Source organism: Notolepis coatsorum, assembly GCF_963971535.1.
Source record: "Notolepis coatsorum genome assembly, chromosome: 1".
Lineage (NCBI taxonomy): Eukaryota > Metazoa > Chordata > Actinopteri > Aulopiformes > Paralepididae > Notolepis > Notolepis coatsorum.
In genome coordinates this window covers 146,190,560-146,318,804 of record NC_140165.1, presented here as the reverse complement: position 1 = coordinate 146,318,804, position 128,245 = coordinate 146,190,560, and the positions used below count along the sequence as shown (strand labels likewise).

The window sequence follows — 128,245 nt, the reverse complement described above, 5'->3', positions numbered from 1 at the left end:
CTGCCTTCAATACCCTCCTTGATTGAGTACACCCATTTGCCTCCCACTGTCTGTCTACCCTCTGGTAACTTTGTTAGAGTAAAAGTATGATTGTCTTCTAGGGACCTCATCTCCTCATCCATTGCTCTCTCCCATTTTCCTGACTCAGGGGATATCATGGCCTCTTTAAAGGTCTGAGGTACACCACTCACTACTCTGTAGCAGTAATCTATGCTGGTAAGTGTACTTTTCAAGTCAAGTCAAGTCAAGTCAAGAGTTTTAATTGTCACGGCATACAGGTATACAATGAAATGCGGGTGGTCTTGCCCGCAACGATGTGCAATACAGTGGTACAACATATAATAGAATCAAAAAATGAAAAAACAACATTGTGCAGTAAACAGGTAACAGGTAACATGGAGTGACATCTCGGTATCTGTACATAGTTATTTACAGAGCATATGGGACATGCTAGTTAGCTTTGGTAGTGCAATACACTGTTCCTGTTATTCTAATTTAAAGTGTCCTTTCCTTTGGCCATAAGTGTGCGTGTGTGCGACATGAGTGTGTGCCCGCTCATGTTAAAGTGTTAAGTGGCTGCTCGTGTGTGAGCGTGCACAGCGTGCGTGTCGTATGTGTGTTCATGTGTGCTTGTGTGTGGATAGTTCAATGTTCTGAGCACTCAATGTTCATTGTTCATGGCTCTGATGGCCTGGGGGAAGAAGCTGAGCCTAAGCCGCTCTGTCCTAGTAGCTGGGGTTCGCAGGCGTCTGCCTGACCTCAGCAGCTGAAACAGGCTGTTATTGGGGTGGTGAGGGTCTTTCATTATCCTGCAGGCTCTGGATTTGCACCTCTTGTTGTATAGAACCTGCAGGGGGGGTAGTGCAATACCCGTGGTACGCTCGGCTGAGCGCACCACTCTCTGTAGGGCCTTCTTGTCCTGTGCCGTGCTGTTTCCATACCAGGCAGTGATGTTTCCGGTCAGGATGCTCTCTACAGCTCCTGAGTAGAAGGACTGGAGTATCTTCCCCGATACTCTGAACTTCCTTAACTGTCTCAGGTGGTAGAGGCGCTGTTTCGCCTTCTTTACTACTGTGTCTATGTGTGTTGACCATGTCAGGTCCTCTGAGATGTGGACCCCCAGGTACTTAAAGCTGCTCACCCTGTCCACGGTAGCCCCGTTAATCATCAGTGGTGTGTGCGTCTCCTGCTGTCCTCTCCTATAATCCACGATCAGCTCCTTGGTTTTACCAATGTTCAGGAGCAGGCTGTTGTCCTGGCACCAGCGTTCCAGTACCTCAACCTCCTCCCGGTAGGCCTTCTCATCGTTGTCCGAGATCAGCCCCACCACCACAGTGTCGTCCGCGAACTTCACTATGGAGTTGGAGCTGAACTTGGCCACACAGTCGTGTGTGTAGAGTGAGTACAGCAGGGGGCTCAGAACACAGCCCTGGGGGGACCCGATGCTCAGGGTGATGGTGTTGGAGGTCTGACCCCCCACCCTGACCGCCTGGGGTCTTTCGCTCAGAAAGTCCAGTACCCAGGCGCTCAGGGCGGAGCTCAGACCTAGCTCGATCAGCTTGTCCACCAGTCTGGTGGGGACTATGGTGTTGAACGCTGAGCTGTAGTCAATGAACAACAGTCTCACATAGCCCCCCTTCTGACGGTCAAGGTGCGAGAGGGTGCTGTGCAGTACCTGGGAGACCGCGTCGTCTGTCGTACTGTCATCCTCGTCACTTTCTCTCTGGGCATAGTCTTTCGGATACTTTGGGGGTTTATGTTCCCGGGAGGGATATCTCCCACTGCATGAGGCACGTGACCAGTGGCGTCGTTTCAGTAAAAGGCAAGGTATGGCGAGGAGGGAGGGGGGGGGTTGAAGGGTGGATTTTTTTGGTCAAATCAGTTGTGCAATAGTCACTTTTGGTGAGTTGTTTCTATACAATTCAGTTATATGACATTTAGGTATGACACAGGACTACACAAGCATTTTTTGTATAGAAATGTGTCAACAGACTAAAGCAGGGAACCACAATATTTTGCATACGAATTATGCAGAATGTAATATCATAACTGTCTATTGCTTTTCTTGCAGTTGAGCCAATTTTCCTTAGGTACGTTTTGAGGTGTGTGTTCAACAGAATGTAGTATCAAAAACACATTCACAAAAAGTATGGGTTACTGAATGCTGAACTGAACTATTATAATCACTAAGCCAGACCTTACCTGTGTCCCTGTATCACTTGTCTCTGCTGCCCTTTGATTAAAAAACGTCCCTATGTCCATTTTCCTTTTTTTTGGGCATATTTCAGTTAGTCAAAAGTCACCTAGTAAAAGTGAGATAATTGACAATATCAAAACATGCTAGGGCTGTACCGAATAGTTCGAAGCTTCGTTCATAATGTTGACATTCGAATTCTAAATCAACATAAAAAATTGTAATACAAAAAAAAGAAAAGAAAACGTTTATTTTTTAATTTTTATTTGCCAAGGTATGGCGAGTGCCATACCCTAGGGTGCTTCTCGTCATCATTTTCTGGGGGTTGTTGACCGTCTGTCTGCATGTCTGTTCTCAGTACACTAGGCTGTGGTGTCTCTCTTTCCTCACACCCTACTCTGGAGTCCAGCTCTGGCTCCTGTGTCTCGTTCTCACATGTTGTCTTTGTGACAAACTTTACTAACCTGTGCTTTTGCACTTTCCCCTTACCGGGATAATAGACTAGAAAAGCGGGGCTGCCCTTGTCATGCCCTACAAAAAGTCCTTTTTCACACCTGGACTCGAGCTTTCCTCTGTCCTGTTGGTAAGCATAACACACTGACCCAAACTTGTGCATCCTGGCTAGATCACACCTTTTTCCTGTCAGTGCTGTATATGGGGTGGTGCCCGTGTGCTTGTTAAAACACCGATTTCTGGTGTAAGCGGCTTCTTGTACCGCATAATGCCATAGACTCTTAGGGGGCTTTCTCACTCACGTTTGGAGATCGAATCACTGCTCCCGAGAACGGGGGGCAGTGTTCTCACTCACCCCTTTTGCGATGCGAAACGGCGCTGATTCGTTTCACCCCCCGCTGAACGGGATCTGTTCGATGAGGTGGTCTCGGAATCGCGCCGTGAGGTGCGGGGGGCGTGACACACACAACGTCGTTACTGTCATGCTTGCTTGAATTTTGGGCAGATAACACCACACACAGCAACAACTGGAGAATACCCACAAAAACGATATTTATGGGCAATTGTTTGTATTGAGCCGTATAATTGTATTGTACCCATATGCAATATGTTAAATAAAGTTTACATCCATTCATTCTGCTAGCATTACCGATTGGCACTGCCACTGGATAACATGAGCTAGTGTTAGCTATCAAACCCTGTTAGCTCAAAGCTCCTCTTTCAACTTAACAAGCATTAAACAAAATGGCCCAGTCATCTATTCACCTTTTTTTAATACACACAGCGTTGTCTCTAATGTTATCTAACTAGGCAGAACACACAGTGAATGTATCCGTTTTGTTTATTGCACGTTCTTTGCTGAAAAGAAAGTGCTACAGGCTATACTAGGCTAAGCTAACTAGCGTTAACCGTTAGCTTAGCGTTAGCCCTGGGAAACGCTCAAAAGCGAACTCTACAACACCATCCATTCGTGATAAAATGGGGTGGGTTATATTGACAAGGCTTGACAACAGAGGTTCAAATATAACTTCATATTTATTGCTTATTTATTCATTTTATATCAGTATTCAGTCTCCAGCACCATGTTAACACTTCCTGTGTTTACATTTTCGAACGTGACATCATCACCTACGGCAAGCGTAAATGCTCAAAAGGCAAACCGTAAACAGAACCCGGAACGAAACAAGACTGCAGTGTGTACGCAAACTAGAGGGGGGAGAGGAGTTCGATTCAGATCTCGGAACGGGCCAGAACGGAACGAAATAGAAACGAATAGGGTGAGTGAGAAAGGGCCCTTAGATAAGTTACCATCTATTAGCTTACACCTAGCCATTTCGAAAAGAGTGCGTCCTTCCCTCTCTGCTATCCCGTTCTGGTGCAGGGAGTAAGGACAGGATGTCTCGTGTCTGATCTTGTTCCTTCTCAGCAGTGACTGGAACTCTCTATTTGTGAACTCTGTTCCGTTATCGGACCTTAAGCATTTTATGCTGCCATATGGAGCTACATCTGCAAGGAATTTTTCTGTGGCCTCTGGCCTGGAGTGTGTCACTCTTTGCTCTGAGAAAGTAAACAAACACTGCCCCTGTACACACATATGTGAAAGACTGCACATATGCTTCTTTCTACACACTCTGTCCGCGTGTCCCGAAGTTCCACAGAAACTACACCAAACGGTTTTTATGCACTTATCTTTTCGGTCACCCTTTTCTCCACATCGCCAACACGCCATCTCCGTCAGGGGTCCGGTCTTTTTCTTTGGCGCTGCCCGGGCCTTCATTACCCTTTCTCCCGCCTCTTCGGCGACCGGGTCTGAGTCTTCTGAGGCCTCGAAGTTCCGCAGCTTGCCTTGAACTCCCCCAGCGACATGTCCGCTGAACTGTGTGTCACCAACAGTGTGAATGGTTTATACATCTCCGGTAGTCCCCTCATAACCATCGCCATCATTAGTCCATCGCTCAGTGCTTCTCCTGCACTCTTGAGCGCCGTGATGATCTGTTCCGCCCTGATGACGTATTCAGTCACAGTCTCTGTGTTAGCTTTCTTCAGCTCGGTCAAAGTTATATACAGGGATACAATCCGGGGCCTACCTCTGCCGATGTAGTGTTCTCTTAACACTTTTAGACTCTCTCTGCCTTTGTCCTTTGTGTCCCGGAATATCAGCCCCAAGCTTGTGTTGTCTAGGAGTGGTGCTAGCTCGCAGTATGCGTCAGCATTCAGCTTAGTATCCAGGGCTTGCGCGGCCTCCGTTATTTCTCCTGTGAGGCCATCGGCGTATCTAGACCACTATCAGTAGGGCACGTGCCCTACTGATGATCATCTGTGCCCCAGTGATTCATTTTTTTTTTTTTTTTTACAAATGTTTTTTATTTCCCCTTTTTTAACATGATCAAATGATCATTTAACATGATCAAATAATTATTATAATATTTTTTACTTCACTTTGAAATATTATAGTGAAATATTTTGCAATGTTGTCGCATTTATCTTGTTGAAATCCTCCAACAGGCTCTTTTTTATAAGTTGACTGGTTTGCACACCAATAATACAGTGCAATAATAGAATAGTAGAATAGATAGTAAAATTATGCAATAGAATGGCCAGAGTAAAATAGTGCTACAGTACAATCAACAGCGGGGTGTATTAGAAGGCTATGGTGAAGAGGTACGTTTTTAGCTTATTTCTGAAAATATTAAGAGATCTAGCTTCCCTAATGTCCATAGGTAGTGTGTTCCATAACTTTGGTGCATAGTTAGCAAAGTGTTATGGTTTGACACCGACCCCAAACGCAACGACACAAGAGAGTAGGATTCAGAGTTGCCAAAAACAGGGGCTTGTTTATTGAGACTAATTAAACAGCATAGAATAGGAAGAGTCTAAACAAGACTGGAAAACAAGCAAGGAGGAAATGTTCTGCTGCTCTGCAGCTTCTCCCGAGGTGGTAGTAGGGGGTAGCAGATGCTGACGTCAGAGCCGCTCTGCAGACTTCTCTCGGCAGAATCTCCGAGGTGATGCGGGACCGAGAGAGAGAGAGAGGGAGCGAGTCAACACAGGGTGCAGGTAGAACGAGCAGGAGAACAGGAGAGGTGACTTGTACCCAAAAACAAAAGTTATCCAAGTGAACTAATCTTCGTGTAAACACACACAGTGAGCAATGTTCCAAAACACAATCCCAAGTGAAAAATATCTTCGGTGCAAAAATAGACACTGAGAGCGAAGTCCAAAATACAATCCAATGTGATAATATCTTCGGTGTGAAAAACACACAGTGGGAGATGTTAGGTCAAAATATTATCCCAGTGAAACAATCAAAAAGGCAACCGCTGGGTGAGTGACTGTCTGATAAAAAGGTGGTAATCTTCAGTGTTATAAAAACACACGAAAACGGAATTTGATCAAAGTCATTAAAAACTCACCCAGGCGTTGTGCGTAAAGAGCGCTGGAACAGCAGCGGAGCGAGCGCGTCGCCACGGGAAAAAGGTGTCCAAGAGGAAGGCTCCTTGGATATCCTGGAGGTAAAGCACAGGGAACAACAGCAGCAGCAGGAACGGCGAATGCAAACAGAAAATATCAAAACGATCCAACAAAACTTGAGTGAGGAAACGGGGTATAAATAATACGGGATTGATTGATTGACAAGCAGTGACAGCTGGGGGATGTGATTGAAAAGCGTGTGGACGGGAGAGAACCAATCAACGACGTCTCTGGGAAGAAGCGTGTGAATGGGGGAATGAAATGATTAACAGAAACAAATGGAAAACAGAGCGAGGTGGTTTAAAGGAACAGAGCGAGTAAGTGAGCAAGGACAGAAACCTCACAGTACCCCCTCCTCCACGGGAGCCACCCGGCGACCAGGCCGACCCGGCTCGTCAGGATGGGCACGATGGAAGTCAGTGATCAAGCTGGGATCCACGATGAGCTGCCGGGAGACCCAGCTACGCTCCTCAGGACCGTAACCCTCCCAGTCCACCAGGTATTGGAACCCCCGGCCCCGCCGACGAACGCCCATCAACCGGCGGACCTGCCACTGGGGGTGACCATCCACCAACACGGGAGGCGGAGAATCAGGAGCTGGAGGCATAAGGGGACTGAGGGAGACGGGCTTAACCCGGGAGACATGGAACACGGGGTGGATGTGCATGGACGCAGGAAGTCTCAGGCGCAGGGCCGCCGGACTGAGTACCTTCAGGACCTCGAAAGGTCCGACGAAACGGGGGTTGAGTTTCTTGGCCGAGGACCGTAGCGGCAGGTCCTTTGCGGAGAGCCACACCCTCTGCCCAGGGCGGTAAGCCGGCGCAGGAACCCGGCGCCGGTCGGCACCACGACAGGCGCGCTCAGATGTCCGGAGCAGCGCGGTCCTGGTGATCTCCCAAACTCGTCGGCAGCGGTCGAGGTGGACCTGCACGGAGGGAACTGCCACTTCCGCCTCCTGTGCGGGGAAAAGAGGGGGTTGGTAGCCCAGGGAAACCTCAAAGGGTGAGAGGCCGGTGGCGGAACTGACCATTGAATTGATGGAGTATTCAACCCAGGGAAGGAAACGGCTCCAGGATGCCGGTCTCTCGGCTGCCACACACCGAAGAGCAGACTCCACGCTCTGGTTCATCCTCTCCGTCTGCCCGTTAGTCTGGGGATGATAACCAGAGGAAAGACTGACCGTTGCCCCCAATCCCTTGCAAAAGGCCCGCCATACCTGGGAGGTGAACTGGGGCCCCCGGTCAGAGACGATGTCCTGGGGAAACCCATGAAGGCGGAACACGTGGTGAGTCAGGAGGTCCGCCGTCTCGGCCGCCGAGGGAAGCTTGGAAAGGGCCACGAGGTGAACCCCCTTGCTGAATCGATCCACCACGGTCAGAAGGCAGGTGTTCCCCTGGGAGGAGGGCAGACCTGTGACGAAGTCCAGCGCCACATGTGACCACGGACGGCTCGGAACGGGAAGTGGCTGCAAGAGCCCGGAGGGTGCCTGGTGAGAGGCCTTGCTGCGGGCACAGACCGCGCAGGCCAATACGAACTCCTTGACGTCGTTCTGCATGGTGGGCCACCAGAAACGACGAGCCAGGAAGGAGAACGTGCGATGGACGCCAGGGTGGCAGGCGAACCGGCTGGTATGGCCCCAAAGCAGTACCCGGGACCGGGCAGAGTCGGGGACGAAGAGACGATGCATAGGGACGTTGCTAGGAGCACGCTGGAAGCGTAGGGCACGCCTAACCACACCCTCGATGCCCAAGGTGATGGCTCCAACCACTCGGGCCTCCGGGAGGATGGGAGTAGGGTCCTCAGAGGGTGGAGCCCCCTTGGAGTGTAACCGGGACAGGGAGTCGGCCTTCGTGTTGCGGGAACCGGGGCGGAAGGTCAGCGAGAAGTCGAACCGACTGAGGAAACTGGCCCATCTCGCCTGCCGACCGTTGAGGCGCCTGGAAGCGCGGATGAACGTCAGGTTCTTGTGGTCCGTCCAGATGGTAAAAGGCTCCTCGGCACCCTCTAGCCAATGACGCCACTCCTCCAACGCAGCCACGACCGCCAGCAGCTCCCGATTGCCGGTGTCGTAGTTCCTCCCGGCAGGGAAGAAGCGACGCGAGTAGAAGGCGCAAGGATGCACCTTCTGGTCCGAAAGAGAACGTTGGGATAGGACAGCGCCCAGGCCAGTATCCGAGGCGTCCACCTCCACAATGAACTGTCTCTTGGGGTCAGGGTGGAGCAGGATAGGGGCGGAAGTGAACCTCTTCTTGAGGGAGCGGAATGCAGCGCATGCCGCTGGGGACCAGTCGAACGGCAGAGCGGGGGAGGTCAGCTTGGTAAGCGGCTCCGCCACTTGACTGTAGTTCCGGATGAACCTTCGGTAGAAGTTGGCGAACCCGAGGAAACTCTGTAACTCCTTCCGAGTGGTGGGTTCAGGCCAATCCTCCACAGCTTGGATCTTGCGAGGATCCGCTCGGGTCAAGCCCTTCTCAACGATGAAGCCCAGGTAGTCGACGGAGTCGGCGTGGAAACGGCACTTCTCCGCCTTGACGAAGAGCCGATTGTGGAGGAGGCGCTCCAGCACACGGCGGACATGCTGGATGTGTTCCTCGAGGGTCCTGGAGAAGATGAGAATGTCGTCCAGGTACACCACCACGAACACCTCCAGCATGTCACGAAGGACGTCGTTCATGAGTGCCTGGAATACCGCCGGGGCGTTGGTGAGGCCGAACGGCATCACTAGGTACTCGTAGTGGCCCCTGGGGGTCTTGAAGGCGGTCTTCCATTCATCGCCCTCACGGATACGGACAAGATGGTAGGCACTCCGGAGGTCCAGCTTGGTGAAGAACGAGGCCTGGGTCAGTGGCTCGAAGGTGGAGCTCATGAGAGGTAGAGGGTACTTGTTTTTGATGGTGATCTCGTTGAGCTGACGATAGTCGATGCAGGGTCGCAGGTCCCCATCCTTCTTACCAACAAAGAAGAAACCGGCCGCCACCGGGGAGGAGGAAGGCCGAATGAGTCCTGCTTCCAATGACTCAGAGATGTAGAGATCCATCGCCTTCTTCTCCGGAACGGTCAGACTGTAGAGGCGGCTGCCGGGAAGGGGAGCCCCTTGGCGGAGGTCGATGGCGCAGTCATAGGGGCGGTGAGGTGGAAGGGCCTGAGCCCTGGATTTACTGAAAACCTCCAAGAGGTCGTGGTACTCGGGAGGTATGGACGAGAGGTCCGGAGGCAACTCACCAGCGGGCCTCCGGGGCGGGGGACAGGACGCCGCCTGCAGACACAGGGCGTGACAGGAGGAGCTCCAGCCCTTGATGGTACCGGAGGACCAGGCGATGTGGGGCTCGTGCAGCGCGAGCCAGGGCCTACCCAGGACCACCGGGACAAGGGGGGATTGGGTGATGAGGAACTGGATTCTCTCGACGTGGTTCCCAGCGATGGTCAGCACGACTGGGCCGGTGCGTTGAGAGATGTCGGCCAGGCGGTGTTGGTCCAACGAGAAGATCTCCAAGGGCCTCACAAGGTCCTCAAGTGGAATGTTGGCTCGGGTAGCGAACTCGAAGTCGAGGAAATTCTCGTCTGCCCCAGAGTCGATGAGGGCCTCCACCGTGGCACGTTGGTCCCCCCAGGCCAGGGTGACGCTCATCAGATGGTCAGGTGGTGCGCGGCGCTGGGAATGGGAAAAACGGCTCACCAGGATCTCCCGGGGTCTCGGCGAGCCTGATCTTTTGGCCGGGTGGGGCAGTCGGCGATTCGGTGTCCCGCACCTCCGCAGTAGAGGCAGAGACCGGACCTGAGCCTTGCCTCACGCTCCGCCTGGCTCAGATGAGAGCGTCCCAGCTGCATGGGTTCCTCCTCGCGAACCGAACGGGGAGGCCTGCTACCACCAGTAGTGTTGAGGACAGGGCGTCCAGGAGTGACGTCATGCGTCCGGGGAATCCGGGGTACCTCAGGAGGTAACAGTCGGGTCCTCTCGCGCCTTCTCTCCAGGAGGCGTCCGTCGATGCGGATGACGAGGCTAAACAGGTCCTCGAGGGAGTCGGGCAACTCCCGGGTAGCGAGCTGGTCCCGGACTGCGTCACTGAGTCCCCTCAAGAAGGTTAGGCGAAGTGCAGGGTCGTTCCATCCACTCTCCACCGCCGCCAGTCGAAACTCCAGGACATAGTCCGTCACCCTGCCGCTCCCCTGTCAGAAAGTCCCCAACCGGGCTCCGGGGTCCAGACCTCGGGCTGGATGGTGGAACACTCTGCGGAGCTCCGCCACGAAGTCTGGATAGGAGAAAACAAAATCTGCATCCATTGCCCAGGAGGAAGTGACCCACTGGGCAGCATGGCCTGAAAGCAAGTTCGTCATATAAGCCACTTGGGACCCTCGAGCAGTAAAACGGCTTGGTTGATGACGGAAAACCAACTCACATTGCATGATGAATGTGGCACACTCCTCGGGATTGCCGTCGAACAGCCGTGGGACGGAGAGACGGGGTTCCCGAGGTGCGGGATCTGCTGGGGCTGCGGTGAATGCTCCTGAAGGATGTGAAGGAAGTAAAGCATTAACGGTGTCGCTCAGCGAGTGAAGCTGAGCGAGAATACCGGATTGTTGTCCCGCCAGAGCGGCCATTGACCCTTGAATAGGCAGGACCTGTTCCCTGAGATCCTGCACCGCAGCCGCAGCCCTCTCTAGTTGGAGACTGTGATCCCTGGTCAACTCGACTTGATTAGCAAGTGCGGTTCTGACCCTCTCTGTGTCGGCTGGGGTCGTCATTTTGGTTGGATCGTAATGTTATGGTTTGACACCGACCCCAAACGCAACGACACAAGAGAGTAGGATTCAGAGTTGCCAAAAACAGGGGCTTGTTTATTGAGACTAATTAAACAGCATAGAATAGGAAGAGTCTAAACAAGACTGGAAAACAAGCAAGGAGGAAATGTTCTGCTGCTCTGCAGCTTCTCCCGAGGTGGTAGTAGGGGGTAGCAGATGCTGACGTCAGAGCCGCTCTGCAGACTTCTCTCGGCAGAATCTCCGAGGTGATGCGGGACCGAGAGAGAGAGAGAGGGAGCGAGTCAACACAGGGTGCAGGTAGAACGAGCAGGAGAACAGGAGAGGTGACTTGTACCCAAAAACAAAAGTTATCCAAGTGAACTAATCTTCGTGTAAACACACACAGTGAGCAATGTTCCAAAACACAATCCCAAGTGAAAAATATCTTCGGTGCAAAAATAGACACTGAGAGCGAAGTCCAAAATACAATCTGTTGTGAAGGATCAGATTAAACCGAATATATATATTTATTTATGGATATATATTTAATAGTATTTGTATATCGTTTGATATCCCTTGTATATTCCTTGTACATATACACTGAATATCCCTTTGGTCTACTAACAGCCCATAATAGTTTCATTCTCTCATTGGACAAGAACTTGGCGCCAGCAGCCAAGCCCCTTGGTTCAAGTTCAATCGTGCCGACGAACATGTCGTTACTAGCCCCGGTTCCGCGTAGGAATACGTCTGCCGAAATACGAATGGTACTATTTGTTCACAGCGCATATATATATGGCGCAAGTAAAGTAGAACTTCCCTTAGCCCTTAGTTCTTTACCCTCCAACCTAGTGGCAAGACGTTAAGCCTCACCCACGATACACGTGTGGTGCAGTATGGTCAACTTGGCCTCAGAATGGCATTGAGACATCGTGTGGATTAATAGTTGAATTGTCATAGTTTGGCACTATACCGTCGAGTGGGACGTATTTCTATTAAGTTAATAATAGTCTATTATGTATGGTGCATCGTTCGGTTAGAGTTATAAAGTGAGCAGTACCCCCATCGTTTTCCTCGCGTTATCTAGAGTCTTAACCAGGCTGGGCAGACCACGTGTGGTGCTTTCATCCGAGGAGTTCTGGGCAAGGACGAGTGGACCTGCACATTGGATTACCTTACCCGGACGACGGCGAGCCCTACACGGCTTGGATTATCTACTTGCTTTGGGTGCTTTGATTATGCCATGGATAACAGCCAACACTGGTAAGTGTTGGAACTACCCCCGAGAGGAGTCCAGGTGAGACGGCGCTCTAACCCGAGTGAGGTCGCCTCACGTCTCTTCGTTGTGGACCGGCAGCTACCGTCTACAAGAGGGCCCAACTGTATTCATCTGTGGACCAAGGTTCTGTGGGCACCGTGTTCAGCACTCTGAATTCTCCCAAGAAATCGTTGGCCAGATGGGATATCGCCAGCGGCTCTCCTAACCCCCCCCCCCCCCCCCCTACTGACTTACAACCAGCGGGACCCCCTTTAGTGTATCCAGCTATAATCATTAAGTACCATCGCTATAGTTCCCTAAAGAACCAGGTTGTATACTTGCTTCCTGCGTAACCAGAGATTGGACATTCAATGTTGATTTGCCTACGAATACTCATTTGCCTTACAAGTGCATTCAAATCATAAATGTCATTACGTGAACGTTGTATATACCCTTTGCTATATATTAAAGATTCGACGGATACATTTGTGTGGACTTGGTTTCATCAGGTGGGAAAGTGTTCATCATATCTATATCATGTACTGTGTCGCCAGTAGTTAAAGTACATAAAGCGGTAGTGGTTTAATGATACCATACTTATCAATACAGTCAGGGAATTGTACCCCTCAGTTAAAATTGGTCCTTCGAGCCGGAGGGTAACTAGTGTAATATTAATATAGTGTTATTAATATTGAAATGGCCTATGATGAACACTCCACGAAACGGTCCTCCTAACGTAGAACGCCCGCGGCGCAGACGACAGACACCTCAGTACTTAGAGGATTACGCTGTCAGTCAACTACCTAGCCTTCTACAAACGGTAAACGCGGTAAAAGTAGAAAGTAAAATTATGTCTGACCTTAACGACCAGGTTACCCCGACCACAGAGGCCCTAGTGGGTTCTAATGTAACTGACCAAGCTCACGGTGGGGACCAGGAGGGAGCTGACATGCCTTTACCCCCCGCCAATACCGGAGAAGTAGTCCCCGACCAGCCCCGGGAGGAAGACAACCCTACAGAGAGAGAACTCTGCACGGAAGAAGAGGAGGAGAGCGCAGAGGAAATAGAGCTCCAGGACTCCCCAACGAGTACCGCCAGGAGCGGCTCACCTCTACAACCGTCTTCCCCCAGCGAAGCGGAGAGGATGCTATCACAGGCGTTCCTCGTCAGCCTGACAGCCTCTACCGAACGCGATCGACTCCAGGGTGAATGCGATCGACTTCAGGGTGAACGCGATCGACTCCAGACACAGCAACGGAGCGAAGAAGAGCGCATACGCCTGGAGATGAGACGCCTTCAGACGGAAGAGAATATGGCAAGAGACCGAGCAGACACCCAGCGTGCCGCTGCCGGTGCCCAAAGAGAAGCAGAGCGCGACCTCGCTCTCATCCAGCGCGAAACCGAGCGCGACAGACTACAAGCCGAGCGCGACAAGCTACAAGCGCAACTAATGGAGCAGCTGATCCTCAAGGCAACACCCTCTCCCTCCGCCAGGGGTTCAAGGAACTCGTCGAGACAACAGTCAAGGGCAGCGTCTCCTAACCGAGCAAGCGACCCTGAACTTGACCAACAGACCAAGCCTATACCCCCCGCAGACCCCCTTCCCCGACCGGTCCAAGCGAGACCCAGCTACAAGGAAGGAGCAGCATACACTGCGGAGAAGCTAAATAAACGACTACAGGATCTAGAGGACCTGATAGAAGAAGAAGAGGGAGAGGAGGAGAACCAAGCCCAACGACAGCACAGTACTCCACCGGACCAGGAGGTCCAGTACAGCCCAGGCTATACCCCCGCGGCGCTGCGCTACAGACCCCCGACTCTATTCACGGGTGAGCACGACGCACGACCAGCCCCGAGGAATAGCACCTGGACCAGCGGGCCATGGTACCCTGCCGGTACCAGCCCACAGAGAGGCGCAAGAGGAGACTCGCCTAGGAGGCCTCTCCCCCAACGCTCGCCGATGTATCAGCCATCCACGGCGTCATACATTGCCACACCGACCATCCCAGACTTCACCCATGAGAATCGGGCACAGTACACGGAGCTCCGAATGTGCTTAGAGACAATGATGGTGGATGTCGTTGATGAACGTCACAAGTATGCAATATTACTGAAGCACCTGAAAGTACCCCGAGCGCACAATATAGCGCTAGCCTATGCCACCTCTACGACCCCATACACCGCGGCTCTAGCAGCGCTGGACCAGAGATATGGACGTATATGGGATTACGTAATCCAAGAGATAAGGCATATTGACCGCCTACCCCCAGCAACAGACAATCGCTCATTAGACGACCTGTCTATAAAAGTGCAGTCCCTGGTAGGGATGCTGGGAGCGCAACGAGAAAAGGGTATGCACGAGCTATACGCCAACTCTAACGTCGAGAGGATTTTAGAGAAGCTGCCACCCGCCAGACAAGAGCGCTTTAGGCGGCAGAGAGACCACCGTGATCCTAACGGTCCCGAACCATCCCTCCTCGATCTAGCCGACTTCCTGGCGAGAGAAGTCAGCAGCTTACGACTGGATACGTTCGTGCGGAGCACACCAAGCTCCAGAGAGGGACCCAGGAGAATAAACGATGGAAGAAGATCGGTGACTGTCATGCACCAATCAGAATCAGTACCGAGCAGTAAGAACCACAGTACCCCCTCGAGAAAAGAGAAGTGGAAGATGGTGTGCCCGTACTGCGAGAAGGAACACTGGCTGTCACAATGTGACCTGTTCACAAAGATGAATGCAGAAGAAGTGAGTCAATGGATAAAGTCCAACAGGCGCTGTTACCGATGTGCGCGCAGTCACATGGCAGCCGAGTGCCGCCTAAAGAAGAGGTGCAGTCGGTGTGACGGAGCCCACCTAGATGTCCTACACGACAGTAACAGAAGAAAGCCTGCACCTGCACCATCGAGCAGCACCAAGGCAAGTGTCATGTACATTGACCCCGCCAGCAGCAGCGGCACCCAAGTGCTCTTAAAGGTAGTCCGTGTAACATTGAGCTACCAAGATAAAGTCATGGACACTTACGCCGTCCTTGATGACGGGTCAGAGAAGACCCTTCTGCTCGCGTCCGCTGCGGCCCAGCTGGGACTGCGGGGGAGCGAGAACCAAATGACGATTCGGACAATAAGAAGAGATTTAAAGACGATAAAAGGCGAGAATGTCTCCTTCACTATCGCAGCAAGCGGGCAGCCAGAGCGACGGTATAGGATTACAAATGCTTTCACCAGCCAAGAAATAGGACTATCACAGTACACCTACCCCATCGCCAAGCTGATGGATAAATATGTGCACCTGCGTCAACTACCTATCCCGCTCATAGACGGCGCCACCCCGACCCTGCTGATAGGCTCCGACCATGCAGACCTCATAGTCCCGATAGACCGGGTCCATACAGGACCCAGAGGCTGTCCTGCAGCAGTCGAGACCCGCCTAGGATGGACACTACAAGGCCCCCTTGCTAAATCTCTCAACCGAACAGCAGCCACTAGCTGCCTCCACTCCAGAGTGACAGAAGAAGACACCACTCTCCTGCAGCATGTCGAGAGGCTATGGACACTAGAGACAATGCCCTTTAAGAACGAAAAGAAAGACATTCGTTCTAAAGAAGACATTTACGCAATAAACCTCCTCGAGCAAGGGACAAAGAGAGTCACAGTCGGCGGAGTGATGAGATACGCAACTCCACTCCTGAGGCGAGAGGGAATGCCCACCTTTCACGCCACGAAAGAAGTTACGGAGCGGTATCTATTGAACACAGAGCGGCGCCTAGCCAAAGACCCCGCTCAAGAGAGTGTGTACCGCGCTGAGATTGAGAAGCTAATCACAGCGAGACACGTAATGAAGATTGACATTAAAGAGGCCGATCAGACGACCGAATCATGGTACGTGCCGCACCACAAGGTCCACCACAACGGCAAGGATCGCATTGTGTTTAACTGCAGCTACCAGATCGGATCCCAGAATCTGAATAAAGAGCTCTTGCCCGGCCCCACACTCGGCCCCTCTCTACTAGGCGTGCTACTACGCTTCCGCCAGGACAAGGTGGCTATCAGCGGGGATGTCAAAGGGATGTTCCTGCAGGTGAGACTAGTGGAGGAGGATAAGCCCCTACTGCGGTTCCTATGGAGAGAGAGGATCGGAGATGAGCACCCAGCCATCTACCAATGGGAAGTCCTCCCCTTCGGAACCACATGCAGCCCGTGCTGTGCTACATTTGCACTGCAGAAACACGTCGCAGAGGACCCAGCAGCAGATGAAGAGGTCCGACACAGTGTGAAGAACAGTTTCTACGTGGACAACTGTTTACAAAGCGTTTCGACTCAAGAAGAAGCCGAGGCTCTCCTACTCAAGCTACGCGCCTCCCTGATCAAAGGCGGCTTTGATCTCAGGCAGTGGGCCAGCAGCGACCCGCACGTATTGCGCAGCCTCTCCCCCGCGGACAAGGCTGCCAGCAGCGAGACCTGGATGGCGACAATCCCAGGAGAAGCCCAAGAAATGACACTAGGACTAGTCTGGCGCTTCAAAACAGACTCGCTCCACTATAGACACAAACCCCTGACCACGGAGCAGGGAAGGTCGACGGCGATACCGACCACCAGACGGAGTGTGTACAGAACACTCGCCAGACAATATGACCCGTTGGGATGTATTCTACCTTACACCACCAGGGCAAAGATGATTGTACGAGCACTATGGGACAAGGACCAGGGCTGGGACGACCCAATACCCGCACCCCTTGCCTCCACATGGAGAGAGTGGGAGACGGAGCTCCGCTCACTCCCAGGCGTCAATATACGCCGCAGCTACTTCCCACCCACAGTGAGGCCAGAGACATGCAAGATGGATCTACACGTCTTCAGCGACGCCTCCGAAGTAGCCTATGGATCTGTGGCCTACTTGCGTGCCCAAGAGAAGGGAGGAGAGATACACACTGCTTTCATCCTGGCTCGCTCAAGAATAGCCCCACGAAAGCAACAATCTATCCCGCGTCTAGAGCTCTGCGCAGCCCTAGCAGGAGCGCATCTAGCCACGTTAATCCAACGTGAACTCACCATTCCGGTGCACAGAACAATCTTGTGGTCAGATTCCACGACAGTACTCACATGGATCAAGTCTGATTCATGCAGATACAAAGTCTTCGTGGGAGTCAGAGTCACCGAGATTCAAGAGTTAACAGAAGCAGCGAGCTGGCGGTATGTGGACACCAAACACAACCCAGCTGACGTCATCACCCGGGGAATGTCCCTAGATGACCTCACCCGTCACAACATCTACAGTGACGGACCAGAGTTCCTCAAGCTCCCGGAAGGAGAGTGGCCTACGCCCACCCCACGGGAGGCGAGTAAAGAGGAGGCTGAGAACAAGAAACCTATGTTCTGTGGACTGAGCACAGTCGCCTCCACAGACCCCAACATAGATGACTGCCTCACCCTACAGAGTGCGCAACTAAAGACATTTCTGAGGCACCACCCAGAGATTCAGCCCACTGCCGACATTTCAGCAGCTGACTACGAAGAAGCAGAACTTCTTCTACTACAACGAGCCCAGAGAGACTCGTTCCCCGACGAGCTAGACTGTCTACAGGGAGGAAAGCCCGTCCCATCAGACAGCAGATTGCTCCACCTGGCACCCGAGAGCGACGCCCATAATCTCATCAGAGTGGGTGGTCGTCTGCGGAGAGCCCCCGATCTACCGGATGACGTTAAGTACCCGATAGTCTTGAACAGCCGACACAAGGTCACAGAGCTGATCATAAAGAAATACGATGAGGATGTACACCACGCAGGAGCAGAGAGAGTCTTCGCGGAGATCAGACGTCGCTATTGGATACTTCAAGGAAGAGAAGCGGTGCGACGCTTCCAGCGAACCTGTCTAGACTGCCGAAAGTGGCGCGCGCAACCCAGCATACCCCGGATGGCTGACCTACCTCCCTGTCGCCTCCGACTCGGCGACAAGCCATTCCACTCCACAGGCATGGACTGTTTTGGCCCGTTGTATATAAAGAAAGGAAGAGGAACCGAGAAGCGGTGGGGTATTGTATTCAAATGCATGACCACCAGAGCGATACATATCGAACTCCTTCCAACCATGAGCACAGACTCATTCCTTATGGCCTTCCGAAGATTCACATCACGGAAAGGAAAACCGTCTACATTGTTGTCTGATCACGGGACAAACTTCAAAGGCGGAGAAAGAGAGCTGAGAGAGAGCTTCCAAGCTATGGGCCCAGAACTTAAGACCCACCTCGCTCCATCCCAGATTGACTTCCAGTTTAATCCCCCGAACGCACCCCACTTCGGTGGAACCTGGGAACGAGAAGTACGTTCTATAAAGACAGCCCTGTACGCCGTGCTTGGGGCCCAGACTGTAGCGGAAGAAGTCCTAATGACAGTCCTCACGGAGATCGAGGGAGTATTGAACTCCAAGCCCCTCGGCTACGTCTCCAGTGATATAGCAGATGTCGACCCAGTCACCCCCAACACACTCTTGATGGGGCGGCTGGACCCCGCGCTACCCCAGACAATGTACAGGCCTGAAGAAGCGAACGGCCGAAGAATGTGGAGGTACAGTCAAGTACTAGCTGACAAGTTTTGGAACAGCTTTCTACTCCACTACCTACCGTCTCTACAGACCCGCCAGAAGTGGGTAAAAGAGAGAGACAATTTGACAGAAGGAACAGTCGTCATGATTATCGACCAGTCACTACCCAGAGCTATGTGGCCGGCTGGCCGCGTAAGCAAAGTGATCACCGGTGCCGATGGCAAGGTCCGAGCAGCTGAGGTGCTCGTCCAAGGGCGAACTTACACACGACCCGTGGCGAGGCTAATAGAACTGCCCAGACTCCCAGACACTATCGATGACGACCATGACCCCATGACTTTGTGAGTTGACTGACCCTTACAGCGGACCTTGAGTGGTAGACAGTGCGGTCAATCTGTCTCTGCTTAGCTAATTAGGTGGGACTAATTAGGGGGCGGCTGTTGTGAAGGATCAGATTAAACCGAATATATATATTTATTTATGGATATATATTTAATAGTATTTGTATATCGTTTGATATCCCTTGTATATTCCTTGTACATATACACTGAATATCCCTTTGGTCTACTAACAGCCCATAATAGTTTCATTCTCTCATTGGACAAGAACTTGGCGCCAGCAGCCAAGCCCCTTGGTTCAAGTTCAATCGTGCCGACGAACATGTCGTTACTAACCCCGGTTCCGCGTAGGAATACGTCTGCCGAAATACGAATGGTACTATTTGTTCACAGCGCATATATATATGGCGCAAGTAAAGTAGAACTTCCCTTAGCCCTTAGTTCTTTACCCTCCAACCTAGTGGCAAGACGTTAAGCCTCACCCACGATACACGTGTGGTGCAGTATGGTCAACTTGGCCTCAGAATGGCATTGAGACATCGTGTGGATTAATAGTTGAATTGTCATAGTTTGGCACTATACCGTCGAGTGGGACGTATTTCTATTAAGTTAATAATAGTCTATTATGTATGGTGCATCGTTCGGTTAGAGTTATAAAGTGAGCAGTACCCCCATCGTTTTCCTCGCGTTATCTAGAGTCTTAACCAGGCTGGGCAGACCACGTGTGGTGCTTTCATCCGAGGAGTTCTGGGCAAGGACGAGTGGACCTGCACATTGGATTACCTTACCCGGACAACGGCGAGCCCTACACGGCTTGGATTATCTACTTGCTTTGGGTGCTTTGATTATGCCATGGATAACAGCCAACACTGGTAAGTGTTGGAACTACCCCCGAGAGGAGTCCAGGTGAGACGGCGCTCTAACCCGAGTGAGGTCGCCTCACGTCTCTTCGTTGTGGACCGGCAGCTACTGTCTACAAGAGGGCCCAACTGTATTCATCTGTGGACCAAGGTTCTGTGGGCACCGTGTTCAGCACTCTGAATTCTCCCAAGAAATCGTTGGCCAGATGGGATATCGCCAGCGGCTCTCCTAACCCCCCCCCCCCCTACTGACTTACAACCAGCGGGACCCCCTTTAGTGTATCCAGCTATAATCATTAAGTACCATCGCTATAGTTCCCTAAAGAACCAGGTTGTATACTTGCTTCCTGCGTAACCAGAGATTGGACATTCAATGTTGATTTGCCTACGAATACTCATTTGCCTTACTCATTTGAACGCTAGTGCATTCAAATCATAAATGTCATTACGTGAACGTTGTATATACCCTTTGCTATATATTAAAGATTCGACGGATACATTTGTGTGGACTTGGTTTCATCAGGTGGGAAAGTGTTCATCATATCTATATCATGTACTGTGTGGCCAGTAGTTAAAGTACATAAAGCGGTAGTGGTTTAATGATACCATACTTATCAATACAGTCAGGGAATTGTACCCCTCAGTTACACAATCCAATGTGATAATATCTTCGGTGTGAAAAACACACAGTGGGAGATGTTAGGTCAAAATATTATCCCAGTGAAACAATCAAAAAGGCAACCGCTGGGTGAGTGACTGTCTGATAAAAAGGTGGTAATCTTCAGTGTTATAAAAACACACGAAAACGGAATTTGATCAAAGTCATTAAAAACTCACCCAGGCGTTGTGCGTAAAGAGCACTGGAACAGCAGCGGAGCGAGCGCGTCGCCACGGGAAAAAGGTGTCCAAGAGGAAGGCTCCTTGGATATCCTGGAGGTAAAGCACAGGGAACAACAGCAGCAGCAGGAACGGCGAATGCAAACAGAAAATATCAAAACGATCCAACAAAACTTGAGTGGGGAAACGGGGTATAAATAATACGGGATTGATTGATTGACAAGCAGTGACAGCTGGGGGATGTGATTGAAAAGCGTGTGGACGGGAGAGAACCAATCAACGACGTCTCTGGGAAGAAGCGTGTGAATGGGGGAATGAAATGATTAACAGAAACAAATGGAAAACAGAGCGAGGTGGTTTAAAGGAACAGAGCGAGTAAGTGAGCAAGGACAGAAACCTCACACAAAGGCTGCATCCCCGATTTTCTTTAGACTGTGGCTTGGAACTTTCAATAGTAGATGATCGCAATGTTTATACTTTGTATATAAGGAGGAGGACCTTGAAATCAATTCTAAATGTTACCGGAACTTCCGGAAGCCAGTGTAGGTTATTTACTTGTAACTTTGGGTTTGATCCAAGGAGTAAGTTGCCCCATATTGCTCTATAACATTTCTCTTTTTGTTATAGGACCGACTAGTAGGATTTCAGTTTTGCCCTCATTTAATTTTAGGAAGTTGTTCGTCATCCATTTGTTTATTGCTAAGAGACAGGCGGAAATGGAGTTTATAGCTGTGTGATAATTTGGTTCAGCGGAGATGTACAATTGTGTGTAATCTGCGTAACTATGGAAACATACATTGTGCTTTCTAATGATGTCTCCAATGCAAGTAAAGCACTTTAAACTTTAAGTATGACTAAATGCTTTCTTGACTATATATATAGTAACTGTTCCAAAATGCATAGATTTCTATGTATTTTAGGGGTTTGGGGGGCTAGCTCTTTTTAATATAAATGTCAGATTGTTTTATTTATTTCATAGATTTCTATGCATTTCAGGAGTTTGGGGGGCTGGCTCCCCCAAATAATTAAATAACATAACCCTAACCTAACCCTAAAACCGAAATAAAGTTTAAAAAAAATAGTTACAAAATCCACCCATTTTCGCCCACAAACCGGCCAATTTTTTTTGGTGCCCTTCTGAAGTGCTGGGTCTAGATACGCCCGTGTGAGGCCCGTCAAAATTTTCTTTTTCAGCCCCACTCCGTGCATTCAGCACAACACCCTCTCTTCCCAGAGCTTGTATTCTTCTGCCCTTCCGTTAAACGTGGACCACTTGCTCCTTCCTCTGGTCGCCATCTTTTGATTGTAGCTTAGCTTAGCTGCCCGTTAGCTTTAGCATCACACGGTTCTCCCGCTGCTAAACTAGCCTAAACCTTTCAGCTAACTAGCTATCGTTATTTTTGCTCTTCCGTGATCTGGGCCCATAACCTGTTGACAGTCACCTGGGGAGCAAAATAACTGGTCATGACAACGAGGTCCTCTTTAGCCTTAACTGGCGTGGTTTATTTCATGTACATTTCCACCACGAGACCTGCTCTCCGTGAGAGCTAGAGAGAGAGAGACAGAGGGGGAGGGAACATTCCCTTATACCTGCTACCTGACGTCAGCTGCTATAGCTGCGTCTCCTTACGCCTATAGCGCCCTCTTGTGGAACAGTTAAAGTGCAGTTATATTCAATCATATTATTACTTACATTTAACAAGAAACCTGCATCATTTGCAGTTACAATGTTCATGGGGGACTGTGGCCATGAGGTCGGCAAAAATTTGTGTGTGTATGTATGTATGTGAGCACACTTGACCTGCTCTCAAACCCAAATACTGTTGGCTATAAAGTCACATATTATAGTGTAATATCTATGCATGTAAGATAAAGAACATTAGCTTCCCAATGTTTGAAAAATATACAGAAATGTGGTACCTAAAGATCTCCAAGGTCACTGCCTAAACACCTAGTGGCCTCCAGTCTCAGACCGTCCTGCTTGACAAACAAGTCATCACAAGTAGACACGTGACCCAAAGACACAATCATCAGTCCTGTATGTTATGCAAACAAAGGCAGGATTTTATGACAGGTGTTTATTTTATTTAGTTTGACGTATCTGTAATGAAAGATACATTTTGAAATGTATTATTTTGGAGAAGATGGTAGCAGAGGCTAGTTGGGTCAAGTTTTCTTTGGGGGGGGGGGGGGGTAGAACACACAAGTTCAAAAACAGCTTTCTGAGGATCTTATTTTCCTTTTGGGGTATGATATAAATGTGTTAGGGAGGGAAACATGTTTACAGAACGACGAGAATGGCGGAAAAAAACTTAAATCAGTTTTTCCATGTGAAACAGAAACCTATGTAATATGAGATGAAATCTGGTCGTTGACATCATGGTTTCATTCCAGGAAACTGGTTGTACAGCACATATTGTTCAAATTCATGTGCATTGCCTGATGCAGGTGTTTAAGTTACAGGTAAAGTGATTTGAAAGTCCCTTCAAGTTTGAAGTGTCTTTTTCCACCCTTATTTATTTTATTATTTATTTTGTTTGCAATACAAAACCTATATTGGACAGACACAACACCACAACTACTTTTTTATTTATTTTATTATGAAGAATGTCTGTCTGCATTACAATATACTCTGGCAAAACAAAATGGAATAATAATGAAATGGATACATGCCCTTTTTATTCATAATAATTTCATTTTCCTTTCAAGTGACCACAAAGCTTCAGATAACAATGATTTCAATATAAGTTAAAAGCAGTGAACTTGCATAATTACATTTCCACATTGGCCCCATATTAGACAGATTAAAATAATATAGTATCTTATCACAGGACTCTGGATCTTGTTAATTAGGACCAATCACAACCTTGATCTGTAGGACCAGCTGGATCCAGGATATGACTAATTAGAGGAATAATGCTGATTAATGTTTTGCTCTTTGCAACAAGTCCCTGAAAAGTTTAAAATAAAATACACTGAAATGTTTTCATACCAACGAGGGCAAAGAAGGTACGGGGGACACAAAACGGAGACGACATTGATCACATTGACAAGCTGATAGTTAACATCTTCACCCCTCGTCAAGCCTTGAAATCAGTCACCTAGTGCACACAGCAAATGTACAATCTGTTGTTTTCAAAATATTCAACCCAACCACAGCAGATAGTAAACTGTGTTTTGAAATTCACAAAGGATTTTAGTTCAATCAAAATCATTTTCACAAAAGGTAATATATATATTTATAAAAAAAGGTCTTCTTGAAGAAAAAGGCAAAGAAAAAGGCAAAGGATTATAGTTTGAACCATCTATGATATAGAGTTGTATCTTCCTGAAATGGACAGGAGCAATTGACCCATCTAAAACCCAGTCCTCTTTTCGCGATCCTCCAATCACGACTGTTGCTTCTGGAAGAGACAGTCGTGGTTGGAGGATCAAGAAAAGAGGGCAGGGTTTGAGGTAGGTCAATGTAATCATACCTGAAATAAAACAAGTCCCATCAATGCTGCTCACAATGGATTTTTAAATTGAAACATCAACAAAAGGCTGACATTATACTGCATCACATTTATAGGTTAAGAGATTCATTTTAGAGGGGTTGACCAGGTTATGGGTCTCTCACAAATCCCTAAACTATGCCATCAATTGTTCACAACATCAACAACATAATATAATTGCTTTCTTGAACTGGGAAAGACTTCAAAATCCTCTGGCCCCCATGATTACCATTCATTCATTGGTCCTTAATGTGGAAAGTTGTCGACTTCTCGCCTCAAAGCGGTCAGCTCACTAGGACACTAGATCTGGCTTGCAGTGTGGCTGCATGCTGGTCTGCTGCAGAGGTCTTCCGAGGCCGTCAATGTGTTGATCTAGTGAGTGGACAGGGCCTGAGCTTAAGCAAGCTCCACATAATTGGCTGGGAACATTCCAAAGTGGCCATCTGGGCTGTAGCCTCGCCACCAGCCCTCATCGATCATTTCGATTCCAGTAATGATGTCATCAGGGTCAAAGGAGATCTCTGTGTCATCAGCTGCAAGGAAGTAAAGTAGTAGGTGAGCCATAGACCTCTCACGCATTGTCATCATTCTGACAAACCACATTTCCGCAATGCTAAGCTAGTTTTGGCTAGCGATCTTTCCTTTTTTTAAACTGCCGCTTCCCATGTCCATGTGGCAACCTCATATTGTGGAAAATGTTAGTGAAACTAAATTGATCAATCTAGTGATCTTTGCACAAAAACAATTACTCCCCCCCCCCCCCCCCCAGCAAATCTCATTAGTTATATCAATATTGTGCTGTCAGAAAAGTTCTAAGTGGCTTAAGTATTTAATGAGACATTTAATGTCAATTTCGCCAATGTCATCCGCTTTCAACCAGGAAATACTAGTGTGAAACTGTGAAATGCATATTACAAGCTGACAAAAGTGATGATCTTTTTCAGCAAATCTCTTGGTTACCATTAGATTGCATAAAGTAAGCAGGTGAAATGTTTACAGGTCAAGTATTTCAATAATGCTATTGCCTATTACTAGGTAACTCGAGATCAGCATCTACTAAGCCTCGTTTGGAAATACAAGTCATCTGGACTCAAGTCAAGTCAAGAGTTTTATTTGTCACGGCATACAAGGCATACAGTGAAATGCGGGTGGTCATGCCTGCAGCGATTGTGCAATAATACAAGTAATAAGAGTAATAAGACATAACAGGTATAATGTATATAAAATTTAAAAAAATGCATTGAGCCATCTGTTAGACGTTCCCGTTCAATGCATGGACCAATATATGGCAAAAGGGTACGCAGGGAACATCGGTCTGTTCATTTAACTGTGATTACAATGATCTGATCAGCTCCTTCTACCTACACACGGGTGTGTTGTGTACTGGAAAAACGGCAAGGTACAGCACAGCATGCCTACCCATGCTTTTATTTGCAGATTTCTCCTCTGCTTTTAATAAAATGCAGCCCCACATTTTAATTGAGAGGCTTCCCACACCAGCTTCTCATGCTGATTTTAAATTTCCTCACTGAGAGGGTCCAGCAGGTCTTTGTCAATGGGCAGATGTCCAACATGTCGATTTACAACACTGGCTCCCCCTAAGGTTGCGTTTTGTCTCCCCTTTTATTTATTATGTACACGGACAGCTGCAGATCGCTTCATGACCAAAGGCATCTGGTTAAGTTTTCAGATGACACTGTCCTGGTATCCCTACTGCAGCGCTCCGAAACTGATCATGGACCTGTACTTCACAACTTTGTGAATTGGTGTGATGAGAATTACTTGGACCTCAATGTCTCTAAGACTAAGGACATGATAATTGACTTCAGACACAACCCCGATCATCAAGCCAGTGTAGCTAGTGTAATTCACGATGAGGACGTCCAGATTGTTGAATCGTACAAATACCTGGGAACTGTGTTTGACTGTAAACTGAAGTTCAACTTAAATACAGAGTCTATTTTTTTTTTATCCACTTTTTCTCCCATTTTTCTATATTTTCTCCCATCCCAATTTCGTATCATCCAATTCAACCCTCCCCTGTCACGAACGCTGTTTCTTGCCTCCCACAAGCCAGCTGCAATGTGGACTAAGTCATAAATAGCACAAGTCCCCTCCGGTACTTGAGGTAACAGCAGTCGCATCTTTTCACCTGCGCAGCTCGATCTCTCAGTGGCGAGGAGTAACGCGTGGGAGGCTCACGCTGCCCCCGACACTTCCTGATTCTACTGCGCAGGCGCACCAACCGACCTGTAGGAGTCGCTGTCCACAACGCCCGATCCCCACCCATCAGTTTCCCACCCCCTAATACGGCCAATGTGTATTAGTATGAACGACCAGCTAAACTGAAAGCAATGTGGAGCGCTGGGCTCGAACAGACAAGCCCAGCGTCTCCGTCATTCGTGGCGAGCGCCTTGCCCACTACGCCACGTAGCCGCCCGAAATACAGAGTCTATTATTAAAAAAGGTCAGCAGAGGATCTACTTGCTGAGAAAGCTGAACTCTTTTAATGTTAGTGCGAAGATCCTGAGCACTTTTTATAGTTCTTTTATTGAAAGCCTCCTAACTTTTTCTTTTATCTGCTGGTTCAGTGGCCTGTCTATTAAAGATAGGAACAGCGTACAGTACATAGTGAAAGTGTGCTCCAAAATAATTGGGAGTAAAACAGAGAAACCTATGTTCTCTCTGGACGGACCAGGTGGTCAAGAAGGGGACGAGCATCACTAATCAACCCCTCCATGCTCTGCCTCAGCGGTTTTCACTGTTGCCTTCTGGCCGCCGTTATGACGTCCCACCAAGTAGGACCAACCGCTACGCCAAATCTTTTGTCCCCTCGGTTATCAGACTTTTAAACACAGACGGTAGTCATTTTAAGTAGCCTTTTGCACTTGGTTGTCTGTTTTTACTTTTACTTTGCTGGATTGTGTATCACATGGAGTGTTTCTCTTTTTTTTGCCGTGCTGTCGTTGAGATGTTTTGTTGTTTGTTTGTCTTTGTTGCTTGTTGGTGAAGCTGCAAATATGAATTGCCCCACGCGGGATCAATAAAGTTGTCTGAATCTGAATCATGCTGTACTGTGCCTACTGGTCAGTGGAAATGCGCCATTAGTCATGAACAGGACAGAGTATTGACTAGTAGTAACATACCAGCCTGGTAGTCATACAGGGCTCTAGCACAGGTCCCTCTGTCTGACGTGGCCTCAGCAGTCACTTCATAGCTGTTGTTCTCCTCCACCTAGGGGGACAAGCAAGGACATTTTTCAGAAATAATTACCGTACCCTAATTTGTGTCCGTTTTACTTTTGCCTGGTTTGTCTGTATATTAATAGTTGCATTCATAAATAAATAAGCAAGCAAAGGAATGTTAGGATTCAGATATTTTTTTCTTGTGGAATTGCAGACTATATAAAGTTGTTAATAATCACCGCAGGGGGTTCGTCATAGATGTTGTTCTGCTCAGTCTCCTGGACAATGTGGGACTTAGTCGCTGGTGCTTTCTCTGAAAAGAAGAGGCTGCAGTCAGTCTGGCTACTCATGGTCAGGCTAGCACTGTCCCATCTTTACCAGCAGGTGGCAGCAGTGGCTGATCCTGAAAACAGACGCTGAAAGGGATGTGGGTGGACATGGTAATGCAGGGCTCCTACGCATTTTCCAAGGAAAAGATTTCCAGACTGTAGTTGTTTTTTGACTGGAATTGAAGATGTTGGTGTTCAATGTGATGTATGCCTATAGTGTCTGACTTCAGAAAGCTGTAACATCACAATATGTCAGGTGAGAGTTGAGTGGGCAACAGCTGAAAATGGCATCCGTGCAGTGGTGCAGTCGTGGTCACACCCGGTTACACGCCGTGTTACCAGATCACTGAGGCAGAAGTACGTGCGATCGCGCACGGATGTGTACTCGCATGTACGCGCACACAAAAATGCGCTGTATCCATTCGTTGTGACTAGTACCCGGCCACCGTTTTACATAACAAAATCTCCCCCTTCATTCTGTGTGACACAGACAGTGGAGGTGAATACTAATGTGGCTCGGAATTCGTGATGGGGGTCTACCTGCTTATGATATTGAATCAAGCTTCTGTGCTGCGCGCCAGCTTTCCACACGCACATTCACACAAATAGAGAGCAAGAAGAGCTTGTATGATAGAAAGATTGCACTTGCGTATATGCGCTTGTGTGTGCGTGTGTGTGTGCGTGCGTGTGTGTATAAATCAGTTCTGTGCGCATGCACGTACCCGCGCGCGCGTGCACGTGGCGTGTTACCAGTTCCCATATTACGACTGCACCACTGCATCCGTGTCAGAATGCAAATATTTTCAGAAAATAAAGTTTGGTTCAATACATTTTCTATACGTTTCCAGACTTGCGTATATGAACGCTGGTAATAATGAGTGATGTTCATAAGAAGCCGATGGCTGAGTTATATCAATCTTCTAGAGGTCGATGGTTGAGTTTTATCCATCATCTAGGACAGGGGTGTCAAACTCATTTCCACATTATGGTTGCCCTCAAAGGGTCAAAGACCGTATACGGTAAATGTTAATGTAATGTAAAATAAATGTAGCTACTCATTTACATATTGTTAAACATGTTGTTTCTGTATTTATTACTTATTCAAGTTACACATATTGCATATGCATTTGCATAGATGTAAAAATATATGTTAGCTTATGTTATTTTAACAACTAATTTTAGTTTATCAGAACCCCATATTACTCCATCAATCAATGATCAAACCATTCAAGTAAATAACAAAGAAGAATATCATCAAATACAAGCTATGACATTAAGTTTGTTCAAAACCTTTTTGTCACAGTCAAGAGGGGCAGAACTAACAACTGTGAGCTGCAAAGAACACGTGGGACAGATGTAGCAGATGTTACAAAAACAAATGGCTGCACACAACCTTGCAGAGGCTATACATCCAACTAATGGAAGATAGTTTAATTAACTTTAATTAACAGATTGCAGAATGGGTACAGTACAGTACAGCTCAATACACACAATTGTTAAGGGGATGCAGACCAGAGAAAGACTTTCGTCTCGTTTACATCAGGGTCCCCCATTTTCAATTCGTAATGAAATTGCTATTATGTGTCTGCATGAACACACAACTGTAACTGTACTAAAAAATAACAATATAAGGGTTGTCTCAGTTCACAACTATATTGGTCAAGTTTTGGGTGGGACTTGTTTGCGTCCCTACAGCTTCTTATTCAATTGAGCGAGATGCTCGGTTATGTCACACAGCCAGTTTGCATCCGACAGTTCAGACAATATTTCTTCAACCCTTTGTTACCTATTCCGCCTGGATCTTTTTTTGTATTTTGGGCTGTAAAATTGTCAAAGAATGTCTGAGGAGTAAGTGCTTTTGGCTTTTTTCCTTTGTTACTTCATCAATACCTCAGATGTTCAACATACATGTATGTGTAAGAATGTGTAATAACTAAGGCTGTCAAAGTTAAAGCTTTATTAACGCATTAACCCACAATTCTTTTAACGCCACTATTTTTTAACGCAAGGTTAATGTTTAAAAAAAAATATAATCTGAGCTCTTGTGGGCCACATCAAATGACGTGGCGGGCCACATTTGGCCCGCGGGCCTTGAGTTTGACACCTATGATCTAGGAGGTCGATGGTTGAGTTTTATCCATCATCTAGGGGTATTTCTACTACTGTGTGTTCAGACCACTGACCTATATAGGATCAGACTGAGGTGAGTGTGTGAGTGAAATGGGCCCCACCTTGCAGCACCTCCTGGGGAGCGGCATCCTGTTCATCATACTCACACCTGGGCTGCTCATCAACCACATCAGGCTCTTATCACACACAAAACACAAACACATGATACACATGCACACAAATACATAATACACATGCACACACAAATACAAATACACACTCAAGTTCATTAGGGCCATTCTCGACTAAAGAAATTCATGGGATTTGTCAACTAATCGATTAGGTGATTTAATCTGTAAAAATTGTGTTTCCCTACATAAGATCAAACAGAATTACCTCTGTAAATCTGGATCTTAACAGAGATGTGCTTATTTTTCAGGAAATAACTCATCAGCAAGTGACAAATCTACTAGCACAACAAAGTCTTGGTTAACACTTTAATCGCCATGGGTTAAATTCATAATTTACCATCCCTCGCCAGCTCTATTTGTCTATGGAGAAGTTCCCCTTCTTTGCAGGGCTATAACTTTTTAAATTTTATTGCTAAATTGCCATTATTATGGCCCATTCAATGTCCTATATGTATTGTTCAGGGTGTAGCAACGTTAAACTTTTTCATTCACATATTCATACTAAAATATGGTCTAAAGTATAAGTATGTTTTTATCGTTTTCTGCAGCTTTCTTCAGAACGTGATTTATAGCCCTAAATGCATTATATTGATGATCAAATACAGTTTGGTAGGAATCTGTGCGAGATAAAAAGTTTCAACTGGACATACTTCTAGAAGTTTCTACGCATCATCTGATGTTGACCGGATGGGCGGGGGATCGTTTATAATTCCGTGGGCAGCGTTAGATGATTCATCCAGAGTGGGTCATATGTTCATCAGATCAGTTAGTATAGAATACGTTAGAAAATAACGCTGAATCTTACCGTGGCTTCCTCGCGCCGCTGGCAGATGAGCGTGGAACAGATTATTTTCTATTATGGGATGTAGAAATGCCCGATCGATTTCCAGGTTGTATAATAGTATATACGTCCAAATAACGTTGTTTATTGAGTTAGGGCGAGCGATCTATTATCCAGTGTTTCAAGATCGAGTCGCGGGAGCTATAGCGAGTGGCCGGACCACATATGGATGAGTACTACCGGTTCAAAGGTTAATATCCGGTTGGCGATCTGCCGATCGGCCACCAGATGGCGCTCTTGAACCGCTAGAGAGTTGAGAGGAGATCAGCAGTGTGTCTCAGGGCTCCGGAAAGGAAATATGATTTCGATGACAGATTTTTGAAATATTGACATCATAGACGAGTTACGGCGTCTTCGGCAGAATGAGCATGGCTCGGAATGACGTGAAAACTCGTCCGCGGCGATCATAGTGTTAAACGACTAAGAGCGGGAGCCCTAATGATATGTTTCACGCAGATAAGCTTCGTCTGAAAGTTGGACACAAGTACAGTACATAGACAGAACATTGAATGAATGGATGGACGACGCATAATTGACTATTTTATTTTACCTCATTTTATATTTTATCTTACTACTACTACTTATTGTTACCATTCTTTTATTAATTGTCGTTTCTTAATTGTGCACTGTTGAGTCTGAGCTCGAAACACAAATATTTAATTACCTGCAATGCCCCTGTATTGTTTGTATATGTGTATATTGTATTTGACAAATAAAGAACTTGAACTTGAAGACAGAACACTGAATGAATGGATGGATGACACATGAAGCTAATAATGAATATGAGGTTGATGTTACACAGCAACAAATGAAGCACAGTTTCGGCATCACCTGGGGGAGAGATATTCATGCATGAGCCTGCCACCCAAGTGCCTTGTTAATAAACTGTATTTGACTGATATCACAATATGTCAGGTGACAGTTGGTGGAGTGGACAACAGCAGAAAATGGCATCCGTGTTAGGATGAAACTTATTTTCTATATATAATTTATTTTCAGTTTTAACATTCTGTGCCATTCCCACACTTTAAGACCTGGACATTATCTAATTAATGTCATATACTTGTCCAGACTTACGTAGGAACCCTGGAAAAGACTAAACAAGACTAAGAGTCTAAAAGCCCCGCTAGTGACCATGCAGCCCCTAACATCATATTTGAGAACTACAGGTTTATGAACAAGCGTAGCGAACAGTTTTGGCATACAATGTTGGTGAGTGGTAAAAAAAGACATGGACAAGAGCAATGTCTTCCACAATGGGGGCCTGAGGAGTCTGCTGTGTCCTCTGGCTGGACAACATATCAAATGAGGAGCTGCACCGCAAGACTGGCTGCAATAGTGTGGTCCTTGAACTAAAACGCCGGTGGCTATAGGCCACACACTCCGAATGGACCAGGACAGGATACCAGAGGTAGCATTAAGATGAATACCACCTGGAAAGTGAAGGCGTGGATGGCCAAAGAACACCTGGTGTAGAACAATTGAAGGCGAGCTGAGAGAAATTAATCATACATGGGGCAAGAAGGCAGAGAGAGTAGCTAAAGACTGGGCTGAACGGCATCAAATCATCAAAGCCATTATTTTCCAATCGAGAAAATCGAGAAGAGGACTAAGTAATTTAGTTTGCTGTACATTGTACTAAATGTGGGACATTATCATTAAGAAGCTGGGAAATGTTTCCTGAATCAAAGCAAGTCAGCGTAACCTCGTGCCGGTGCCACAAAACGCACTGTGACTAGGCTAACAGAAGCTGTTAGCTAGCAAGTCTAACAAGTGACATCATTGGCAGCTTGGTCCAAATGCGATCTGTTGCCTTCATTTAGGACAGATCGCCCCGCTGCTTCCGACTCCACTATGCCATCTTTAAAATGTGACATTAGTGCAGAAGCTCCCACAATGCCATACTACAACGGAGGAAAATCAGCTGTCACTCAAGTTGCAATCATGAGGAACTGTGCTGTGTTGCTCAAGTGTGACACTGTCACCACCTGGTGGTGGTTAAAGGACAAGGCAGCCTGCAGGCTTTACTACAGTGGTTGACAGAATCAACTGACGCTGCCATTCGTTTGTGCTTCGCTAGTGGGGCTGAAAATAAAGAGTGATTTTCACAAGAAGCCGGCGGTTGGTTAACATCCATCATCTAGGGGGATTTCTACTACTGTGTGTTCAGACCACTGACCTATATAGGATCAGACTGAGGTGAGTGTGTGAGTGAAATGGGCCCCACCTTGCAGCACCTCCTGGGGAGCGGCATCCTGTTCATCATACTCACACCTGGGCTGCTCATCAACCACATCAGGCTCTTATCACACACAAAACACAAACACATGATACACATGCACACAAATACATCCACAAGTTCACAATTTGGAAATCCTATTCTCCAAAGTAGGACATTCTTGACATTAGGGCCGTCCTCGACGAAAGAGATTCTTAGTCTACTAATAGTCATGGAATTTGTTGACTAATTGATTAATTAACTAAGTCTGTAAAATTGTGTTTCCCCACATAAAATCATAACGATCTACCCCTTTAAATCTGGATCTTACCAGATAATTACCTCTTTAAATCTGGACCAGAGATGTGCTTATTTTCCAGGAAAATAATTGGAAGAAAAAGACAAAAAGGACTAATCTACTAGTGTGACAAAGTCTCGCTTGACCCATTAATGGACTAAGAGCGGACGGCCCTAGTTGACAAGTTTCACTCAGGGCAGATAGGATTAATCTGAAAGTTGGACACAAGTACACAGAATGAATGGATGATGCATGAAGACAATAATGAATATGAGGTTGACGTTCCACAATAACAAGAAATGAGAGAAATTAAGTATAGTTTTGGTATCACCTGGGGGAGAGATTTTAGTTGCATGAGCCTGCCACCCAAGTGGCTTGTTTTTAAACTGTGTGTGTGTGTGTGTGTGTGTGTGTGTGTGTGTGTGTGTGTGTGTGTGTGTGTGTGTGTGTGTGTGTGAAGTGTAGTGTGTGCGATTGTGTGAGAGAGAGAGAGAGTAGTGTGTGTGTGTGTATGTGTGTGAGCTCAGACCTGTAGCACAAACAGGAGAGGCGGAGCCCGCTGGCACAGGGGAGGCTTGGCGCAGGGGTGAGCTGGCCCGCTCAGGCTCGCATGCTTGCTTAGAGAGAAAAGGGCTTTGCAGGCGCCCTGAGAAAGACACACACGCAATGAACAGGAGAGAAAAAAATAGAGCCGACTGGTTGACCAGAAGATCAGACAGACACTACACTACTTAGCAGATGAATTTTGGGGACATCGTAGGAATGCACCGATAGGGGTTTTTGAGGCCGATATTCCATTTGTCCCCTACCCATATTGGGCGATACCAATGTTCACAACACTCCTACAAATAAAGGACAAAACCAATTAGCTGAAATCCGTTTGCTCTTGAAACATAATTCCTTGACAGCATTATTATCTTGTGGATTCAGCAAAACAGACAGGATAAAGATAAAAAAAAATGCCAATTCTACGATTGGCAAAATTGAGATTGTCTGCAAAACTACCGGTGCATCCCTAGTGTTAAGTAAGATTATGAGACAGCAAGACAGTCTTGATGGAAAGTTAAAGCTCCCAAAGAAAGGACAGCTTCAGGAGACAAAGAATCTCCTCTGGGCGTGTTCCGACATAGCCCAGGCACATTGGCCCGTCAGGCCCTCCCATCCCTGAGAGCAGCGCTGAGAGAGAAGCGGAGCAGTGCTACGGACAGGAGACAGCATGTGCTGAGAGGCCCTACCTGGCTGGAGGCTGGCTGGAGCGGCTGGGGCTGGTGCAGCTGGTGCGGCTGGGGCTGCTGGAGCGGTTGGAGCTGCTGGGGCTGCTGCATCAGGCGCCTCAGAGTCACTGGGAGGCAGGCCTCTCTCTCTCTGCTTGAACATCTCCCTGGGGTTCAGGGATCGCTGGGAGATTACAGAGGCCGCTTCCTGAAAAAACGCAAAGAGGAACTCGTACAATGAGCAATCGCAAATAAACAGAGAGGACATGGTGTAGGAGATCTATACCGTCACAATAGTGTACCACAAATACTTGTACTGAACTGTGTGTACTTTAAAAGTTGTCTGAATTGTGTCGGACACAACTGACCATATTCACACAACGGTTATTTTGCTCTTATGTTATGCTCAGTTTGGGATTCCTTTGTGAATATAGTCAATGGAGAGAAGTAAAGAACAAGCCATTAAGAAACAGACAGGGAGATGAACGTGGCAGGTAATCTGGGCTCGACTACAGAGCATACAGTGAGACTACAGAGCATACAGTGAGACTGACAGGAAAGATGAGAAAGAGAGAGAGAGACATGCACTGGATTAAAACCTGTGATGTAATAATATGTATGGTTTGTGCCTTAGACCTGGTTAGCTAGCAGGACTTAGATTGTACATTTGATATTTCTTTTTTATAATAATAAGAATAATGAAAACAAGAAGCTAAGTGTGGAACTAGAGTGGGGAAACAAGAGGGCAGTTAGTCCAGAAGAGACCAGAGGGGGAACTCACGTTAGCCTTCTCCACAGATTCTCCTCTCTTCATCCCTCCCCTCTGGGCTGCTTGGTGCAGCTTCTCCTGCTCCTCCTGGTGGAGGCACCATCCATCAACTCCCTGCTAGACTATGTTCAACTCAACCTGTGTGCTACTGAAATCTCATTTAGACTATAAGCGTCATCATTAAAAACAAAACACAGACATGATCTTTTTCTATTGGTCAGGGTTCCTACATACTAATTCCATGACAGATGATGACATTTCCATGTTGAATTGACATTATATCAAGCCACACCCTCTTTTCTTGATCCTCCAATCATAACCGTTGCTTCCCTGGGAATCACTTGGGGCTTAAACAACCAGGAATTATGTTATTTGGGTTATTATTCCTTCAAAGGATGACTAGATCTACCAGCAGTAAAGCTAGACATTTGACCACCAGCCGGAATCTAAATTAGGAACACATTTCCATGATATTTCCAAAAGGTTTTGGACAAATTTTTGGACAAGGTTTTTCAAATTCTTTGACTTTTCCAGGTCTTCCATGACTGTATGGAACCCTGATTCATACATACATCCAAGGTATTAATTATCATAATCATCGCCTAGTAAACATAGTCTGTTCTCAGTCTGAACCTAAGTCACATCTAAGAACAAAACTCTTCTCAGATGATGTGTATTAACTGAGAACCACTGTAGCTACAACAGCCCTGGGAACCACAAGACAACTCACCCATTGTTCTTTCTCTTTGTCTCTGTTCTCAGTTTCCTGTTGCTGCTGGTACTTCCTGTTAAACAAATGGTGCCATTTAAACGTCTGAACAGATATAATGCAAACCTAGGACTTACTTTGCAAAGCAGGCTGAATAAATGTATCAGATACTCCCTTGGTAAATTATTGTATATATCTCAGATAATGCCATATTGATATAAATAAATAATAACAATATTTTTCCATATCACCCAGCCCTACTCTGCAGTGACTGTGAGTGACACCTACTTCTGTTGGTCGATTTGGGAGGACCTCTCCTTGTCCCTCTTGTCTCGCACCACAGCCTCCTGGGCCTCTCTGTCCTTCCTGTCCTTCTCAATCTGCTGCCGCTCATCCACAGCCCTACTTCGATCCTCCTGTCGCCGCTTCTCCTCATCTTTCTAAAAAGACCAAATGGAGACACAACACAACAGACAGTTTTGGTTAAGATCATACCTTCAGTTTCCATCTTTATAAGCTACTAAGTGCTTCTAGTGATGCCTTTCTCTGCATCTCCCTAAAATCACCACCTTGAGCAGCGTTACCCACATGATCCTGCTTTCATTTGCAAAACATTAACAACACAAAAGCCACCACCAGCTGCTAAAAAGCGCTCCGTCTGATCCAGACATGAGTGTCTCAAAGCCCCACTAGAGGCCACGCTGCTACAAGATCTGCGACCCACAGCTTTATCCACTACTTAAGCTAACCCAGAGTAGTAGTAGTTAGTGTGATACATGCCAGTGACATCTGAAATTGTCATCCGAGTTTTCCATATCTTATACAAAATACGGAGCATGGCATATCAGAGCAGAATCAAAGACTCCTAAATGTTTCCTACATCAAGGCTGATAGCGTTAGCTGCCTCTCAACACAGTGAAACTGCTTTGTTGTCTAGCTAAATGCTTGCGGGAGGGATTGGTTTGAGCGGAACACAAAATATAAGATGGATTAATGAATGCGTTCAATAATAACAGATGCAATGTAGGAATGGTACAGTGGGTAGCAGCTATCAGCATTCAATTCTGGGTAAAGCCAATTCAAAGATTTGTTTCTAAACACATTATACATGTTTGAAAATAGTTGCCGACAACATGCAAGAAGACTGAACAATGTACTGAATTGTGGAGTCAGACCATTTTTGTGTTCAGGATTTTTTGGGCCTGAAATCGTGGCTCGATGACACACTGGACTGGAGCCATCCTTAGCATAACCTCTCCCCCAACACTATATAAAACCTAGAGCGCAATAGCATGGTTCTCCGGGTTTCATGTATGTGAATGGAAAATGCTACAACAATTAGTGCCATACTCCTACTCCAGGAGGTGTAGTTAAATAAAAACAGAGATTTGGGTGGTCTGACCTAGTTTGCTAATTAGTAGGGATGCACCGAATGGGAAATTCTTGGCCGAAACCGATACCGAAAATAGGAAACAGTTGGCCGAAAACCGAATGCCCGAAAATGATTCATAGAATGTTGTTCAGCTACCTGATTATGGAAAAATATATGATTATGGCAAAACTTAACTTAAATAATAAATAATCACTATTATGGGTCCATAAAACATTTATTCAGCACTTCTGAATGCATACAGTACATTCATTCCAAGTCAAGTGCATTTTCTTTTCTCTGTAGGATAACTACAAAGTGCATTCAGAACAAAGCCAATGTGCTTTAAAACTGCATAAAGATCTGCACACATGAGAGGGAGAATAGCTTATAGCAGACTTAATGATGTTACTGTAGTGGCTACAGTAAGCATTTTATATAAAAGTACCCCCTCCAATGTACAGTAAATTACCTAGTATGGTTGTCAATATTCCAATGTACAGCTTTGCTTGTACAGTTGTACAGTGTTTCCCCCCCCAACCCCTCCTACCCGGAACACTTTTATTTTCACTTTACCCCAACTTTAACACTTTGATTGCCGTTCACGTAGATCTACGTTTCTGTCGCCCAATCGTTGAGTGCCGGAAACGTAGATCTACTGTCACTGTATTTCTTTTATTATCTATTGCCATTCATAATTCAGCGGGGCACCTTGTGCATACTGTTCTGAGTGTGTCTGAGCTGGCAGACGGTCTTATACCGCCCTCTAACGCCTTCCGGCATTATTGCACCCCGTTAGAAACAGGTTCGTTTATTTTCTCTACCGAGCTGCGGCATGGGGGCGGGTCCTAAACACTCCGGCAAAACACACGCTTGTAGGGATGGTTTGGACTACTGACCCCGCCCGCCCGTTGAAGTGCAATGCCCAACAACGTCGGGGACAGGATCGCTGTGGATAACTGGAATGGCGATGAGATTATTGGATTCTTTTTTTTGCATTACTTCAGAGACCAGGTAAGGACACCATATATGAAAGCTTGCGTTGATCTGATATTTATTTCTACAGCTATTGAAGCTATCTGTGTTTAATGTGTATGACTGTGTGCCGTTGGGTTGCAGGAGGGGGGGGGGGGGGGGGAGGCGCCGGTCTAAATCACATTGCATGCGTGCACGACAAAGGATAATAGTGATGATCTAGCGTTGATTTCAGGAAGATGACAACGTTGTTTTCGTGTATTTTCCCTGGAATTGCTCAGAAGCGGCCGGACTATGTTCATATTCAAAACGGTATAAAATGGAAATGTACGGATGAAAAAAGAATCAGTTTTTTTGCACGTTGACCAGAAGCAGCTCAATGAGACTCGACGGCGTTATTAGACCCATAGCTATACTATAAAATATAGGTTTAGCTCTACAAAGTACAACTACGTTTACATGGGGTTAATGGACGGCAAGGCCAGGTCACTTCCCGGAAGGGGCGTGGCACTCAATGTGTTAACTTAAGTGAACAACCTGCTTTCAAACGGATGCTTTGGTTTGTCTGCTGATAAAAGTGCAAGACTCTTGCCAATGTACAAAGTCGCTATAATCTGCGTGTCGATAAATGCTTACTGGAGACTGCCATTAGAGTAACATTAACCTCTTACCGGTACCGGGCAGAGATATATTTTTTTTATCTACTTTTTTCTCCCCATTTTTTTTCTCCCTTCCCCAATTTCGTATTTTGTCCAATTCTACCCTCGCCGCTGAGAGATCGCGCTGTGCAGGTGAAAAGATGTGACGGCTGCCTCCTCGTGTACCGGAGGGGACACGTGATGCAAGGGTTCGTCCACATTGCAGCCGACCAGTGGGAGGCATGGCCTAACAACGTTCGAAACAGGGGAGGGGTAGAATTAGACAATACGAAATTGGGGAAGGGAGAAAAATAGAAAAAATGGGGAGAAAAAGTAGATAAAAAATAAAATAAAATGTAGTGCTGAAAATATACACTTTGACTGTTTTGATAGGGTTAGGGTCTTTACATTTGAAAAAGAAATGCAACATTAATTAATATGTTCTGTATCGATCGATTTATGGCGTGATATGAATCTCGGCCCTGTAAGCCCTTGGCTTAACTCTTTGCCCGCCAAACCCGAGAAAAGTTGGGTTATCTCGCCATGCGTCGAGCGCCAGAAACCCGAGATTTCTCGGGTTTTGGTCCTTTGATATTTTCCTTTGATCCCCGTTCTATACGGTCAGCCGGAGCCCTCTATGCGTCTTTGATACATCTGCCTACGTTGAAATTGCAATGGCGATCGAATCTCACCAGGTGGCAGTATCGCCTACCTTTTGAACTCTGATTACATTTACATTTAGTCATTTAGCTGACGCTTTTATCCAAAGCGACTTACAAGTTCTGTACGACAAGTCATCAGGACGGGCACAACTCTATCAGCTGAGTAACAATGTACATCAAAGTGTTGAGTGCTACAGTGTAGGTTAGTTTATTAGGACAAGTGCATGACAGTAAGGTTAGATATTTTTTTGATTGTCTGAACTAAACTGTCTCTGTCCTGCTCCCTTTCTTTCCTGACTCGCTCTGAGGGGGAGGCGCTCTTGCAGAGCAATCGCTAGGAGATCTCCTCGCCTCAAAACCTATAGTTTCCCGTATACGAGTAATTACATATAAAAGAGTAATCGCGATCGCGGATAGGATCATTGGAATTATTCATTTTAGAATACCTTCTGGCTAAGGTAAGGTATATTCTATGTCTATTTTACCAAACCTGAAACATGTTTCTGTAACGATCACAGTGTCGTATCTTACCAGACCTAAACCAAGCTTTTAGTAACAATCTCATTTTCGGAGTAAGACTCCCCCCCCCCCCCCCCCCTTGATGACTTTGTGAAGGCACATGTGTACATGGTATATACCTTTGATTTGGGAGTATTTGGGGCTTCAGGCCCAACCAGAATGATTTGGGCTTATTGCATAAAACGAGTCATATCTCGCGATCTATGAAAAAAGACAGGATTATTTTGGAAATGGGGCGATGTTTAGTGTGTAACAAACTACAGTGTGTAGAAATTAACAATTAGTCAGTAATGGACTATGAACAATGCCTGTAAAATGAGCCATACTATCTAGTGCGGTGGCTTAGCAAAAATATGTGGACGCGCCGGACAAAAGCACCAAATTTTTTCCACGTGTTCCCCATCACCATAGCTTTCATTTTGGGGTAGGGGCCACGTCATCATGATGGATTTCAAGATGGCCGCCATGTAAAATCAAGGCTCTGGCCATTAATAAATATCTTGGTCCATAGCGCGCTCAATATTTGAGCGAACACAAAGGTATGGGTATCCCTGTAAACTAGAGAAGCTAAGCTTTCCATTGGTATCATTTTCATTAAGCCCAACTGTTGGGAAGGTGGTTTTAATAGGCAATGATTCAAAATTATGTTAAATTTTCGCCTAGAAAAAACGTTAGGTTATGACTATAACCAAGTTCTGTTAGTTAGGGGCGATGCTTGGCTTCGCCTTCTGCACTATCTCGCGTACGTGCACGCGTACTGAATAAACCACAAATGTACCTCTAATACCAGTATTAGTCTGACCACACCCCTCATCAGCTTACCTTCATAAGCAGGTGTGTGGTCACCTGCTCTCCTCCTTCCCAAGCTTTCACCACAAGGTGAGGTCAAGGGCTGCAGCGGCCGTCCGAAGCCAAGCATCGCCCCTAACTAACAGAACTTGGTTATAGTCATAACCTAACGTTCTGTATCGTTAGTGGCTTAGCTTGGCTTCGCCTTCTGCACAAGGGAGGCCAAGCGGAGCCACTTGGCTGACAAATACACCCCGCTGACAGCCCCCCAAAACCATCAGAACAGGGAGGGCCGAGCCCCCCCGACCCCCCCTAATGGAGGGTATCCCCCCTATTAGAGGCTTCACGGGAAGGCGACGGACCCGACCGTGCGAAGAGCTCTCAAGCAACTTAACGCACAGGGTGAGCAGACCGTGGCTTGACCCCACGACTACACACACGCACAACCCGCATGCCACCCGGGAACGAACGGAGGAACAACCTCGTTACTGCCCCCAGAATCACGGGGTCAAGGGCAAACCCAACCCCGTGGCAAGGCCGTAGCAGCGGAGCGCGAAGGAAGACCCAGACCCACCAAAAGGACTGGACCCCCGGAATGGGGGCCCGGAGAAGTCCATGATGCCAGCATCAAGACCCCACCAGGGGGGCACCTAGTGACCCCGCCCCTCACATCGCCAGCGTATTCGGACAAAGGCCCCTCAGCCGAGCGGGCCCTGTCCCCCTCAACAGCACACCGCCTGGAACACAAGCCCTGCAACAGGCAGACAGCATGGTCATAACACACAAGAGTTAACCAACGGAACAGGCAGTGCACCGGGGAAGACCAGGCAACAGGCTGTCAACCCAAGCCTGGAACAACTGCGGACGAGGCAGGCGCCAGAAAGGACAGCCGAAACAGCCGCCCCGGCGGAAGGGGCGTATGCTGGCGTTGTCGCATAACCAAGCTTTCAACAGCACGTCAGGAGCGGGATCCGTAGACCACACGGCCCCTGACAGCTGCCCACAGAAAAGCCCATACGATCGGCAGACGTCATGAACGTGCAGGGGCACCCTCAACCGGAGAACCGGGAGTTGACACTGCAGCAACACACCAGAGAACCAACCACCCAGGCATTACCCCATGCAATGGTTGGTCCCATAACCCCTCAGGAAAACCCCGAAACGCACCGGCGGTACCACCGCAGCCCGCGTTCCGGTTCCCAACAGGGCCATCCCGGGCCTACAGGTCAACGGGCATCACCCCGGACCGGGCCCGGCGATACGGGGAGCACAGGATCCCAAAGGAGGTTAACCCCACCCAACAGGCTCCTCAGCGCCAAAACGCAAGAGAAGAGCGTAATATGGAAGACCAGCCCCCAGCACCCCGCACTCGGTACCAACAAGGGGTCCCATAACGCACAACCCTGTGACACCCGGATCGACCTAGCATTTTTCCCCCCGAAAAAACCCTAAGTCCCTCAGGGTACCAGAACAGCAGATCTGCATCCCCAGCGGACAACGGGTGCACTGATCTGGACCAGCGCGACCAGAACCAGTCCCGTGCCCTAACCACGCCGACCTGCCAACCCCAGGAGAAGGGGCAGATATGCGCGTCTGATCCCAACATAAAAAGAAGGCGCCACCCAGACGTGTCGGTATGAACCGCGTCCGGCGGCCCACCCCTAGGGCGTGAGACCCTTCCCATATGCCCAGACCCATTCCGTCATCATCCCCTGACATGAACGGGAACCCATCGACAACACACAGGATGTCGGAAGAGGAAAAACCCCCATCCCAATTGCTCCATAAAAACGCTGTTTCACCAAAGCAAACGAGGCGCGCCAGTCAGCAACGGCCAAAGCACATCCTGAGCCAGCACTATGTGTGCGTTTGGACATACCCACATCAACAATAGGCCGGCTAGACCACCATATTGAATCCCCAAGACGCCCAGGGAAACGACAAGAGGGGCGAGATGCAATCAACTCCATGAATGAACATTCAACTCTTTATAAAATAAAGAAAAGGCATCACATGTATGACCTAACTGCACAGCTGGGAGTAAAAAACCCTGTGTTTTCACATGATTTTAATCCAGTCACTCTTCTTAATCAGAGTGTAAGACCAGATTCCCCCAGAAACACCTTCCCACATGAGACCACGGTCAAGAAAAAGATATGTAAACTGTGAGACACGTGACCAACAGACTCAAGTTTGACACAAAAACGAGCGCAGCAGGTTAAGTCCTGCGCTCTACCCTCGACATCTTTACGACACCAGCTCATGGAAGGCGTCGCCATAGCAACAACGCTATAACGGGCGGGGAAAACCCACCGGATCCTGTCATAACAGGAGTCGGTAGAATACCCCTCCCCCCCCCCCCCTCCCCCGCCAAGCACTGGCTTGGCCCTGACTGGCTCAGCAGGAGGGTCAACAACCTCTAAACCAATCAAGTGGGTAAAGGAGGGGTTTATCCGACACCCCCTCCCGAAAAACACACCTTCTATCCCTACACACAGAAAACAACCGTAGCCATTTTGAAAACCTCCGGTAGAACAAAACACATATAGCATAAGCTAATACAATGTTAGCTACCCACAAAGTGTAAAAGGGATTACAACAAAAAACACAAGTCGCCTGTGCGTGAATCCCATACCCGCAGCCTAAGCTATAGGAAGACGTTGAACGAGAGTAATGGCTAGGCCATGAAAAGTGTGTACGAGCATTACTGCAACTAACAACACAGCGTTGTGAACACATACTTAGTTAAAGCAATGGAATATCACCAGTTCTAATTGCATGTGGAGCATCAAGCTAATAGAACCTATTACCGAGTGTAAGTTGCAGACCTTGCTTAAAAACTCGTAACACAACACAACTCATTCCCCCAACGTAACAGGGTAGATTCATAAAACACAACCCCACCACATGATTTGTATTGAAGAAACACACAGTTTGTTCGGCCAACCACAGTCCCCCTTATATCAGGGAACTTTTTTATTAAATAAATAATATGTGATCAAGGCACAAAATCATAGGGGGGCCGGGGAGGGTGTAGAGGAGGGGACACAGAGGGGGAAAAGTCACTCAACGGCGCCTGCCACCTCGCGCCGCTCGAGTCTTGCCACCCCGGGGAGCCCCGGAGGGACGGTAGGTTACAGTCTGCTGGACACGACGTTCCCTACCGTCTCCTCCGGTCTGGGATGGGCCGGCGGTGGCTGAAGCGTCGTCTCGTCTCCTAGCCCTCTTGGCAGGGCCAGCAGCGGCGGCGGGGGCAGTGGTAGCGGCGACGGAGACAGCTCGACGTCGCGGAAGCCTTCTGCCCCCACCGGCAAGGACGGGAGGCGGAAAATGGGGTTGGAGGATGGATCTCTCCTCTGCCATCTCTCTGCATGTTGAGGTCATCAATAGCAGGGCCTTCCCGAACAGGCCAGCGTCGGAGAGGTCGGCCGTCAGAAGAGGGGCTCTCTTCTTCTCTGGTACACGGGCCTGCTCCAGCCAAAGGTGACGCTGGCCCAGGGTGGCCAGGGCGCGCACTTTACCCATGGCTATGGCTAGCACCTGGGAGAGGTGCAGCACAGCTCCCGCAGCCTGGGTGATCTGATCGCACCTCACCTCGTTCAGATCCGCGCCGCCCGTCATTATCCCCGATACAAATCTAGCCAGGTGGGCGATGTTAGAGGCCGCAGCCAGCGACTGTGTACCGGCGATAAATGACTGGTCACCCCAATAAGCCAATCGCCTAGCCGACCTCCCCTGGAGGACCGGCTTGCATAGGGGCTCCCACACCATATCCGGACAGAGGAGCGCGGCCATCGGATTGTCAAGCCGAGGTACGCCCTCCCCCATACCTTTGACCAACCCCGACACCCGCGTAACTGGTACGTAGGCGGGAGTCAGTCCCATGATGTTGGAGACCGCCTGGCCCCGACGAACATAGGCCCCCATCGATGGGAAAAATGGGTAGACAACGTCCACCCCTCTCACCGGGGGACGCTGCCAGGGATGGCCTATGAGGTCATCAGGGACAGGAGCAGGCAATGGCTGCGGCAGCGGCACACCGTTTGCAGCGGCGGCTACCGCCATGAGCTCGGGAAACAAGGCCCGCAGTTCCCCCTGCGGACCCTCCTCCACCGACCCCGCATCCCTCGCATACAGCAGGCTGCGACTGGTCAAGGAGCCACAATCCGATGCGGCTGACAGTAGGGCATCCTGTTGATGAGGCCAAGGTGGTTCCCCGACATCCTCGAACAAGGCGCCCCGTGGAGCCATTTCCCCCCACCCCGGGGTCTCCGGAGGAGGGATACTCTCCTCCACGGGACCATCATACAAGAACCCGTCCGCCTCCTCCATGAAGTCTTCAGTTTCCATCAGAAATCCAGAGTCGGACGCGGCCTCGCTGGTCTCCAGCAATTCCCCAAACCCAGGCCGTTCGCGTCTGCACGCCACCATGTGACGACGTGAGCGAGCAGACGCAAAAAGTTTTCGTCGCAAATCCCCTGGCTCTAAGACAATCCCCCGTTCATCAACGGGCGATTCCCCAGAAACAGAGGAACCAGAGTCGAGATCAGGCCATCGCCGGAGCGACGGCTCCGAACCCTCGGCTCGTCGGTGAGGAAAACTATCCACCGGCAGTCTCCCGGGCTGGGTCGGCAACCACGAGAGTGGCAACAGCCCAGCACCGGAACGCACGACGGAGGCGGGAATGGAGAATCGGTGGTGAAGAGTAGGTCTAGCGGGTCTACTCTCCGCGGAATACATTATGACCCAAACCTTTTTCTTATATAAACAAGTGAGAGAAGAAAAAGGTTAGGCACAATGTAAACCTAGTCACAACTCTTTTCAACTTATCAACGACACGTCAAGTGGGGTACTACCGAGGCACTTCCTTGTGGTGAAAGCGAGAAGGAGGAGAGCAGGTGACCACACACCTGCTTATGAAGGTAAGCTGATGAGGGGTGTGGTCAGACTAATACTGGTATTAGAGGTACATTTGTGGTTTATTCAGTACGCGTGCACGTACGCGAGATAGTGCAGAAGGCGAAGCCAAGCTAAGCCACTAACGATACAGAACTGCCATGCTCATCTTCCAAAAGGTCCCTTGGCCGTTCACATGAATATATCAGAGTGAACATTGGTTTTATAGGTACCCACAAGCCTCTTCTTTCCAGACATACCCACTTTGTCCAACTTGCATGCTATTTGGGGCAATAATCAAGCAGGTTTGTGCATGTGGTACAAATGTGTCGAACATTCTAACAACTGCCAAAAATGTGAATGTTGGGTTAGGGTTTGTTGTTAGAATGTTGAACATAGAAGATCAATTTTGGTGTCAAACTACACATTTTCTGGGTCAATAAATGTGTTAATGCTATGAAGAATGTCACCAGATGAATATTTGTACCATTCTAACAACATATTTACATAATTTTTTACTTGTTTAACAGTCAGACATGCATGAATCGACTAGACATTTTATTAGGATTAGGGATGTCCGATATTAAAATGTGATATCGGAAATTATCGGTATCGGTTTAAAAAAATAAAAATTATTTAACCTTTATTTACCCAGGCAAGCAAGTAAGAACACATTCATATTTTTTTATTGTCAAAAGTATGCATAATGATGTGTTAATTCCACGACAAGAGATATGTAATGTTAATTACCTGAAATTATTCCGTTTTTGGGGGGGGGGGGGGACCCTGCATATATCAGTATCGGTTGATATTGGTATCGGAAATGAAGAATTGGACAATATCGGTACATCGGTATCGCTAAAAAAGCCAATATCGAGCATCCGCGGGGGGGCGGGGACGCTCTCTCGTTGTCGGAACACAGTGTGAGAAGAGTATTTATGCAGGTGAACACCAGAAAAGCTGCTGGCCCAGATGGTATAACAGGACGCATACTTAAGTCCTGTGCCAACCAGCTAGCCCCTGTGTTCACTGCCATATTTAAATCAATCCCTGGCGGAGTCAGTGGTCCCTGCCTGCTTCAAGATGTCTACCATCATCCCTGTACCAAAGAAACCCTCCCCAACATGTCTCAATGACTACAGACCGGTGGCACTCACCTCTGTGGCCATGAAATGTTTCGAGAGGCTGGTCAAGGATCACATTTGTGCCTCCCTCCCCAGTGATATGGACCCCATGCTATTTGCATACAGGCCAAACAGGTCCACTGACGATGCGGTCTCCCAAGTACTGCACAGCACCCTCTCGCACCTTGACCGCCAGAAGGGGGGCTATGTGAGACTGTTGTTCATTGACTACAGCTCAGCGTTCAACACCATAGTCCCCACCAGACTGGTGGACAAGCTGATCGAGCTGGGTCTGAGCTCCGCTCTGAGCGCCTGGATACTGGACTTTCTGAGCGAAAGGCCCCAGGCGGTCAGGGTGGGGGGTCAGACCTCCAACACCATCACCCTGAGCATCGGGTCCCCCCAGGGCTGTGTTCTGAGCCCCCTGCTGTACTCACTATACACACACGACTGTGTGGCCAAGTTCAGCTCCAACTCCATAGTGAAGTTTGCGGACGACACAGTGGTGGTGGGGCTGATCTCGGACAACGATGAGAACGCCTACCGGGAGGAGGTTGAGGTACTGGAACGCTGGTGCCAGGACAACAGCCTGCTCCTGAACATTGGTAAAACCAAGGAGCTGATCGTGGATTATAGGAGAGGACAGCAGGAGACACACACACCACTGAGGATAAACGGGGCCACCGTGGACAGGGTGAGCAGCTTTAAGTACCTGGGGGTCCACATCTCAGAGGATCTGACATGGTCAACACACATAGACTCAGTCGTAAAAAAGGCGAAGCAGTGCCTCTACCACCTGAGACAGTTAAGGAAGTTCAGAGTATCTGGGAAGATACTCCAGTCCTTCTACTCCGGAGCTGTAGAGAGCATCTTGACTGGAAACATCACTGCCTGGTATGGAAACAGCATGGCACAGGACAAGAAGGCCCTACAGAGAGTGGTGCGCTCAGCCGAGCGTACCACGGGTATTGCACTACCACCCCTGCAGGTTCTATACAACAAGAGGTGCAAATCCAGACCCACACCACCCCAACAACAGCCTGTTCATGCTGCTGAGGTCAGGCAGACGCCTGCGAACCCCAGCTACTAGGACAGAGAGGCTTCGGCTCAGCTTCTTCCCCCAGGCCATCAGAGCCTTGAACACTGAACTCTCCACACACAAGCACACATGAGCACACACACTGTACACGCTCACACACTAGCAGCCACTTTAACATGAGCAAGCACACACTCATGCTGCACACGCCCACACGTATGGCCACTAAGGAAAGGTCACTTTAAAAATAGTATAGTATAACCTGAGATTGTATAAAATAGCAATGTACAGAAAGATCCAGTGCCTCATCCGTAGCTAACAGTGTATTGCACTACCACAGGACCTAGCATGTCCTTCATGCTCTGTAAATAACTTATGTACAGATACCGAGATGCCCCACTATGTTACTTGTTTATTGCACAATGTTGTTTTTATTGGATTCTATTATATGTTGTTACTACTGTATTGCACATCGTTGCGGGCAAGACCACCCGCATTTCATTGTATACTTGTATGCCGTGACAAATAAAACTCTTGACTTGACTTAATTAGGATCACTCGTTACTATAAGAACAAATTATCTCGTAAAGTTATGGCGGAGGGAGGTGGCACAGAGACATAGGAACTTCAATAAATTACATGTATTATTATTAGTACTGTCAGGCGATTAAAAAAAATGTATCTAATTAATTACAAGATTTGTAATTAATTAATCTAATTAATCGCATTTTAATCACATAACCATTTTATGCCTGATATTCTACCTGGTCGTTGTGCGCATGTGCCCCCTACTGGTCGGTCTAGGGAGCCCTGAGGACTACCACATGCTTCCTCCGACACATGCAGAGACAGCCAGCGGCTCTCTTTTCACCTGGCAGCGCGGACTCTCATTGGTGAAGTGTAACGTGTGGGAGGTCACGCTGCCTTCACCACTTCCTGTCTTTTGCTGTGCAGGCGGCGTGAATATTTTCCCTAACGGGGTTGCACTTCCGCGTTCGGTTTGCGCGATCTGATTGGCCACTGACGTTTCTGGTCATGTGACATCTGCGCCAATCGTGTGACGCCTGTTTCTATCACCGGTTAAGCTTAGGCACTCTTTCGAAGTCGGTTAAGGTTAGAGTTTGTCTTAGAGCAGGGCGATAGAACACCAGCCCTCATTCCAAACTCTAACCTTAACCAACTTCGAAAGAGTCGCCTAAGCTTAACCAGTGATAAACTAGGCGTTAGGTAGTTTGCATGCTGTTCGAGGCGGAAATAGGCGCAGAAACAGGCGTCACACAATTGGCGCAGATGTCACATGACCAGAAACGTCAGTGGCCAATCAGATCGCGCAAACCGAACGCGGAAGTGCAACCCCGTTAGGGAAAATATTCACGCGTGCAGGCGCCCAGACCTGACCTGTAGGAGTATCAAATCTAATTGAAGAAGTTATCCCTCTTCTAACAAGAGAGAAACATTTTGATCGATATTGGGAATGGCGATCAGGAATTGGAATAATCTTTTTGGATAACATCTGATCTCAGGTAAGGAATTTATTTTACCAGTCTTAGGATAATCAGAGCTATTTTCACAGAGATATAAGCGTTTGCCCTATGCGTGTGTGTGTGTGTCTGTGTGTGCGCGATCAGGAAATGAGAGAATCTATATTTCAGCCCGCCTCTATAGCGTGCATAAGTACACATTATACTATCGATAATTTTGCGTTTATTTGAAAACGATTCATAAATAGGCCGAAAAATGTCAACGTGTTTGTGTATTCCAGAATATTCCAGTAAATGCCTTTCATCACGGAATCTATATATTTTCCTTGAAACGAGGGCTTTTCAAAATGCTATAAAACGGAAATGAACCGATTAAAAAACAATCCGTTTCGACAATGTTGACTGCAAACAAGTCATTGATAAGTGACAGGCAGATTAGACACCATAATTTAAGACAGAGATTATGCGTTCACAACACTATCATTGAAGTGGGTGGTGGCATTTAACCATGCTTTACCATGTTAATGGCCGGTACTGAAAGTGTTAAACAAGTAAAAAATGATGTAAATATGTTGTTAGAATGGTACAAATATTCATCTGGTGACATTCTTCATAGCATTAACACATTTATTGACCCAGAAAATGTGTAGTTTGACACCAAAATTGATCTTCTATGTTCAACGTTCTAACAACAAACCCTAACCCAACATTCACATTTTTGGCAGTTGTTAGAATGTTCGACACATTTGTACCACATGCACAAACCTAGGGCTGGGCGATATGGCCAAAAATTATATCGCGATATATTTTGGCTATATCGCGATACACGATATATATCGCGATATTTTTACATTTCCTCTAAATCACTTAAAAATGCTTGATTTAACCCTTTGATGCATACAGTCACGCCAATATGATGATTATAATAAGTCCCTGCAACATATGTTTGCATTATTAAACCATGAAGATGCTTTAAAAAATAATTTAATGAAAATGTACTAAGAGTAGTCTACTGACACACTAATAAAAAAAATTATTTACATCTAAGACAATTTATATAAAAACTCTTGGGTGCCTAAGACTTTTACACAGTACTGTGTTTTCTATCCACTTTAGCCAAACACACACACATATATATGTATATATACACACCCTACTGTGAGAAAATAATAATCACACACAAAGGTATAATGGCTTATAGCAGACTTAATGATTTTAGAATATTTCAGATAATGAAATTAAATGTTTATATCATCAACTATCCAGTTAGTATTTATACTGTCTGTAACGTTTGGCTACTTTAAATCATTGAATGTAGAGAGAGAGCGAGAGAGAGCGAGAGAGAGAGAGGGGGCGAGAATGAACAAGAGAGCCAGCCCCCCCCCCTCGGGGTTTGTTCTAGGTTCGCGTTTTGATCGTCTAAGCCAGTGGTTCCCAAAGTCGGGGTCGCGACCCAAAGGTGGGCCGCGAGCAGCCACGGGAGGGCCGCGAGATGATTTAAAAAAAAAAAAGAAAAAAAAAAGTAAAGTAAATTTTTTTTTTGTCAGGCCACTGAACTTAGAAGCAGGCCAGGACAGTGTTTCTAGTTGTATTCTAAAATTCTATTCTATTGTATTCTAAAATGTGACTATATGGTTTTATATTAACTTAATAAATAAACAAAAACTAAAAATCTAATTATTTCAACGAACATTTCAAACTAAATAACAGATTATGCACATAAAACGCTGAAAACAACCGAAGCAACAATAGTATTTTAATGAGGCTATTATTATTATCATTATTATTTTGCAACAAGTTAGCCCTTTCATAAATAGCACATATAAATGAATAACTACCTTGAACTACTTAATAGGATTGAAGTGATATTTGGCTTAAAAAATCGGTCGCCTGGCAAAAAAATAAATAAAAAAAGCCTGACGATGTGCATTGGGCCGCGGCTCTCTGACGCCTTATTTTCTGGGTCCCGGCCTGAAAAGTTTGGGAACCCCTGGTCTAAGCTGCCGTAGGTGATAACGTCACACTCGAATGTAAACAGGAAGAGATGGAGATGGAGACACACAGAGATGGAAATTGAATGATATACAGAAACAAATAACTAATAAATATGAAGTTATGTTTAAACTGCTGTTGTCAAGCGTTGTCAATATAACCCACCCCATTTCCTCACGAATGGAACTAGTCTTGTGGAGTCCGCTTTGACCGTTTACCAGGGTTAGCAGCTATCGCTAGTTAGCTTAGCATAATCCTAATGGATACCTTGGTTAGCAGCTACCGTTAGCTCATTGCTCGTGTCAATTAAATTACATGTTATTAAAGGTCCGCGCTGGTCTGTCTAATGAAATTACAACCGCAACATTATATCGCACTGTATAGCCCTGACTACACTAACGTTAGCCTATAGCTCCGCCGTCCCTTCTCGAGGAAAGCACTGCGAGTGTCTCTCGGCCGCGGGCGGCGCCATATAAACTAAATACTCGATGTTCGCGATGTACTACATCTCGGGTAGAACAATCCGCGATACATCGAGTATACTCTATATATCGCCCACCCCTACACAAACCTGCTTGATTATTGCCCCAAATAGCATGCAAGTTGGACAAAGTGGGTATGTCTGGAAAGAAGAGGCTTGTGGGTACCTATAAAACCAATGTTCACTCTGATATATTCATGTGAACGGCCAAGGGACCTTTTGGAAGATGAGCATGGCAGTTTTTTCTAGGCGAAAATTGAACATAATTTTGAATCAATTCCTATTAGAAACACCTTCCCAACAGTTGGGCTTAATGAAAATGATACCAATGTAAAGCTTAGCTTCTCTAGTTTACAGGGATACCAATACCTTTGTGTTCGCTCAAATATTGAGCACGCTATGGACCAAGATATTTATTAATGGGCAGAACCTTGATTTTACATGGCGGCCATCTTGAAATCCATCATGATGACGTGGCCCCTACCCCAAAATGAAAGCTATGATGATGAGGAACACGTGGGAAAAATGTTGTGCTTTTGTCCGGCGCGTCCACATCCTCCTCAAATCTGGTGCTAAGCCACTGCACTAATCGTCTCCATAGCTATAATACAGAACACACGATGGGTCTGCAAACATCGCTAAAATGGTCAATAACACTGGCGCCATTTAGTAAAGATGGCGAAAGCTGGTGGCAGTCAAAGAGTTAAGGGGTTAAAATGTGTGATTGTGAGATCCTTTAAATACATTTCTTTCCACTTTTTTTTGAGGAAGATGAGGAGCTGAAGTCTTCATACCAATAAAAGGGAAAGGTTACTTACCTCTGCTTGTGCCCAGAAATTGTCTTTATTGGTCCTTTTGATTTCAGACATAGCGTTGGTCTTCTGGTACACTGAGCCCTGTTAAGAAAACAAAGCAATCAACTGACCTATCTCAAACCCTGCCCTCTTTTCTTGATCCTCCAATCACAACTGTTGCTTTCCTTGGACAAAGTGAGGGAAGCAACAGTTGTGATTGGGGGTATCAAGACAAGAGGGCGGAGCTTGAGATAGGTCCATTACCTGATCAATTCTTTCCCCTGATGGCCCAGTTATAGGCTTCATGGCATATTATTTCAAAGCATTTCATCAAAAGTATATAAATGAATCTAAGATACAGTGAAATATATGCAAGTTACCAGATTGTACACAAAACTTTTTTTCCCCATGTCAGTTTGAGAGAATGTCGCAAAACATCCATTGTATTCTAGAGCTCATAAGTCAGATGGCTTAATGTGCCGAGTTATCAGCCTGATCTGGCTTCTCTGTTACAGCAGCAGGGTACAACACAGCGATCCTCATGACGCACACTAAGCCACAGAATTGTAGCAGAGTTGTGTCATATAGTAAACCTGTACTGCGATGAAACCAGACGTATCACACAGACGCACCAAGTTTAGGCAAATTTTAAATGTATCCCTGGCCTAATGCAATCGGCTGACTCTCAGCACATCACATTATTGTTATATTCACATCATGGGTTTAATGCAATTACTCTTAGGTATTAGATATTAGGACAATCAAAGCATGAGAATAGGCCTGAATGTAATGAAAATAAATGTTTACATGACATGCAGGGGTGTAAAAATACAAGAGAGGCGACTGCATCCGACCCTCTGTTGATGAGGGGCCCAAAGAAAGGTCTCTCCTAGGAGTAAATAGTGCCTATGAACTACATAAAATGACTACAGAATTAACATTTATCATGTCAGTTATAGGGTTGGGTACCAAGAACCCGGTACCGAGTGGTACTACTGGTGCCAACATGCGTACAACTGCATGATATCGATAAGTGGAGTCACATAGATATATATATATTTTTTTAAATACCTTATACTATACTAAAATACTAGGTATTGTGGCATGTTTTAGTTAAAACATCCCCATTTCATATAAATTCAGTTGAATTGCAACTCTGCACTGTGCATTCAATATGCAGTGCACTCCTCCATCACATCCAGAGACTACGACTATAAAATGAGAAGGATCACTGTGGTAGTTTTAACGACAAAGAATTGCTGCAAAATAAACACACATTTGTACTAGGGCTGGGCAATTAATCGAAAAAAAAAAAATCGCGATCTCGATTCATAGACCTATGCAATCTCATTTTTAAATGATGAAGATTTTTTTTTAAACTTTTTACTTTACTTTTTTAAATGATGACGATTCTGACTTGAGTTATTTTGTATGTCACAAGAGACTTTTAAGTTTAAGTCAAGCAATTTCATATATGTTATGTTTAAGTTTAAGTCAAGCAATTTCATATATGTTATGTTTAAGTTTAAGTCAAGCACTTTGATATATGTTATGTTGTCCGTTTAAGAAAGAGTGCAATAAATGATTTTATTGAAAAAAATAAGAATCGGGGCGCCCTCGTGGCGCACCGCATAGTGCCTCGCACACCTACGCGGCCGTCCCGGGTTTGCCTCCCGCTCCCGGTGACATTTGTCGCATGTCTTCCCCGCATCTTCTCCCGTTCATCCTCTCCTCCTCTGTCGGTCATGACTCATGTCTGACCATGAAAAGCAATAAATGCTAAAAAAAATAAACCTTTAAAAAAAATATGAATTGTGTGAGAGAATCGTGATCTCAATTCTTAGAGAGAAAAATCGTGATTCACATTATAGCAAGAATCGCGAAGCCCTAATTTGTACATTTTCTTTATATACTAATAAAAATATCGATATTTATTGATAATTTGGTTCCGATTCATCGATTCTTCCAAATGGCATATCGTCTCAGCCTTATGCATAACGACCATCAATCGCCCTTTTGTGGTCAGAAAAGTTGAAGCACTTTTCTCTCACCTACCGCTCAGCCAGCAGTCTCACATGCACTTCGAAAGTGACAGGCAATAAGCAGAACAGCATCATGTCAAAAGAAAAACGCTTAGCTTCACTGAAACAGACAACGACAGCAGCAGATAATTGATCGCATTTTGCACCAATTATCAAGTATCTTTAGGTCGCACTGGTGTGATTTTCCAAACGAAAACATGACTTTAAAGATTTGTTCCAAAGGTACACAAGTGGACATTGTCCATCCCGGTCTCAAAGTCTCTTAATTTAATCTGCTGCCTAAGCCAAACTGCGTGTGTTTGGTTCAGCATCTCTCTCTCCACCCCTCTGTGTCTCGCTGCAAACTTTATGGTAAATGGAATGCATTCATATAGCGCTTTTTATCCAAAGCGCTTTGCAACTTATGCCTCACATTCACCCATTCACTCACACACCGACGGTGGAGGCAAGCATGCAAGGTGCCAACCTGCTCTTCGGGAGCTAGAAGTTAAGTGTTTTGCTCAAGGACACTTCAACATACTGCCGGGAGGAATCGGAATCAAACCGTAAACCTTCAGATTACCAGATTACCTTCTGAAGCGCTCTGTCGCATTTCAAGAGAAATATGCCTCTACCTCCCTGTACAGTGCTTCAGCAAATCAACCAGTACCACAAGCAGATGAAAGAATTCTGTGAAGATTACAGGGACAGCCAGTGAAAAGTCCAGCCTAGCAGTGGTCTTTTTATTTTTTGCAGAGTTTCAATGGCTAAAGTACAACAACTAGACAATTAAATGCACTGTACATACTGTAAGCAGTCTGGTGCAGCCATGTGTTGGAGCTGAGGGGCTGTCCCCCTGGTTGTGGGCTTTCAGAGGCAGGACAGAAGGAACAGAGCGAGCGAGTGCCGGTTATGAGTGTACAGTAACTACGGTTTTATGATCGAACAAGAGATGAAATTCAAATGTAAAACTGCACTATGTAGCTTGGGGAAAAAAGTTGGAACCTCTGAAAACTCAAGATAGTTCTATTAATAAAGTGTATCAAGAGGAAAACTAGATCCCTGGAACATGCTATCATGACCTAGAGATGATCTGTGGTGTCCTACCCCTGCCACATTTGCAACATATAGAAGCATCTTTTATGGTTAATGTTTTAATGTAATTTAATACAATAACATATCATTTCAAGCATGTTTCTTCTCAAAACTAGATTTTTAAAGAAGGAAATTCAGTGTTGGCTTAGTTTTTATTAAAAAGGATAAAAAACAACATCGTTTTGAAGTATCAATTTTGGCACCGGAATCGGAAAAATATCAAATGATACCCAACCTAGTCAGTTATAAGGAGGAAGGATTCCTGCACTTGGCCCCACTGTGACTTGACTACGCTAGTGATGACATTGGTCAGGATGTTTTCTTAAGAGATGGTGGACACCACAACAGCCCAAATAATAGTGACTTTATCGTACTGACCACATATACTTCGGCAAATAGCCTAGACAGGATCTATAGCAGTAAGAGAAATGATGCCTACCACAGGGCCTTGGGGACCAGAGTCCTGGAAGCGACTGGATTCTTTGTGGAAGTTGTAGTTGGCTCCTGAGGCCTTGGCCACCTTTTGCATAATCACCTCAGGCTCCACATCCTCCTCTGCACGGGCATTTATTGTGACATGGGCCCCCTGGAATATTAAAAAAAAAAGTAGTTCATATGGAATGATAAACCATTTCTCCCTCTGTTGCACAGACAATCAAAACCAACAGTTAGTTATAACCAAGTCATTTGATTGAACAAGAGGCATTCCATGAGACTTTTAATTTTTTTTTAATTATGTTTTTGGTAGATTTTTTTAATTTGTTTGTTCTACCGGGCAGTCCGGTAGAGGGAGAGAGAGAGGAAGAACGGGAGACAGAGTGGGGGGAAGACATTCGGCAAAGGACGCCGGGTCCGGGAATCGAACCCGGGTCGGCCGATTCGCAACGCAGCGCATTACATGGGTCGCCACTTGGGTGCCCATTCCATGCGCCTTTTAACTATATGCATCACTCCACAGCACAGGTGTTCAGCATCGGTACGCTCTGCCCCTCCCCCAAGAGGGAGGAGGGAACCACAGCGCGTTTCTCCAGTTATTTTGAAAAGTCTTTGGTAACTTGTAGAAGATGACAGAAAAGCAGCCTTTGGTCGAGAATGTGAAACAAATTCAGTCATCCAGCAGTAATGTGTGTAGAACTATACAAAGTAGCATGTTTGTGTAGAAAAAAACGTGTGTTCAGGTTGCCTGGCAACGGTCCATGTTCAAGAACACAGTTGTGGAACTATTTGTTGGCGGAGTTAAATAAGTGATTAAATAAACAAATCATAATCTGCATATTGACTTAAGCCTTTGCAATCTGTGTATTACTGTTAACTAATAAATGGCGATTGTAGAACTGTTGTATAAAAGCAATATCACACTAGTTTGTGCTGTTATACTGAATATGAGCACAGCTGCGATTATTATGTTTTATTGCTACACTACTATCACCGACATCTAAGAAGGGAGATCCCCCCTTGAACAGCCCTTCTAAGGTTTCTCTCCTCCACATTGCCTGTGGTGCCTTTTTTCCTATTGCTAGGTTTTTTTGTGAGTTTTTCCTTACCTTCGTGTGGGGTATGTCTGGGAGTGTTGCATTCATTTATTAAACATTTTTTGGACTTCATGGTGTTTTTGTTTTGCTCTTGATTTATTGTGATGTTTCTTCTTGACTTGTTTAAAGAAGACGTGTCCGGCCCATGGGGACATTAACGTGTGTTGATGGGCCTTACAAATACATTTTATTTGATTTATCTTCTCCTACAACCTGCTTCATTTGCTACTACATTATCTTGATTAATGCTCGCACTGCCCAGTGCTTTGTTGACGTACAGTGGCTGCTGGTGGTGGCGGGGTATGAATCACATTGATATTAGTTCCAAGTACTTCTGTAAATGTAAATGTACTTCTCTATTGTTTCATACCAGCAACAAACACTGAAATACAATTCCATACACTAATACATGAACAGAAGGGGACTGCATGCTGCAAACGAACTACACACAAGTACACAATGCTGCAAACTTACTACACAGCACGAGTACACAATGCTGCAAACTTACTACACAGCACGAGTACACAATGCTGAAAACTTACTACACAACACGAGTACACAACACAAGTACACAATGCCAAATTACCGTGAGAAAGTTTGCCATGGAGCTGACATGATTGGCACACAGTCCTTTCCTTGAATCTTTCACTCCTTCTCCAGTCTGAAACAAGCACCAACATAAGAATTCTTCAACATTCCACAAGCTGAAAACACAAGGATGGGACATACAGAGGATGAGGAGTGCAGTCGAGCACTAACCCAGTTGATGAGGACATATTTGGCAAGGCCAGAGTTTGGATCCTGGACCCGACAGAAAGCGTACATCACTTTTCCACTGTTCAGCTCTTCCACCAGCTCCTCCAGTCCTCCATCTGAAATACAAACATTGTGGTAAAGACAAAATGGCTGGTTGTGTAACCGTGGACAGCCTTTTTCCCCCCTTACAAATAACGGGTTGAGGAGATGTAGATATGGGCTGGTATTCCAGCAAGCTGCTCTACTGCTGACAGTGCAGCTGTTGCACAGCTCATGATCAAATCAGTTTAAGCAAACAGCTTGATAATAACAATACTCACCTCCCTTCTCTGCCAAGCGGACATCATTACTGTTTCCCTCATAAGTGAACAAGGCCCTATTGAGAAGGACACAGATTAACATGGCACTCAACTGCCAAGTACAGGTCAATGAAGAAGACAACAAGCTATATTTTATATATTTTGTAGCATTATTGGAAAATGTCTTACAACAGATTCTTATATACAATTGGAAAGGCCTTTAAGTTAAGACCCATGGGGCAAGTTGCATACACAAATCCAATGACATGCTTGCAGGACTTGTTAATATAAGGGGGCTTTAACCATACACTTACCAGGACTAGCGTAGTGAGATACACCTAACATAATATACTCAGTGGCAACTTTATTAGGTGTACAGGTGTATCTAAAGTGGCCACTGGGTGTAGTTAAGCTGTAGGATGTAGCAGCAAACTGGAATTTTAACAATTAAAACAAATCCGTAGGGCTGCGTATTGAAATTCAATACTTGTATGAATATCGAAAATTGCTGTGCTATAAAGATTTTGGTAATGAATGACGGTGTCAATTTCAATATCTTAAGTAGTTAATCTCATCAGTGTCAGTGGGCCAATAAGCATGTTTGTTCCAAGATATAATTTCTTCTATTCAACTACAATCCAAAATGTAACAACGCCTCTGATTGGCTTACACAGCACATGCGGCATACATAACTCATACATAACTCATATAAAAAAAATATTGTTTTGGTATCGGTATCAGTATTGGCACCGGTATTTTCAATACAATTGGTCTAATCTCAAAAAGGGTGAGCTCCAATCATAACACTCGTCAGCTACATTAACAAAACTCACACATTCTGCTGGCTACATAAAATACTCACCAGGCAGTCGCATCTCTTTTTCATTTAGGACCAGTTACTATTATGGACATGTTTGTTTTTCTTCAACATCATTTCTTTAAAGTGTAAACAAATATATATAGAGTGTTTGCACCGACGTCACAATTTGGTCAGTAACCCGGACAGTGCGGAGATACTGGGATTTAAACATCAGAATGGATTGCACGCTGAATGTTTGATTTAAGTTAACTTTTTAGGATTTTAGGATGTCTAAACCACAGAAAAGTTCAGGAAAGTGTGTGGAAGCTGCTAGAACCTACAGAGAAGGACTTACCGTACTTTTCGGACTATAAGCCGCGGCTTTTCCCCCCATTTTTCGACCCTGCGGCTTATATAACGGTGCGGCTTATATGTGAATCGACGTGACCAAACCCCAAAATGTTAAAATCTAAATATTGCTTTTTTGACTGCATTGAAATGTTATTTATCTGTTCCCTTATTTGCTAAACTTAATATAACTTGTAAATGAGTTAATTCTTGTTATTTGTCCAACAGTATTGTGTCCCAATGCTAATTACATATGGTAATTAAACATTAAAACACCTGCGGCTTATAGTCCAGTGCGGCTTATATATGTACACATCATTCAATTTAGCTGCTGCGGCTTATAGTCCGGTGCGGCTTATATATGTACACATCATTCAATTTAGCTGCTGCGGCTTATAGTCCGGTGCGGCTTATAGTGCGAAAAGTACGGTAGTCGGCAGGAAAAGGCGCAATATTCTGATAAACTCAGACTAATAGGTGGTGAAGATCCGTACGAGCTGGCTCCTTCATCTTGGAAGGTTTGGATGCCTACTATTGCCTATAACCAGATGGTGTGTGGATGGGTGAGCGAGGCACAGTATCAGCTCATCGATGACATGTCACATGTGTATTATTGTGAAAGCCAAGGTAGGCGATTCAATAACATTACTAGATCAACTGATGAATTGAAAATGGGGGACCCTGATGTAAACAAGACGAAAGTCTTTCTCTGGTCTGCATCCCCTTAACAATTGTGTGTATTGAGCTGTACTGTATTGTACCCATTCTGCAATCTGTTAATAAAGTTTTCAATCAATCAATCAATCAATCAACTGATCTTTACTTTTGAAAAATGTGTCTAATAGTACAAATATTTTTATCGAAATGCTGATCGGTACTATAGTAGTTCGTTCAGACGGGAAAGGACAGAGGGGAGGGGGTTGTTCGCCTCCTTTTTTGCACTCTTCTCCCTGATTTGTAATAGCTTTTGGCAATCTGAAGTACTCCAAATGCTTTTCCCAGTCCGACCGATTAGTACAGCCAAAAACACGACAATAATTTACCATTTTGAGCAACAATGACCAGGAACAGTTGCTAGTTCACTTGCGTTGGATACGTTCAGTATCTCCCAAATGGCCTTCCGGTTTGATGACATGCTGTGAAAACACTCTATAGCTGACCTAGGCTATATTTTGGGAATAAACAAGTTACCAATACTTGACATGCTAGGACACAGGCATTGCCTTGGGGCCCTAATAGCAAAGGGTTGTCTGGAACAGCCAGGACATCCCCACTGTCTAGTATCTCAAGCTACATCAAAAATGTTGCTATAGGTTAGCCTAAACTAGCCTAAAGTTTTCTGCTAGCCTAAACCTTGCAGTACATTGAAAGTTCTCAGTAACATATTCTAAAACAGACAAGGAACCAGTGTAATGACCCCCAAGTCACATGAAAGAGGTGGGGTCAACAACATGCTACAAGACACATCAGAGCAGACAATTAAGACTATTCACTGAATACAAGGCTATTTCAACAACTTCCTCTTCACTGTGGTCTCTCCGCTGACAAGACCTCTCTGGAAACAGGAAGGGTGGGTCGAGAAAGATTTAACCGTCTGCTCTGCACCACATGATGTTCTAGATGCGGTCCCGAGCGTGGATCAGTCAACGTTACGTGGGCCTCAGCGGCCTGGGGCTGATGCCACCCTGCTGTATACAAGCCAGATTAGCCTTCAGAATCTTATCTCGTAAGCCTATCATCATCCTCTCATACAGTCAGTTGATAACATGAAGCTCAAACTCATGAAGCTCGAGTGAGCATTACTGCTGTGTGACGAAGCACTGAAGCTGCTCTATGGCTTGGGATCACAGCATAAGAGAAGAAAGCAGTACAAATGTTGACACTAAATTATGATTATAAATACCTTCAAGACCTAACCTAGTTCATGGAACACATGAAAAGCTTTGATTGATGGGCCACTGATGAGTCAGTAGACAGATATTACTCAAATCCAATTTTGTAAAGCACAAACCTATTACCGGTATTATTGTCACTAAGCACCATCAATGGCTCACCTGGCTATGATCAACACACTGACACAGGTTTTCATTGGTTTCATTTAAATATCAATTAAATGCTTACAACAACTTGCCCAGGAAAGACATCTACCTAAGGTAAACGATAAATAACAAGGACACACAGCGACAGAGATGCAAACGCATTTCCTGTGTCCAGTCACTAGGGGCAGGTTATGGATTGTTCTCACCCAAACTATTGTGTTTCATGATACGACCACAACACCAGAGGGAGCTCCACAAATCATGTTAAACCCAGATTCGGCTCAAACAAGGGACTAAACACGTTTCGCAATTATGCCACATCAATGTGGAACGCCCTACCCACAGCTGTAAAGGAATGTGAATCACTACCCACTTTCAAAACCACTCTCAAAGAGCACCTATGAGAGACTGCTATTCGAAACTGGCCCCTGTAAATGTCCTAACGCAACCCCCTCCAATGTACAATAAATGTCCTATTAAACCCAATAATACACAAGTCCCTCTTCTTGGGACCAAGTAAGGTTTCGTCTATAATCCAATGTACAGTTACCCCCACCCGCCTACCCAACCCCACCCACCCACCCCCCCCACCTCCTATGTAGTTTCCCCCCCACCCCACCTACCCAACCCCCCCCCCCACCCCACCTACCAACCTCCTACCTACCAATCTCCTCCAATGTACAGTTTCTTCGTCAAATGTATACTCTTTTTTAGACTCTTCTTGTATCAAAAACAGTACTGTATTTGTAAATCTGGTATGTCATAAATGTATAGATGTAGCAGTACTGTCTATCTGTATGTCATGTATGTCATATGATGAATTGAAAATGGGGGACCCTGATGTAAACAAGATGACTTTCTCTGCATCCCCTTAACAATTGTGTATTGAGCTGTACTGTATTACCCATTCTGCAATCTGTTAATACAATTTTCAATCAATCAATACAGGAAATATATTTATTTATTTCCAAAGAAGCCATCTACCATGGAAACACTGCTTACAGCTGATTGGAGATGGAGAGAGCTTGGTTTCAGCTTGCAGCTTTCAATCATGGGGCTTGGTCATAAACTCTCTTTTTCCACCTACATTGAATCTTGAATCTACATGGTCCACTCAAATATGTATCCGACAACATTTAGGCAATACATAGGCCTTGCAGTTGCTGGATCTTAATTCATATTTATCTGCAACTCCTAGTTTGATCGGAATTGAACGAGGCAGGTGCGCCGCTTTGGACGGATCATTTGCATAAAGTTGCACTGAAGTTAATCGTTACGGCACTCATGGCTGCAACCAATGCCTTCCAATTTGTTGCGCCCCTTGTGGCTGCATACGCTCTACTCCTCTACATTGGTGTTGGCGCTGCTAGACTTGGCTGCTTTGGGCGAGAGCGGGCCGCGTGAATACTTTACCCAAGGCAGTTGTCCTTCCGCGTTCGGTTTGCGCGCCCTGATTGGCCTCTCAGCGCCCAATCGCGTTACTCCTAACGCTCGCTCCTAACTTTCAGAACTTCTCTCAGTTCCACAAGTCCATCACATCAGCTACCTACCTGCATCAATATACTACTAACTATCAACTAACTCGCTACCGCCGTGCATCAATATACTAACTAACTAGCACATCAATGCACTATAAACTACTACCGCCGTGCATCGCTATACTGCTACCGCCGTGCATCAATATACTAACTAACTATCACATCAATGCACTAACTACTACCGCCGTGCATCGCTATACTGCTAGCTACCGCCGTGCATCAATATACTAACTAACTAGCACATCAATGCACTAACTACGGACTATTTACCTAAGGACAACTGCCTTGGGTAATGTATTCACGCGAGCGGGCCGCGTGAATACTTTATGCAAGCAAGTTGTCCTTTTGCGCGATCTGATTGGCCACTGACGTTTCTGGTCATGTGACATGTGCGCCCAATCGTGTGACGGCAAGTTCTTTGGACGGTTAAGCTTAGGCGCTCTTTCGAAGTTGGTTAAGGTTAGAGTTTGTCTTAGAGCATAGCGATAGAACACCAGCCCTGATTCCAAACTCTAACCATAACCAACTGCGAAAGAGTCGCCTAAGCTTTAACCAGTGATAAGGTCGTTTGCAGGCTGTTTGACGCGGAAATGGGCTAACGCCCCGGGCTCACTGCTAACGAATTAATTTCACGCGCGGCTCCCTCGCGGGATCGCGCGCCTGGTCAGGCACACAGGACCTACGACTTGAGCGTGCGGAAGCGCACAGAGGAAGGCACATTTACATTGGGACAGCTGTAAATGCCTAGTCTATATGCGAAGTCAGTCATTTTAGAATGATGATCAGTGTGACTGTACTCGAAAGAGCAGCGTGGAGCCCCAGCAGCATCAAGAGCTCTCTCTCTCCCCCCTCTCTATCTCCCCCCCCTCTTCCCCCCCCCCCTCTCTATCTGTCTCTGTCGGAACAGACAGGCAACCAGATATAGACAGATAGACAAACAAACAAACAAACAAACAGACAGACAGCCAGGCAACCAGATATGACAGATAGACAAACAAACAGACAGACAGGGCGGGGTACTAACTATAGTAATATTGTTTATTTGCATTGGGAAAGATAGACACATAGCTGGCTGAACAACATCTATTGAAAGATAGAGAAAACGAGAGAGAAAGAGAGAAAGAAAGAGCTGTACTGTATTGTATACCCATTCTGCAATCTGTTAATAAAATATACACTGATATAAGCCTACTGGTTGCTGTTCAATCATAATAATAATAATAATCATAATTAGCTGTCAGGAAACAAATAAAACGTTTGTCATTATAGGTGACAAGGTGGATTGACTTAATGACTGCTATATCCTGCTATTATTATTATTATTATTATTATTATTATTATTATTATTATGAAACATTGTAATAGTTATAGGTATAAACAAACATACAGACAGGGGGGGTGGGCGTTTATTTGCAGATACAGACACAGCTGGTTGAACAACATCTATATCTGTGGTAATAATGCAGATATTCAATTGTATTTCTGTGACAATGCCCGTGGCGCGGCGCCTCAAATAGGATCGAGGCGAAAAAATTGCTTGCCGCTCGCGAGCCGCTCGCGGCCAGTGTGCCCATAGATATATATAGAACACTAGATAGCTTGCCCGCGCTGCCGGCCAATGGAGAGCGACGTCACTGAACCGCCGCCATCTTGGGAGGGTCAGCCTTGAGTGAGAGTGAGTGAGCTGCACAGACAAAAATACTCATAACTCGCTGAAATATTGACGGATTTACAAACGGTTTGGTTTATTACAAGCATTATTAACGTGGCTATGATTCAAGCAGTTTGTAAATTTATATATAATTTTTTTTTATAAGTATGCAGTATCATAACTACATATTTGATGTTTATAGCAAACCAACCCGTTTGTAAATCCGTCAATATTTCAGCGAGTTATGAGTATTTTTGTCTGTGCAGCTCACTCACTCTCACTCAAGGCTGACCCTCCCAAGATGGCGGCGGTTCAGTGACGCTGGTGACTCCGCCTTAAGGCGAGACACTGCAGGTGAATAGGCAAATACACTTTTTTTGTTGATTTTGAGATTGTTATATTTTGCTTCCTAAACATGTCTTCTATGAAACTAGTGACAATAAAACGTCAATAACACACATTTAGTTGTTTATTTTACTTCATTTTGCCTTATTGCATCCATAAATGTCCACATATTTAACACTTTGATTGCCTAAGGTTAAATTCATGATATACCATCCGTTGCCAGCTCTATTTAACATGGAGAAGTTCCCCTTCTTTGCAGGGCTATAACTTTTTAAATTCTATTGCTAGATTGCCATTATTAGGGCCCATTCAAGGTCCTATATGTATTGTTCATGGTGTAGCAACGTTAAACTTTTTCATTCACATATTCATACTAAAATATGGTCTAAAGTATAAGTATGTTTTCATCTCTTTCTGCAGCTTTCTCCAGAACGTGATTTATAGCCCCAAATGCATTATATTGATGATGAAATACAGTTTGGTATGAATCTGTGCGAGATCAAAAATTTCAATTGGACGTACTTCTAGAAGTTTCTACGTATCATCTGATGATGACCGGATGGGCGGGGGATCGTTTATAATTCCGTGGGCAGCGTTAGATGATTCATCCAGAGTGGGTCATATGTTCATCAGAGCAGTTAGTAAAGAACACGTTAGAATATAGCGCTGAATCTTACCGTGGCTTCCTCGCGCCGCTGGCAGATGAGCGTGGAACAGATTTTTTTCTATTATGGGATGTAGAAATGCCCGATCTATTTCCAGGTTGTATAATAGTATATACGTCCAAATCATGTTGTTTTTTCGAGTTATTTCCACCGATCGATGTTCACTGTGTGAAGACGGAGTCTCTCTAGCATTAGCGAGTGCCCGGACCCCATATGGAGTGAGTCCTACCGGGTTAAAGGTTGACATCCGGTTTCGATCTGCCGATCGGCCACCAGATGGCGCTCTTGAACCGCTAGAGGATTGAGAGGAGATCAGAACTGTGTGTCAAGGGCTCCGGATGGAAAATATGATTCCGATCACAGATTTTTGAAATATTGATATCAAAAACGAGTTCCGGCGTCCGCGGCAACTTGAGCATGGCGGGAATGGCGTTTTTGGCAGTTAAAGTGTTAATGGGGAAGTGCCTCATTTGCATATATAAACATAAATTTCAGAAAACTTGCAATATATTTTTTCTTAGTTTATATGTACATAACAAACTGGGAAAGTTTCATAGTGATATCTATTCAAATATTTTTTGCCTATTAGGGGGTACTACACTGTACTACACTGTTTGTAGCCTGTGTGTAGTTCTGTTCAGTTCAATAACATCATTATTATTATTCAGTTATCAGGCATGTGTTTAGGTTGTCTATTACTAATGGTTTGATTAGGTTTTGTGTTTGTAAATATCTGTTTAAAAAAAAAGTATGGCATTTTACAATACAGAACTTTGAAGGCGTTTTCCCAAAAATGAGTTTTAAGAGTTTTTCCTCATACTCTGAGCCAGAAATCTCCACTGCAGTAGCACTCACATACACCAAACCTTCCAGTTCTATTCATATCTATGTTCTGAAGGTATTTACAGAAGGGTTTGTTGATATCGCATTCATACCCTGATTTATATCACATTTAATTCCTAAAAACATGGCGAAATATGGAATTTTACCATACAAATTGACTGAATGGAGTATTTTCTGATTTATGGAGTGATAAAAAGAGATATCCAAAATCCCCTCTGTAATAACCTTTGGCTCTAATATGTCAACAAAATGAAACTATAATTTTGAAAATGGCTTTATCCAATGTTCAGATTTCTGTCCTGGAATTATATGCAAATTAGTGCATATTTAAGTAGATAATGCCTCTTTTGCATATTTAAACATACAATTTCAGAAAACTTGTAATACAAAACAGTCTTGTCTTAATATAAGTAATCAACTGGGGAAGTTTCATTGTGATATCTATTAGTTAATTATTTTACCCTATTCACCTGTAGTGTCTCCCAAGCTATCTAGTGTTCTATATATATCTATGAGTGTGCCTACTATCGTCCGTTAACATGGGAGCGGAAGTGAAGAGGCAGCCGCCCGTCCGTCCGTGTTCATTCGTCAGCAGTGAGCCCGGGGCGTAAGGCACTGCTCGTCATGCGATTGGGCGCACATGTCACATGACCAGAAACGTGCGTGGCCAATCAGAGCGCAAAACGGGAACGCGGAAGGACAACTTGCTTGTGGGAAGTATAGAGATGCTGCTTCATGTCCAAACAACACACTGTTAATAAATATGTATGTGATCAGTAACTGGTTTAAAATCACAATGCTCAAATCAGGACATCCATTTTAGAAACTGATTTGTTTCATCCCTAGCCTTGGTCAAAGAGTAAAACAATGATAAATCGTGATTGTTATATTATACATTAGAGGCAAATATGTTATCTCGAAAAGGTGCTGCTCTAAAATGTGAACGAGGATCAAATCACTGCTGAGGCAAACAGTCGTCATTTTGAAAGGGAATGTGGAACAAAAATAGAAATCCCATTCCCTAGCCAGTTGCCACTTGAGATTAATTAATTCAGGTCATCTTTAAGCACTGCCATCAGCACCAACAGGTCTCATCTCCTAGGCACAGCACAAGAGGATGTTCACAGTACAACTACTGATCGGACCAGGAAATAGTACAGTTGAATTTGAGATGCGTTGAAAACTGGTTATTTGAGAAGCCTTGTTGGTTAATCTAAAGTTAGCTGTTTAGCGTTAGTGAACTTGGCTTAAGTTAGCTGGCTATCTATCCAGCTAGGTAGTGGTGCTGGCTAACATAAAGACCTTCTGATAACTAAGGAGGGGCACGTCCACTGAGAGACTCGCCAGCCGACTTCTACTTCCTAGCTACAAAATATATATTTATTTATATAATAAATACAAAAATTTGTTCAACGTTAGCTAGTTACCAAGCTGATAGCTAGTTCATCTCCCTCTAGCTAACGTTGATGTTAGCCAACGTCAGCAGCCGACTGACTGAACACAGCAACCTAGCCGACGGTAGCGAACACAGCTAGCTAGCAGCTATAAGTAGGACCATTTGCAGAATCCTGCCACCTTACCAGTTGGTGTTGGATTTCTCATCTACCACCTCTTTATATGCAGATGTCAAGGCTGGGCCGTTTTTGCTAAGGTTTACTGCCATTGTTGAATGTGTATAGCTAGCCAGCTAGCTATCCAGGAATCCAGGATGCGCCCTTCCTATGTGGAGGAGTGGCTGAGATGCTGGGAGATGCTGTCACGATGATCACGATACAGAAGCACAGCAACGTCCGCAGATCACTGCTCACATCGCGGCGTGGCAGCCCGGGAGGGCGGAGCTTGCACGTGTGAAACCGAAACTTGAAAGAGGGCTGAATTGCATGTTTAAGTTTTACAAAACAGTCGTGCTAGAAGCCTATATATTCTAAAAGCGCCCCATCTATGCAAAAAGCTATTCAAGGCACCACACAGGCGACCATGCGCTCAGAAATGCATGTGTGTGGGTAGTTGGGAACTTGGGTACTGTGTGTATGTATGTGTAACTATGAGGGATAGGATATGCGAAAACACATTTAAATTGTCTTGTGTACATCGACAATACAAAAAAATCGTCTTCAGTCCTACTGACGCACGCCCGCCCAGGCCACTAAATCAAACGGTGGCGGTTTCATGCAGTCCCAGGCAGCAGTACATACCTTTTCTAAAGGCTAGTAGTACAAACAGTGTACACAAATTCAATAATAAGAGTTGACAGACAAATGTAAAACAAAATGAGCTTTATTAATCTTTTGACAATGCAATGGTTATTTTCCATATTTTGTGTATGCAAGGGGAGGTGGTTGTTCATGGTGACAGGTCAAGCACATACAGATTAGATAATTATTAGAAGGCTGGTCCTGCATTTCAACAAAGCTTGGCTGATCATTTTCAAAATTAGTACTACTACTAGTCTTAGTAACTTGCAAGTCTACAGATGAAATGAAATCTATTACCCTTTATGGGAAACAGCCCTGATAGCGAATTTACAGTTCATGACATGTTCTCTGTATATATACAACATGTAGGGTTAAGGCTAAGATTTAGTCAGAGGTGTTAGGCAGATGAATTGTAACGAAATCCCTGATATCTGGCAAATGGCTATGAGAAGGTTCTCCAGAGTGCAAAGCATGCCAAGCTGCCTACATGAGCTCTATTGAGAGCACACTGACTGGACAAATGAGCTCATTCTAGCTAGCATCACTCACACAGGCTGTCTGCCCAAAAGGGAAAAAAACTGAGATATAGGCTGTTTGCACTCAAGTACAATTGGAAGATACACAGCTAACAAATAAATAAATAAATAGCCAAACAAGCAAAAAAAATGCTAAAATGAAATCAACAATGCAAATAAAGTTTGGACAAGTGGAATTAGACACCACATGTCAATTTAAATGATGGTCTGGCAGCATGTGGATTTTTGCTGCAATCAGAGATAATATATTCATATCCTTTCAATATGCCCAATGTTTTGATTTTTTTTAATATCGATTGGTGCCAAAACCATGGCCATAATTCTACCATTTATAAATATATTTATGTTATGGTTTACACTTGAACCCTGTTATAGGAAACACCAATAGTAGTCTTTATATCCCTTTTTCATCAGAATGTTCAATTCCCTTTATATTGGCAACATCATAGTTGAAGGCTACTTCTATTTATAAACCGATGCAACTATAGTCATTCCAGCAACTGCACTGTATTACATTACATGTTGACATATCACAATGTTGTTAATTTCTAGTGACATCAAAAACAGCCTAAACACTATAAAGATTTCAAAGAATTTGATCCAAATAAAAAGTCAAATATATTACGTAGGCAGACTTTTTACTGACAATGTGTTATTAACCCCAGAACAAAAAAGCTTTTGCAGACCTGAGGGTGAATGAGATGAGCCTAAAGGGGCATTACACACAAAAACAATGTTGATTTATTTTCCACATCTCAGACATATCCAAAAACTCAAACGCATTAATTTGTTATTGAGAGTAAATTTGTTTGAATATGAATCATTGTGTTGCGTTAATTAAGGCTCAATGAAATTATATGGTAGCCGTCCCCATTAAAACAAGGTATTGCTTTTTCTCATCTACATCAATTTATGGTGCTGTAATTAACACAACACTTGGATTCAATGTCCCTGATGACATCACTGATGGCCATGGTGTGTGAGATTATGTGCAAAATAAATCAGTATTGTTTTTTTAAAGTGCCCCTTTAAAGAAAGGATGACTTAAAGATAACAATGTTTTACGTCACCTGCCAAGTACACTAAGTTCCCACAGCTTAATTCATAGCCATGAAAAGCATGGGGTACATGTGACAAAAATCACACAAATTCAAGAGATCTTCACCTAAACTGTACATGACTTCAAACCCTATGGTCTGCAAAATGCCAAGTCTTTTGATGTACCCAACCACCTTTAATAAATCACCCCAGCTGTAACAGAAGGCTATTTCAATTTAGAAAACAGTAGCATGTACATTATTTATCAACAGCATAATTAAGAGCCATTTAAAGACATTCACATTCACATCCAAGTGTTGTTCAAAAACAATTAAACAAGCTGTGATGATGGCAAGAAGCTGGAGAGGGGGAGTCAACAGATGCCCCATCTCCAAGGAGAATTCACCATATTCACACGGCAGCCATTTTGCACATGTCATGCTCAGGATGGGAACAGGGTGGAAAAGAATCCCATCCTTAGCATTACACAAGAACAAAATGGCCATCATGTGAATATAGTCAATGACAGCACTTCTGGAGCAGCGTATTGGTGTGCAACGCAGAAGATGAGGGCCTGTATGCATCAAGTATCTAAGTAACGCTGATCTGAGACAAGTTTGGCTCTTCAGGTTATAGCTAATGTAACCTGACCAGTGATCCTGGATCAGTACTCTTTTTCTTTTTTGAAGGATAATATGGGCCTGTTAATCTTTCTCACCATGGGTCACTGCAGTGCCTTCCCACAGGCCGATGAGCAACTGTATTAGGAGGGAGGCAACACAGCTGAACTGCACACCAAAGAGTAGCTACGTTCATACTGTAGCTATACAAGGGTTAACATTTCATACAACAGGTTTGTGTACAATGACACCAGCCATGGATGAATATATATATTAAAAAAAAAAAAAAAAAAAAAAAAAAAGACTTCAGGGCAAGGACAATATGGGTGAGAAAAAATGACTGGACAATTCTCCCTACAGAGCCCCACAACAGACTGACTAGGGGCAGCTAGCTCTTACAGTAGCTTTCCAGTCTCTTCATAAACCGTGCATCTCCAAATGCAGTATGTGATAAAACACACCATTCTTTGTTCTTTCACATTGTTTCAGGGGGTATAGGGACAGTATTTCTTAAACAGTCTCTGAAACTACTGTGAGCAACAGATCAACTGCTGGTTAATAGCCATGCACCATTTTGTGCTGAGCAGTGAGCATTCTGCTGCCTAAATTGCACATCTTAAATTTGAAAACAATAATAATACTACAGAAAGGCCACTGAATACATGGATATACAGTAATACAAGACATCCAGTGGGACAGACAGTACCTTTGAAAAGGGGGAGAACCAGGATCTCCTGAATCAGCCAAACATTTTGCCATTCAGTAAAACAAAGATATGACTTCTATCAACAGTGATCTTAATAATCATAATAATAATAATAATAATAATAATAATAATAGAGTATGAATAGTAACACTGATAGTAATAATCACAATAGCAGTAGTACTAGTTAAAGTCTGAGTTTGGTGGTATGGACCGTGAGGAGGTTTCCAGTATTCCATATGGGAGTGCTTTCAGGAGTTCATCAGGCCCTGCTCAGCAGATCCATACAAGTCACAGAACAGCACATGGCAGCAGCTCAGCACAGGGAAGCCAGGTGGCACTGTACCTTGTTGCATCGCTTCCCTCTCCAACCGGTGTGTGTGGTGTAGTTATATTTCTTCTCTTGCTCATTTGCCTTGCATTAAATGTCAAACGTGTGTTTCTTCGCTGTTTTTGTATTTTAATCTCACTGGCATTCTCACATTGCGTACTTCTGTGTCCATTCTCTCGCTAGTCTGTTGTACCTGTGGAACACATGGAAGGTTTGCACAATTAACTTCTTTCAATAACTTAGACTCAGGGCACTTTCCCACCCACCTTGTTTAGTTTGGTTGAATTGAACCCTAGTTCGTTTACCCTCTTGGTGCGGCTCGTTTGAACAGGTGTAAACACAGCAATCACCAAAATAACCGGGTGTGCACCAGAATAACTGGACCGAGACCTTGTCCAAAATGTGGTCTCTGTCCGATTACAAACAAACTCTGATACGGTTTGTTTGAGGTGTGAAAGCAACCACATTCAAAATCACACATTTAATGAAGCCGATAGGGCAGTTTTTGAAATGTGCCGTATATTTCCAAATGTGTGATTTTATCATCATCATAACGTTATTTTGGCAGCTGGTAAGTTCAAAATAATGTTGCGATACTAAACAAATACCTTTCATGCATAATTCAGGTGACAGTAGCCAATGCAAAATTCTTTACGTCAGTTAATTGGAAAATGTATAAATAATTTCCTGTTTGTTGTATAGTGACATGAATGAAATCGGGCTTTGTATGGGGGATATGTGTTGCCAGATTAGATCGATCCTCTTCATACACTAACACTTAATTATTCCTACACATCCTGGCAACCCAGACTAAACGGACATAAAAACCAGACCCCTTAAAGTTGCATAAATCTGTGTTGTTATTCCATTATTTCTGAGACCAGGCAGGAAGTGTCGGCGAGTTTCACTCGGATATTCAGTCCATAATAGATGAGCGACCATTACGGTGCGTTTGACAAAGTGCAGTGTGAAAGCTAACCGAACCAGATGAAAAATGCAACAATGTTGCAACGTCACGACCCCCCCCCCCCCCCGAATTGCACAGTCGACCAAACTATAGGTATGAAAACGACCTCAAGTCCAAGGATAATTTACCTTGTGTTTCTAGGCAACAAGGACTGCCAGCTTGCCAATTTTGTATTTCTACTTGTGACACTGTATCTAGAAAGGGCTATATTATCCTTCAAAGTCTGTCCAGTTTGAATGAAAACACGAAGCCCCTTGTTCCATTTCTTTATAATCATATATATAAACGTTTGGAATCAAGTGCTAGTAGTTTAATGATGGTAAATGTTAAATTACTTACTTTTCCCTGTCGGCTTTGTATGTATGAGCAATCTCTGGTACCAGCGGGTCGTCCGGGTTTGGATCACAAAGCAGAGAGCAGATTGACAAAAGAACTACAGAAGAATAAAGAAGAAAGTAATTAGACTACATAGTATATAAACTGCAGAGAGAGACTAAACATGGACTATAGCCTAGGAAAAAGGTTTTACTTCTTGGCACATTTTGGTATAAAAATAATGCAAAGGGAGCACCCCAGTGACACACCACGTTAATATGCATGCTGCGTAATCGCAACGTCCTGTGTTGCATGTCCTCCCCCATCTCTTCTCCCAATTTCTCTCTCAGACTGTCCTATCAATAAACCACAAAATGCCCTAAAGAATATCTGAAATAATGCTAAGTATTTTCGATACACCTATACACATACATAACACAGCAAAAATCAACACTGCTATGACAGATACTGTGGTGTGGATGATCCCACAGTATGCTTCAGAAAAGAGCAACCAATAGACCTGGGGAGTAAGGTTCCATCTGTGATTTCTCCCCATTGTAGATCAAAGTATTACAGCCAAACCATAGTGTAGGTTCATAATCTTTGACAGAGGTATAGATTATTTAATTCTTATACTGTTACAACTAGGGATGGGTACCGAATTCGGTTCTTTTGAGGTACCGAACCGAAACACGTCGGTACTACCGAGTATCGATTCAAGTGAGATACCGGGAAAAAAAAGGGAAAAAAAATATTTTTTTTAAACTTTTTTCTTTTCATGTCAACGTTCACACGCACAATATATGCTTACCTAGGATTTGACTTGATTCAACAACAAAGCAGTTGGAGCAATGGCAAGCCGAAAAGGGTCGAAATTGTAGTTATTTGAAGTTAGGATTTTTTTTTCACGACTGAGGTAGGTAAATAATTTTTTTTTTAGACAAAAGTACCGAAAAAAGGTACCGTTGGGTACCGGTATCGATACCGTATCGGTTCAAATGTGAAAGGTACCCATCCCTAGTTACAACCAATAAAAAAAAAGGTCAATGTTTTAACTTAATCTTTGAGAAAATTGTTTGTTTTATACTGCAATCTTTACAACTACTGAGACGTTTGTAGCAGGGGTGTACAGTGCGACATATATATCGCACATGCTACAGCAACAGCGGTCTGTGCGATGGATGGATTTACTTCAATAGCACTGGTGCGATAGGGATTCGGTTCATATAGATACTCTTATTTTGAAAGTCCTGTAGCGGGTCTCATTTCTGCCCACGCGCAGCTCCAGCTAGGCTCCGAAAGCTAGCAACGTTCAGGTGCATATGATACTCTTATTTTGAAAAAACTCTTGTGACAACTCGACGAGTCATATCCGCGCTTCTGCAAGCAGAGCAGCGCGTTGGTCGGTTGGTGCGCAACTGCGCACTGCTGCGTTAACACAGCAGCGCCTACACGTCCCGAAATAAGTCTGTGGTGTTTTTTTTTTCTCGCAACGGGTCAAATGCATCTACATGCTTTGCACCGTCGCCATTCCTTTATGCGCACATCGCCCGAAATTAACGTTTATGTACCATTACAATCACTACAACGTTAGCAAGCTAACAAGCTAATCCTGATCAGAGGCAGAGCCAGCAGACAGTACTGTGGACTGGGGAAAGGGAAATGGGGGGGGCACTCTCTCCCCTTCCCTGTGTGTGTGCGTGCGTGCGTGCGGAAAGACGATGAAGTCACTAGTCAGGACTCAGGACAGGAGTATATTATAGTAAACTGAGGATGGACAGATAATGTTGATATTCAAATAAACAAGTTTCGAGAGGAGTGGAAGTTTGAAGACAGACTAGACTACAATATGATGCGGGGGTGGTGAGTTGAAACAGTGTGTGTGAATGAATGAAAACTTTATTTAACAGATTGCAGAATGGGTACAATACAGTACGGCTCAATACACACAATTGTTAAGGGGATGCAGACCAGAGAAAGACATTTGTCTTGTTTACATCAGGGTCCCCCATTGTGTGTGTGTGTCCCAACCGACCCCACTTCTATGTTTCAATAAATTATTTGCATTTAAAACTATTAACGCTGACTCATTCCTTCAGTCCACTCAAAATTATGCTAATATTCCTTATGTTGTTTATGATATTAATTGAAAATAGCATATGAGAGTATCATAGTAATAATAACACATGGCGATATACTAAATGACAGCCAAACATGGCACTGCAACTAAATAACACAAATACAATAGGCACATTTGTGACTGTTACAAATATAACACGTTTTATACTTGTGCTACAAGATTTTGGCCTGTGCTACAAAACTATCAACCTCTGTAGCACCAGTGCTATGTGCAAAAAAAGTTAACGTACAGCCCTGGTTTGTATCCATTGTCACTCGTTTGTTATTGTGGCATTCGCTGCCATCTTTGTTTTCATTGAACTATGAATAACACGTGAAAACTACAGCTTTTAAAAACAAACGAGTCAAGTAAGCATGAGTATATAATTCCAATAGTGTATTATGTCTGCAGAACTGAGAGGACGATATAATAACAGTGTTTGCTCGAGGCTGGTCTTCAAATGCAGTTAAGCCTTTCCTGGACAGATGTAGTTTAGTATTAGATAGTCGTGTACCCTTTACTTTTTTCAAATTGTTCTCAAATGTAAAAGCGCAGATCTAATTTAATTATGCTCAACTCTGACCTGAATAAGTAGAACCATATAAACCTGCTACCTTGAGAAACTCCTTAAAATGATCACGTGACTCCTCAGGTCCATCATTGGTATAACAAAAATATCATTGGTTGGCATCATTGGAAACTGTTGGATGCTTTGAACAATCTTTTTATATAGAGTGAAAGCTTATTTCCTTATGTAGAAGTGTAAATGAATTCCTATACACAATTTTTACATGACATTTGCTTTCCAAAATAAAGTCAGACCTACACATGATTGATTCACAATAAAAAGCCTGAATTAACTAGTTTTAAATCACAATACAGGATTCCTTAGAATCAATACTAAAACGGATAAAACATAAAAAAAAGTATATATACAGTATATAAATTAAATTATATAAATTAAATTATATATACACATATATATTGACCCAAATATGAGACCATTTGCCACAAATTACACCTGAAAAAGTGAGGTCATCTTTTAGGCTATGTCCAGACGAAAACGATTTACGGTAGATCTTTTTCGTTTATTTAAAAAAAAAGTTTTCCGTAAAAACGAAATTGTCTCAAGAAATAAGTGTGTGCCACAAATGTACAAAATAAATGTCTTTCCTGTTTTAAACGTCGCTCTTTTATTTTGAAACCCCCCGACCATGTTATCGTTGTTTGTTGCTAGCAGAATAACTTTGTGTCGTCCGGTTCTGTGCTTTTGAGCTAACGTAACGCTAGTTTCCAAAGGAGAGGAGAGAGAGAGACCGCGGCTCACATGCGCAAAATGCAGCTACAGCCTACAGGCAATCGATGATGAGGATTTGAATTGGCAGGAGAGAGAACGTGTCAAAGCCGTATATAATATGGTGCGCGCAGCTCAAACTACCTGTTGTATTCAATTAATTGATTGATGTTTAACTTGTCCCTGTGTCCAGTCCTTTCGACTAGCAAACGTTGTCTGTATTTAACGTTACCTCAGGACAGGGCTGTACAGTGAGAGATATATGTCGCACGTGCTACAGCAACATCGGTCTGTGCGATGAATGGATTTACTTAGTAGCACTGGTGCGATAGGCATTCGGTTCATATCGATACTCTTATTTTGAAAATCCTGTGGCAACTCTCATTTCCGCCCAAGCGCAGCTCGCCATAATATATATGGCTCCGGCAGCTAACAACGTTCGGTTCATATCGATACTCTTATTTTTAAAATCCTGTGGAGTCGACTCGTATCCGCTCTACAGCACACAGCAGTACTCGTCTCAGTAGCAGCAGTAGCGTCTGGAACACGCACATTGCAACATAGCAAGGCTAGTGTGCCTATTTCGCGAAACAAATCCCTGCCATTTTATTCCGCAACGGGTCAAATGCATCTAACATGCTTTGCAATCCTCGCCATTCCTTTATGACCACGTCGGGTTAAAGTCCGAAATTAACATTATGTTAGCGTAAGCTAACAACAAGCTAAAACCCTGTTCAGAGCCAGAGAGAGAACAGCAGAGTGGGGACTGGGAAGGAGGGGGGGGCATTCTCCCTTCTGTATGTGTGTGTGTGTGTGTGTGCGTTTGAAAAGATCAGATGAAGTCAGATGAGTATATTATATTGATAGTAAATGTACTGAGGGTTGACAGATAATGTTGATATTTAAACATAAAAAATACAATACATAATAAATTTATTCACGATCATCATGCAACATAAAACAATTGCAGGAATGGTTTGGGAGAGGAAGGGGTTTTAGGTTGCGTGAATGAATGAATGAATGAAAACCTTATTTAACAGATTGCAGAATGGGTACAATACAGTACGGCTCAATACAATTGTTAACACTTTAACTGCCACACACGAGATATCTCGGGTTTATTTTTTTAGCGATCTGAAATCATATTGCATCACGCGAGCCTACCCGAGTATACACGAGCGGCGCCGGAGATCATATGTGGAAAAAAGCGCCCCCTATCGTCCTTCAGATGACATAAGGGATTTTGGAATGGACTCAATGAAAATGGATGGGGAAAAAAATCCGGTACTCCACATTTTCCAGTCCACTGATCCAGCCGGGGTTACCACAGTTCATTCTGGAGCCTCTGAGCCCTGCTGATCATGGAGTTCTACTGTATCGCGTTGGATCTATACACTTATCGATTTTTTCAAATGGTGATCAGGAATTGGAATATACCAGTTGGATACCATCTGATGTCAGGTAAGGACTCTATGTTATCAGTGTTAGGATAATCAGACTAATTTTGATGAAGTTATAAGCCGTTTTGTGAAATAATAATAATAATAATAATAATAATAATAATACATCTATTTTATATAGCGCTTTTCCAGGTGCTCAAAGACGCTTTACATGGGCAGGAGAGACAAACTATGGCAAAACAAAAAACAGAACAAAAATAATACATAACAAAAATAAAATAACACCGACAGAATTAGAGGTCAAAAGCAAGATTGAAAAGGTGAGTTTTGAGGGCTGATTTAAAAGATGTGAGGGTGTTTGCATCACGGATATGGCTGGGGAGGGCATTCCAGAGGGAGGGGGCAGCAGCAGCGAAGGCCCTGTCGCCCCAGGTCCGGAGCCTGGTCGTGGGAGGTGTTAGGAGGTTGGCATCTGCAGACCTAAGGCGACGGGTGGGCGTGTGACGGTGGAGGAGGTCGGACAGGTAGGGAGGGGCAAGGTTGTTGAGGGCTTTGAATGTGATGAGTAGTATTTTAAAATGTATCCTGTATTTGATTGGAAGCCAGTGGAGGTCGTGGAGGACAGGGGTGATGTGATCAGAGCGACGGGTGGAGGTGAGCATGCGGGCAGCAGAGTTTTGGACATATTGGAGTTTATTGAGGATAGTGTTTGGTGAGCCGTAGAGGATGCTGTTGCAGTAATCTAGTCTTGGGCTCTTTCGGTTTCACTGTAAAAGTCCAAGAGGAAATCAACGCGGCGATTATCCGTGCGCGGCCCGAATGTGCTTGCGTGCACGTATAATATTGATCATCTAGCGTATTTGAAAACGATTCATAAAAAGGCTGACGAATATCAACGTTGTGGAATATTCCAGTAAAAGACGATTTTCATAGAATGGTCCAGAATGGGCTGTTTTTTTCTTTTTCTAAATGCTCTGAAATGGAAATGACGCGATAAAAAACCAATCTGCCTTGACAGCACTGACTGGAAAATAGTCTTTGATAATGCGATGGGCAGATTAGACACATAGCCATAATTTAAAACATAGATTAGGCGATATTAACGTTAACATTGGCGCCGATGGTGGCATTCAGGGGGTAAAAAGGAAAACCCGGCGTGGCACTCAAAGTGTTAAGGGGATGCAGACCAGAGAAAGACGTTTGTCTCGTTTACATCAGGGTCCCCCATTTTCAATTCATAGTGACATTTATGACATACACAACATGCATGACATTAGGGCTGCAACTAACGATTATTTTGGTAGTCGACTAATCTGTCGATTATTTTTTTTTGGCACTACCTATCTTTGTGAAAGTAGCTTCTCAGTTCTGGTCCAGCTGAAGACAAAGCAGAGGAACAGATTGGACATTGAGCATGACCTCAGAGTTGCTTTGTCTACCATCACCCCAGACTGAGACTCTTGTCAGGAGCAAACAACATCCCCAGTTATCCCATTAGTTCCCTGGGATGTTAAGCTAAGAAGTCTGCTAAGAAGGATATTATTTATTATTATTATTTTATTTCATTGTGTTTTTAGCCCTAGTTGCACTTTTGTTGCAACCCCAGTTATCCCATTAGTTCCCCCAAACTTACTGTCGGTCTGTTATGTTAAGCTAAGAAGTCTTCAGCTGGACCAGAGCTGAGAAGCCACTTTCACAAAGATAGGAAGTGCAACAAAAAAAAAGAAAAAAAAAAAAAAAAAGAAAAAAAAAGAAAAAATTTATTTAACGACTAATCGACGCAAAAAGTCTGTGTCAACAAGTTTTTATGATCGACGTCGTCGATTATGTCGACTAATCGTTGCAGCCCTACATGACATTTATGGCATAGGGACATACAGGTAGTACTGTTACATTTGTGACATATACGATATGCAAATATACAGTACTGTTACCCATAGATCCTGACAGAGTATATACATATGATGGGGAGGCTGTACATTAGGAGGCGTGTTGTGAGTTCCACATTTTTTTACGGTACTTAAAGTTTAAAGCTCAATATATCAAAACGTGGCACTTTAGTGAACAGGAGGTCTATTTGTATTAAAAACAATCGATTGTTTTTCATTTAAATGTCTGGAAGAGCTCAATTAATTTTTTTTAAATTATATTTTCATTACCTTTTTTGAGTTGATCTAAATGTTACTGATTGTGTTAAATGGGCTTATGATATTGTCTCATCGATTGCAGGCACCTGCATCGTATCATGGCAGATATCGGCAAATATCGTATCGTTGTCCAAAGAATCGATATCGTAATGAAACTTGTGATTCCCACCCCTAGTAGAGTCCATACACCCAACACGAAATCCCATAATTCCTTACACGCAACGTGTCTGGCTGTGTGACGTCAACTTGTCAGCATGAAAATGACAGCCAAACATGGCACTGCAACTAAATAACAAATACAATAGGCACATTTGTGACCGTTACAAATATAACACGTTTTATACTTGTGCTACAAGATTTTATCAACCTCTGTAGCACCAGTGCTATGTGCAAAAAAAGTTAACATACAGCCCTGCCTCAGGATACCACTGTCTATTGTATTTAGTTGGTTAGCTATTTAGCTAATGTTGATAGCATTGAATACCATCAACACTAGCTGGCTGGCTACAGCTGGCATCGTAAATGCCAGCCATGGGAATACTATTTACTAAATTATGGAGGCTTTTTAATCGTCAAGGTAAGAGGATTCGTCATGATCAACTGAAGGCGTACGCTATGGAACAGTATGTGCTTGGCTACTACTTGGGTTTTCAGGGTCTAGGGATAGGAGGTGTTCAACTTTGGAGTAAAATTTGGCCCCTTTCCCAGTAGGCTAGCATGACATGTTTGGTATCAATGGAATTGAGATTTCTAGTTTCATACGATACCACTGGCTTCACACTAGCTTCAAACCTGAGCCCACTACAGCCATCAACAGATAGTAATGCCAATGTCGGATGATCCACCGGCTCATCATTAGGTTTCAGAGGGTTGAAAGTAGGCCAAGTTGTCAGCACTGAGGAAGAGTTATAATTCACATTTTAAGATCATGGTGACCACTGCCTGCCTGCCTGCCTCCCACCAATCGCTGAGATGAGCAGCGCTCTGGTCATTACCGAGGCTGACGTGCGGATCAACGTACGCAAAGCAGCCGGGGCAGATGGCATCCCAGGCGGGGTGATCAGAGTGTACGCGGAGCAGCTGGCTAGGGAGTCCACTGATATATTCAACCTCTCTCTCTCCGAGTGTGTAGTCCTAGGCATAAAAGAAAATATTGTTTGGTTCCTGTTCGTTGTCAGTTAAGGCCATGGGTAGGTAGGGAATTTATTTTATTTTATTTTTTCCCACGGCGACTATGGATAGGGAATTTCTTTATTTAATTAAAATGTTCAGAACAACATGGATGCATGTACTCTGCCAGCATGTTTAATATCCATAATACTAAAGGGTTGACCAAGATTTTTATGAAACTTTATTGTAAATTTTTTTTTATATACTTTTATATACAAATAAATTGGGTCGCACCTAAATCGGCAGAGTCGGTCGGCAACCGGAACCAAACCATTTTTTTTTTAGGCCCTAGGGGTGGGCAGTATGGCCTAAAACGTATACCACTGTATATAAAAGTTTTTGGACAGTAACAGTATATATATATGACTGTATTTGTTTTTCTTGTAATAATAAAGCGTTTTCTTTTACTTAATGTGGTTCCAAGTGGTCATAATGTCCTGTGAAAATATTTCCTTCTTATTTTTATTTGGTTACCAAGCAACATACGTCCACTAAAAGTAGTTATTTTTGCCACTGAAACAGAAATTGAGTGAAAAAATAAGTCTTGTTCTGAAATCCCTTGAGGGTGTGTGTTTACCTTGTGATGCAGCTGGACTGTGTGTGCGTGTGTGTGAACCAGGAAACAAACCAGGCATAAACTTAACACTTGTTGCAACTTTTAGCATCATCTAAAATATAAAAATGGTTTGTTTGTACGTTTACAAATTATGTCAACATGTTGCATCCTTTGCATAATGTTCATAAACTCTTGATATGGACAGACAGCTGGACTGTGTGTGCGTGTGTGTGAACCAGGAAACAAACCAGGCATAAACTTAACACTTGTTGCCACTTTTAGCATCATCTAAAATATAAAAACAATGGTTTGTTTGTACGTTTACAAATTATGTCAACATGTTGCATCCTTTGCATAATGTTCATAAACTCTTGATATGGACAGACACGCTTAAGTTGTGGCTAGCTGTTGTGCTAAATGGACCCCAATACCCGAGCCATCCTGGTTAATCAAAATACTTTTTACTCAAGGAATCTGCTGTTCAATGAGTGGAGATAGCTGTTGCAAATTATGCAGACAGAGTGGAGGTAAAGTAGTGTTAAATATGACTATTTGATACGGATGGACGCGCTGAAATTGAAACTAAACTGAGTTGTACTAACATGGACCCAAACAGTACAGACTTTAGTGGAGGTAATGCAATGTAAATGATTACAAATGGTAACCGACTTTTTTTTATCTACTTTTTTTCTCCCATTTTCAATTTTTTTCCCATCCCAATTTCGTATCGTCCAATTCTACCCTCCCCTGTCTCAAACGCTGTTAGGCCATGCCTCCCACAAGCCGGCTGCAATGTGGACTAAGCCTTACATCACGTGTCCCCTCCGGTACTCGAGGAAGCAGCAGTCGCATCTTTTCACCTGCACAGCGCGATCTCTCAGCGTCGGGGGTCTGCGTTTGGAGGGCACGCTGCCCCCATCGCTTCCTGATTCTGCTGCGCAGGCGGCACCAATCGACCTGTAGGAGTCGCTGTCCACAACGTCCGATCCCCACCCATCAGCTTCCCACCCTCTAATACTGCCAATTGTATTAGTATGAACGACCAGCCAAGCTGATAGCAATGCGGAGAGCTGGGCTCGAATCCAGCGTCTCCTGCATTGGTGGTGAGCGCCTTGCCCACTGCACCACCTAGCCGCCGATTGACGATAGGTATTAACACATTCGGGGCCAGACCCGCAATATCCCGGGTTAACTCGCCATGTGCTGGGCGCCAAACCAGAGATATCTCTGGTTTTAATCGTTATTTCTTTTATTCACTATTGCCACTCATAATTCATCAGGGCAGCTTGTGCATGCTGTTCTGAATGTGTCTGAGCTGGCAGACAGTCAATACCGCCCTCTAACGCCTTCGGCCGCTATTGCACTACATTTGAAACAATGTAGTTTGTTTTCTGGGCCGAGCTGAGCCGTGCGGGCGGGGTTTAAATACTCCGGCGGGACAAGCGCTTACAACGATGCATCAACTAAGCCCCCCCCTCCCCCTCGTTCATATGCGCCAGGCAGGGAGGCTGTGTGCTGGAGAACGCGAATGCAAGTCTTGTGGCTAGCTTCTGATTGATGGCGAGCTAGCACCCTTTTCCCATTACTGCCACACTGTAATTTTTTTCTGTGGCATACGTTGCAAAAACACACACCTGGCTCTTTTAGTTTTTTGCACCATGAACTAAAAGGCTTGTTATCATACAAACAAGGGACTAAACACTAGGGGTGGGAATCACCAGTTTCATCACGATACGATATCGATTATTTGGACGATACGATATTTGCCGATATCACAAAGTGTGCCACGATACGATACGATTCGATTCAGGTGCCTGCGATCGATATGAGATGATATTATATGCCCATTCAGTAACATTTAGATCAACTCAAAAAAGGCAACGGAAATATCATTTGACAATTTTTATTTTTGAGCTCTTCCAGACATTTAAATGAAAAACTATTTATTGTTTTTAATACAAATAGACCTCATGTTCACTGTAAAGTGCCACGTTTTGACAAACTGAGCTTTAAACTTTAAGTTACATTTTTTGGAACTCACAAGTCACAACACGCAACCTAAAACCCCTCTTTCCAAACGCAGACACACAGGGAGAATGCCCCCCCTTCCCCAGTCCCACAGGCCATCAGAGCCTTGAACACTGAACTCTCCACGCACAAGCACACATGAGCACACACACAACACACACTGTACACGCTTACACACTAGCAGCCACTTTAACATGAGCACACACACACACACTCATGCTGCACACGCTCACACTACGGACACTTTACAGAAGGAAAGATCACTTTAAGAATGTACAGATACCGATATGCCTACTTTGTTTACTTGTTATTGCACTATATCGCTCTATTGGCTGGACTCTTATATTATATTACTACTTGTATTATGCACATCGTTGCGGGCAGGTCGTTGTACCTGTATGCCGTGACAAATAAAACTCTTGTATCTTGTAATGGACCTCTGCTGTTCTCTCTATATGGCTCTGATCAGCTTAGCTTAGTTAGCTTACACTAACGCAACTTTAATAGACCCGTCTCAAACCCTGCCCCTTTTCTTGATCCTCCAATCACAGCTGTCGCTTACCTCTGAAGTCAGAGGTAAGCAACAGCTGTGATTGGAGGATCAAGAAAAGAGGGCAGGGTTTTGAGACAGGTCCATTTCGGTATTTAACGCGACGTGGCAATAAAGGAATGGCGAGGATGCAAAGCATGTTAGATGCATTTGACCCGTTGTGGGGAAAAAAAACAACAGGCACTTATTTCGGGTCGCAAAATAGGCGGACTCTGAAGCAATGCTGTCTAACGTCTACACACGCTGAGCTGCGCTGAGCTACTGTTGTTGCGGCCGGGCGGATATGCTCACCAGGGGATTTTCAAAATAAGAGTATCGCATGAATCGATCTTTTTACGTTGCATCGATCCTATTTGATAATTGATAATAGATCGATATATCGATCTGGATCGATGTATCGTACCACCCCTACTAAACACGTTTCGCAATTATGCCACAACAATGTGGAACGCCCTACCCACAGCCGTAAACTAATTTGAACTATTCCCTACCCACATTCAAAACCACTCTCAAAGAGCACCTACGGGAGGCTGCAATTCTAAACTGGCCACCGTAAATGTCCAACGCATCCCCTTAACAATTGTGTGTATTGAGCCACACTGTATTGTACCCATTCTGCAATCTGTTAAATAAAGTATTCATTCATTCATTCAAGTTACCCCGCTCATATGGGCTCCGATAAGAATCAGAGGTAGATCAACGTGTGAGAAATAAGTTTTGTTTGGGTTTTGTCCGCTAAAGTAGGCCTAATGCAGGATTTGTGCACATGTGTTTTCTGACATAGCCTAATGATGTGAATGCGTTTCTGCTACTGGATATACCAGATCCAGAGAGATACACCTGTGTGATGTTGTTGCTACGGAGTTAAGCTAAAGGATACTCACAAGTCACAACCACAGCAGAGGACTCACGTATTTGTACTGTGAAGTAGGGATGCACCGATCCGATATTGGTATCGGCCGCCGATATCAGTAAAATAACTGGATCGGGTATCGGTAAAAAATAAAAAATATCCGATCTTTTTTTATAATAAATAAAATAAGAAAACCATTCAGTAATTTATATATGTGTTAATTTGTTACATTTAGTTTCACTAAGTTAGGAAAGTAATGTTTTAAGTCAAGCCTGATGTTGCCTTGCACAAAAGAATGATCCCAGTTTCTTCCACACAGTGACAGTGAGGCATACAGTTTATTAATTGAATGAAGTTTATTTTCTGTCTTTGTTTACAACAAATCAAAAAACACACTTGTGATCCTTTACAATTCTTAAAAACTAAATATATTTTAATATATAAAAAAAAAAACATGGATTAAATGTGTTTTTTCTTTTTTTATATATAACTTTCTTTGAAAAAATATTTTGACAATGGGTATCGGATCGGTATCGGTATTGGTATTGGCCGATACCCAAACCCAAGTATCGGTATCAGGACTGAAAAAGTCGGATCGGTGCATCCCTACTGTGAAGTAACACGACAATGACAAATGTGTTGTTTGTTTTTCTTTTTGACATAGTTGCGGCACACGGAACAAGTTAACAACTCACCACTACAGCTCCCAGTAGCCTAGCCAGTCTCTTGAAACACCGCTATCTACAAACTACCATTCCTCTCGAAACTTTTTGTTAAGTGGTCCCGCTCATCCTTTTCGTCTGAGAAAACCGCGGTGGGTTTTCTTTTTAGTTGCCGGCTTACCCCTTCCATTTAACGCTATTAAGCTAACGTTAGCTAATCGGTATAGCAGGCGTGCGTAACGTTACAGTGCAAGCAGGTACATAAGCAGGTGGTGGATGTGACGTCGGTAAACAAGGAGAGATTGACACGTGAGGCTGCAAAAAAGGAGATAAATTATTTTACATTACTATTTTTTGGCGGACAGACCTCTCAGACCTCGCAAATGTCACTCGCCAAACCTGCCCGCCATTGGCGCTTGCTTATGTTGTTCTGTCTACAAATAATAAAATCCGTCACGACTCCGAATCAAATTGACAGAAATCCATCTCAAGACTGAACGCTTTAATTGGATTTATTTTTTTGCATTACATCAGAGACAAGGTAAGGACACTATATTAGAGCTGCCGCGGTATTGATTATTTCCTTACCGCACAAATTTGCAAAATATTTCCTACCGCCGCGGTTATTACCGCATGCACACAAAAAATAAAAAAAAAAAGTTTGAATGCATTTTTTTTTTAGTAGTAGTCTACTCTTTATAGCATATAGCCTGCCTCTAGTCTAAATGTCTATTTTTAGAGGATGACTTTGCAGCATGAATATTGTTTGGGATTCGGCAAGCACGCATTAGTTATTGAAAGTGAAACACGGATTCGAAGTTTACCCTCTGGTCGTGCGCCGTTCACTCGGTGTCGCGGGCAGGGGTGGTTACCCCTAACCCCCCCGACCCTTTCTTATTATTATTACTATAAAGTTACTACTTTATAATAAATGCATTCGTTTTGTGGCATTAACATTATATAGTTATACGTTCAATAACATCAGCGTATTTACCGGACAATAGCAAGGCAAGCAATACTCTATTCATATCTCAGTTCCTTTCTTTGCTCAGAGCGTGCTGAGTTGTCCCATTCTGCGGTCTGTTAATAAAGTTTTCAATCAGACAAGTGTATAGAACGAAGGGCTTTTATTATAACATTCGTTGCAGACAGTAAAATCATTATGTCTCGTTTAGTACTCCTTAGGAGCGATCGTAGTCCACTCCGGCGGAGAGTTAAAGCTAACGTTATTAGCCGTGTTGTGATGATCTGACATTCAGGAAGTAAAAACCTAAGACGCGCTTGCCGATTGGTGGTAACACACTGCATGACGCTACAACGTGTGACGCGTCTCTCTTCTGACCAATCAGTGGTCTGCAATGTTTCACGTGACTTTTCTGGTACCCAATAGGGTCGCTTGGAACCTCGATAGATGAGTAGGGTATATCTGCAGAGCCGCAAGCCCAACGAGAGGAGGGTAATTTATTATTATTATTATAAAAAACAGCGGTGACGCGGTATTCAGCCTACTCTGCGGTGGCCGTGATGTAACAGCGATACCGCGGTAATGCGGTAATCGCGGCAGCTCTACACTATATATATCCAATCTTGCGTTGATCTGATATATTTTTCTCCCGCGATCGAAGCCGTCTGTGTGGACTGTGTGTGCTGTTTACCGTTGGTCACATCACAGCATGCAGGGGCGCCCCGCTACAAGCCCCCTTTCATGGGTGCATGAGGAGACATAACGATAATCTAGCGTTGATTTCAGGAAGATTCGATAATCAGGCGAAAAATGACAACGTGATAATGATAACTGGATTTCACTATCTATTTTCGTGTCTTTTCCTGTGATTACGGGTACTCAAAATCACCCAAACTATACTCATATTCACCACGGTATAAAACGGTCTCACTCGCCAAACGTAAAATCTGCCCGCCAATGGCGCTTGGCGGGCTCTAATTTCGCGCCCTGTTCATATAGTTTAAGCACTCGCAAACATGGCATTCTCTCCATTGAATAAAGCGCTGGCACGCAATGGCCCAATGCCCATAGCGCCCTCTGGCATCCAATGCGTTAAGCATCGGGTATAACATTATTGCAATAAACGCAGATCATATTTGACCAGAATTTATCAAATTTGTCAGGGATATTGAAATCTTCAGACATGTGGACCGGCTCAAATTCTTTCTAGTGAAAACCCTGCCTCGGAATCACTTTCCATCGAACTAATTCATCTTCTTTGATGCATCAGGAACGGTGGCTCCCGCATCACGCTCGCTGCCCTCCAGTTCAGAAAGCATGCGTTTGTTTACACCAAGGTTTACGTTGCACTAGAGTCGATGCATATTTTTTTTATTAGCCAATAATGGGCCAACTTTTTGACGTGTCTATTTCTACAAACTAGTTTATTATATTTTAATGGCAGTGCACAGTTCACTAGCTTTGTGGGTTACATTTGTAAATGTGAAAAAGTCCAAAAGTAGCCTTCTATACCGGTACAGTCAAATCTCTACCGTGGCACAGATTTCTAGCGGGATACCGGTTCAACCGGTATGTAATCCCCTCCTGTTTCAGCCACTATTGTTCTGGTGCCAAAAAAGAACAAAGTAACATGCCTGAATAACTGGCACCACGTTGCCCTCACTCCCATAGCGAGTAAATACTTTGAGAAGCACGTTAAAAATGTATCCGACCATCAACAATCACTGACCCTCACCAATTTGTCTACCGGCGCAAACACCTCTACCGCTCTGACCCTCAACACAGGGGACCCCCAGGGCTGTGTCCTGAACCCACCCTCTACTCCCTCACCTGTACAAACACCTCTACCGCTCTGACCCTCAACACAGGGGACCCCCAGGGCTGTGTCCTGAACCCACCCTCTACTCCCTCACCTGTACAAACACCTCTACCGCTCTGACCCTCAACACAGGGGACCCCCAGGGCTGTGTCCTGAACCCACCCTCTACTCCCTCACCTGTACAAACACCTCTACCGCTCTGACCCTCAACACAGGGGACCCCCAGGGCTGTGTCCTGAACCCACCCTCTACTCCCTCACCTGTACCGCTCTGACCCTCAACACAGGGGACCCCCAGGGCTGTGTCCTGAACCCACCCTCTACTCCCTCACCTGTACCGCTCTGACCCTCAACACAGGGGACCCCCAGGGCTGTGTCCTGAACCCACCCTCTACTCCCTCACCTGTACCGCTCTGACCCTCAACACAGGGGACCCCCAGGGCTGTGTCCTGAACCCACCCTCTACTCCCTCACCTGTACCGCTCTGACCCTCAACACAGGGGACCCCCAGGGCTGTGTCCTGAACCCACCCTCTACTCCCTCACCTGTACCGCTCTGACCCTCAACACAGGGGACCCCCAGGGCTGTGTCCTGAACCCACCCTCTACTCCCTCACCTGTACCGCTCTGACCCTCAACACAGGGGACCCCCAGGGCTGTGTCCTGAACCCACCCTCTACTCCCTCACCTGTACCGCTCTGACCCTCAACACAGGGGACCCCCAGGGCTGTGTCCTGAACCCACCCTCTACTCCCTCACCTGTACACTTACGACTGTGTAGCCACAAACAGCTCCAACATGGTGATCACAACAGTGATCTGCTTAATCACCAACAATGATGAAATGGCCTACAGAAGTGAGGTTGACAACCTGGCACAGGAGGGGGGGAAGAGAGGCCTGGACCCCATCAACATCAATGGGTCTGCTGTGGAGAGTTAACAGATTCAAGTTCCTCTGTGTTCATATCACAGAGGACCTCACCTAGGACAAGCACACTGGACAGGTGGTGAAGGCGGCACAGCAATGGCTCTTTCACCTCAGGTGGCTAAAGAAATTAGGCAAATCCTACAGGCCTTCCATAGAGGCACAACTGGGAGCACCCTAACTGGATGCATCACCGCCTGCGCCTGGTATGGGACTAAGGATGCACGATAATTATCGGGCCGATATCAGCAATTATGACGTCATCCCGATAACGTTATTAATAGCTCCGATAATATAATATATTTTTTGGTAAAAAAAAATGCGGTGTGGGTGAATTGGAATGAAGTGCGTTTGTTTTGACTGTAGACTCCTCCCGTTTTGTCAGTACTGTGGTACGACTGACAGCGTGTGGTTTAGGAACAGGGCGTTTTACACAAATCCAGCGCTCCCTTTCTTGGCTGTGACGTAGCCACGCAAGTTTCTGGAAGCAGCGCGGATGTTAACAACAAAGATGGCCGCGTCGGTACTCGGAATTTCAGAGGAAAAAGTTTGCTTGCTATTTGTAATAAATGCAATGCAGAAGTTCCACAAGGAGGGAAAAGGGCAACAACTTGCAATACATCCAGCCCGACGGGTCATCTGCGGCATCACCACCGCCACGACGGTGTGTTATTGTGTTAACTTAGAAGCCCACGACGACGCGAGGAGCTAAGCAAAGCTAGCCCCTTTCGTGGCTGTGATGCAACCCTTGGTTGAATACGCAGTCACTTATTGCTCCGTAGTAGCCAGGTTAATTTGCACCACCAAGGACTGCTTAAAAGCTAGCGGCTTGAGCCCTTGGGTCATTTCTGTCAAACTTCTTTAATTTAGCAAACGACTCGTCAATAGGTACAAGCGTGCTCGCGCCGTCGTCGCGGGCCCCCAACACCGTGGCGGTGGTGATGCCGCAGGTGACCCATTGTGGTGGTGATGTGAGGTGGTGATGTGTCCACTCAAAGCCTCTTTTTCAAGGCTCCGCTTTGAAAAAAGAAGAACAAAAAGCTTCGAGCGTCTTAGGTTGGATGCACCACAAGCTGTTGACTGATTGTGAATTTTCATTTGGAAAAATAAATATGGTCACTTTATCAGTCAAAACTGTTGTCTTGGCTTTCGTTTCTGTTGTCTGGTTAGGTCACATTTAAGTTTGTGTTAAGTTATTGTCCTGGGAAGTCTTTATGTATTATTATTGTATTGTGATATGTTTTGATTCATGTTGAAAAAAAAGATTTTGATAAAAAAAAAATACACATTAAAAAAAAAATTATAATACAATAAATATCGGTTATCGATATCGGTTATCGGCTTGAAGAGCATAAAGTTATCGGTGTCAAAAAAGCAATATCGTGCATCCTGCTCTGCCCTCAATTGCAAAGCAATACAGAGGGTCATATGAACAGCCCAGAGCATCAATGGATGCAAGCTTCCCTCGATCCAGGATATATACAACAGATAGTGTCAGCAAAGCCCTGTAGGATTATGAAAGTCCCGAACCAAGGACTGTTTCAGCTGATGCCGTCTGGTAAACGGTACCCGAATATCAGGGCCCAGACTAGGGCTTAACGATTAATCGATTTTTTTTTAAATCTTTTCCCCCCTCCTTTTTCCTCAGTTTTTCTCCCATCCCAATGTTAGTCGTTATGCCAATTCCCAATCCCCTTCCTGGTCGCTGCGCACCTACCCCCTACAGTCGGTCTGGGAGAGTGGAGGCTATCACATGCTTCCTCCGACACATGTGTAGTCAATCAACCGCTTCTTTTCACCTGGCAGCGCGGACTCTGACTGATCCTTTCCTCGCTGAGCAGGCGCCCCGACCGAACTGTAGGAGTCGCTGTTTACAACGACCAGGACCCACCCACCGGCTTTCCCACCCTCTAACACTGCCAATTGTGTTAGTATGAACGACCAGCCAAGCCGGTAGCAACGCCGAGAGCTGGGCTCGAACCCAGCATCTCCTGCGTTAGTGGCGAGCGCCTTGCCCACTGCGCCACTTAGCCGCCCACGATTAATCGATTTTAAATCAAAATCGCAATTTGGAATGGTGCAATTAACAAATCGGGGGGGAAAAAAGCACTTTTTTACATTTATTTAACCAGGAAGTCCCATTGAGATACAAGATCGGTTTGAGAGAGGGAGGTAAGGGGTTTTAGATTGTGTGTTGTGAAGTTTAGACTTCAGAGAGGGAGAGTAAAGTACAGAAAAAAAGGTACCGACGAGTACCGGTATCAATTCCCAGGTAAAAAGAAACATTTTCAGACTCGGTGTCCTGAAAAGACCCACCGCGTAGGCCAGATGCAAGCCGCATTTTACAATAAACCTCTGTGGGGCTGATTAAAAAATATATATTTAGCAAATTTTATCGCAATCGGAATATCTGTCCGAAAAATCGCAATTAGATTATTTCCCAAAATCGTGCAGCCCTAGCCCAGACCAGCAAACAGTTATTTTTCCCAAGGCAGTAAAAGGCTCATGAACAAATGACCGCCTGTCTGCCCACTACTCACAGTACTCAGTAACAACACTGACTATTGTATTAAATGTAATGCCATTACCATGTTTCTGCTACCACTTGCACACACTACACCTGTACTATGATTATTATACTGTGACTAACTTTGTGCTACTTATCATTGTTCAGGCTGCTACATCCGGACTGCTATTTTTACTGTTGTTTCTACTGCTGCTTTGCACACACTAGACGCATGCTATGTGGTTGTCATCTTATAGACCAGAGCTACCATATAATTGTTGTGTTGCCACTTTGCATACATTATACTCACAATGTGACTATTGTAAATTAGTATACATTTTTTTTAATTAAAGTATAAAACTCCTCAAAGCCCACCTCTTCAACTTGGCCTTTAACCCCTAATTTCTCACTTTGTATGTTGTCTGTCCACTATGTTTGTTACTTTTGTTGTTTTGCCCCCTATGTAAAGCGACCTTGGGTCTTCTGAAAGGCGCTATATAAAACTAAGTTATTATTATAAATTTGTGTATTGCTTTTTTTTCTGATGCTTTATTGATGTTTATTGATGTAACTGCTACAAGGCAGAGGATGCGTTTACAATTCATGTTCACTCATTTATGCTGTACTGTATGAAAGATGAACACATACATTTAAAAATAGCATTTTCTATCTTGTGTAAATGTCATGTAAAATATGTAAATTTAGGGATGCACCGAATATTCGGCCACCGAAAATTATCGACCGAAAATGGTTAAAAAGCCGAAAGGGTTTTAGCACCGAAAATATATCACCGAATGTCAAAGAACAGGGTTACGTAACGTTCGTAACCTAAAGTGTTGTTGTGATGACGTAATCAAAACGCGCAACGTGAGCAGCTTGGCAGCTCTTCCTGAGTTCTGCAGCCTGTGATAACTAACTCCTCTTGGGAGTCGCACTGTTTCTATGTAAACTCCGCGAGCAACGCATCCAATAAATGAGTCTTTAACATGCTTTATATCCTCGCCATTACTATATGCCCGTTGCGGTTAAAACCTTTTGAACTAACGTTAGCGTTAAGCTAGCCAACAATGCTTCCATTCCTCTTTGACCCGTCTCTCGTAAGCTACGTCATCCCCCGCTAAGAGTCATGGGAGATGTAGTAAATACAACAGTCCTGTGTGTGTGTGTGTCTTTATGCAGATATTTATGCAGTTTTAAAGCACCTTGGCTTTGTTCTTAACACTTTGAGTACCAAGAAATCTCGTTATTTAATCGTTATTTTTTTAATTATCGATTTCCATTCATTTTTCATCAATCTAGCCTCACGTTACCAGTGGGGATCTGTCTGAGCTCGAACAGGGAAAATGCCACCCCCTATCGTCTCTCCGGATGGTATTGCACCCATTGGAATGGACTGAATTAAATGGATGGGAAAGAAAGAGTCCGGATTCCCCATTTTACTTGTCAGGCATGTAACCGGAGACGATCCCAGTCATTGCCCACCCTCAGAACAGCGTGGAATATGTGTTTCCACTACCCAGCGTTGGATCAATAAACGCGATCGATATTAATTCAACGTTTACGTTTTCTAAGCCTAGTTAAAAAGTTAGTTTAGGTTTGTGTTAACGTTAGATAATGTACAAAATAAACGTATTTCCGGTGCTTTAGACGTCGCTATTTTATTTTGAAACCCCCCGACCGGAAGTATAGTAGATGCTTCCTTCGTTATCTGCTTGTGTGTCCGGTTCTGCGTTTGTTGGTTTTCGTTAGGGAATACTGTTTTCTAAATTGTGGAGGCTTTTAATAGTCAAGGTAAGAGGATTTGAAGGCATGGTATCCATAAACTTCAATCGGTTCGGATCCTTTGAATGAAATGAAAATGTAAACAAACACTGGCATCACGTTAGAAAGTAGCACTGCGTTGAGTGAAATCACTGAGCCCAGAGAGGAGTGGTTCGGCAAAAGATTTGAGTATATGCTTAGAAAACGTAAATGTCGAATTCAATAATTTTTTATTTCTCCACGTGGTAAATACACAGGTCACATGCGTTGACCGCCAGACCTCGCTGTACAGTGTTATTGAGATCAATATTTAATTTTTTCGCCATGGCATTCATAATTCATATATACAGCCGCGACGCTCCAGCTGGACCCTATAGGTGACGGCAACGACGGCTCAATACCACCGCCTGGTGGATGGTCGGGCGAGTTACACTCGACTACAGGATATGGCTGATGTGCGTCGATTAAATTCATCCGGCCGTCAGATATCGTTGCATGACTCCCGACAGACACAATGTACATAATGGATCGCTTTCTAAACTTAATAATCGATATGATTTCGGCGTTTATTGCGACATACAAACCGGAAATGGACCTAGGCGATCGACGTTGTATACTTGGGATCTTTCACCGCCAGTCTCTTTGACCCACGGTAAGAGGACACTAACGTTATTTTCAACCCAATTGTGAGTTTCCTTGTTTGCAAACCATCTGATCAATATATCCACCCATACTACATAAAGCAGTTACTGATGGCGCTCGCCACGAAATGCTGGAGACGCTGGGCTCGTCAGTTCGAGCCCAGCGCTCCACATTTGCTTTCAGTTTAGCTGGTCGTCCGTACTAATACACATTGGCCGTATTAGGGGGTGGGAAACTGATGGGTGGGGATCGGGCGTTGTGGACAGCGACTCCTACAGGTCGGTTGGTGCGCCTGCGCAGTAGAATCAGGAAGTGTCGGGGGCAGCGTGAGCCTCCCACGCGTTACTCCTCGCCACTGAGAGATCGAGCTGCGCAGGTGAAAAGATGCGACTGCTGTTACCTCAAGTACCGGAGGGGACTTGTGCTATGTATGACTTAGTCCACATTGCAGCCGGCTTGTGGGAGGCAAGAAACAGCGTCCGTGACAGGGGAGGGTTGAATTGGATGATACGAAATTGGCATGGGAGAAAAAGTGGATAAAAAAAAAAAAAAAAGCAGTTACTGATGATCGGGGAATTATAAGCAAACCCCCCCCCCCCACGCATGATGAAGCATAACTTATACCAATCATATACAGTTACATTTTTTAATATAGCGTGTATAGGGGGGAAACGGCAATCAATAATCTATATATGCGTTTAGGCCTATAACTCACGTTCTAGGAATTACTGCAGAAAACGATAAAACACACTTATATTCTAGAAGGTATTTTTGTATGAATGAAAAAGTATAACGTTCCCACATCCTGAACGATAGATAATCGATGTTGAATGGGCCATAGTAATGTCAATATAGCAATACAATTTTAAAAGTTATAGCCCTGCAAATAAGGTGAGCCACTCCATAGGCGGGCAATGTGTTAACACTTTAATCGCCGGAAACGCCGAAACTCGTCATTGCCCGCCATGCTCATTCTGCCGAAGACGCCGTAACACGTCTTTGATATCAATATTTCAAAAATCTGTGATCGAAATCATATTTCTCTCCCGGGGACCTGAGATATACTGCTGAGCTCCACTCAACTCTCTAACGGTTCAAGAGCGCCATCTGGTGGCCGATCGGCAGATCACCCAACAGGAAGTCATGTGGATGAAGTGGTGCTCACCCATATTTCGTCCGGGCACTCGCCATCATTAGCAGGACTCCATCTTGACACAGTGAACACCGATCGGTGCACATAACTTGATAAACATGATTTGGACGTATATACTATTATACAACCTGGAAATGGATCGGATATTTCGACATCCCTAATAGAAAAAAATCTATTCCACGCTCATCACCCAACGGCGCGAGGAAGATACGGTGAGTTTCAGCGTTATTTTCTAATGTCTGCTATACTAACTGCTCTGATGATCATATGACCCACACTAGATGAATGATATAACGTTGCCCACGGAATTATAAACGACCCCCCGCCCATCCGGTCAACATCAGATCATACGTAGTAACTTCTAGAAGTACCTCCAGTTGAAATTTTTTATCTGGCACCGATTGCTACCAAACTGTATTTGATCATCAATATAATGCATTTGGGGCTATAAATCAAGTTCTGGAGAAAGCTGCAGAAAACGATAAAAACATAATTATACTTTAGACCGTATTTTAGTATGAATATGTGAATGAAAAAGTATAACGTTGCTACACCCTGAACAATAGATATAAGACATTGAATGGGCCATAATAATGTCAATTTAGCAATACAATTTAAAAAGTTATAGCCCTGCAAAGGGGAACTTCTCCATAGACAACTAGAGCTGGCTAGGGATGGTAAATTATGAATTTAACCATGGCGATCAAAGTGTTAAGGGGAGACCACCCACCTAAAATACCCTTTTCCTGATTTTGGGGCAATTTTGAAATTTTTGTATAATGTTGCCCCTGTGGTGACCTATATTAAGAGACATTCACCAAGGTGGGCTTGTGCCTTTAAGAGTGTGGGGTTGTACTGTTTAGGGGACAGGTTAAATACCACTTCCGGTTCCGGGTTAACTTTGTTGTCATTTGTAAATGCTATGTGAGTGAGAAGTAAAGTACCTCAACTCGAACCACGTCTCTGGCTCGCTACTTTCTTATCGCCACATTGGTGACCCTGTGAAGAACATTTGTAACGTTAACAGAATTTAGCATTATGTCTCAAGACAACGGCGTCGCGCAACCGCAAGCTCCCGCGCCGAATGCTAACGACGCTAACATGCTACAAGCGAACATTTACGCTGCGACCGTCAAGTTGCCCGACTTTTGGCAGCATAATCCCCGGCCGTGGTTTCAACACATCGAAGCCCAATTCCAGCTGAGAGGAATAACACAGGATATAACTAAGTACTTCCATGTTGTGGCGGCGTTGGATGCTTCAACGACGGCACGGGCGATGATGCTGTTGGAGGATCCGCCGGCAGCTGACAAGTACAATGCGCTAAAGACATTCCTTCTGAAGCTATATGAACTGTCAGAACTGGAGAAAGCGGACCGCCTGCTGTCCCTCAACGGCCTCGGCGATGGCAAACCGTCGGAGTTGATGGAAAAAATGCTGGCTGTACTGGGATCAGCTGATCCCTCTTTTCTATTTACACACATTTTCTTGCGACAGCTTCCAGTGCCTGTGCGCACAGCACTGGCGAGTTCCCTCCTCTCCTCCACCAAGGACTATCGCGGCCTGGCTGCAGAAGCGGACAGGGTTTTCCTGGCCAACAGGCAGCAGCAGTTTGTACATGCGCTGCTGCCCCACCAGGGCACCTCTGCCCCACCACTGGAGGCCTATACAGACACCGCTGCTGCGGTGACAGCCCGACGCCAACCCGATGATGGGCTCTGCTATTACCATGCCAGGTTTGGGGACAGGGCCAAGCAGTGTCGCAAGCCATGCAGTTTCAAGGGGCAGGGAAACGCCAGGGCCGGCGCTCATTAGTGGCTGTGGGTGCCGGCCATGACTGCAAGCTATTGTTTATCACCGACTCCTTGTCTGGCCGGCGGCTGCTGGTGGACTCGGGCGCGCAACGCAGCATCCTGCCGGCACAGGGCGTGGACACCATGGACGGCAGACACGGGCCCCAGATGGACGCAGCGAACGGTACGCCCATACGTACCTACGGCACCAGGTATGTGGAGGTGTGTTTTGGGGGGCGCCGTTTCGGCTGGGGTTTTGTGATGGCTGCGGTGTCCACGCCGCTCCTGGGAGCAGACTTCCTCTGTGCTTTCAGCTTACTGGTAGATGTTAAAAACTGTCGCTTGATCGATGCCCTCTCTTTTTCCTCTTACCCCTGCACACTTGGGGCGGTTGGGGGGGGCGGAGCTCTCTGCCTGTTGAACACACTTGCCACCGGGGACCCGTATGAACGCCTGCTCGCCGGTTTCCCTGACCTCACCACACCCACGTTCTCATCGGCAGTGGCCAAACACGGTGTGGAACACCATATTACCACAGAGGGCCCCCCAGTCTATGCCCGGGCCCGGCGCCTCGACTCAGCCAAGCTGGCAATCGCCAGGGGGGAGTTTTCCACCATGGAGCGACTTGGCATTGTGCGCCGCTCGAACAGCCCGTGGGCTTCTCCATTACACATGGTTACAAAGGCTGGCGGAGGTTGGCGTCCATGCGGCGATTTCCGTCGCCTTAATAACGCCACAACCCCCGACCGGTACCCTGTTCCGCACATACAGGACTTCTCTACCCACCTGGCAGGGGCTGTCATCTTCTCCAAGGTGGACCTGGTGCGCGGTTACCACCAGGTGCCGGTCCATCCACGGGATGTGCCAAAGACAGCTGTCATTACACCCTTTGGGCTTTTCGAATTCCTAAGAATGCCTTTCGGGCTCATGGGGGCGGCGCAGACGTTTCAGCGCCTGATGGACTCTGTGCTCCAGGACATGCCATTTTTGTTTGTGTACTTGGATGACATTCTTATAGCCAGTACGTCCATAGAGGAGCACATGACACACCTCCAGCAGCTGTTTGAGCGGCTCAGTAAGCACGGCCTCATCGTGAACCCAACCAAGTGCCAGTTCGGGCAGTCCTCCATCACTTTCCTCGGACACCATGTCGCTCCACAGGGAGCCACCCCACTCCCCGCCAGGGTGGAGGCCGTGGCCAGTTTTCCTCGTCCCCGCACCGTACGGGCTCTACAGGAGTTCCTGGGCATGGTGAACTTTTACAACCGGTTCCTTCCCCATGCTGCCCACCTCATGCGGCCCTTGTATGAGGCCCTGCGGGGCAAAGTGCCCAAGGACGAGTTAGATTGGTCCTCGGAGATGGACAGCGCTTTTGGGGCTGCCAAGAACGCGCTAGCCAACGCTGCTCTGCTGGCGCACCCCTCTCCCACTGCCCCGGTCGCCCTCACGACAGACGCCTCTGACTATGCAGTGGGGGCGGTGTGCGAGCAGTGGGTGGGCGGTGCCTGGCAGCCACTGGCCTTTTTTAGCAAACAGCTCCGCGACAACGAGCGTAAGTACAGTACTTTCGACAGGGAACTGCTGGGTCTGTTCCTCGCCACCAGGCACTTTAGATTCCTGTTGGAAGGCCGCCAGTTCACTGCCTTTGTGGACCACAAGCCGCTAACGTTCTCCATGGCCAAGACCTCGGAGCCGTGGTCGGGACGTCAGCAGCGGCAGCTATCGGCGATCTCCGAGTTAACCACGGACATTCAGCACGTGGCGGGCAAGGACAACTTTGTCGCCGACTGCCTCTCTCGGGCGGTCATCGGGTCCGTCCACTTGGGACTAGATTATGCCGCCATGGCGGCAGACCAAGCCACGGACTCGGACATTCAGGCCTATCGGACGGGTCCTACCGCACTGCAGCTGGAGGATGTGGTGTTCGACACAGCTAACGCCACTGTCCTCTGCGACGTCTCCACTGGCCAACCGCGCCCTATGGTGCCTACGGCCTGGCGGCGCCGGGTTTTTAACATGATCCACAGCCTTTCCCACCCAGGTGTGAAGGCCTCGACTAAGCTGGTGGGGGTCAAGTTTGTGTGGCCTGGCCTCCGGAAGGATGTTAGGACCTGGGCTAGCTCATGTGTGGCGTGCCAGCGTGCCAAGGTGCACCGCCATACCAAAGCCCCTTTGGCACCGTTTATAGTGCCGGAGAGGCGGTTCGACCATGTGAATGTGGACCTGGTGGGCCCCCTGCCCCCCTCCCATGGATATACTCACCTCCTCACCATGGTGGACAGGACCACCAGGTGGCCGGAGGCTGTTCCACTGTCCTCCACTACGGCAGCGGAGGTGGCCCGGGCGTTCATCGGCTGCTGGGTGGCCCGTTTTGGCACACCGGGGGACATCACGAGCGACAGGGGCCCCCAGTTCACTTCGGAGCTCTGGACTGCAGTTGCGGAGCACCTGGGGGTGAAGATCCACCGCACTACGGCGTACAACCCGCAGGGCAACGGACTTTGCGAGCGGTTCCATAGGGACATGAAGGCCGCTCTTCGGGCTGCCCTTACGGATGGCGCCTGGGTTGACCGCCTCCCGTGGGTCTTGCTTGGTCTTCGTTCTGCCCCCAAAGAGGACCTCCAGGCCTCGTCCGCCGAGCTGGTGTACGGCCAGCCGCTGCGGGTCCCTGGGGAGTTTCTTCCGGGGGCCACAGCGTCCTGGTCCGTCGCCTCCCATCGAACAGCGTCCCGGGGTGTTGCCGATGCCCTTATTCCCATTCCAACATCCCGCCACTGCCTTCCCCAGTCCTACGTCCCCAGGGACCTGCCGTTGGCCAAATATGTTTTCATCCGCCACGACAGCCATCGGACCCCGCTGCAGCCCCCTTATGACGGGCCTTTCCGTGTCCTGGAGGCAGGCACTAAAAACTTTGTTGTGGACATGGGAGGCAGGCCGGAGCGGGTCACTATAGACCGTCTTAAGCCTGCTCACTTGGACAAGGACGAACCAGTTAAGTTGGCCCTACCCCCGCGGCGGGGGCGCCCCCCGGTTTCGGCTCAGACCCCTGCCCTATCCTCTGTTCCGGCCTTGGCCCCTTCCGTGGCCCGGCCGCTGGTTCCACTTATCTCCCTTAATCCCCCTCTGGTTAAGCGCAGTCGGTTCGGCCGCTTGATCCGTCCCCCTCCACGTTGACTATTTCATGCTGTGATCTGTTCACTGATGGACTGTTCACTGGCTATTAATTAGTTGCAGTTTTGTATTGGTGAATTCTGGGGGGGCCTGTGTGGTGACCTATATTAAGAGACATTCACCAAGGTGGGCTTGTGCCTTTAAGAGTGTGGGGTTGTACTGTTTAGGGGACAGGTTAAATACCACTTCCGGTTCCGGGTTAACTTTGTTGTCATTTGTAAATGCTATGTGAGTGAGAAGTAAAGTACCTCAACTCGAACCACGTCTCTGGCTCGCTACTTTCTTATCGCCACACCCCTTTAGTTTAAAGTTTCTTTAATAGTTGTCATACAGAAGTACAGAATACTTTTATACAAAATGCTTCTTACTGTTACGCTCCAGAGACTGCGCTAGACAAGATAAGTATGAAATAAAATAAAGTAGCGTGTAAAAAGTAAAAATAGAGGTCCCAGTGTTCAGTATAGACATAATGTACAATGTTCGATGCAGACTAGAAGTAACTGAATTACAATACAATATACTATGCAATATACTAATATACAATACTATATAGTGCAAAGCAGAAATGGGATGAGGTACAATTTAGGTACAATTTACAGTAAGGTGTACGAGTTGTAGTGCAAATCCTTTACCAATAAATATAAAGTGTGTTTAGGTGATCTAAAGTGTGGAGAGTGGGTGCTGCAGTGTGTTGTTTGTTTAAAGTGAGTGTGTGCGTGTGGATGTGTGTGCTGTGTGCATTTGATGGTTGTTGCATAGTGTTTATTGTTCGTTGAGCAGCCTGATGGCCTGGGGATAGTTCGGGTGGCTGGAGTCCTTGATGATTCTCTTAGCCTTACCCCTGCACCGCTTGTTGTAAATGTTCTGGAGGGTGGGAAGCCCCCCTCCAATTGTGCGTTCCGCTGAACGTGTCACTCTTTGTAGTCTGCTTCGGTCTTGTGCAGTGCTATTCCCAAACCAGGAGGTGATGTTGCCAGTCAGGATGCTCTCTATTGTACATGAGTAGAAGTTCTTAAGGATCTTCTGACTGACTTGGAACTTCCTTAGGCGCCTGAGGAAGTAGAGGCGTTGTCGTGCCTTCTTCACAACACTGTCAATGTGTGTGGTCCATGTCAAGTCCTCGGATATGTGGGCTCCGAGGTACTTAAAACTGTTCACCCTCTCAACCGGTGCCCCGTCGATGCTGAGGGGGCTGTAGTCCTTGACCCCCGACCTCCTAAAGTCCACAATCATCTCCTTTGTTTTGCTGACGTTCAGGGAGAGTCTGTTCTCCTGGCACCATCCCGCCAGGACCTTGACCTCTTCCAGGTAGGCCCTCTCGTCGTTTGCAGAGATCAGGCCCACCACTACTGTGTCGTCAGCAAATTTGATGATTGTGTTGTTGCTCCGCTGAGCCACACAGTCATGTGTGTACAGGGAGTAGAGGAGGAGACTCAGAACACAGCCCTGTGGGGCCCCTATGTTGAGGGTGATGGATGAGGAGGTGCAGTTGCCTGCTCTCACCACCTGGGGTCTGCCCGTCAGGAAGTCCAACACCCACTGGCAGAAGTCATAGTTCAAGCCCAGGTCCCTGAGCTTGGCTATGAGTTTGGAGGAGACTATGGTATTGAATGCTGAGCTGTAGTCGATGAATAGCATTCTCACATAGTTCCCCTGCCTCTTGTCCAGGTGTGATGCTGCTGTGTGCAGCACATGGGCTTCCTCCGTGGACCTGTTGGGGCGGTATGCAAATTGCAGGGGGTCCAGGTTGATGGGGAGGGAGGAACAGATGTAGCCCTTCACTAGCTTCTCAAAGCACTTCATGGCTATGGAGGTGAGAGCTACAGGGCGGTAGTCGTTGAGGCAAGTGGGCGTAGATTTTTTGAGTACAGGGATGATGGTGGACTTCTTCAAACAGGTGGGGATGACAGCCTGTTCTAAGGACAGGTTAAATATGTCAGTGAATACCGGGGCCAGTTGGTCGGCAGAGACTTTTTGGACGCGGCCGGGGATACCGTCCGGTCCTGCTGCCTTCCTGATGTTAACTTTCTTAAAGGTCCTCCTCACCTCATGTTCTGTTATTCTGAACACTGAATCACCATCAGCAGCGCCCCCGCCCCCCCCCTCCATTGCAGTGGTTTGTAGGCTGGTGTTGTTATTCACCGCCTCAAACCTCGCATAGAAGGTATTGAGATCATTTGCTAAGGAGATGTCACTGTTCAGCTTGAGGGAGGTGCCTTTGTAATCTGTCATCGTTCTGAGGCCCTGCCACATGCCTCTAAAATCAGCCTGTTCAAACTGAAGTTCAACTTTGTCCCTATAACGCCGGTTTGCCTCTATTACTGCTCTCCTGACGTTGTATCTTGCCGTCTTGTGTTCATCCATGTTGCCTGTCACAAGCCCGGCGTTGTATGCTGAGGTGCGTACTTTCAGAGCCTCACGGACGGATTTATCTACCCAAGGCTTTTGATTTGGGTAAATTCTAATTGTGGTAGAGGGGATTGTTTCTTCTACCAGAGTACAGACAAAGTCAATGTATAATTACATGTCTTCTTTCAAACTAGTGACAAGAAAACTTAAAAAAAAACATTTAGTTGCTTATTTTGCATGATTGCATCCATAAATGTGCACATATCGAATGGGGAAGTGCCTCATTTGCATATATAAACATACAATTCATAAAACTTGCAATATATTTTTTCTTAGTTTATATATACATAACAAACTGGGAACATTTCATAGTGATATCTATTCAAATATTCAAAGGCTGTGTTTAGGTTGTCTATTACTAATGGTTTGATTGGGTTTGATTGGGTTTCAAATAAAAATGTATGGCATTTTACAACACAGAACTTTGAAGGCGTTTTCCCAAAGGGTAGACATGTACCATTTCCCTAGCATCTACACACACCAAACTTTCCAAATTTATTCATATCTATATCCTGCTTCTTTGTGCCAAAGGGTTTGTTGATATGTCATACATAGCCTGATTTACAGACAATACAAAACTTTAAAGGCGTTTTTCTCCAAACGAGATTTTATGAGTTTGTATTACACATAAAACAAAATCTCAATTTCTCTAGTACCTCCAGACACCAAACTGGCCACGTTTCCGCCTATCCATATACCACAACTTTTTGCTAGAGGATTTTTTTGATATATCACTCATCCAGATTTTTAGAACATTTTATACAAAAAATTTATACAAATATATTTTTTTTTATGACAATAAAACATGTCATAAAAAGTCATAAATTCCTGTTCGGGTGGCATATCAGAAAATCCTCTCGCTAAAAGTTCGTTATTTAATGTAGTAACATGAAAAACCATGAGATAATATCTATAATCATCAATTTTTTCAAAATTTTGTTTGGGGTAACATGCAAAAAGGGGCCATTTTGAATAGACTCACGCCCCTTTTTGGGTAATATAATTATGCGACCAATTTTATTTTTTTTACTATTCTAAACAATTAAGATGTTTGCAAATGATTTCATCCTTTATTATTTTTCCCCTTATCTAGGTGGGTGGTCTCCCCTTAACACATTCCCTGCCACGCACTTTCAGCATCTTATACCATTCTCTGCCAGTACTGTAAGTCTATGGAGATGTTCACCTTCTTTGCAGGGCTATAACTTTTTAAATTGTATTGCTATATTGACATTACTATGGCCCATTCAACATCGATTATCTATCGTTCAGGATGTAGGAACGTTTTACTTTTTCATTCACACATTCATACAAAAATAGAATATAAATATGTTTATCGTTTTCTGCAGTAATTCCTAGAACGTGAGATAAGCCGCATAAATGCATATATAGATTTTTGATTTGATTTGATTTGATATTTTTTATTTTCGTGTCTTACATACAGATGTATGCCCAGCCCATATGGGCTTACAAGACACATAACAATAAGTATATAATAATATACTTTACCAATTACTTAACAAATTACATAGACCAAGATGGCCATAAAAAAAGAAAAATACAAGAAATTATAGATTATCAAATGCCGTTTGTTGCCGATCCGCGCTATAATAAAAATTTCAACTGTACATGGTCATAAACGTTATGACTGATCATGCGCGGGTGAACGGAGGGGGGGGGGGGGGGGGGTCGTTTATAATTCCGTGATCGTCGTTAAATGCTTTATGTAGTATGGGTGATATATAGATTAGAGCAGTTTGTATGGATAATAATAAACAAACAGGCTGAAAATAACGTCAGCCTCCTCTTACCGTTGGGCGATAAGACTGGAGCAAAAAGATCCCAGTTATTTGATGGAGATCGAGTCGATCCATTTCCGGTTTGTATAATACTAGAGCTGGGCCGTTAACGCGAGACTAGTATCGCGCGATAATATAATTGACGCCATTAATCTATAATATTTTTTTTTAACCTATTTACCCAGGGTAGGTTCGCTGAGCACAGATGCTCTTTTCAGGAACGCCCTGCTTCACATTCACAGTTCCATTCACACCTGGGAGCTGCCCAGTACAACCACAGTTGACACCATTGGCCACTGAGCAACTCCACTGGAGCAGTTGGGGGTTAAGTGTTCCTGCCGGTCCCGGGGATCGAACCGGCAACCTTTCGGTCACAAACCTGCTTCTCTAACGTTTAGGCCACCGCTGCCCCACGGACTGAACTGAATTGAGTGACCCGACTGGTTTATGGGAGTTTAACACACATGCTGGACTGAAAATGAATTGTTTGTTTTATGAAATGTTTGCTTATGATTTTAATTGAATCCAATACATGGACATTTTGATTTTGAATTGAGCATGGCTCTTGAGTGGTTTTTGAATTTATGAAAAGGTAATTGATTGTTACATGTTACATTTTAGCAAACTAACCTATGATTTAGCTTGCTCATTAGTCTAGGCCTACTATTAATCAAATGTCTACCTTTATGTGGTACAGTCTTATGCCGGAGCTATAGGCCTAATTAACCAATTAAAAAAGGTAATTTGATTTGCATTGGCAGGGTTTGGCCCCGTCTGGCACCCAATGGGAAAATTATTATAGGCACTATAAGTAGACACCGCTACATAAAACAAGCTGGTCTGCCTGAGTGACTGGTGGAAGAAGGAGAAATAGAGATTGGACTGATTGAGTCAAGCCATGTCACATAGTTCAAGTTTGAAATGCTTCTTTCTGTTTTGCTCCTGAGAGTGTGCTAGATACTGTACTGTACTGGTAATATTATTTATTTGTGTTAACTTCTGAATAAAACAATTTATTAAACACAAGTACATCTTATTGAACATTATTTTGATATTTCATTACCAATTATCATAGCAAAACAGCTTTTTCAAACAGTCTGTAATGCATTTTGGAAACAGGAGATGGGCTCATGGTGTAATGGGCAACCTGGCCTGCGAAACGTGAGGAAAGAAAAAGTAAGGACTTACTTCTGGTCATTATTTGGGTAGAACACACATATTTTGAATGCCTTCGGCACTTTTTTTTTTTTCAATCTAGATTAAATCCTGGATTTCAGATAGATTAATGTAGATAAAAAAATGAATCTATGCCCACCTCTATATAATACTAATACACGCCCAAATCATGTCGATTATTGAGTTATGGCAGCGATCCATATCCACGGTGTGTGGCTAGAGTCACGCGACGATATGCGAGTGGCCATTTCCGGTTTGGCAACTCGCCGATCATCCACCAGGGGGCAGTATTGAAGCGTTGCAGAGTTGTGCCGGCTCACACAGCATCAGACCAGGCTCCGTGAGGGAAATATGAATACCATGGCGAAAATATGATCTCAATAACGTCGTACGCCGTGGATTGGCAGAATTTGCATGAACTTGAAACACGTCGTACAACGTGATTGGCGGGGAAAGTGTTAAAACATAAAATATAATAGCAATAGATCTAAATAACACAGTGGTCGTCAATGAGTTGCTTCCAGTCAACATGCACGAAACAGATAATTTTTTCATACATACATTTCCATTTTATACCGTGATGAATATCAATATATTTCTAGAGTGTTCCGTCTCATCTCAATAAACCCCAGCAAATCGAGCTTAAATGTATTTCCTTAGAAATCTTGCCATTTGTCGCTTGATCTATGAATCGTTTTCAAATAAACGCTAGATTATCGCTATTATATGTGTACTTATGCACGAAGAGCAGGGGGTTCTGAAAAATCGGTTCTCCGTACTTTGGTCGGCGCGAAACTCACACACACGCTCCGATGGAGGTGATGGGAACATCTGATTACCCCAAGACTCCTTACATCTGATGTCATGCAAAAAGATGAATCCAATTCCTGATCGCCATTCCAAATATTGATCGCGTTTATTGATCCAACGTTATATCCAAAAACACATAGATCCACGCTGCTCCCAGTCCCCACAGTCAATGCAATAGTATCCAGCTGCATCCCCGAGAAGTCAAACCTGGACCGGACTCATTTTTTTGCTGCACAGTCCCAGCCAATCCAATCCAATGATGTGCAATACCATCCGGGAGACGGTAGGCGGCGGTATTTGCCCTTTGCTAGCTCAGACCCATTCCCAATGATAACGTCAGGCTGGATGGATGAAAAATTTATGGACATCGCTAATAAAAGAAATATGGATTAAAACCCGGATTTTCTCAGGTTTGGCGCCCAGAGCATGGCGAGTTAACCCGGACTATCTCGGGTTTGGCCTCCAGTGAGTTAATGGTAATGCTTTACTTGTTTTCTTTATGAAAACAAGATTTGATCTTAAAAATATATCTTATATTCGTGTCAATATAGTAATATAAATATACCTATATATATATATATATATATATATATATATATATATGTAAAAAAGTATATAAATAGGTAGATATCGTTTATTAATACCCAGCCCTTATACACCTTCAAAATAAATAAATCCTATTTTAGAGTCTGAAAACATTTTGAAAGCAAAATGTATACAGACGAGGGTGTAAATTATTATTCCATGTCACGTCTTTATCACAAATATCTGGTGTGATGACTTACCTTTTGATACTGTGAGTGCAGGTGACCACTGTGATCTCAATATATCCAGACAAATGCTGCCATTGCTGTTGATGTTAGGGTGGTAGATTTTTGTTGTAAACGCAACCTATGATAAAATAGGATAGTGATAAACAATATATCTTGATTAATTAATGAACATTTTATTAAACTTCCTTAATTAGTAAATTAATGCTTGATATTGTGACAGACCAGATTGTCAGACCTGTATTACTCACTTTTGGTGGTTTGAAGGGGTAATCTGTGGGGAAGTGAATCGTCAGGAAAAACACCCCGCCTTGATAAGGGCTGTCATTCTGTTGAAGAGGAAAAACAAAGATCTTATGTTAGAGGGCATTAAGTCTAGGCTATATGATTTTCATTGTATATTATAAATATATACAGTAGTATTTCTTAGTATAAATAATAGAACTTCACTTACTGGACCCATTATCGTTGCTTGCCAATGGAACACTGGGGAGAAAAAATATTATACTATTATTAATGCCATCTGGGGGGGGTGCATTTATTCAACACAGTACATCATGAGTTCATACATTTTTTACAAGTGTCTGACCCCATGTACGTGTCTGACCCCACGTACGAGTGCCTGGTTCCAGAGGGAAACAAACACTAATGACCCTGACAGTATTAGTGTAGAGCCATATGAAATCCGTTTTATTATTTTCCAAATTCCATTTTATTTTTTCCCAAATTCCATTTTTTCCGTTTTAATATTTCAGAATTCTGTATTTTGCCTTTTATGCTCATTTTACCATCAGAAATAGTGTCTAATAAGTGGGAATTAATAAATGTCCACAATTGAATAAGATATAACAGTCCATTTAATGTTTTTAAGTGCTGCAACTCAGAAATACAGTTCAATTTTACACAATATTTTTCAATTAATATTGTGACAAAATAAAAATACATATTTCAAGTGTAAACAATAGATACAGCTAGCTACTACTGACATTATCACAATGACAATGTCAGTAACCTAGCTATATCTATTATATTGTGATGAAATATAGTAATGCATAATTTAGGCACCTTTAGTTTAGTTTATTTCGTTTATAAAGGACAGTGTATAATGGCAATCGTTTGCATTAAACAAATGGATGGGTGCACTAGATTTAGCAAGAAGCTATCATTTCCATCTATAGTCCTATGTACTGTAACGTTTCATAGCTATTTAAGTTTATTTAGATTATAAAGGGCAGTGTATAATGACAATAGTTTGCATTAAACAAATGGATGGGTGCACTAGATTTAGCTAGAAGCTAAACGTCCTAACGTTATAGCTATTTAATCACAATAGTGTCGCAAGTGTTTTTGCGGGTCCAGTCCACGGAACGTTGACAGAATTAGCAAAACACCTTATCACCGGAGGCATAAAAGTCATTAGGATACTGTTCTGCTCTGAATTGAGGGCTTATTGTGGAATTGTTTAGCTTCTTGACAATGTTAACACTGAAGCAGCCAGATGCTTGAGCACCGCGGCTGTGTTGTGTGTAACACGCTGTAGAGTCCCCGGCTCCCCGGTCGCGTGTGCACCAAACGTTCCACCCAAAAACGAAATTTCAGTCCAGATTAGGCCAAATTCTGCAATATTCCACGTTTTGCAGTTGATTCCATTTTTATTGGTTAATTCCGCGATTCCGTCCGCGATTCCGTGAACGCGGATTTCATATGGCTCTATATTAGTGCCATGCTCTACTAGCCAATTTAGACCTAAAAACGCCTGCTAAAAACGCCTATTAAAACCTATGCAATTATTCTACACAATCTCTTCACAGTATGACATCGATCTCCAAAATAAGAGATACAAAAATAATAATACAAAATAAATTTTACCAGGGAGCCGCAGCTGATTGGCTAAAGAGCCGCAGGTTGCAGACCCCTGCCTCAGGCAATAAGGTATTTTGCTAATTCTGTCAAAATACCGTGGACTGGACCCGCAAAAACACGTGCGAAGATCACTTCCAAAAGCCATGTCAGGAACAAGGAAAAACAGTGTGCTTTCCAAAACACACCAGCTCTCTAACGATGATCTCTGACTGACACTATTGTGATTAAATAGCTATGTAACGTTACAGTACATAGGACTATAGATGGAAATTATAGCTTGTTGCTAAATCTGGTGCACACATCTATTTGTTGAATGCAAATGATTGTCAGTACACACTGTCCTTTATAAACGAAATAAACTAAAGGTGCATAAATTATGCATGACTATATTTCATCACAATAGAATAGATATAGCTACAATGTCAGTAGTAGCTAGATATATCTATTGTTTACACTTGAAATGTGTATTTTTATTTTGTGTGCATTTTCATTTTGTACAATTGAACTGTATTTCTGTATTAGAGTTGCAGCACTTAAAAACATTAAATAGACTGTTATATCTTATTAAATTGTGGACATTTATTCATTCCCACTTATTAGACACTATTTACGATGGTAAAATGAGCATAAAAAGCTAAATACAGAAATCTGAAATATTAAAACGGGAAAAATTGGAAAAAAATAAAATGGAATTTGGAAAAAAATTAAACGGATTTCATATGGCTCTAACAACTGCAGCACTACACACACAACCACACATAATTTTACTTTCAAAAGTACAAGGACACACCGTGATGTGGTACCGAGATGAGGATTATGATATAGGCAAATTCTCGCATTACTCACAATCATCTCCAACTGGTCCAGCAGAACACTGTGCAGGTGGGTCTCTCTGCAGGTCTGTTAGTTCCTGAAGACAAGACAATACATATTTTGTGAGATAAGTCTTGATATTGATGGCCAATTGACAATCACTGTCTCTCCTCCAGGTTCTGGTCACATTTAAAATTGTGGATGAAACGAAAAAATATTCCTCTAGGGATTTTCCCACTACATATGGATTGATAAGGAAACCGTGAGAGCACTCACAGATCTGGTGCAATATAGGCCTACATAGCAATATAGGCCTACATACAGTATTAGCCAACATGTACAGTATCAACTGAAGATGGTGATTTATTTACATTTATTTATTGGCATCATCAGACCATGAATGAGCAGAAGTGAACAACTGATGGTTATTTATCTCTAGCTGCACAGGGTTTTTGTTTTGTATTTTGGGTACTTGCATGTGCACAGCAGCATTGAAATAGACTGCAGAAACACAAATAAAGACAACACAAAATACCAGAGGGATTAATGAATGCAATGTAGGGAGGATATCCTGCTCACATGAGTAGCAGCTATCAGTGTTAGCCATCTCACCAGTTTATAGGCCTACTAGCATTAGCTTAGCACATTTCCATCGAGTGGCTGCGCCTATGCGCCAGTGGGCCTGCATGGTTTCATGCTTGTTCCTCTAAATACCTGGTTCACTAGAGTTAGCCTATGTTGTCAAGAGTAGGCACATAAAAAAAACTCCCATATTACATCTCGAGAAACACCTCTATTTTGGGGAAACCCCTCCACATGGGCACAGCTTGTCTGTCGTGCTTTGACTACTCCCAAAGGTAGTAAATCCTCAACTCTGAATTAAGGCTGGGTGATGTGACGTCTATTGTCTACCAAATTATATGATGATGTGTCCACAGTGAAACATTGCAATGGATGATGATATTGTCGTTAGGGGTTGTCTTATAGCCTACTCCTATAAAAAAGGTATTATCGTTTTTATTTTATTTTATACAGCCTACTTTAGTGTGTTGTGTATGATGGATATGAAAATAATATTTTGCACATTTGAGTCCATTCACAGGACATCCTCACCCAGTCTTAAATAATTAGTGGAGTAACTGCAGAATATACCAGTGAATTAAAAAAAAGAATCACAACAGTGGTATGGATGCCATTGTCTATAGACCGAACCCTACTCTGAATCCTATTTTATGTAGGAGTGTTAAGTGATTACAGAAAACTGAGACTTAGTTTTAGAGGTTATCACTCCAGTTTGCGGTCTTCTTGATTGATCGAGAGTGTAGGGTAGGGGTTTACAAATGTTGAAATCATAATTTTAAATACTGTAAAAATCGAATTCCATTAAATAAACAATATATTTTGATGCTGTGCAGTAAGAGTGGAAAGTGAAACAATTATGTGCCGAGACAGATTTCATTCCACAATGTTGTGTAAAACAATATCTTAATTTCACCACAACATGATCCCATTGAAGGATGATTTATACGATTACTCACTTACTTTATTTGACACTTCAAAAGCAATTATAAGTGAAACCTAGCTAGTTCTATGAAATTGGACACACCTGTCAATATCTTAAGATATAGCAGCAACATGATGACCATCTCACAACCTGGCTGAATCAATAGCGAAGTCAGAAAGCTACAAATCACAGTAGTGTGAAAACAACCTATACAGGCAAAATAACTGCACTAAGTAAAGCAATCGATAGGGCAATCATAGCAGTGAAGAATTCCTATCCGTCTTAAACACACCCATTGCTCCACAACAGTCAAGAATAAACACGAAACAAGAGACGCAACAATAACAACAACTGCTCAAAGTAAAATTCCCCCCATGATTTGACAAATCACATGAACCCAGTCCATTCTGTTATATAAATACACTCACTGGCTACACTGCCCCATCTACCACCCCATATATGGCAACATTGACATTGCATTGGGGTTCAATTTTGGCAACTTGCAAACAGCTGTCGTGCAACGCAGTAACGGTATATCAAAAGTACATAATCGGCAACACTTCATTGGACCTCACCTCGGGGAGAAGCTATGGATTTTAGAATAAATTCTAGATATCAACCAGTCAAACCAAACGCATCCATACTAACGTTATAACTTACTGTCGGCCTAGGGCTGCTCCTAGGCCAACGCATTTAGCTAGCCACCATAGCTAACGCTATAGCTTCGGAATGGCTATCGTTAGCTAAACATAAGGCTAATAAATCGAATCGGACAAATACTAACGTTACCAAAACAAGCCGATAATAAAAAGCAGTGCTTCTCGTGACAAAAAGCGAGCACTGCGTCAACAGGCCAACACAGGGTGGCTCGTCTTTGTCTATGTGTCAAGTCTTTTCAAGGGGAGCACTAACCGCAAGCAACCAAGTCGAAGACTAAATGCACAACGTTACCTAAGAAAATGTCAAACCATTGTCATGGAAGCGCTCACATTCACAATAAAACGCGCTTGGTAGAATGTGGAGCTTGCGCAAGGAAGAAATGTGCGAAACTATCACGAACACTCACCTTTTGAATTCTTTTCAACGCCATTGCTTGAATGGCTATGGTTAGCTAGCTTGACAGCTAACAGTTAGCCCCTGACACATACAATTTGTGTTATTTCAAATCACACCTTGCATGTAATTAGCAAGCCACGTGTAACATGCAATAGGCTTGGGGATTCTTGGTTCCAAGTTAACCTACCACGTGAACAATTATTTTTCTTACTTTAGCTTGCTAGCTACAACCTAGAAATGTCACCCCTTCTCTCCCTCTCTCATCCCCACTGTCTTCTTGCTGCCTGGGAAAGAGATTTGGTAATATCGCGAGGCAACACTAGAGAGTCGACTAAATACTTCCATATTTGTAGTCCACAACACATGTGGCTATTTGTACCCCATGTTGTAAAGTTCCAGTGATTGATTGATTGATTGATTGATTGATTGATTGATTGATTGATTGATTGATTGATTGATTGAAAATTGTATTAACAGATTGCAGAATGGGTACAATGCAGTACGGCTCAATACACACAATTTGTAGAGGAGCCAAAGCTATATATTTAGGTTATTGTATTATGAAGGTTTATATATTTATTTTTATAACCTTACATTGAAACGGCATTAGGAATATTGATTGGATTTAGATAAAAGTCATTGAACAGTCTTATTTGTCATAATAGAACATTCTAGAACATTTGTGATGTCACAGTATGATGTCATAATCAAACATTCTAGAACATTTGTGATGATGTCATAATCAAACATTCTAGAACATTTGTGATGATGTCATAACCAAACATTCTAGAACGTTTGTGATGTCACCGTATGATGTCATAACCAAACATTCTAGAACGTTTGTGATGTCACCGTATGATGTCATAACCAAACATTCTAGAACATTTGTGTATGCGGAGGGCAGTAATACGCCACAATGTGTCTACACTGCCGGAAATTCAAATAAGAAGAAGAAGAAGAACAGAAAGAAGAAGAAGAACAGTCTGTTTGCATCTTGAAACAGTACTGAACAGATAGACTAAACAACATAGATTGAAGCCTGCATTTCTAGACCAGGGTGCCTTGCCTATACCGTTTTGCTGTGGAAAGAGCCGGCAAGTTGATTTACGGCTTTCCAGTGTGGAGGAATTTTCATGTGTCGAGTCGGCGGTGATTTTGGAGACTGGGAAAATACAGTTTTCTTACCTTGTAGTAGTGACGTGAATATTTAGGAAAATAGCTTTAGGACCACTTCTGTAAAGAAAGACTTCGCTGTGGAAGAGAAATAAACCATTTGGATATCTTTGTTTTACACTGGAGCGGCTGTCGTCATAATTTTTCTTTATCAACGAACGTACTCACGAGTAAGCAACTTTAACCCGTAGAGTGGAACGTCGGCCCTCATACAATTGTTAAGGGGATGCAGACCAGAGAAAGACTTCTGTCTTGTTTACATCAGGGTCCCCCATTTTCAATTCATCATAACATTTATGACATACACGACATACAGATATACAGTACTGTTACATCCAGACATTTATGACAAGATATACAAATATACAGTACTGTTTATTTACAGACAGGGTTTCTAAAAGAGAATATATACATTTGAGGGGGAGGAAACTGTACATTGGGGGGGGGCATTTACTGGGGCCAGTTTCGAATTGCGGCCTCCCGTAGGTGCTCTTTTAGAGCGGTTTTGAAGGTGCAGGGATTCACATTATTTTACGGCTGTGGGTAGGGAGTGTGTGCATGTGTGAAGATCAAGACGAAGCAATCCGAAGTAAGAACTGTGAATTCTATCGAGCCAGGCAAGCTTACTGCCTTTTTTTTAAGTCACTGCAACATTTTGAGTGATGATGCAAGAGATGGTTGCACTATACTGTAGGCCTAGCAACTGTTTCATGAGACACAGAGTTATTTGAGCCCCAAGATGAAAATTAGGAGAATACACACCTACATGTCTTGCATCCATATATATATATGTATACAATCTATCCCAAATTTTTATTTCAACATTTGTACATTTATAGTATGCTATAATATTGGTATACCCCTACACTCTCGATCAATCCCGAATCCCGAATTTCCCCATGGGGATCAATAAAGGAATATCTCATCTTATCTTATCTTAATCTTTTTGTCAGTAAATTACAAAAGAAAATTGGCTTTTTGTACAGAAACAGATTTCCTATGTTCTGCAGGAAAGGGTTGAAGCAGTTTTTCTGTCCGTTTTGGATTATCGTGATGTGATTTATACAGCATCTGCTTCCACCCAAAGTCCTTGGATTTTATTTGGTATATCATTCTGCACTTAGATTTATTACTGGTGATTCTTCTGGTACACAACATTGTATCCTGTATGAAAAGGTTGGCTGGTCTTCTCTGTTTGAGAGAGACGTGATAGGCATTGTTATTTGTTTATATACAAAGCCCTCATTGGGGAATACATCAGTATCATTTGTACTTGGAGATGTAGGCTATTATGTTTGCGTTTCTCCGTGTGTTTGTTGTATGGGCCTACAGAGCCATGACACCAACATCTCAGTGGGGCTTGTCTGTGCCCTATCTCACTTAGGATGACTGCCTTGTTTTTGCTTCTCAGGAGTCATAACATTGGAGCATGGAGCACTTTGGACCACTGCCTGGCTTTCCAAACAACACAGCCTCATTCTCACTTTTAGACATGTGGAGCAGGGCCCTATTCCCCGTACCTGGTTCAACTAAGTCGATCAAGAGTCCCATTATCCAGATTCAATTAACCCGATGTTTGAATCCGGGATTTTCCTGTTCCTCGAAGGTGGATTCAGTCTCGTTCATTTGAACCAGACTTGAGACCCAGGATAATTGCGCGCGCCCGCCTCAGCTGAAGAGACAGCAAGTGTCGATAGCAGAAATCCTGATTTTCTAACGGCATTGATTGATTGATTGATTTAAAACTTTATTAACAGATTGCAGTACGGCTCAATAGCCTCGCCGACAAGTTAAATGCATAATCTATAGGCTAATTTTAAGTCCCTCATTACCCCAATCAATCAGATTATATTTCTTTAAACTTGCCTGCTGGCAGTAGGTTTATGGAATGGATAATCAAATGAGATCTTGCTAGCGAAAATAATTAGTTCAACAGTTTCAGAATAAGGATACGGCTCTCTTATCCATTGATGGATGTATGGTTGATGTTTCATTTGTCTGGCACTGTGGTGTGATGGTTGGTCATTTTGCCTTTCACGCGGACGACCCGCGTTCGAATCCCCCTTCTTCTAGTTTTCTTTTTCTTTTTGGAATGTAAATATTTCAATTTGGTGCACGTTGAGAGCTATATAAAGAATGACATCCTCAATGCATGTAGATTTATAATATTTTAACTTAAAACTAGGCTACTTTTGCGTATATTCATTAATATTATATTCCAAAAAATTATATTGGAAACGCGGGGTTTCAAACTCGGGTCATCCGGTTGACAGGAGTGAGCACTAGCCGTTGCACCACTGTGCCAGATGGGATATATTCATTGTGTATCCATCAATGGACAAGAGACCCGTGTTTAGAATATTTTTCTTTTGAATGAAGTTTTATCTCTTTATTCTCAAATGCATTAATGTGACGTCAACGGCTCATTCAATTGCTCAAATCCGTCAAACAGCGCATCTCATCAGACATTTTAATCCCAGTTACAATATCACAATAACGTGTGAGTGATGATACAATTCAACAATCCTCAGATTCCTCGTAATTCATAATCCACAAAAACCACAATCCACGCATAGACACTTCAATTTTATGCTTGAATGAAACACAATCCGGGCGCTCCGTTAAGCAAATCTACAGCGGAGAATATATGAAATATATATATAGGTTTCATTCATTAAAAATATCCCTGCGGGATTCACATTTGCAATGCGCCGTTATTAAAATAACCACATCAGTGGCGTAACTCTCTCTCCAGGTGTGCGTGGGACAGATTTGTGGGCGTGGCGAGTGACGTGGCTGAATTTTTTTTAAATACCAGGGGTGCAATACCGCATTTTCCCAGGCGGTGGCGCCATTTCTCCATGTAAACGACACACTGAGCTAATTTCCATTGCATTCAGAGATCTCCAGGGTTCAAACAACCAAAACACAATTATCCTCCTCTAAACCAGTAGGAACGCCTTTCATCTCTGATGGCTCCCATTGTGAAATGTATTTACAATACAAGGATGTTACAATACTTCCATTGAATATGACAACAACAACAACAAAAGCTATAGAAGTTATGTTTATTATTGGTCAAATTATTCATAGTCTTCCCCTCATGTAAATATTTTGGGTTTTTATCTTTTTAACCAGAGTTATACTGCAGTTTGTAACGTAATGGTCTTTGCTATGGCAAATTGCTAGAAATGGGAGTCAAGCAAACTTGTTAAAGTGTACACAGCATGTGAATCAAATGTGGGATGATTGATTGATTGATTGATTGAAAACTTTATTAACAGATTGCAGAATGGGTACAATACAGTACAGCTCAATACACACAATTGTTAAGGGGATGCAGACCAGAGAAAGACTTTCGTCTTGTTTACATCAGGGTCCCCCATTTTCAATTCATCAGGACATATATGACATACATGACATACAGATAGTCAGTACTGCTACATCTATACATTTATGACATACCAGATTTGCAAATACAGTACTGTTTGTGATACAGAAGGAGTCAGGAAAAGGGAGTATATACATTTGACGTAGAAACTGTACATTGGAGGAGGTTGGGTGGGGGGGGGTTGGGTACACTGGGATATTGACAACCATACTGGGTAATCTACATTGGAGGTGGTTGGGGGGGGGGGGGCACACTGTATATACAAGCAAAACTGTACATTGAGGGGGGGGGGGGGAGACACTGTACAAACAAACAAAATTGTACATTGGACTATTGACAAAACCATACTAGGTAAATGACTGTACATTGGAGGGGGTTGGGTTAGGATATTTACAGGGGCCAGTGTTGAATTGCAGTCTCCCGTAGGTGTCCCTTGAGAGAGGTTTTGAAAGTGGGTAGTGATCCACATTCCTTTACAGCTTTGGGTAGGGCGTTCCACATTGATGTGGCATAATTGCGAAACGTGTTTAGTCCCTTATTTGAGCCGAATCTGGGTTTAACATGATTTGTGGAGCTCCCTCTGGTGTTGTGATCGTGGTATTCACTGACCTTTGGGAAGTATTTTGACATGTACATGGGTACCTTGGTCGTGTAGTGTATCTTGTAGACCAGGCCCATTGCAAGTTGCTGTACTCTGTCGTCTACTCTAAGCCATCCTAGGTTGTCAAAGTGGGCAGGGGTGAGGTGGGTTCTAGGAGTAAGGTCAAGCAGTAGTCTGACCAGTTTGTTTTGAGATGTTTGTAATTTTGTTTTTAGCGCCTTTGAGGTGCTTTGGTACCATGAGGTGCAAGCATAGTCGTAGTACCCCTGAATGAGTGCTCCTGCCAGAGTCTTCAGGGTATTCTTGTTTACCAGAGAGGAGATCCGGTACAAGAATCGAGTTCGTTGGTTGACTTTTTTTATTACATTGGATGCCATTTTGTCACAGGAGAGATTAGCCTCTAGGATGGAACCCAGGTAGGTAATTTCATCTTTCCTTGTGACAATATTGTCACCCACTGTAACTGAGAAGCCGTCGGTCTTGCTGAGTTTGTTATTTGAACCGAAGAGAATGGACTCTGTTTTGCCCATGTGTAATGATAGTTTGTTATCAGCTAGCCATATGCAGATTCTGCCTAGTTCCGAGCTGAGGGTTTTTTCAACCTGTAACTTGTTCTTGTCAGAGACCAGCAGGGCTGAGTCGTCCGCAAACAGGAACAAGTTGCAGTCACAAGCTGACGACATGTCATTTGCATAAATTAGGAACAGTAGCGGTCCTAGTATGCTTCCTTGTGGAACACCACAGCTCACTGTGAGGGGGGGGGATAGGGTACCGTTTACCTCCACCATCTGTTCCCTCCCCTCAAGGTAGGATTGCATCCAGCTCACTGATAGACTATCTTTTTTTGGATTGTTGTGACAAAGCTACAGCTACAGCTACAAAGCTACAGCATAGAATTCTAAAGAAGCAAATCAAAATCCTTACTCCTGATTCCCCCAAAACACAACACTGCAGTAAATGAACTCATGCTGAAATTCTTCTTTCAACATGAGATCACTGCAATAACCAGAGGAACGTGCCAAAAAAACAGGGTCCAACTCATCTGTGAACTAAAGAGCACTTTCAAGCATTTCTAATTGCCACTTCATCTGCAGAAAATGAAATGTCATGTTTATCTCCAATCCAGTTAAAAGAGTTTCTCACACCAAGAAAACCTATTTTATCTTTTAGTGGAATGAACATTGCCGGCATCAGAATACATTTGACGTCTTCATATAATCTATCAACAAAACGGGGGGAACAGAATGAAGAACAATTAAAACAATTTGCGATCATGAAACGTTTGGAGTCTAGAATATCTGATGAGTAATCGGTAAACATTATTCTTTTAAGTATAATTTTCTTCTTCTATGTCACACACACACACACAGGCATGCGTTCTTCATGGGACGGGGGTACACTAAGTGCAAGCCCAGATAAGTACTCGCTATTTGCATATCAATAGCGCCGGTCGTATTTAACACACCTGACGACCGGCGCTATTGATATGCAAATAGCGAGTGCAATCCCAGTTGATTTCAGGAACGCACCACTGCACACACACACACACACACTGCTCGTGTCGTCACTGCTGCTGGTTTAGCTCTAGGCAAGGGCAAGAATGCGACCCCCATCTACTCCTCTTTGCATAATAATAGGACAGGTAGTCAGAAGGGGGGGGGACATAACGGCATTCTGAAAAAATGCGGGGGACACATTCCAATGTCCCCCGCGTGAGTTACGCCCCTGAACCACATGCAGTGTGTATCGCGACTCCGAGCGCCGTATATGACGTGCATTATTTTATTTAGGACAAAGTAAATCTATAGGCTCAATATGATTTATTATCAGCATTTAGTTCTATTATTATACATTTCAAAAGCCCCCTCTAGGAAAACGAAGCACAAAAACATAATTCAGAATGGTATAATGGGATCTAGACTGTGAGAAATATTTCAGGAAGCGAGCTGGCATTTCTTTGCGGGGGCGTGGCCATGGTTCATCCAGCTAACTGAACTTAACCCTGCTCCCGACCAGGTTCAAACTTTCTGATCTGTTACCATGGTGATTTAGAAAATCCGACTTCGGGGAACAGAAAGGTCTGGCTTAAGTCAAGCTATGCTGGAAATTATCCGGCTAACTCAGTTAGCCAGGTACGGGGAACGGGGCCCAGAGATATGTCCTCTGTTATGATGTATTTAATCCAGGCACTTTGTTTGAAAAAGATTAATAATTATAAATCAAATAAAAAATAGTATTTGACTTCAACAGATTTTCCAGATATTTACTGTATGTGGTAGTAACCAGGTCCTATAGCCATGCAGACAATAACTTATAGTTTCAGCAACGAGGCGTTTGGATTGTTTTTTATTGATGTGCCATTGTGCCCCTTTTTAAAAATCACAGAATCACAGATTATGTTTGTTGATCTCATTTGGCCGCATCCTCCGACGAGTGGACTGTACACCAATACCCACTATTTGCATTCAAATGATCTAACCAGATAGTCATGTAGCTCAAACTTTGAACACACAATTGGGGAAATGATGCATCAGTCTCCTTGCTTGACCTCTGTGTTTTCAAGCATAATTCTGGTAGTTAATGTCAGGTGTCCACAAGATGTCACTGTTTGAAAAGACCAAGGAGAGGGAAAACCAGTCAGAAACACCACGTATATAATAATGTGGTTTGATTGATTGATTGAAAAGTTTATTAACAGATTGCAGAATGGGTACAGTACAGTACAGCTCAATACATACAATTGTTAAGGGGATGCAGACCAGAGAAAGACTTTCGTCTTGTTTACATCAGGGTCCCCCATTTTCAATTCATCATAACATATATGACATACATGACATACAGATAGACAGTACTGCTACATCTATACATTTATGACATATCAGATTTGCAAATACAGTACTGTTTGTGATACAAAAGTGTCCAGAGAAGGAGTGTATATACATTTGGCGTAGAAACTGTACATTGGAGGAGGTTGGATGGGTGGGGTGGGGTTGGGTGGGTTGGGTGAGGGCTGTACATTGGAGGTGGGGGGGGGGGGGGGGGGGGGGGTTGGGTAGGGGACACACACATTTTACACTGTACATTGGAATACTGACAAAGCCTTACTTGGTCATTTACTGTACAACTAGGTTAGGACATTTGTAGGGGCCAGTTTCGAATTGCAGTCTCACATAGGTGTTTTTTGAGAGTGTTTTTGAAAGTGGGTAGTGATTCACATTCCTTTACAGCTTTAGGTAGGGCGTTCCACATTGATGTGGCATAATTGCGAAATGTGTTTAGTCCCTTGTTTGAGCCGAATCTGGGTTTTACATGATTTGTGGAGCTCCCTCTGGTGTTGTGATCGTGGTATTCACTGACCTTTGGGAAGTATTTTGACATGTACATGGGTACCTTGGTCGCGTAGTGTATCTTGTAGACCAGGCCCATTGCAAGTTGCTGTACTCTGTCGTCTACTCTAAGCCATCCTAGGTTGTCAAAGTGGGCAGGGGTGAGGTGGGTTCTAGGAGTCAGGTCAAGTAGTAGTCTGACTAGCTTGTTTTGAGATGTTTGTAATTTGTTTTTTAGTGCCTTTGAGGTGCTTTGGTACCATGAGGTGCAAGCATAGTCGTAGTACCCTTGAATGAGTGCTCCTGCTAGAGTCTTCAGGGTATTCTTGTTTACCAGAGAGGAGATCCGGTACAAGAAACGCGTTCGTTGGTTGACTTTTTTTTATTACATTGGATGCCATTTTGTCACAGGAAAGATTAGCCTCTAGGATGGAACCCAGGTAGGTAATTTCATCTTTCCTTGTGATAATATTGTCACCCACTGTAACCGAGAAGCCGTCGGTCTTGCTGAGTTTGTTATTTGAACCGAAGAGAATGGACTCTGTTTTGCCCATGTGTAATGATAGTTTGTTGTCGGCGAGCCATATGCAGATTTTGCCTAGTTCCGAGCTGAGGGCTTTTTCAACCTGTAACTTGTTCTTGTCAGAGACCAGCAGGGCTGAGTCGTCCGCAAACAGGAACAAGTTGCGGTCACAAGCTGACGACATGTCATTTGCATAAATTAGGAATAGTAGCGGTCCTAGTATGCTTCCTTGTGGAACACCACAGCTCACTGTGAGGGGGGGGGATAGGGTACCGTTTACTTCCACCATCTGTTCCCTCCCCTCCAGGTAGGATTGTATCCAGCTCACTGATAAACTATCAAAACCAATTGCTTTTAGCTTGTCAATCAGAATGGTGTGATTGACAGTGTCGAAGGCGTTTTGTAGGTCCAGCATGACCATGCCGCAGTATTTGCCCGCGTCCACCTCTTGTTTGATGTGGTCGTTCAAGTAGAGAAGGCATGTATCAGTGGAGTGGGATGTTCTGAAGCCAGATTGGAATTCGTAGATTAGATTTTTTTCCGCAAGGTACTTTTCGATCTGTTCGTATACTATTTTTTCCATGACTTTCGAGATGGATGTAAGGATAGAAACAGTGCGGTAGTTACCCGGGTCTAATTTGCTGCCCTTTTTGTGCAGGGGTGTTACTCTCACAATTTTGAAGTCCTTGGGGACGTGTCCCTGTTTTATGGAGAGGTTTATTATGTGTGTGATGACTGGGGTGATGGCTGCTGCTGAGTCTCTGAGGAATTTGGAGGGGATGTTGTCATGGCCAGTGGCCTTGTTTGGTTGGAGGGCGCTCAGTTTTTTGAGTACCTCATCTGTAGTTACCATTTCCAGTTTGAAGTCGTCTTTGTGGACGCCTAGGTTCTTGTAGTATGCTACTATGTGTTCTACCCCATACTGCCCTGAGTGGGAGGGTAGTTTGTTTACCAGTGTTGTGGCTATGTTTGTGAAGAAAGTGTTTAAGTAATTGGCTACATCCAGCTTGTCTGTGATGAGCGTGTTGTCCGTCTTTATGTTTATGTTTGAGAACCTGGTTTTAAGTTTTTTACTGCAGCCTAGTTGATTGTTGAGTGGTAATTTAGAGCTTTGATTTGACAGGCTATAATGACATGCATCAACTACAAAGATTGGCATGTTTATGACTCAGTTGAATTTGATAAATAAAACGCAACAGACTGCATAAGCAGCTTTTAAGAAAAGTTGTTTTAAAATGGATTTGCTTAAAACATTTGACCAACTACAAATTATAAGCTACTCACTATAAACTCAAGTACGTGTGTCTTCAGCCTCTTTTTCTAGGACTGTAATGAAAGACTGCAGGATTGTTCAGTCAATACCCATCACATCATTGTAAAGGCATATTCATCTGAGTCAGCTGCATGCTCCAGTTTCCGCACAGCCTTGTCTTGCAAAGCTTTATGAGCTCCCCTTTATATGTCTTAAACAAGGGTGAAAAAAGAGCACTCATTATTTTAGTGAGTATCAGTGAATGGGTGGCAGTGTTCATTCTTCTTAAATGGCTGATTCAATGTCAGGTTGAGGATCCTATCGTCAGTGTGACACAGAGAGGGACCATTTTCCTTTGGAAAGCTGGAGATTCCTTCAGATAATATCTTATTGTTTGCTCATCTCTGTGCTCTCAATGACCCGACTGTCCTCGGGGGCTGCCTGTAATCAGATTCAGCCAGCAGTCGAGGTAGCAGTTCGCCTCTTGTGCAGCAGGGGCCTTGTGTTCTGAGTTTGTCTACTTGGAACGGCCATTTATCAGCATGAGGTTTTCAGACGAAGTCAAGCCCACACTTTGTTGGCTTGAAGCCTCGGCTCACAAAGCTTCCCACAGTTATCCTGCTATAGTTTCCCTCAGAAATATGAAAGTACACTGTTTAGCTGGGAAGTATGTACTTAAACTTGAAGGTGACTCTGGCTCACTAGGGTCCCTTCACTCACAGGGTGCATTGTTTGCTATCAGAACTGTTCAGAGCCATTCAGATAACTTTAAATAGACATTGGTTTTTCGTCAAGGTAGTGAGTATTGAGCAAGTAATTTCATTGTTTCTTAGGTAACTTTTCACTGACCTGTACAGGGAAATCCCCACCTATCCCCTGTTGTTGAGTTTTTAGTTACAGGGCCGGCGCCCCAAGATCCAAAATGATGTATGAGCCGAGGTGTGGATGCATTAGGATGGGGATGATATGGGTGGAGATGGGGGGGTTTGGTTGGTCTATCTTACTCTGAAGAATATAGCATAGCGCTGTAATTTGAGCCCATGGACTAAGCAGAGTCTATTAGAGTGTTCTTGGTCACATGAATCACCACCAGTTGACGTCCCATTGTATAAAAGTAAGGAATCCATTTATTATAGCAATTATACTAAAGCCGTAACTCAGCTTTAGTATATTCCTCTCCGTGGCACTTTTCCCATAGTTGCCATGACAGAGCACATATGCTCACAATCATTTTCACAGTCATCTCTTAAATGGGTCCTGCTGATGTCTGAATTATCCAATAAAAGTGCAACCAATTAACGCGGAGCACAGAGTAGGCACTGAAAGTCCCTGGAGGTGCGCTACCGTGGGTCAGTCTACGCGTTCTCTGAGGGCTCTCATATTGGAACAAAGATCCATTGTTCTCACTTTACTGAGAGATATTTGTACACTCCCTGTATCTATGTTCTTGATTTGATTATGTACTCAGACGATGTGTGCAGGCAGTTCTCGTGTTTGCAGTGAAGTCAGCAACTCTCTCTACACAATCCCATAGTTCTCCAGTTAAGCAATTCGGGGGGGGGGGGGGGGGGGCATTATGTTTAGAGCAATCGGTGTTTCACGGCTCATTTCCTTGACTCTGATTTGATTTTGTTTGTCAATGTTTAGGTGGCTGCTGACAGCCCTTTGACCCAGACTAAGGGCCTCTAAACAATGTCAGTATCGGTCTGCTTTTTGGTGCATACTTACTCTGGTGCAGATTGAATGCATAGTCTCTCTTCGTCAGTCTTTGTCAGTCTTTGGGACTTAAATGTTTTGATAGCATTAACCAGCTTGGATTTCTAATAACATGTTACAATTTGCAGAGTCGGTTGTAAATGTGTGATGCAAGAGCACAAAAATTCATAGCCTCAAGGACGCAGTCATTAAGTAGCATTATTTGCTTTTATGATGGTGAACTAACTCTAGTATTTCATTGGCTCAATTGGTTAACTGCTGAAGGGTGTCTCATATAGAAGCAGGGGTTCTAACATAACAATAATACAAATTATAATAATGTTTAATTTGTGTGTTTACACCTATAACAAAGCTAAAATCCCAGTGTCCCAGACATAGCAAGACACATGGCCCTATACTGAAACCACCCGATTCTGGCTTGGGTGCGTTTTGCATTTGTTTCTTCTGGGCTTTAGTTGTGGTTATTGCATAAAACTATGTAAGGAAAGTGTTGTATTGTGTAGAATACTGTGCTTCAGTGGCGGAAAGTAACTAAGTATTTGTACTCAAGTGCAATTCAACATACTTAAGTATAATTTCGAGGTACTTGCATTTTAGGTAACTTTGTACTTTTATCCCACTACATTTAAAAGGAAATGTACTTTTTACTCCACGACATTTAAGACAAGATGAGATTGAATATTCCTTTATTGATCCCCTCTGGGAAATTCAGGTGTCCTAGCAGCACGGGGGAGGGGGAGGGGAGGTACAGGTATGGGCAGGGTAATAGCAAGACAAATATAGGTAATAGAAAAATGAATCTGAATATAAAATATTAATAAAAGAGACACAAAGGTGCAGATGAGGGTCTGTCCTATTAGTCATAATATACACATGCACTAGAGCTGTGCAGGGTTTAGAACCCATCAGTCTGAAATCCATCAGTTAATAGTTACTTTGAAGAAAAATATTTGACATAGAAAACATGGCAACAATTGATGAAGATGATGTTTTTTCTTTTCAAATTTGAAGCCTGACAACTTCAATGAGAGTAATCAGAGCCAACATAACTGGACCACATGCCACTTTAACATCACATTTAGAGGTTAATGGATTGAGAATTGAAGAAGGAGTAGAAGGAGGTTTTTGATAAAAAATCTTTTTTTTGTATCTTTTTTATTTTTTATTTTTTACAATTGAACTAAATTAGAGGTTTGATTCCTCTAATTTTCAATGTAAGATCAAGTTTATAACAACATTCTAGTCTTTTTTGTTCATACAGTATTTACCCAGTGCCAATCATTCTCAAGGGCACTATACTGTAATTTCATATTGATTTCTGGGTAATTTGCTTAAAGGGGAACTATTTTACTATTTCTTTCACTATTTGGGCACTTTTACACAATTCCTGTGAGTTTATGGAACACCTCTGTAATTTAAAAAAAAATTTAATTCATTGTTTTGTATTTCTAATCAAGTACTCAAAAACAGCATTTTTCTACCTCAAGATCTTAAGCCGTTTTGAGCTGATGTGGCATGGGGTGCATGGGCCTGATGCTACACAGCCACATTATTATGCAGCTGAGTCTCTCTGACATCACAGATAAGCACATTTTCAGATGACTCAGTTCAGTGAAGGTGAATATTGTGAGAGGAGAATTGGAAGAATGCGCCAATATGAGAATTAGAGACATAGATCATATTAATATAAGTCCACATAGCTAGGAAACAATGCTAAACACTGAAAAAGGCCATTTATAAGATAGTTCCCCTTTAATTTTAATAAATTTGTATTCAATAAAGAGGTGCACTGGGTAGGTTTGGGGGGGGGGGGGGGCTAACCTCTGAAAAGTCAAAATATAGTATCTTTAGTATTGAACGTATAGTTCAAGTGTTACAAGAGGAAAACTGGATCCCTGGAGCACTGTTTGAAACTAGAAATTATCTGTTTGTCTGTGGTGCTCCGACCCTCCCACCACATTTACCATACAAAGAAGCCTCCTCTAAGCACAATGTTGGTTAACTTTGTCTCAAAGGGTGATTTTTGTGGATTTGTGTCAAGATTATGAATAATATTCAAGCATTTGTAGCTAGTTATTGTAGAGGTCATTTCTTTTAGCTAATTGAAGTAATTCGATGAGAGAAGAGCAAGCCTAGGCACCACCACATGTCAAAATACTTCCCAAAGGTCAGTGAATACCACAACCACTACACCAGAGGAAGCTCAACAAATCATGTTAAACCCAGATTCGGCTCAAACAAGGGACTAAACACGTTTCGCAATTATGCCACAACAATGTGGAACGCCCTACCCAAAGCTGTAAAGGAATGTGAATCCCTGCCCACATTCAAAACCGCCCTTAAAGAGCACCTACGGGAGGCTGCAATTCGAAACTGGCCACCGTAAATGCCCAAAACCCCCACCACCTCCTAATAGACAGTCTCCTCCCCACCGCATGTATATATTCCCTCCCCGCCGTATGTATATTCCCCTCCCACCCACCCACCCCCTCCTAATGTACAGTCCCCTCCCCATCATATGTATATACTCTGTCAGGATCTAGGGGTAACAGTACTGTATATTTGAATACCGCCTATGTCACAAATGTATCAGTACTAAATACCTATATGTCCCTATGCCACAAATGTCATGTATGTTATGTATGTCATAAATGTCTATATGAATTGAAAATGGGGGACCCTGATGGAAACAAGACAAACGTCTTTCTCAGGTCTGCATCCCCTTAACAATTGTATGTATTGAGCCGTACTGTATTGTACCCATTCTGCAATCTGTTAAATAAAGTTTTCATTCATTCATTCATTCATTGTCGATCACGTCGGATACACTGTAAACAGAATGTGGGTTGTGTGGAGGATCGAGGCAACCACACATATGGAGGAATGAGAGAGACACCCCGTCTTGTCTCTTTCACCACAGGGCTGACAGTGTGATTGACAGCTGAGAAACTGTAGAGAAACTGTTTTACTGCACTGCCCTTGCAATACGTTTGAGACACATAGCTGTCGTCTCCAGAGCCTTGGGAAACCATCAGTGGCGTCTTGGACATACATAGCTGTTGCTGTGTGAGTATTATCAAATGCGTTCCAGCTGTTTGAATTCTGATGACAAATT

The 128,245-nt window shown here is 44.3% G+C and overlaps 2 protein-coding genes across 3 annotated transcripts; both read right to left on the bottom strand.

The window, feature by feature from the left end:
• Positions 1–23,276: 23,276 nt before the first annotated feature.
• dbnlb (drebrin-like b) lies at positions 23,277–68,497 on the bottom strand. Of its 2 annotated transcripts, XM_084313345.1 has the most exons (16): positions 68,314–68,497; positions 58,527–58,582; positions 58,210–58,322; positions 58,037–58,111; positions 56,358–56,504; positions 52,827–52,904; positions 36,335–36,486; positions 36,068–36,122; positions 35,350–35,424; positions 34,590–34,776; positions 33,884–34,000; positions 33,066–33,140; positions 29,929–30,003; positions 27,608–27,681; positions 27,330–27,417; positions 23,277–24,716 (listed from the first exon to the last, which is right to left on the bottom strand). In XM_084313345.1, the coding sequence occupies exons 1-16, from the start codon at positions 68,394–68,396 to the stop codon at positions 24,580–24,582; spliced, it is 1,587 nt and encodes a 528-aa protein (XP_084169471.1). In that variant the 5' UTR covers positions 68,397–68,497; the 3' UTR covers positions 23,277–24,579. The 2 variants fall into 2 exon arrangements, with proteins under 2 accessions (XP_084169471.1, XP_084169472.1); XM_084313346.1 differs by lacking the exon at positions 33,884–34,000.
• A 492-nt stretch (positions 68,498–68,989) lies between these two features.
• Positions 68,990–113,417, bottom strand: ube2d4 (ubiquitin conjugating enzyme E2 D4). The gene is made up of 7 exons (XM_084323119.1): positions 113,159–113,417; positions 110,622–110,685; positions 108,367–108,398; positions 108,164–108,241; positions 107,928–108,033; positions 73,463–73,556; positions 68,990–72,349 (listed from the first exon to the last, which is right to left on the bottom strand). Exons 1-7 carry the CDS (start codon positions 113,180–113,182, stop codon positions 72,304–72,306), a joined length of 444 nt encoding a protein of 147 aa, XP_084179245.1. The 5' UTR covers positions 113,183–113,417; the 3' UTR covers positions 68,990–72,303.
• Between the last annotated feature and the right edge of the window lie 14,828 nt (positions 113,418–128,245).

Coding starts and splice junctions, on each gene's coding strand:
- dbnlb (XM_084313345.1), bottom strand. CDS start 68,396: ATGGCAGTAAACCTTAGCAAAAACGGCCCAGCCTTGACATCTGCATAT. Junction 52,905..56,357: donor CTGGTCCCCAAGGCCCTGTG/GTAGGCATCATT, acceptor TTTTCTTAACAG/GGCTCAGTGTACCAGAAGAC. Junction 33,141..33,883: donor CTCTCCTGTTTGTGCTACAG/GTCTGAGCTCAC, acceptor GTGTGTGATAAG/AGCCTGATGTGGTTGATGAG.
- ube2d4 (XM_084323119.1), bottom strand. CDS start 113,182: ATGGCGTTGAAAAGAATTCAAAAG. Junction 110,686..113,158: donor CGTTGAAAAGAATTCAAAAG/GTGAGTGTTCGT, acceptor TCTTGTCTTCAG/GAACTAACAGACCTGCAGAG. Junction 108,242..108,366: donor AAGCAACGATAATGGGTCCA/GTAAGTGAAGTT, acceptor CCTCTTCAACAG/AATGACAGCCCTTATCAAGG.